This window comes from Arachis stenosperma, chromosome 9, assembly GCF_014773155.1.
Source record: "Arachis stenosperma cultivar V10309 chromosome 9, arast.V10309.gnm1.PFL2, whole genome shotgun sequence".
Classification (NCBI taxonomy): domain Eukaryota; kingdom Viridiplantae; phylum Streptophyta; class Magnoliopsida; order Fabales; family Fabaceae; genus Arachis; species Arachis stenosperma.
Window position 1 is genome coordinate 160,390,721 of NC_080385.1, and position 143,288 is coordinate 160,534,008.

The 143,288-nt window shown below is 32.3% G+C and overlaps 15 protein-coding genes across 20 annotated transcripts; 5 read left to right on the plus strand and 10 right to left on the minus strand.

Annotated features, from left to right (window-relative positions):
• The first annotated feature begins 4,917 nt into the window (after positions 1–4,917).
• LOC130950434 (isoprene synthase, chloroplastic-like) lies at positions 4,918–8,502 on the plus strand. Its single transcript, XM_057878920.1, has 4 exons — positions 4,918–5,319; positions 5,647–5,917; positions 6,216–7,201; positions 8,070–8,502. The coding sequence occupies exons 1-4, from the start codon at positions 5,056–5,058 to the stop codon at positions 8,364–8,366; spliced, it is 1,818 nt and encodes a 605-aa protein (XP_057734903.1). The 5' UTR covers positions 4,918–5,055; the 3' UTR covers positions 8,367–8,502.
• Positions 8,503–12,368: 3,866 nt separating this feature from the next.
• LOC130950436 (protein CMS1) lies at positions 12,369–13,713 on the plus strand. Of its 2 annotated transcripts, none has more exons than XM_057878923.1 (5): positions 12,369–12,834; positions 12,909–12,981; positions 13,052–13,101; positions 13,197–13,310; positions 13,462–13,713. In XM_057878923.1, exons 1-5 carry the CDS (start codon positions 12,434–12,436, stop codon positions 13,466–13,468), a joined length of 645 nt encoding a protein of 214 aa, XP_057734906.1. In that variant the 5' UTR covers positions 12,369–12,433; the 3' UTR covers positions 13,469–13,713. The 2 variants fall into 2 exon arrangements, with proteins under 2 accessions (XP_057734906.1, XP_057734905.1); XM_057878922.1 differs by having other exon boundaries at positions 12,374–12,834; positions 13,422–13,713.
• Positions 13,714–14,303: 590 nt separating this feature from the next.
• Positions 14,304–19,003, minus strand: LOC130950435 (prolyl 4-hydroxylase 1). Its single transcript, XM_057878921.1, has 12 exons — positions 18,720–19,003; positions 18,529–18,576; positions 18,286–18,354; positions 18,152–18,204; positions 17,766–17,831; positions 17,354–17,428; positions 16,877–16,951; positions 16,290–16,360; positions 16,152–16,203; positions 15,948–16,037; positions 15,173–15,265; positions 14,304–14,585 (listed from the first exon to the last, which is right to left on the minus strand). The coding sequence occupies exons 1-12, from the start codon at positions 18,781–18,783 to the stop codon at positions 14,478–14,480; spliced, it is 864 nt and encodes a 287-aa protein (XP_057734904.1). The 5' UTR covers positions 18,784–19,003; the 3' UTR covers positions 14,304–14,477.
• A 5,304-nt stretch (positions 19,004–24,307) lies between these two features.
• On the plus strand, positions 24,308–32,192 carry LOC130950437 (signal peptide peptidase-like 2). Of its 3 annotated transcripts, XM_057878924.1 has the most exons (15): positions 24,308–24,720; positions 25,073–25,234; positions 25,568–25,682; positions 26,456–26,572; positions 27,218–27,372; positions 28,013–28,186; positions 28,647–28,681; positions 28,828–28,984; positions 29,548–29,601; positions 29,698–29,790; positions 30,439–30,581; positions 30,727–30,797; positions 30,974–31,057; positions 31,226–31,360; positions 31,905–32,192. In XM_057878924.1, the coding sequence occupies exons 1-14, from the start codon at positions 24,577–24,579 to the stop codon at positions 31,321–31,323; spliced, it is 1,602 nt and encodes a 533-aa protein (XP_057734907.1). In that variant the 5' UTR covers positions 24,308–24,576; the 3' UTR covers positions 31,324–31,360; positions 31,905–32,192. The 3 variants fall into 3 exon arrangements, 2 of the variants coding, with proteins under 2 accessions (XP_057734907.1, XP_057734908.1); XR_009073576.1 differs by lacking the exon at positions 31,905–32,192 and having other exon boundaries at positions 30,439–30,577; positions 31,226–31,359; XM_057878925.1 differs by lacking the exon at positions 29,698–29,790.
• Positions 32,193–34,522: 2,330 nt separating this feature from the next.
• LOC130950331 (putative lipid-transfer protein DIR1) lies at positions 34,523–34,921 on the minus strand. The gene has a single exon (XM_057878838.1). The coding sequence runs from the start codon at positions 34,919–34,921 to the stop codon at positions 34,523–34,525; it is 399 nt and encodes a 132-aa protein (XP_057734821.1).
• A 4,317-nt stretch (positions 34,922–39,238) lies between these two features.
• LOC130950332 (putative lipid-transfer protein DIR1) lies at positions 39,239–39,502 on the minus strand. The gene has a single exon (XM_057878839.1). The coding sequence runs from the start codon at positions 39,500–39,502 to the stop codon at positions 39,239–39,241; it is 264 nt and encodes an 87-aa protein (XP_057734822.1).
• Positions 39,503–53,177: 13,675 nt separating this feature from the next.
• On the minus strand, positions 53,178–53,636 carry LOC130950334 (putative lipid-transfer protein DIR1). Its single transcript, XM_057878840.1, has one exon. It carries the CDS (start codon positions 53,634–53,636, stop codon positions 53,178–53,180), a length of 459 nt encoding a protein of 152 aa, XP_057734823.1.
• Positions 53,637–59,716: 6,080 nt separating this feature from the next.
• Positions 59,717–62,390, minus strand: LOC130948060 (uncharacterized). 3 transcript variants are annotated; one of them, XR_009072916.1, is made up of 3 exons: positions 62,098–62,389; positions 60,026–61,032; positions 59,717–59,924 (listed from the first exon to the last, which is right to left on the minus strand). XR_009072916.1 is itself a non-coding variant. In XM_057876767.1 (3 exons), the coding sequence occupies exon 3, from the start codon at positions 60,909–60,911 to the stop codon at positions 60,117–60,119; it is 795 nt and encodes a 264-aa protein (XP_057732750.1). In that variant the 5' UTR covers positions 60,912–61,032; positions 61,157–61,197; positions 62,098–62,390; the 3' UTR covers positions 59,737–60,116. The 3 variants fall into 3 exon arrangements, 2 of the variants coding, with proteins under 2 accessions (XP_057732750.1, XP_057732749.1); XM_057876767.1 differs by adding an exon at positions 61,157–61,197 and having other exon boundaries at positions 59,737–61,032; positions 62,098–62,390; XM_057876766.1 differs by having other exon boundaries at positions 59,737–61,032.
• Positions 62,391–64,416: 2,026 nt separating this feature from the next.
• Positions 64,417–64,731, minus strand: LOC130950335 (putative lipid-transfer protein DIR1). Its single transcript, XM_057878841.1, has one exon. The coding sequence runs from the start codon at positions 64,729–64,731 to the stop codon at positions 64,417–64,419; it is 315 nt and encodes a 104-aa protein (XP_057734824.1).
• Positions 64,732–76,268: 11,537 nt separating this feature from the next.
• LOC130950336 (uncharacterized) lies at positions 76,269–77,494 on the plus strand. Its single transcript, XM_057878842.1, has 3 exons — positions 76,269–76,323; positions 76,434–77,323; positions 77,417–77,494. The coding sequence occupies exons 1-3, from the start codon at positions 76,269–76,271 to the stop codon at positions 77,492–77,494; spliced, it is 1,023 nt and encodes a 340-aa protein (XP_057734825.1).
• A 21,852-nt stretch (positions 77,495–99,346) lies between these two features.
• LOC130950715 (ATP-dependent DNA helicase 2 subunit KU70) lies at positions 99,347–106,651 on the plus strand. Its single transcript, XM_057879276.1, has 19 exons — positions 99,347–99,550; positions 99,674–99,757; positions 99,838–99,954; positions 100,048–100,162; positions 100,543–100,648; positions 100,734–100,851; positions 100,953–101,036; positions 101,137–101,195; positions 101,399–101,532; positions 101,699–101,742; positions 102,151–102,227; positions 103,175–103,322; positions 104,131–104,192; positions 104,750–104,810; positions 104,943–105,035; positions 105,287–105,407; positions 105,588–105,690; positions 105,811–105,991; positions 106,396–106,651. Exons 1-19 carry the CDS (start codon positions 99,479–99,481, stop codon positions 106,507–106,509), a joined length of 1,893 nt encoding a protein of 630 aa, XP_057735259.1. The 5' UTR covers positions 99,347–99,478; the 3' UTR covers positions 106,510–106,651.
• Positions 106,652–106,999: 348 nt separating this feature from the next.
• Positions 107,000–109,560, minus strand: LOC130950716 (probable protein phosphatase 2C 33). Its single transcript, XM_057879277.1, has 6 exons — positions 109,157–109,560; positions 108,701–109,052; positions 108,049–108,378; positions 107,830–107,947; positions 107,506–107,729; positions 107,000–107,419 (listed from the first exon to the last, which is right to left on the minus strand). The coding sequence occupies exons 2-6, from the start codon at positions 109,028–109,030 to the stop codon at positions 107,102–107,104; spliced, it is 1,320 nt and encodes a 439-aa protein (XP_057735260.1). The 5' UTR covers positions 109,031–109,052; positions 109,157–109,560; the 3' UTR covers positions 107,000–107,101.
• A 1,121-nt stretch (positions 109,561–110,681) lies between these two features.
• LOC130947914 (phosphoglucan, water dikinase, chloroplastic) lies at positions 110,682–120,399 on the minus strand. The gene is made up of 18 exons (XM_057876626.1): positions 119,443–120,399; positions 119,244–119,330; positions 119,013–119,144; positions 118,435–118,560; positions 118,168–118,346; positions 117,488–117,572; positions 116,773–116,940; positions 116,612–116,664; positions 115,701–115,909; positions 115,475–115,593; positions 115,023–115,093; positions 114,758–114,875; positions 114,019–114,105; positions 113,858–113,944; positions 113,699–113,775; positions 113,402–113,549; positions 112,382–112,493; positions 110,682–111,832 (listed from the first exon to the last, which is right to left on the minus strand). The coding sequence occupies exons 1-18, from the start codon at positions 120,265–120,267 to the stop codon at positions 110,928–110,930; spliced, it is 3,588 nt and encodes a 1,195-aa protein (XP_057732609.1). The 5' UTR covers positions 120,268–120,399; the 3' UTR covers positions 110,682–110,927.
• Positions 120,400–121,320: 921 nt separating this feature from the next.
• LOC130950756 (UPF0235 protein At5g63440) lies at positions 121,321–124,176 on the minus strand. Its single transcript, XM_057879336.1, has 8 exons — positions 123,945–124,176; positions 123,726–123,861; positions 123,501–123,615; positions 123,199–123,352; positions 122,987–123,083; positions 122,085–122,173; positions 121,760–121,828; positions 121,321–121,579 (listed from the first exon to the last, which is right to left on the minus strand). Exons 2-8 carry the CDS (start codon positions 123,838–123,840, stop codon positions 121,520–121,522), a joined length of 699 nt encoding a protein of 232 aa, XP_057735319.1. The 5' UTR covers positions 123,841–123,861; positions 123,945–124,176; the 3' UTR covers positions 121,321–121,519.
• A 14,037-nt stretch (positions 124,177–138,213) lies between these two features.
• On the minus strand, positions 138,214–140,971 carry LOC130950534 (photosynthetic NDH subunit of lumenal location 5, chloroplastic). Its single transcript, XM_057879058.1, has 4 exons — positions 140,428–140,971; positions 140,286–140,340; positions 139,582–139,667; positions 138,214–138,704 (listed from the first exon to the last, which is right to left on the minus strand). Exons 1-4 carry the CDS (start codon positions 140,908–140,910, stop codon positions 138,552–138,554), a joined length of 777 nt encoding a protein of 258 aa, XP_057735041.1. The 5' UTR covers positions 140,911–140,971; the 3' UTR covers positions 138,214–138,551.
• Positions 140,972–143,288: the final 2,317 nt, after the last annotated feature.

Genomic DNA, 143,288 nt, shown 5'->3' on the forward strand with positions numbered 1-143,288 from the left:
TGGTTTCCCTTTCCCTCTCTTTTGTCGAGGGAAGGGGCCCAGGTCGTCCGCTCAGGTCTCTTAATTTGGCGTTTTCTTCCATGTTGATGTACTTTTCAGCTCTCTCTTGTACATCACTTAGGGAAACGGGGTGCCTTTTAGATATGGACTGTGAGAAGGGACCTTCTCTGAGTCCATTAACGAGCCCCATTATCACTGCCTCTGTGGGCAGGTCTTGGATCTCCAAACATGCTTTGTTGAATCTTTCCATATAGGCTCGTAAAGATTCTCCGACCTCCTGTTTTACTCCCAGGAGGCTCGGTGCATGTTTCACCTTGTCTTTCTGAATTGAGAACCTCATCAAAAACTTCCTTGAGAGGTCTTCAAAGCTGGTGATCGATCGTGGGGGAAGGCTGTCGAACCACTTCATTGCTGCTTTTGATAAAGTGGTCGGGAAAGCTTTGCATCGTGTGGCGTCGGAAGCATCCGCTAGGTACATCCGACTTTTAAAGTTGCTTAGGTGGTGCTTTGGATCCGTGGTTCCATCATAGAGGTCCATATCAGGGCTTTTGAAGTTTCTCGGAACTTTTGCCCTCATTATGTCCTCGCTGAAAGGATCTTCTTCACCTAAGAGTGACTCTTCTTGGTCGTCGCGGGAATTGTGACTCTTGAGGGAGGATTCCAGCTTTGAGAGTTTCCTTTCTAACTCTTTTCGCCGTTCCATCTCCTCTTTTAGGTACTTCTCTGTTTCTTTTTGTTTTTTCCGCTCTTGTTCTAACTGCTCCAGGCGGTTGTGGACTAACCCCATCAGTTCAGTTACGTGGGATGGTCCGCCTTTTTCTGATTCTCGCTCGTCTGAGGGGTTTGCCTTCGGGTTTTTTACCCCGGAGGTGCCTTCTCTCGGCTGATCGTTAACCTCTTGATGGAGGGTTAAGTCCGCATTGTTATTACCTGCGTCCAGATTCTCTTCTTCGGAATCTGTTTTCGCATGGACTTCTTCGTGGGATCTATCCGCCATTAATGGATGATCTCTCGGGTCCCCGGCAACGGCGCCAATGTTACGGTGGGTAACCGGAGATGGATTGAATGGATAGCGCTAGTTAGCCCAATCGCCTAAGGATGGTAGTCTCCGAGCTGGTTTGCACGCTGGAGCCTCCTTCCGACGTGTGTTCACAAGTGAATGGGGGGGGTGGTACCTGCAAAGACACTCCGATGCCTAAGTTAGCAAGGGTGTGAGCAGGTCTAGAGAGTATTGGGCTTAGAGATACCTGAGGAGTGTCAGTGTACTTATAGTGGTGGGCCAATAACCACCGTTGGAGTAGTGCCGTATCTTTAGGATGTTAACCGTCCCATTATCTTAGGGAGGTTAAGATATGGCTTTGTGAAGCGGTTAGAGAGATTTTAGGGGCGAACACTCATTTAAATGAGTGCTTATCCGCCAGCTAACCCTCGTGCCCGACTTCTTTAAAACAAGTCGTAGCGAGTACCGACTTCATGGGATGAAGATTGGTACTGGTGAGGCCCAACCCTTTGGATTAGGTCTTTTGTTTGATCCTGGGCCTTTATTATTGGGCCAAGGTATGAACAATATATATAACACAAAAATTTTTATCATTGTGTTTATATTTAATATTATAATTTTATTTCACATAAAACAAAATTTATTTAAATTTTAATATTATATACATAAAATATATATATAACACAATTTTTTATCATTGTGTTTATATTCAATATTATAATTTTATTTCACACAAAATAAAATTTATTTAAATTTTAATATTATTTAAATTTTTTTCTAAATTTAGTACATGAATTTTTAACTTATTTTTTATGTATTATTTATTTTAATTCTAAAGTCCAACAATTTTTTTTACAGACATGTTGTTTTTAATATTTATATACTATTTTTTTATTTTGAACTTCAGCCGAATATCTGAGACTTATAAAATTTTTTTAAAACTTGTAAAAAATGATTAACCTGATTAACAGGTTACCTTTTTAAATCCAGATCATTCAAATAAAATATAACAAATGAAGAGTTTAAATTTAATGAATTCACAAGGTGTGCAGCACTCCATACTTAGCAAGGAGCGTTTAAGAATGAGCCTGGCGGGACTAGTTAAGTTATCTCATGTTATAAAAAGTTACGAAGTAATTTTAATTTGTTATTCTATATTAGGGACTAGTATTTTCAGTAATTCTCTTTTTTTCCAATCATCATATATAATTTAACTTTCTTTTTATCTTCATATCAGTGGCGAAATTTGAAATAAAATTTTGGAACTAGATAGAGGATAATTATCAAAATGTTTTTAATATGGACCCATTTAAGATAAGTTCGTTTAGCTTTATCTCTCTGGTTTGAGTGATATTGCCAAATTTAAAGCCGTTTTTCAGGGTCTCATTTCAAAAAATTAACGTCATCAAACTCGTCAGATGCAACTTTTTGAATTTTTGAAGATTGTATCTCACTTTCTTCGTGATTCATTAAAGTAGAAGAACTATCTACATGTTTTGATATTGTAAAAGTTATATGTTCTTCTTCTTAAATATTAGCCTTTAGAAGTCGGACCCTGCGAATTCTGTGTTGGCAAAAATTACTTAACAAATCGGAGGGTCCAATTTGACAGAGGCTAAAATTTGAATTTCACAACATGCAAATCGGACGGTGCGTTTTGTATATATATATGAATCTGTTTTCTTAGCTACAATTCGGACCGTCCGACATGCTATGAAGAACTCGCATGGTCCGATTTATGGTGTTCTGATATCACACACAGGTCAAGCATCTCTCTTCTCCATAACTACATCCAACCAACTTTTGCCTCCATATTAAAATTAAAAAGCGTCAATTTAATTTTTTGTTATTATTTTATATAAAAATTTGAATATATATCCTGTAAAATATGTAACGAAGAAATTAGAAGGACAAATACTAAAATTTATAATATTTATTAATTTTTTTATCAATTTATATAAATACAATAATATTAATACTTATTGAATATTCTATTATTTTGTTATCATATAAAAAATTAAATTAAATAAATAATAAAATATAAAATAATATTAAATTAAATAAATAAAAAATATCTAATTTTTTATATTTAAACTTAAAGATAAAGAGAGTGTTGTTTATTGAACTTATTAGGTATTTTAAGTTATAGTAAAATATTTAAACTAATTAAACTATTTTTTATCTTTTAAAAAAGAAGTACTAATTTTTTTTTATAAAAAATTTGGGGGACATGACCCCTTGTCTAAACTAAGCTCAGCTCTTGTCTTTATTGATAATTTAAAAAAAAAACTAATTTAAATTTTTTTAATCAATGATTCTCTTTTTTTACAATAATATGTAATTAAAATTTTTAAGTTTGATAAATAATTTTCTATTAACTCAGAATACCTAATACTATATTCAACTGATGATGATGAGAATTTATAAGAGTGTATTTAGTTTGTATTTCTATTTTCAGTGTTTTTGTATTTTAGATTTTATAGATTTTATAAAAAGAAAAAAATAATAAAATTCTATTTTTTATTTTTACTTTTTATTCTCTTTTTTTTCTTTGCAAAATTATGAAAACAAAAAATATTAAAAATAAAAATAAAAAATAAAAACATAAATCAAACGAACCTAACTTACCAAATTAGTTGATGATGGTTGGACTTAATGTTGGAAGTGAATTAAACTAACTTTTAAGTTACCTCAAACTTCATTTGTTAACAATTAGGTAAGTCAAGTTTATGAGCTTGTAAATTAATTTTGAGTTGAATTTGAACGCATATATTAAATGGATAACTATACTAACTTATTAATTGACTTTTGAACAGTCTATTAATTTTTATTAATTGACTTTTGAACAGTCTATTAATTTATATTATGTATTTTATATTTTTAATTTATAATAATATACAACATCACACTAATATACATATATAATTTTACAAACTCACACATATAATTTTTAGGAGAAAATTTAGGGGCAACACTTTTATTAAAATCTGACTAGCACTAAATTAGCAAAAAAAATTGAGTAATCACATACTATTAAATAAATATCACACTATTAAAAATATTATTAATAACTAATTGATAACTATAAATCACAAAATTTATTGGTTCTCTAACACTCCTAATTTTTATATATAATTATCATAAAAGACATAAATCATAATTAATAAATAAATAATATATATAATTGATATTCTTTTTAATATATAAGTTATAATTTGTTTATATAAAATTATAGATTATATTCACACTAATTAAGCAAATTGTTGAGCTTTTAGTGAATAACTCAAACTTTACAAATAAACATTACCTAAGTCATGTTAGAATTTGACCTAACTCTACTGAGCTTCACCCACTCTCACTTTCAGCCACAGAAATACTTGTGCTATATAATGCTATCTCCTCAATTAGGGTTAGTTTATAGTGCATACTTAAAATGAAGAGAAAAAAAAAGTGAAAAATCCCAAACCAGTATTTTAATTTTGAGCAATGCTAGGGGCCAGTAACATTTGTGATTGGTAGCCATCAATTAGCCATCAACGATGATTTGATGGTGTGAGATTAGTATGAGATTTCATCTAATGGCTCACCTTTCTCTGTTGGTTACATGTTGGCTAAAATGCAATAAAATTGCTGGCCCCTAGATTTTTCCTTTAATTTTTTTTTTCTTTGGTAAAAGACTATTTGTGAAAAGAAATACCAGGCGTGCTTGGTGGATTTTATTTTATTTTTAATTTTGATCTATGGCCATTAAAAAACTCTGTGGCAACGGCAGAGAGTGTGATATATGAGGTGGGTTAGGATTTTGACTAGTAAACAAGGGAAATTCATTCATGTAAACTTATGGTGATATATTGTCCCACCTCAACAATATGATAGCTCCCTGTTCTCCTCAGTTTCAATATAAAAAGGGAGCAACGGAATCACATTTTTAGGCAGCTAGCAAGAGTGTTAGAGCGAGTAGTAATTAATTTGTAACATACAACATTATTATTATTATTATTATTGTGCCATAACATAATAATCAATTTTAATTGTCATAGAATAAGAATAGGATCATGGCTGGAACACAACAATTCTCTTCGGCCACACTAACAGCGAGTGCGACTGCTAGCTATAGGCTTCCCTTAATTAGGAACTTTCCTCAAAGAAGCACCTTTCTTGTTAATCCAAATAATAAGGCTTTGTCACTTACTACTACTTGTGCTGTTAGCACTACCCAGGATGCTCAATTCACTGAAAACAATACTAGACGTTCTGCCAATTACCAACCCAACCTTTGGGACTTTGAATTTCTACAGTCGGTCGAAAATGACCTTCAGGTAATTATATTAGTGTTTAAGTGTTAGAATGGTAATTATTATTTTTTTCGTTCATATAGTAATACACAACTAATTATTTGTATACCATACTTTGTTATATTTGTTAAATAATAATTCTATTCATATACTAAATATTTTTAGCATATCTGTCTTATAAAAATGCAGTTACCGTCTTAAAATTTAGTAATAATAAAAATTAGTTAAAACAGTAAAAATTTATCTTATTTAATATTTATTAATTGTTATTAAAATTAATATATATTAAATAAAATAATTTTTTAATTTTTTTTTGTTTTTCTAATATTATGGTTTCTAAAACATACACAGGTAGAAAGATCGGAAGAGAGGGCAAGAAAGCTAGAAGAGGAGGTGCGTGGGTTAATGAAGAAGGTAGAGATTGAACCCCTAAGCTTACTGGAATTGATGGACAACGTGGAGCGCTTGGGTTTGACCTACAAATTTGAGGAGGACATTAAGAGTGCCCTTAACAACAGGATCGTTCCATTGTTACATCATCACACTATAAACAAATATGGCTTGCATGCCACTGCTCTCTCCTTCCGTTTCCTCAGACAGCATGCTTTCCACGTCTCCCCTGGTATACACCTCCTTTTTTTTCCATCATATTTAATTTTCGTGAAAACTGCAGTTGATTTTTTTTTAAAGTGACTGGGTTTTCACCTTAATTTTTACAGATAAATAACTTATTTTTATTTCATATTATCAATATTTTAAATAATTTTTTACATTTTAAATTTTAAATAATCTTAAATTTTTAATTATAAATCCTCTAAAACATAAAATTTTTTACAATTCTTTTTTAAAAATTGATTAATTAAAAGTTGATTCTTCGTAATTAAAAATTAAAAAGTAATAATTAATCAATATAAGTGCAGATGTGTTTGAGAGCTTTAAGGAGGAGGGAAAGTTCAAGAAGAAGATTAGTGGGGATGTGTTAGGATTGCTGAATCTATACGAAGCTTCATACCTTGGATTCGAGGGTGAAACCATTTTGGATGAGGCAAGAGCATTCTCAGCAACACATCTCAAGAACTTGCTACAAACAAATCAAGTTCAGAACAAAGTGGTGGCAGAAAAAGTGAAGCATGCATTGGAGCTTCCCTATCACAGAAGAGTGCACAGGCTAGAGGCGCGGTGGTTCATCGAAAGGTACGAGCAGAAGGAAGCCCACGACGGCGCGTTGCTGGAGCTGGCAAAGCTTGATTTCAACATAGTGCAATCGGTGATGAAGAAAGAGTTGCAAGAACTTTCAAGGTGGTGGAGAGAGATTGGGCTGACAAGCAAGCTGGATTTCGTTCGTGACAGGCTCATGGAGGTTTACTTCTGGGCACTTGGAATGGCCCCTCACCCTCAACTCACCGAGTGCCGCAAAGCCGTCACGAAAATGTTCGGCCTCGTCACCATCATCGACGATGTCTACGATGTCTATGGCACTCTGGACGAGCTGCAACTCTTCACCGACGCCGTTGACAGGTGGGATGTGAATGCGGTAGAAACACTTCCGGACTACATGAAGTTGTGCTACTTAGCCCTATACAACAGCGTGAATGACACAGCTTACACCACCCTTAGAGAAAAAGGCGATAATAGCCTTCCATATCTTGCAAAATCATGGAGTGACTTGTGCAAAGCATTCTTGCAAGAAGCAAAGTGGTCCAACAACAAGATCATTCCACCTTTTGATGCCTACATAAGGAATGCATCGGTTTCTTCATCCGGCGGGGCATTGCTTGCTCCTTGCTACTTTTCTGTCACCCAAGACATTACAAGCCAGGCTATTGACTCCATAACCAACTACCATGGCATCGTTCGCTCCTCTTGCGCCATTTTCAGGCTTTGCAACGATCTCGCTACCTCCGCGGTAAGTAACAATTAACCATGGTTAAATTAGTCCAAAATAACATTGACTAAATTCGTTGGGAAACATTTTAGGAAAAATTATTCTAAAATACCGTTAGAAAAATTTAATTATTAAAAAGGATCTTTAATATCAAAATTATTAAAAATAATTAAATTTTTTTATAAAATTTAAAAAAAAATTAAATTTTTTATAAAAAGATAAATATATATTTAACTATTTGTTTATTTATTTTTTATAATTTTTAATATATGTTGTTTGATTCTCAATACTATATAGATATGTATAAATATTCGTTTAGGATTAATTATGTTAATTAATTTATAAAAAATTACTCTAAAAAGATTGTTAGAAAGATTTAATTATTAAAATATTATTTCTTAATTATTATTTATTTATTTTTTAATTTTTATATCAACAATTTTTATTTTTTTTAAATTTAATAATTTTTATTATTTATTTATTTATTTTTTACTTTTATAATCTTTATCTTTTTTTTCCATTAGATAAAGATCATGAAAATTAAAAAAATAAATAAATTATTAATAAAAATCACTAAAATTTAAGAAAAATAAAATTTATCAGTATAAAAATTATAAAAAATAAATAAAAAATAATTAAAAATATATTTATCTCTTTACAAAAATATTTAGTTCATTTTCTCAAATATTATAAAAAAATTTAGTCTTTAAGTATTAAAAGTCCTTTTTAATAATTAAAATTTTTTAACAATCCTTTCGAATAATTTTTTCAAAATTTTAAGTTCAATTAATTTCATAATTTTTTATTAATTTCACACGAAGTTAGCTAAATGTATATTTTATTTGAATGATTGATAATTTAGTAACTAATTTTTTGGATAATAATATAGGCGGAGCTGGAAAGAGGTGAAACGACAAACTCAATCACGTCGTACATGACTGAGAATGGGACAACGGAGGAGGAAGCAAGGGAGAGCCTTGGAAAATTGATCGACCAAGAGTGGAAGAAGATGAACAGAGACGTAGTGTTGGAGTCTGCGTACCCGAATGTCTTCAAAGAAATAGCCATCAACATGGCTCGGGTTTCCCATTGCACCTACCAATATGGTGATGGACTTGGAAGGCCTGATGACACGGCAGAAAACAGAATCAAGTTGTCGCTCATCGAACCCATTCCAATTAATTGATTAATGCAATGATGGTCATTTCACGAAATGCAAATATTATTTTTAGTATATTTGTATTTGCCATGTTGTATATCATTAATTAGCCATCTTGTATATCATTACTTAGCCATTTCAATGAAATCAAATTATCGAGAAATTTGCCAACAACCATGTAAGAGGGCCAAAAATGCAAGGTTGTGAAAATCATCAGTCTAAAATTTGAGGTTTAAAACTTTTCAATTTTAATTGAAATTTAATTCAAATTCAATTAGAAATAATAAAATAATATTACCTTTTTAGAAAAAATTTAGAAAATTAACTATAACATAAGTCAATTCAAATCAATTTTTTGTTTTTAGTTTTAAAATTTTAAAAATTATAGTAGTAGGAATTATTTTTTCTTTTTTATAACATACTTTTTATTTTTTTAACTAATTAATTTTAATTGATTACACTTTTTGTTGGTACCTTAGCAGAATAATTTGTTTTATAATATATGTATTATTTCTCTTAAACAAATTAACTTTTAATTAATTTTTAATAAAAAAATTAGACTTGTCCAATTCATTTACTGAATTTTTAATGATTTTATCGATTCTTTGATAAAGATTTAGAATCAAGTTTATTGTTTAAATCAAATCAGTCAGATAATCAATTTTAGTTAACTCACTTGAATTAGCCCGTTTAATCTAATATTTTTGATGAACAACCAAGAGAAAAAATAAAAGAGCAGAAAAAAAAAGAAATCAGGTTCTTAACAGTAAGAGAGGACAAACCATCTCTGACGACTGGTGTCAAAGGTGAACCTCATCAGCTCCGCTACCTCCAAATCCTATCTTTGCCAACCGATCTGCTATGACATTAGCTTCTCTCGGGATAAGCTCAAAACGAATATCCCAATCCCTTCTTAACTTCAACTCAAAGATCAGTTGTATCACTTCTTTTCAAGATGCCAGAGTGGAACTTGCCAACCAGTCACTAGCTCAAAAGCTGCAGCGTAATTTGTCTCACAGACAACAAGCTTAAGACCTGCCTCCCAAGGCCAAACCAAACTTTTCCATATACTCCACAACTCCATCTTGATGACACTAGATCCAAAGGAATTTTCTGAGCATCCCATTACCCATTGACTGGAGCTATCGCAAATTACCCACCCAAAACCAGCACAATCATCCCCCAAGTTCACACTCCCATCACAATTTAACTTCCAAGCACCAGGTTTTGGCGGAGACCAAGACAGAGGTTTTAATCCCTGGACACAACACACTCAATTCTGAGGTGTATATTCAAAATCCACCATGCACCTACGAGCCTTGTATGCAATTGACCCAGGAGATCCAAAAACTCCCTGAAAATTACCCATATTTCTGTCTTGCCAAATTGATCATATTATAGCTGCAAAATTGGAACAACCTTCATTGAGGAGGCCATGCTTGAACCAATCATGCACCACGTGAGAGCCAAAGAAACATACATAAGAAAAACCTAGAGAAATCCAAACTGATCGCACCACTTCACAATCCCGAAAACAATGAAGAATTATCTCCAGAAGTTGATTGCAACGTGTACATAAGGCTGAGGAGGAGAGATGTCGCCGAAAACGTAGATATTGAGTTGGTACAGCATCATGAAGGCAAAGCTACACTAGGAGCCTCAACTTTTCAGGGACTCGCGCCTTCCAAAGCCAAAGCCAATTGATATTCATATCCCAATTCAACTTATTCTGAATTAACTATAAATATCCTTGTTTAGCAGAGTAAATAGTGTGCTCCCAACTCCAACCCAAATCACGACCAGAAGTCAAAATATGTACTAAACTAAGAATGTCTCCCCTTAAATCCCTAGGAATAAAAGAGTAAATCCTCTCCAAATGCCAAACTCCACCACGGTAAACATCTTCAATAGTTAAGGCAGTCTCACAGATATCAAGAAATTCAACCCTCGCTAATACTGGCCCAGAGTACAACCAAGAGTCAAACCAAAAATTCTTAGAAAGAGCTCCCACTTCCCAAACAAACCCTTCCTTTAATACGGAAGCTGTGTGCACAATAGACTTTCATATATATGATGAAGAACACATTGTTTTAACTGCAAATAGATTTTTATTCTGGAGGTATTTCTGAAGCATAATCTTGACCCACAATTTCTCTTGATTCATCAAAATTTTCCAAACTAGCTTTTCTAATAAAGAAAAATTGACCAACCGCGACTCCCACAAAGCAAGACCTCCTTTTTTGGAGTTGTCAAAACTCTCCAAGATGCTAAATAAAGACCACGGTGATTATGACTACCACACCAAATAAAACTTCTAGTAAACTTATCAATGTTAGAGCACACATCTGATGGAAAAAAGGCTTACTTGCATCCTATAAATAGGTATAGAAGATAAAACTGATTTAGCAAGGCAAATCTGACCAGCTTTATTAAGAAAGCGACCTTTCCAAGATGCTAGCCTATTAGTAAGCTTATCAACCACATCATTAAAATCAATTTCAGTAATTCTGTCATGCTTGAGGGGGACACCAAGGTATTTTCCCAGAGAATTAGCAAAGCGGATAGAAGAAATACCAGTGAAGAGATCCTTGTGTTGTCTAGAAACATTCATAGAACAGATAGCACGAGATTTGTCAAAATTCACCTTCATACCAGATGCTTTGCAAAAGGTGGCTATAGTGTCCAAAGCATGAAGTACTTGAGATTTCATCGCTTTGCAAAAAAGGATAAGGTCGTCTGCAAAAAGGAGATGGGAGATTACAGGACCTCTCCTAGACACAGTCACTGGTTTTCATCTACCAACCTCCACTTGCCTAGCAATGAGGCAACTCAACCTCTCCATACAAATAACAAATAAATAAGGAGACACAGGGTCTCCTTGCCTCAAACCCCTCTTTGGCTGAAAACCATCCAACCGGTAACCATTCTACATTAGAGAAAGGGAGGAAGCCTTTACACATTTCATAATAAGAGAAACAATAGTACATGAAAAGCCAAACATTATGAGAGATTGCTCCAAAAACTCCCAGCTCACTCTGTCATAAACCTTTTCTAGGTCAATTTTAAAAGCAAGAACACCTTTCTTTGATTTGGTTTTCTTCATAAAATGGAGAACTTTCTGGACTACAATGATATTGTCTGGGACACCCCTTCCAGGAATAAACCCTCGCTGCAAAGGGCCAATGATATCTTGTAGAAAAGGTCATAACCTCTCCACAACCACCTTAGTTATAATCTTGTAGATGACATTACAGAGGCTGATAGGACGAATCTCTTTCATGCGAGACGGGTTATCAACTTTAGGAATCAGCACCACCAAAGTGTCAAACAGAGCACTATTCAGATCAAACCCAGCGAAAGCCTTCTTAACAAGTTTCCATACCTATGTACCAAGCACTTCTCAATATTCCTTGAAGTAAAAAGCCTGAAAACTATCGGTACCTGAGGCCTTAAAAGAGTTCATGCCCATAACCACCTTCCTAACCTCTTCTTTAGAAACATATCTTGTGAGACTTTCAATAGCCTCACGAGATAAAGAAAGTAATTTCTGATCCCCCATTACATCAAGTTCTACCTGTTCCACATCAAAAAAAAAAAAAAATCTCTATAAAATTCAATTGTACAGTCTTTGAGTTTTTGTGAATCAATACTCCATCTTCCATCCTCAAAAACAACCCCTGAACCTTGTTACACTTTCTTCGCATAATGGTTTGCATGTGAAAGAACGCCCGTTCAATCTAATTAATTGTTCACAGATGAATTTCAGTTTGGTTTGAAAAATAAATAAATAGAGCAGTTTTAAATAATTGTTTACTTTTAATTTGAATAAAGTCATACAGAAGTGAATCAAATCAATGGAGTAAGTGTATTTTGAGTTTTTGACTATTTTCTAAGATTTGTACGGTGCGTAGTAACTGCGTAGTATTGGGCTTAGTAAAAGAGGAATAGATGCTGATATAAGCAGTAACGGGCTGGCCTGGGATTAGAAACCCGAATAGCATACTATGTTTCCGATCCGACCCGGGCTAGATTGTTATTGTGCTTGTGGCCGTGTCCGTCGTTTGCAGAAGCTACTCAGAAGAAGGAAGTAAGGAATGGGGAGCGGGAAGGAGGCTACTCAGAATGAACAGCAACGAAAACGAAAGCGAAAAGAAAAAGGAAAAGTAAAAGGAGTAAAGAGCAAGAAGAACTCAGCATCAGCATCGGAGCAGCTGCGATTCTTTGTGGATGAGTTTCAGTCGGCGAAGGGTGTAAAGCTTTCTTCTCTGGAGCTGGATTCCCTCAAAGACTCTTCCATTTTGACGCTACCTCATTCCTCTGTTTCCGATTCCGATTCCGATGTCAAAATCTTGGGGAATAATATAAAAGCAGCTTTCGGAGCATCATGGAAACAGGTCCTTTGTGAACCTGGCCTTGTTCCCGACCAAGTCCTTCCCGGAAGCCCTGCAATCCTTATCGTAGCTTCATCTGCTTTAAGATCCCTTCATCTTTTAAGGTCACTGCTTTTTCCCTTACCTTTTTTACTTTGTAATTCTTAAACCCTAAACCCTAAATTATTATTTTGCGCAGGGGTTTCCGCTCTTTCACAAAAGAATGCCATGCTGCAAAGTTGTTCTCAAAGCACATGAAACTAGAAGAACAGGTATGCTCCCTTGCTCCCTCCAGTTCTCCAACCCTATTCGGTTGATGCTCACCTTTTAAGGTCACTGCAGATTTCAGTGTTGAATAACCGTGTTAACATTGCTAGTGGCACACCAAGCAGGTTGAACATCTGATTACTCTCCCTGACATTGTTTCACTTGTATTCACTAGTCAATCATTGAGATGAGTTGTGTATTGTTCTCCCTTCAATTTCAGGATAAAGAAGCTCATCGACACTGAGGCGTTAAGCCTTTCGCGGCTACAAGTGCTTCTTCTCGATATACATCCAGATGTAAAAGGCTACTCTCTGTTTACTCTTCCACAAGTCAGGTTTGGCTCTCATTTTCTGCTTTAATTATTAATCCATGTCATCTGGTACATCACAAACTTTAATCTCTAGAAGCTAATGGATTTGTTCATGGATTAATGTTACATGCGCAGAGATGAATTCTGGGACTTATTCAAGAACTATTTTTATCAGGGGATGATCCAGGGACATCTGCGTATCTGTCTCTATGGTCCACTCCAGTCAGCTGTCCGCTTAAAAGGAAAACCAGCACAACCTCTTCCCGACGAATAACATATCATCCCTCTCTACTTGTTTTTATTTTTTTCTAAGTATCTTGGTGAAATTCCTATATCTCTAAATGACTTTCATGGGGTTGATTAGATGACAGTCTACTGTTATTTTATTTTTTATACTTCAAAATGAAATTCAAGTTACATATCCTCACACCAAGCATATTATATCGGCAAATGTTACCATGTCTCACTAGTTATACATGGCTCATTATTTGTAAATTTACGCCTTGCCATGTTAAGGAATGTGATAGATGATGCACTTCCTGGTATTTTGTTAAACTATTGCTTAGTATTTGCATGTTAGTATTATAGAAATCAAACCATAGGCTTCTACGCTGCTTTTTAAGAGTCCTAATATAGAAATAGAGTGCTGGTGTTGGAAAAAAAATTAAAAAGTAAATGATGCTCGTGTTGAAAATAAACATGACAAGATTAACGTGAAAATGAAAGAGGTTGAAATCAACGATGAGGAAACAGAATAATGTTAGCTTCTTGTGTTCATTACTGATTACATCGAATTCTCACCGGAGTTCCATCTTAGCCTTCTTTAGGGATAACTAAGGTTGCGTTTGATTTGATTTTTTCATTTTTAATATTTTTTATTTTTAAAATTTTATTAAAAAAAAGGGAAAAGAAAAGTAGAATTTTATTTTATTTTTTTCACAAAATCCTAAAAACAGAAAATAGAAACCCAAAACAAATGTACCCTAAACTCCTAAAGTTGCAAAAGAGATAAAATCGCAGAGATAAATCATCCCTTTATTGATTAGATTTTAAACTATTGAATATCTATACTACAAACTATTATTTGTTATCACCATTTTTCCCCAAGGATAAATATGAAGGGTAAAGTCCTGAGTTACTATTTGGTTTTGTATTTGTGAGGGAGTTGATCATTCCGCTGCAGGAGATGAATTAATTGTGAGCTGACTGCCTCATCCACTTTGTAGCTGACCACTTCTCTCCAGAGAGTACCTCACATCCTCCATGCACACTATCTGGATCTGACTTTCCATCTAGTCCCTGAGAAAACAGACGCACAGTGAAATCAAGAAACAATTACAGCTCTGCATAGTCGAAATTATGTACATATTGACATTCTTTTCTAACAAGAGTAGTGGGGAAGCCCCTTCGATGAAATACCAGTGGCATGCTTACAAGTTACAACAAATATATTCACTTTGTTCATTTTTATCTGTCATTGTGAAAATTTTCAGTAGCAGATAAAAGAAAAGGGACGAAAGTACATTGAAATACAAGAATGAGGAAAAATATTTAAAAAAAAAAAAGACTCTCTGGATCTAAGAATGATTAATGTGTAGCCTTGAACAAATTCGCATATTGTCTTACATGAGACAATGAGATATTTGGAAAATTTCATGTTCCAAATGTATTTGACAGGAACCATTTTTCATTTGTAGGGAGTTAGTTTAACAACACTTAATCCCTCATGCTTAAAAGCAGCATCCTAATAACATATTACTACTAGTAGTTCAGAGGAAGTTTAGACCAATGAACAACAGTTAAGAATTTAATAAAATAGCTTCTCTTATTTCAAAATTTTCATGAATGATTACTTCAACTAGCTAATTAAATAAAATCATACTAACCATACTCCAAAAGAGCACAGCATTTCCTTTGATTGCTTTCACAGATAGCCCTTTGACAGTTTTCCCACCACAGCTACATTCACCTGAACCAGCCTGAAATGCATGCAGTGCGCGTATTATCAATAGTAGCCTTCAGTACAGTCATAAAGATCAATTAGATCGAAATCTTAGCACACAGAATAGATAGTAAATACTAGAATATTAATATTAACATATTCCTCCACTTAAAGTCTAACATATAAGATTAACCAGAAAAAACAAAATGGTACATCTCCTGCATCAGCCTGTGTAAGGAACCCAATCAATTATGAACTGGTGCACTTAATTGTAATTAAGTGAACTTTAGGCTGGGTGAGTTTTGAAATTAATTCCAACTAGGCAAAGAAGAGAGAATATTGTAACTTGTTAGGGAAGAGCCATGTATAGGCTCTAACAGGAGGGATACTGATGGGTAAATCTCAGAATTTGGAGAGGAATTAGAACTAGGAGAGTATGGCATCTCAAAGAGCTACAGGCAAGATATGGCCTCTTGAACTGCCATTCCCAATTACTATTTCTTGTCATCATCAGTGTGTGAATTCAAGAATTTTTTTTTTCTGTATGTGTTATTTCTAGTCCATTATCCTCCATGAATACCAGGTTCCTTAATCCTTACAGCCTGTCACCCAATTCTTGTTTTAGTTTCAGACCATTGTTATGCTTCAGAAGTCAGAACTACAACTACAGCAGCTAATGGAATATGTTACATGACAAATTCAGAAAACAAGAAACTAACCATTGGGAAATATGTCTCTCCTCCCTCAACATTGTCACTTAAATACATAAGCATCGTAGCTATCCGCTGCCCACCACGCTTCAAGTTGAACTGCCTCAAAAATTAAGGCACAAGAGGATTGCAAATGGTTTAGTTTAAGAGACTTTGAGGTAATTCTCATGCTTACTAAAATAGATAAATAAAATATAGAATAATATAACTTACAGCATCAGAAAAATAGTCATGATGGGGTTTGTAATATTGATTCTTCTCATACCTGTGCTGCTGCAGATGTTAGCCTTATACTAGCAGCACCATTCTCTATTCTTCAAAAATATTAACAAAAAAGGGACATCTCCTTACCTCAGAATTTGTATAAGCTCTCCATTTTCAATTGGTATTTGAGAATAGATGGAAATCCTTTTTTCAATTGCCTAATTGAGCAAGGTGAACATGCTTAGCAAAGTATACACAATCAATCCTCACCAATAAAATATGTTGTGTACCTCTTCTCCAGTTCTACATTTACTGGTTTTGGCCTTTGTTTAATTATGTTTTCTAATTTAAACTTCATTATGAGATTAGTAATTGTAGAATCTCAATTCTCAATTGCTAATGCTTGTAGGTTAAGTTTACATTTAAACAGATGCAATGGTTCACATCTTTATTAGATGGTCAGATTTTATGAAAAAAGAGAGCTTCTTGATTGTGATGTAACAGAATCCTAGGCGTGAAACCTAAGGACCATAGGTGGGACACAATGTTTAAAAGACTGAGCAACTCACTAATAACCACTCAAAAAGTGTTCTAAGTGAACCAGCTGGTTCTATGCTTGTGCGTATCAGACCAGGAAAACTGTTAAAATTTCATGGTTGAATCAGCTGGTGCAGTCGGTGGTTTAATGACAAAAGCAAGACGATTTGAGAAGGAAAATGATCTTCAAAACTTACATGAACCATGGGATATTTTCTCTCCTCAGGACTTAAAAACATACCAGAGCTTGTTCTGACATCACTCTTGATTCCCTGTGAAAGGTATTCACCATATTTCATGAAGAAATTAAATAAATATATTCCAAAATTCACAGTACAACATTATTCAATTATTAGATATTAGATATTTTGATCAAATGAGCAACAAACTAATACATGTTTAAATTTTTCTCATATGGATTTCCTTCTGTTTTAATCTATTTTATGTAGAGAAAAAAGCATCTGAATATAGTTGTTTCCCTTCATGAAAGTTGATGTGAAAAGCGATTTGTATATCATCGGCTATACAGTTTCATGTCACATATTTGAGGATGATATAGGACCAGATATATGAAACCATTTAAAAAAAAAACATCGAATAGAACCACAAGCATCCAGGTTCTGTTATCAGGAACCCAGTGAGCCCAACCCAGAAGAAATCAATTCTCAATGTACCTTTCCTGTTTTTGTATCCACCACTGTTGAAATATGCAGGCGAGGAAGTGCTACACCCCTGAGATAATCACATTCCTGTAAAGATAAAATTATTTAAATTCAGACCCGTCTAAACATCAACCAAAAAGGGCTTCACTCAGCAGCTGGATTTTTTAAAAGTACCATCAAATGCCCAATATTAGTATATAACTATAGATCCTTTTCTGTTGGGATAGGAAGATCTTATCTGTGGCTAAATAGCAAGTCCTACTTCACGCTAGCAGGCTGGCATCTAATGAGGAAACTTTAACCCTCAAATAGATGTCTGAAACTTTAAATTGACTCCTTAGTCTAATCTGTATAATATCCTAATAATCCTAGTCAATGATACAGTGATAACAGGTTTCATCTAAATTTCTTACAAATCTCATACCTCCATGCTTAGGAAGTTGTGCAGCAAAATAATTCTTGGAGACCAGCTAAGCACTTCAGGTTTGACCTGCATCAAGAATTGAAGATCATACAAACATAATTATCTATAAGCATGCAAGTCAAGTCTCTGCTCTCCCAATCAAAAGAAGGATACTAAATAGAAAACAGATACTATCAAAAAGAAAGAATAAGATAGTTAAAAGCTAAGTAAACAGAGACAATGGTCAGATAAATACGCTCGTTAAAGGCTCGAATAAAGAGGATCAGCATCAAGGCTTGAATAAAGAATAAGATAGTTAGAGTTAGACATTCCTAATACTTGCATACGCTGATATAATATATCATACATCATAAAAGGATCAAGCACTCAGAATGCAACAGACATACATAACCAAGTCGTAAGATCTCTGCTTCTTTGTCGTTGCCCCAATGTGGAAGACCTGAACATGTGAATGCAAAAATAAATGAATAATTGAGGGGGAAAAGAATAGACAATGAACAGGGATAAAAGTAAACAAGACCTCTGGGCAATTGAAGATGACTATCGGTGTCAAAGCCACGCAATCTTCTAAATGGAATACCCTGAGTGCCTATAGTCATCAGGTTAGACTAACACTAACAAACAACACTACAACAATGCATAGCATATATAATAACAATAACAATAACAATCAAACACACATATGAAATTGTAATCATAATCGTAATCATGACTAAAATTAAAGCGATTTCACAGAAGAACACTAAAGAGCGCAAGATTATACCATATGAATCTTCCAATTTCCGAATGAACGCCAACTGAGAAAGAGCACCTGAAATTTCCAGTACAGAAAAGAACATGAATGAGATGAAAATGGAAGCAGTTGAATTCTGTAAGAAGGTGAAAATGGAATCACCAAACGAAAGAAAAAGTAGCACAAGAAGAAGATCAAAGCACATGCTCGCATCTTATTACCTATAATCATTCCGATGGTGACAAATGTGAGAAGTCCGAAAACGATCTTCATCGAGGAAGCCATGGATTTGACCAGGGGCGAAGAAAGAAGCACGACTTGGAAGCTGAGAAGAAGAATCAGAATCCAGTTTCGTCGTTGTTGCTACGTTTTGAATAAACAGCGACCAAACTGCTATCAACGCCCCTTGCTTTCTTGTTGAAACTTGAAACTGGGAACTCGCCTCCGAGCTTCTCTCTCTTTTCTTTTTCTTTTCTTTTAATTTAATTTTTTATTTTTGACTTGACTTCACTACAGTACACTACGGCTACGTATCATAAATAAAATGAAAAACAGTTTTAAAATATATATAAATGAAAAAATTTTACTAATATTTGTCTTAAACATATTTTAAAAATATTATAAAAAATATTTTACTAAAAATTATAAAAAATAAAAAATTATATTTTAATATATTAAATATATTAAAATTAAAACTTTTTATTATTATACTATTAAAATTTATTTTTTAGTATAATTAAATTTATAAATAAAATACAATTTAAATAAAATTATTATAAAAAAATTTTTCATCAAATCTACATCATAATTCATTAAAAAATTTTTACTAATTAACTATTGAGTAAATAGATCGTGTTCAAATTAAAATATTAAAAGCCCCCAAGAAGGACAAAAAATTATTACAAGGAAGAATCTAATGTTTGTGACTTCAAAAGTCAAACAGAGTTTCCTCCGCTGTTTAATTACATATTTCTGTTTGTAGAAAGAAATTTAAAGTGAAAGATTACAGCGATATTTCCTTAGATTTTTTTTCTGTTTTTTTAATTAAATATTATACTTGTCATAATCCGTATTTAAATACTACATTTCCTTTTTTATTTTTAAATTCATTCTAAAGTTTGATAATTACCGTTCTATTTTATTTTATTTTTCAAAAAAACGTCATCCCTCTCTCAATTTACCTATTTTTATAGCCACTAGCCAGCCTCACTACCATCTCCAAACTTTTCTATAAATCCACTAATCACTGCTGATTAATTCCATACAAACTTAGAACCAATCAGTGTGCCTCGGCATTCCCAGTGATGATACTGTGAGCTTTGTTTAGTTAATGGGCAGAAAAAAAAAAAGATATACACAAATACATAAATAAACATAGGTATAACATTATACAATTTATTTTAGTTTATTTGGTGAATAATATATAATACAATACACAAATTATAATTATATTAAAATATTAATATTTTTTTTTTCATCGTCAATATTACAATAACATTATATTTACTGTTTCCACTTCAATTTATTATTATTTTTTAAGATAGACGTAGTCACTGCTAATATTTTTAACAATTCAAATATAAATTATTATAAAAAAAAAAACAAAAAATAAAAAAAAGTTATAAATTTTACTATGTCTTTTTTTAAAGAATGACCGTGATAATGTCTTCTTTTCTAAAGAGAGACTAAATTTACAAGAAGATGAAATAGAAAATACCGTGAATGACTTAGATATGGGAGAAAGAGGGAGAGACAGATAAAGTTGTTGTCATGGGAAATAAGCAAAAGACAGCATCTTGGTGGTGAGAGTGAAAGAGACAAAAAGAAACGGTTGAAAGAAGGAGGGTACATTTGGAGAATTCACACAATATTAAAGGTAAAAATGAATAAAAAAAAATTGTGTCTAACATAAAAAATTTGTGTCTCAACTTGATACAAAATATATGTTTATTGTGTGTAATTGTATACCATGTATGTTTAAGAAAATTATCTCTTCAATTAAAGGATAGATGTATATCACCGTGTTTATGTATTGAGACTTGTTATACATATAAGTCTTTTTGGCATATAAGTCTGTGTAAGTCAGCTCAAATTTAACAAAAATAACTCTCAATTTAAAGAGCGTGTAAACACGCGCTTCTTTAACTTTGAATAGCACGATATCAGAAACGTTCTTTTTTAATGTTTATATTTCACATTCTTCCTCTTCCTACTTCTCCTTCTTCTTCTCATTCTTCTTTGCATTTTTCCTCATTTTTCTTCGCATTCCTTATTCTTCTTCTTATTCGCGTTTTCATCTTCATCGTGGTTCTTTTTATTGTTGTTATTGTTGCTGCATATTTTTTCTCATCCTCTTTCTATTAATTTTACAATATTATATATTTTTTTCTTCTTTGTTTGATTTTTTTCCCAAAGAAGAATTATAAGAAAACAAAATAAGAAGATGAGGAAGAAGAAGCAGTAAAAGATGAAGAGGAGGAAGAGAAAGAGTTTTGAATTATGCAGAACTTATCAGAATAAAAATACACTCAAATATTTTCGTGTTACAACCAACTGATTTGCTGTAAATACAGAAAAATATTTTTTCTAATGCTGCATTTTTTTCTTCTTCTTTTTTTCTTTATTTCTTTCTTTCTTTTGGTTAAATGAATGTAAGTTCATTCTTTTTCAAGTAATTTTACAGCATTATGTGTTTCTTCTTCTTTTTGTTTGTTTTTTTTTTTATTCTTATTAAGAAAGTAAAATAAGAAGAAACTTAAGAAGGTAAAACAAAAAGAAAAAGATGAATAAAAAGAAGAAGAAGAAGAAGAAGACGGTGATGATGATAAAAAAAAGAAGCAGCAGTACAAGATGAGGATGAGGAGGAAGAGGAAGAGTTTTGAATTATGCAGAATTTATCAGAATAAAAATACACCCAAATATTTTTGTGTTACACTCAAATTTACTGCAAATACAGAAAAATATTTCTTCTAATGCTGCATTTTTTTCTTCTTCTTTTTGTCCTTATTTCTTTCTTTTTTTTAGTTAAATGAATGTAATCCCATCATTTTTCAAGTAATTTTGCAGCATTATGTGTTTCTTTTTTTTTTGTTTAATTTTTTTATTTTTATTCTTTTTAAGAGAGTAAAACAAGAAGAAACTTGAGAAGGTAAAACAAAAAAGAAAAGATGAATAAGAAAAAAAATTAAGAAGATGGTGATGTTGATTAAAAAAAAGCAGTAGAAGATGAGAAGGAGAAAGAGGAAAAATTTTGAACTATGCAAAACTTATCCGAACAAAAATACACTCAAAATTTTTAAAATACACCCAAATAATTTCGTGTTACACCCAAATATCTCCGTGTTACACCCAAATTTACTACAAATATAAAAAAATATTTCCTCTAATGGTACATTTTTTCTTCTGAATTGAACCACACCTCAACTACTTGATTGGATTCAAAATAATAAAAGAAGGAGAAGAAATTCCAATGAAAAAGAATGAGAAAGAGGAGGAGGAGGAAGAGGTGGTGTTGATGACGACGATAACGAAAAAGGAGAAGAAAAAACGTACAGTAACGACACGAAACATGTGAATATAAATAACTTGTAAAGACTTGTATAGGAAAAACGCTTGTATGTGAAAAATAATTATATAATTAATACTTTGAAAAGACTTCGAAAGAGTCCTTTAAACAAATAATAAACCGTAGTATTAAATGCGGTATATTTTGTAATTTGTAATCATTAATCAGTCATTATTAATATTTTTTTGGTATAAAATTACATATTTTTTTAAATAGTTAAATACTGACTAAATTTTAATAAAAATATTAATTCTTAAATTTTTTTAATAATAAATATTAAGTAAATTATTTTATATTTTATTTTTTTACAAATTAAAAAACTTTCATATATAGAAAATCAAACGACACTTACATTTAAGAAAAAGTATAAGATAAATAGTTTTTATGATAAATTATAAATTGATAGGAGATATAATATTTGACTATAAAAAATCTTAATAAGTAAAAACAAATATATAATTGAATATTTATTGTTTTGAAATCTATACAAATATATTACACTATACTATAATATCTTTTTTTTTGTTGAGTTTTTTTGAATAAATTTAAATACTAGCTAAATTTGCAAAAAATTTCATTAACAACACCGTTTAATTATACATCTAAATATTTTTGTATTTAAGTCTAACCAAGTAGATTCAAACTCAACAAAAATTATTTTCAGCATGCACACATGTGCGTTTCAATAACGCTTCTATGTTTTTGTCTTTGTCTTTGCATTCTTCCTTCTTCTTCTTTACTTTCTTCCTTCCGTCTTCACATTCCTTCTTCTTCTTCTTCTTCTTCTTTGCGTTCTTCCTTCTTCTTCGCCTTTTATCTTCTTTTTTTCGCGTTCCTTCTTCTTTTTCGCTTGTTTTCACTCAATCGTCATTCTTTTATTGTTGTTGTTGTTGCTGCGTTTTTTCTTTTCATTCTTTTAATTGAGGTTCATTTGGATCCAGAAATGAACCAAATTTAGTTCTAATTTGGTGAATACTTAACAATAGTATAAAGTGAACCTAACTCAATTCACAAATGAGACGAATTGGGTTCATATTCGAATAAAAAGTAATAAACTTCAATTAACAAGAAAAATAATTTCAATTCATTTCTACATGCAAATGAACTCAATTAAACCAAGAGATGAACCGAATTTTGTAAGGAATAACAAATTTGGTGAATACTTAGAAGTAGCATCAAGCGAATCTAACTCAATTCACAAATGAACCGAATTCGGTTTAGATTTGAACAAAAAGTGATAAATATTCAATCAACAAGAAAAGCACATTTCAATTCATTTCTACATGCAAATGAACTTAATTAAATTAAGAGATGAATCAAATTTCTTAAGAAATAACAGATTTGGTGAATACTTAAAATAGTATCAAGTAAACCTAACTCAATTCACAAATAAACCAGTCGTTAAGCAAGGCCCGGTGGTTGTTGAAGTTTAGTTGATCTAGATATCTTTTTTCAACTTTTTTTGTTTTTTTTTTCCATAAGTAAGTTGAATAAATCATTACTAATATTTTCAATAATTATTAAATTTTCAATAATTTTTTTTAAATTTATTAACATTAAAAATATTCTTAAAAATATTGAAACTATGATAAAAATAATAAAAATGATAATTTTTTCATAAATAACAAATACAAAAAATATTTATATATTTAATTCAAAATTTTATAAAAAAATATTTAAATAACTATTTAAAAAATTCATAAAAGCATGAAACTAAAGTTTGACCTATAGATTTTCTTTTCATCTTAAAATATTTTTTGGACATTTACAAAATAAAAAGTTACAAAAAGTATCTAATTAATGTAACATAACTAAATTTCAAAAATAAAAAATATTTTATTTTTTAAAATTATATTTGTAGTTAAAAAATTTAAAATATATTTTTCTCAGCAAATTAACCATGAGTTTTTTGGTTTTCTTTTGTAATCCAAATAACTTAGAATTTTTTTAAATAAATAATTTAAATATTTTATTTACAAATATTGATAATTTGTAACATATTTATTAATTTTTTTATTTTTTTTATATATTTATTTACGGTGTAAACTAATAAACGAGATATATTAAATTTGAGATAGGTGTATTTTTTCAAATTTTATATATCTTATTTAGAATTATTTATATCCGTAAATAAAATATTTAAATTATTTATTTAAAAAAATCTAATAAATATTTTAGTGCAATTTATTTTTGAAATAACGGTTGATAGTGTAGCAACGAAAAAGACAATTCAACAAGATAAACACGACGAAATCCCTGTTTGTTCGCGCCATGAACGATGAGAGGAAGAGAGGGAGAGAGAGGCACCCAACAAATGAAAAGCCATTCTCAACTGCGTGCGTGAAAGAGATAGAAGAGGAAAAGAGAGAGAGATAATGAGCGAGTTAGACAAAGGAACGAAGCCTCTCTTTCACACCCACCCCCCTAATTCAATTTTTTTTGTTCATTCAGAATCGGAGGTGGCAAATCAATATTATTGATTAATTAATTAATATTAACATCTTAGTTAAACAATGGCCTCTTCGTCTTGTTTTTGTTATCATTCTTCATATAGTGCGGTCGCTGCGGTGGCTATCACGCTTCTTTTGTTCGTGTTCGGAGACGCCGCCGACGATGCTCCAAAACTCGATCCATCCTGCGCTAAAGATGTTCAATTGGTAACAAAATATAATATTTCTTCATTTCGTCGCTCTATTTATTTATTTTTTTGATACAAAAAGGTTTAGGTGAGTTTGGTAGCTATCTAGTGTAACTGATTCATAATATTTTTCCTATTGAATTCCGCAATCGTTAGGTTATAGTTTTGATGAAGGTATCACATGAAAATGTCTTGAAGAAGATAGCTAAAACATTGACATGTATTATTAATAAGCAATGTGGTCAAACATGTCGAAACCATGGACGATTCTTAGCTATCATTTTCATATCAACATATGAAAATCTTCATTTGAGATCTCTGATGAATGCATGTTTGTAAAATATATATATATGTATATGAACATAATGCAGGTGAAGATGAAGCATTGGGTTGATGGCAATGTTGTGAATTCCGGGTACGGTGGCATGAGTGCAATGTTTGGTGCTCAGTTTCCCAAGGAAGTCAGTCAGAGTCCCAAATCTCCTGTTGTTTTTGCCGATCCTAGAGACTGTTGTGTCCCACCAATTACTAAGGTTTTTCGATCATTGTTTCCTTTATGATTATATTCTCATCCCCTCATGCTTAGCTTCCAATAATTAATTAAGCCTTGTTTTTAATTCCTTGAGAAATTTGTTCTTTAAAGATTGTTATCAATCCTATGATACACTCCAAAAGGGTCGACAATTGAAAGATTATTTTGCTGACAAATTGGTCCTCACTTTGGGTGGATTAGTCAAGCAAAATCAATTTTTTAGATGTGAGGGGATAATTGTCAATCTTTAAGGACTACTTTGTTAGCGAGCTAAGAGTTCAAGAGCCAAATTAGTGATTTACTCCTCTTTGATTATACTAATTTTAATTTGCAGTTACTTGTTGGATCAGTAACTTTATGTCAGCGTGGTACTTGCGACTTCACAACTAAAGCTGCAATTGCACAGGCAGCAGGTGCAGTTGCCGTATTGGTCCTAAATGAGTCGGACGGTATATTTCTTCAAATTTGTATGGTGTCTGCTAGTTACATATTGTGTATATGAATATGATGAATATGGCATATGTTGTTATTAGGTTGTTATATGAGTAGTAAACTAGACTGCTTTGCACACCCCCATACAGAATCCTTTAGACAGATTAATTTGTTCAACATATTAAGTAACTGAAACAAACTCTAAATACATCAGCTCTACATACACAGAAACCTAATCCCATTACAAACAAACAATATTAACCGATGAACATATCAGAGTCGCACAATGAAATTATATATAAAAACTAGCTTGCGTCATCATTTGTTCTACTTATTTCATGCTTATTTACATGTATAAAGGTCATATGGAACCCAAATTAAAAATAAGATAAGATAAAATAAAATGTTTTGGGTTATATAAAGTTACGCTAAGTAGCATTGTTGTTTTCTTATGAATTATTTTATTTGAAGATGGAACGTTTGATGCATGTGAGTGATCCCATGCAATTCAAGTTAGAAAAACCTCAACTTATTTTCTTTTCAAATTTTTATTATCATATTTTCTCATTTAACTGATGGATCTTGACCTTTACTCATCTATTCCATGGGCCTTGTTAGAGTTTAATGTCACTCTTGGATATAGAGGAAACATTTGTAATTTATTGATTGGAACTTTACAGCAATTGTTGACTTGTTCTGTATTCCCATGAATTTTAATCCGTCATAGTCAATAAAGTTTTATGTTCATGGTCATATTTCGACAAAAATCCATCTTTTTATTTTCTGGCAGACCTTTTCTCAATGGAGTGTTCCAATAGCTCTAGAGTAGACATTTCAATCCCAGTTGCAATGATATCAAAGACAGCAGGAGATGATCTCGACAATGAGTTGACATCTGGAAAGAAAGGTCAGCGCTACAACTCGTAGAACTTTTATGTCTAGTTTTATCATGTTTGAGAAAGATAACTTGTGAAAATCTTGTTGTACGGATCTAGGATGCAAGAAAATTGTGTAATTTCTTTTAGCTGTGGTAAAATTTGTGCGAGGATGGTTTATTCTTAGAAGCTCTTAATATCCTATGATGATGATGATTTATTTAGATATTAAAGTTTAGTTCTAATGCTTGTCATTGGGAAACACAAACACAAGTTAAACTTAGGGATGAAGTTTCATAACTTTCCACAAAATAAGACCTTTTTACATCATTTAATCTCCTTTTTCTATGTTTTGTTGCCAATATTAGTATCACCATTCAATAAATCCATAATGATAGCTGAACCCATTTTTCGGTTTCAAAGTTTAGGCACCAGCATTTCAACCTTCAATTTTTTATGGTTGTTGACAGTTGAGATGCTGATGTCTAAACCTTAGTACCAGATGATCTTACATTGTGAGGTCCATAAGTCAATCCCTATATGAGATCAATGGCTAAAAGATGTGGTGCTTATATCTTGAATCCATAAGTTTGGGTTCAATTATCATTGTTGATCAGACTAAAGATATTTTCACGTGATTTACAGATGGTAAATTGATTATGAGTTGTTCATTGCAGTGGAACTTTCGATATATGCTCCAACTCGCCCACTTTTAGACTATTCAGTTGCAGTTTTGTGGTTGATGGCTGTCGGAACAGTTATATGCGCTTCAACATGGGCAGATATAACAGCTGCTGATTGTGATGAACGCTACAATGAATTGTCTCCCAAGGTTTCCCCATACAACCCTATCTCTACCTCAAAGTATCATACGTAGTTCAATTTGTTGTACTTCTGTTTTTAATCCACATTAAAGTAATTTATTGTCTTTATGCAAAAGCACACTTCCATTGACTAAAAATGACCTAATGCTTCAAGAAAGATATCAGAATATGTTGATTTCAGAAACTCAAATTTGTCATTCTGAGGATGTCTTAAACATGCGTGTAATTACATATTGTCATTTAAGTAAAAATAACAATTTTTCACACCCACGCATGAATTATCATCTAAAAGAACAAAATTGATAGGATGACTTTGTAAAATGTTTTACACTTTTAATATTTAGTACATAAAAATTAGACTCTCTTTTAAATTCAACCACAATTTATTAATTAACCAACTGCTAATCATTTTAATTAGTTAACTATTGGAGTTTAACTTGGGAGTATAGCATTATTTGTAGATAGAATATAATCTATTGTTTAGATAGATAAAAGAGGGGGGAGAAATGAATTCTAAGATTGAGTATAAATATCGTTCTTCATCTTCTTATGATCCTTACTAATTATAGAATTTAGTTTTGGTTCATGTTTAATACATCTTTTAGCTTGTCAACTTTGCGTATGTGATATAACTTAACATTTGTCTAGGGATCTTTCAAATCCGAAACAATGAAAGATGAGGAGGACATTGTTAACATAGACACAAAGGGTGCTATTATCTTTGTCATTTCGGCATCCACTTTTCTTGTGCTACTATTTTTCTTCATGTCGTCTTGGTTTATCTGGGTGCTGATTGTACTTTTCTGCATTGGTGGTGTTGAGGTAATGTAGCTCATTTCTGTAGAATTTTCTACTACCATTGCCATTTTTTAAGGAAAAATAAAGATCATATTTCTTGGTGTGTATCAAAGCATATTGTTTCCCTATTTTTGTTCACCATTAAGACAATGCTATATTGGACTTTCTGGGTTGGAGAAACAAGTTTAGAAATGTGAAAAAAGAGGGCGGAAAGTTAGAGCAAACATGTTTGAGAAGCTTTGCCATATTCCTAAATATTATAATTTTCTCTTCTCTGTAAATTATCTTTTCTGCCTTTAATTATATATTCCCTTCTCTCTAATAAAAGTTAATTTAACATTGCAGTTAATAAAATACATCAGAGAGTACTTAATAATGATCTAAACCATAATAATGAATATAACTAGTTAAATTTTTTGGGTTTTAGATGATCTAAACTGCCAAATTCCTCTTTTCAGTAATTGACGTTTGCAATAATTTTCAGGGGATGCACAATTGTATTGTGAGCCTCGTTTTAAGGTATACTGGCTTGAATAAATTTCTTCCTCGCAACCAAAGAAAAAAAAACTACTGTTCCATCTAGCAATAAGAAAAAAAAAGGCATTCTTTCTACATGTTTTGTGTTATGCTGATTTCTCATATCTATTTTTCAATTGTATGAGCAGAGTATTTCCAAAACTTGGACGGAATATAGTGAAGGTACCTATGTTTGGGAAGAGTTCTATCTTCTCAATAGTAGTTTTTATAGTATGTGTGGCGTTTGCGGTATTATGGATTGTTAATCGGCGGGAGTCATATTCATGGTTCGGCCAAGATGTCCTTGTAAGTTCTAGGCTATAGCACCTGCTTAACAAGCAAGCATTTAAAATTATTGTTCATGATGCTAACCAGTTGAATTTCAGTCTTCTTTCTTGAAAATTTGTAAGTAATGCAGAAAATTAGTTTTAGGAATAAGGCTGAAAGTAGCAATTAGTTATCTTCAAATCCAATCAAAACTGCTAATCTAATTCAATCTAAACTACAATTTGGATTGGATTGGATCGCAAACTCCAGTAATTACAATGGTTTATTATAGTTCTCGCTCTGCTCCTAGTGTTAATGTACTCATTTTCATATTCCGTGTGGAACTTTCACATGCATTTTAATTGCAATCGCATGTTTATACACGCACACGCACACACACATACATGAATGCATACATGAGTATGTAACAAAATCATGTGTCTGTGCTTGTGTCAGACAAACTGAGAATCTTGTTTGGTTCCCATAGCAAGCATTTTGTAGCATTGTAATGAAAAATGGAATGGTTGTTTCCAATCAGTGGTACAAAGTAGTTCAATTGACTTTTGGTATTTGCTTAAAAAGTTTGGCTTTATTCTTGACAGGGCATTTGTTTGATGATAACAATCTTGCAGTTGGCACGATTACCTAATATTAAGGTAGCTATATTGATTGCTTGTGTTTCCTTACTCCTTTTATTCACAGTCCTTTTTATATCCGTTCTCATGATTTGCATTATGCATCTGAAATGATAGGTTGCAACTGTACTTCTTTGTTGTGCATTTGTATACGACATCTTTTGGGTGTTCATATCTCCAGTGATATTCCATAAGAGTGTTATGATTACAGTAAGTCATCGTTTTATCAGTAAAGTTTCCTTTTTAACCCTCTTTGGGATTTTTTCATTGCATTTGCATCTCAAATCATATTCCTTAACTCATTTTGTTCCTTTCTTTTGCAACAAGTTAGAGATGTACTTAATTGTGATAGTGAAAAAAATAAACTTGTTAATTGGATGTTGAGTAATGCTAAACAAGGCACAAAAAAAAAAGAGCATGAATGCGGTACAGAATTTACTCTAACCAAGCAGAATTTTGAGATCTGCAAAAATCAAGGGTGATATGAAAGGAACAGCAAAAACCGCTTCCTTGTTTTCATGTTGGAGCAATTCGGGCAAGGTGAAACTTGCACCACCGAGCATTATTATGTTGAATTTTACAATTTACATATATAGTTAATGCTAAATCATGAAGTGTAATTCTTTAAAAAAACTGGTTTGACATTTAAATCGCTGACCAGGTAAAGTTACAAGACCAAGATTTATTTCTCACCTTTTATTTGAAAACATCTTACTTTTGTTTTCTTTTTAACTTCTTGTATCTTTAATTAGTGTCCTTAAAAATACTAGTTAACAAAACTCATTATATGCATACTCATTCCGATTGCTGAGACGAGCTTCTTATATTTCTATAAATGCACTTGATAATGTGATCTAGGTTGCTCGAGGTGACAAGGCTGGTGGGGAAGCAATTCCTATGCTTTTGAGGTTCCCTCGTCCACACGATCCTTGGAAAGGTTATGACATGATTGGATTTGGAGATATTCTCTTCCCTGGCTTGCTTGTTTGCTTTGCTCGTAGGTACTGAGTTCCTTATTTTGTTGACAACTTGAAACGAAGCGAAGGTTTACAAAATTGAAAACATGCATTTATCTCTTAATAGCATAGAATTAGATGCATATTGGATTAGATTTAATGTGTTTATTATGGCTTCTGATTGTATCAGATTTGACAAAGAGAACAACAAGAGGTCAGTGAATGGATATTTTCTTTGGTTGGTAATTGGCTATGGCGTCGGTAAGTACTTTTTAATTCTATTTTTAGTTGGAAACATAGTTTTCAGTATCATATCATATCATAAGCTGCACTGTTTATTTATTGATAAAAGATGATAATTTCAATAGTGTTTGCAGACTGTAAAATGAATAGTTTTATTAATTTATTCTCTTACAATCTGATGATCCCTTTTTCAGGCCTTTTCCTAACATATCTTGGGCTATACTTGATGAAGGGTCATGGACAACCAGCACTTCTCTACCTTGTTCCATGTACCTTAGGTAAGTAAATTAGTAGTAGTAGTAGTTGTAGTAGTGATTACTACTTAGATTAGATTAGATTGGTGTGTGGTTCACTTCATTAATCTTTAAATTTAACTCATGCCCTTTATCTGTGAAAGTTTTTCTCAGATGCAATTTAATTCAACATCAAATAAATAAATTGAATAGGTACGGCTGTCATATTGGGAAGTATAAGAGGAGAAATGAGGAGTCTTTGGGATTACAAACCAAACTTGCCTCCCTCCAAAGTGCCTCCAGAAGTGTAAATGACCGACCACAGTAAATCAATCACTGTCTAATTGGGTAAATGCTCTTAATTCAATTTTTTTTTTTACCTTAAAGTGCTTGTTTGGACGCCATTATTTTGATAAAAAAAGATTTTTTTTAATGAAAAAAGATCTTTTTTTTATTTTTTAGCGTGTTTGGCAAATTTATAGTAGTGAAAGTAAAAGCACTAAAAAAATAATAAAAACATCTTTTTTGAGAAGCTGTAATTTACATCTTTTTTTAAAAAATATTTTTTTCTTTAAAAAAAGATATTTTTCATGTAATAAATAAACACTTTTATATTGTTATACCCAAATATAATTGATAGATAAAAAGATCTTTTTACATGAGATACCCAAACATAAAATTACTTTTACTTTTTCATAAGATCTTTTAAAAAAAGATAATTCAAAAAAAGATCTTTTTTTAGAAGCTCACCCATACAAGCTCTAACTATAACTTGATGAATTAGATAGTGTACATTTTTGTGGGATTTATATTCAAATTTATCTCATCAATCACTAATAAAATTTTATATTTGACCAAAATTTTTTAATTGAAAATATTGATTTTTTAACAGATCATTGCATGGGAAATGGCACTGAACTCAGTGGGATTAGATTGGGAACAATGCATTATATGTACGATGGTTTGGAAAGTGTACAGCCAACTCTTTTTTGGGTTTCGATAACCATTTTTTGTTGTTTTTGTATTCTTTGATTAATCAGAAATTAACGAATGCTCTTTCTGCTGACTTATAGTATTGTTGTTTTCATTGCTTTTTTTTAAATGTGCTGATTATTTGTTTTTTAAAAAGGAAAAGGTAAGTCTTTTGAAAGTGGCCCTATATCACTTTTTCTTAATTAATGTACAGGTTTTATTATATAGACATATTTACTGAGATATGAACTAATCTCACCGTCCAAAATTTGGTTATTTGTAATTAATTTCAAAATATCCCCATCAATTTTTGAAATTTTGGTTATTGACTTATTGTCACTATTAAATTCGCTTATTATAACATCATGTAGCTGTAAAATTTTAAAAATTAAATTATATATATGACATCTTATTTGTTTCTCATCAACAATCCGTGGGCGTGTGCTATTGTATCTTTGGTAATGTGTGCTATCGTTTTCATATTACCGGTGAATATGAATGTTAAATAAACATTATCTTAATTCCTAGGAACTTTAAGATGGGAATATCATATTCTCATGTTTGGTTCAAAGTTTGAAAAACTATTCCTAAGCAAGTTTGATTCCCGGAAATTAAAATACTATCATTTCAATTCCCACCTTCCCTTTGGGTATCTTTAATTCCCATGAAAATGAAATCTTTGTAACAAAATAATACTTGAACCACACACACCCTAAAGTCTTGGAGTGTTTACGGATTAAGACGGATAGATCTATAAATATTTATGTGGGGGTAATTATTCTTATTGAGTTTTTAAAAAACCAATTACAAGTATATATGTATATGTAGCTAATTGTTCCTATTGTAATAATTTATTTGCCCCGATACTTCAAAATAAAATGTTATGTAAAAAATATTTATATTATTAGATATTAATACTGTATTATATAAATTTAAAACAAATAATAATAATAATCTATTTAATTAATTACCTAAAGTCAAACAACTTTTTAAATATAAATGAGATTATTAGTATTTAATATTTTTTTATAATATATATTATTTATTTACTTTTTATTGTTTTGTTTAATTTAATTTTTTTATATATATAATATTATTTTCATCGAAAATTCTTTTACCATAATATTATAAAATGTCAATTTTACAAATAAATATAAAAAAATTATTTGAATATTTGTTTAATAGAAAAAATAATATTTTACCTATACCTACGTATACAAAGAATTGTGGTGGTTTGATTTAAACTTTTTTTTTTATAAGTTTTTTGTCTCTCTCACGTAACTTTAGTGAAAATTTAGACAAAAAAATAGTAAAAACTTTAAATGAGTTCATTCGAGTTATACTCTTTAGAAAATTTTTAGCTATTGAATTATAATTCCTTTTTATTTTACATAAAAAATAATAAAAATATAATTTGATGAATATTAGATACTTGACTAAGTGCTAGTATTAATAATATATGCATTACTTATGTAATATTATCAAAATATTAAAATAAAAAAATATTTTTAAATTAATATACTTTTAGATATATTAATTACATTTATTTATTAGAAACTTGACTAATTAATATATTCTAAGATTTAAATATCTAAATATATTGATAGTAATAATTTTTATTCTTTTGCTATATTATTATTTATTTTGTCGCCACTTCTAAAATTTTTTGGATTTATCATTGGGTAAAGATGACCCAATTCTCCAACCAAAATCGATTATATTAGTTTTAAATCCGACAAATAATCGAATATAATTAGATTTGATCCAATTAAATTCGACCTTAATCAGATAAGGTATTGGTTTTGGAATTGTAGAACTCGAAATAACTCGATTAGTCTAATATTAATTAAAAATAATAAATAAAATCTAATAATATATATACAATTTTATCTATTAACTCTAAAATCTTTTTAAATTATGATATTTATTTAAGTTTGAATCGATAATGCATTGTATTATTATTATTATTAGTTTTTAGAGGATTTTTTTTAAAAAAAATTTAAATTTTATTTTTATTGAATATTTAATCATTTGAACTGATCTAACTCAGATTTAATCGACGTGGATTAATTTAATTAGTTTTAATTCAGTCACAAAAAATCTTAAATTCGCACTAAAATAAACCATTAATCGATTTGATTATGATTTTTCTCCAAATAAAAACCAATTCAAACCGTAAACGTCTCTATTAAAGCCAAATTAAAATTAGAATCGACTATATTATGTATATATCAAAATTAGTCATTAAAATTCGTTACACCCATATAAAATACTTATTAGAATATAAATACACGTTGAAAATAAATTAAACTATATATGTATTTATATACAAATTCATTGCCGATTAATTATAGTGGCTGATTTATGTGTGTGAATAGCATTTTTGAATTGGAATTATGATCTAGGATAGGATAAAAGAAAAGAAAGAAAAAGGAGAAGAGAAAAGGGAGGGGGAGTTGAGGGTGAGAAGAGAGTTAACAAAAGCAGTAATCCAATGTTATTACTATAGTATTGATTATTGAGTAGTTTGTGTTTACATTAACATTGAGGAGGAAGAGAAAGGTTACACTTTGCAGGGAGCTGAAAGGCGAGGTTTAGATCGATCCCCAAAGTTGGCACCAAGGGGCTATTCTTTAATCCGCAAAGGCATTTCAAGTCCGCCTTTGACACCACCGCGCAGCACTCTGGAGTCGGCGGCGAAGGATTTGGCGGCGTCACGGCCGGCTTGCACTTGAACAACTCTGGAAGTGACGTGTTGCAGAAGGATTGCGCCATGCAACCATCAAGCATTGCAACCACACTTAATGCCATTATTGCTACTGCCACCATTGACCATGATGATTTTGAACCCATCCTTTTCAATTCTTCTTCTTCTTCTCTCACTTTCAAGTGTGTATGTGAAACACTGCTTCGTGCTTTGCACTTATATAGCCGCATAATTCAATGCATCACCTAAAACCACCCTTGTTTTTCAGATTGCTTTCCACACATTTCATTATTGTGTATCTCTAAACTTGCTGAATATCTCTTATGGAAGGTATTTTTTATTTATTTTATTTCATTCATTTAAATGTATTAATTAATTATAATTAATTAATTACATTAATTATCTTATTCGATTGAAATAAATAAATCGATTTTTGTTTTAATTTTTTGTCTTACATATTTTGACTAATAATTTTAAAGATGTTATATAATTAATTATTTATTTGATTTATTGAAATAAATATCAAATTATTCATATATTTTGTTTGATCACATTAACTATAACTAATCAATAATATTAACTATTTGATGCGACTGAAATGAATGAATTTATTTTGCGTTAATTTATATTAATTTTTCCATCTTATGTATTTTGATTCATATTTTTTAAAGTGTTATAATTTTTATATAACATATTTATAAGATATTATTTATTTTGTTTTATTGAACCAAAAAATTATAATGCGTTGATATTTTTATTTATTCTTTGAACCATATTTTATTATTCCCAGCATCAAAGAGAGAACTAGCAATAAATAAAAATGCATTTTTGCGTAAGAAAATCCAAATTTTAAGGAAAGAATAAAGTTGTGGTAGCAGCTGGCAAATAGTTATGATACTGAAACGAGCCCATTGCTACATAGGAAAATTTAATGACGTTCTAAATCAAGAAAAAAAAATAGAAAAAATACCAAAGCTAAAGATTCACATATGTTAGATATGATATCTTAATTGAATGCATTTTTTAATCTTGCACCATATGTATATTTATGTATTTTGATGACTGACAACATGTAATTTTCATACGTAAGATAATTAGCATTTTAAAAAACAACGAACTTAATCTTTTGTTTGACTTTAACCTAATATCGTAATTGACTATAAGATAAATAAAAATATCATTGCATGACATATATTATATGATATGATACAAGTTTGATGAGTAACTTTGAAAGAAAAAACTTTTTATTAAAAATTCGATGTAAAAAGTTTTTACCGTTTTACAACGGATTAAAAATATATTTTTATAAGATTATTCTTGCATTAAATTTAAACACATATTCATCAAGAAATAAATCATGTATGCAACAAATATTAATAACAAGGAGAAGTCCAACCAATAAAGTTTAGGTGCAGGACTTCAGTTTTTCACTTGTCAAAAGTAAATTAAGTTTATCTTTTAAATTAAAATTAAATTTTAATCAAAATAAAATAATTTTTACTTAATGATTTCAAAAATATATGATTGAAGATGAGTATGAGCCGTGTTATGATTATTTTAATTTGTTTATAATGAATGATGGGAGTAGAACCCAATCTAATCATGCATAACGCGCTAAGACTTGAAATTCAAATTTGCTTAAATCTAAGCTTAAAGAGGATCAATTTCTATGTTAAAATGGAGGATCGATTCTTATGTGCTGGAGTGCTATATTTTATACAAATTTAAACTAGATGATTGATCCTTAATTTTGAGAATCGATCCTATACATTCTTGTAGATACAAGATCCTACCAAGAACGTATGTTTTTTGTTTTGGCCCAACCCAACAAAGATTGGAGGTCCATTCGACGGGCTGACGACTCGACGGGTCACCGATCCGAACTAGATAGGGCGACCCATATGTAACATTACCTTCTTGGAGCAACCTGAACAGTTATTAGAAGCTTCTAACCGTTTGGGCTGGAGCAAAAGGGTCTCACCCAAAGTACAAGGTATATAAGGGGAGGGACCTATCCTTCCCTGAAATATGTCACCTTCTTACCCTAATTAGCTGCATTTTCGTACGGACGCTTACTTTAGCATCGGAGTGTCTTTCCATGTGGCCTCGCCCACTATCCAACCGACAATTCGTGGACCTCTCCTGCCCGTGGCCATTCGCATTCAGGTCTCGTCCCTCATCAACCGTTTCTTGTAATCGACCACCTCGATCCACGACCGAACTTAACGAGCAAACGAACATTGGCGCCGTCTGTGGGGGCCTGACACGAGCGGAACACGGAGCTTATCCCTCGTCCGGAAGAGGTACAAGGGAAGGAAGGCGCTACCGGGCATCTAGGGGGACACTTTAGGAGCTGAGTAACTTCGGGAACATCTAGGGAACGCCTAGAATCCCCCACTAGCCACTCCCATGCTCGATCTCCAAAAAAAGCTCCCGTTTGGTGGTACCAGTAGTGATAGCTCTCGAATCATGCAAGGGCCAAGGCACATGGTCCAGAACCTATAGAAAAAACTGGCGGTAAAAAATTGTTACTATCCCGAGCACAGCTAGAACTCTTGCTCACGCTCAGAAGCTCATCCGAGCTATTCACGCATCTGATCCCCGTCAAAGAAATCGGAAGAAGGCCAACAAAATACCAAGAGGGAGGATGAGCGCAATCGAACTGACGCTTACTCTCTTATCTACATCCACGCAGATTAAGAATCCGTTGCAAACGAAAAATAGATCGAAAGAAGAAATACCGAAATCCCATCATAAAAGGAGTCACTCCTTTTCATTCTTCCATTCTCAAGGTTCAGAATTTTCGACAAATCAACGAACACGAGAAATGATAATATTAAGGATTCACAAGAACACTTAACAATTTTTTTTGTATTCTTTGATTAATCAAAAATTAACGAATGCTCTTTCTGCTGACTTATAGTATTGTTTTTTCATTTTTTTAAAATGTGCTGATTATTTGTTTTTTAAAAAAGGAAAAGGTAAGTCTCTTGAAAGTGTCCCTATATCACTTTTTCTTAATTAATGTACAAGTTTTGTTATATAGACATATTTACTGAGATATGAACTCATCTCACCGTCCAAAATTTGGTTATTTGTAATTATTAATTTCAAAATAATGAAAATATCCCCATTATTTTTTGAAATTTTGGTTATTGACTTATTGTCACTATAAAATTCGCTTACTATAACATCATCTAGGTGTAAAATTTTAAAAATTAAATTATATATATGACAACATCTTATTTGATTCTCATCAACAATCCGTAGGCATGTGCTATTGTATTTATATCTTCGGTAATGTGTGCTATCGTTTTTATATTACCGGTGAATATGAATGTTAAATAAACATTATTTTAAAGTCTATGGGTGTTTACGGATACGGACAAGAACGAATCTATATATACTTATGTGGGGTAATTATTCTTGTTGAGTTTTTCAAAAACCAATGACAAGTATATATGTATATGTAGATAATTGTTCCTATGGTAATAATTTATTTGCCCCGATATTTCAAAAAAAAAAATGTTGCGTAAAAATTATTTATATTATTAGATATTAATACAATGATAAAAATTATTATATTATATTATATAAATTTAAAACAAATGATAATAATAATTTATTTAATTAATTACCTAAAGTTAAACAACTTTTTAAATATAAATAAAATCATTAGTATTTAATATTTTTTATAATATATATCATTTATTTATTTTTCATTGTTTTGTTTAATTTAGTTTTTTTATAAATTTTTTAAATTTGTCACTAGGTATGAATAACCCAATTATTCAATCAAAGTCGATTATATTAGTTTTAGACCTGGCGGATAATTGGATACAATCAAATCCAATTAGATTTCGACTGGATTAAACTCGACTCTAATTAATTTAGGTGTTCTTGAAATAATTCAATTAGTCTAATGTTAATAAAAAATAAAAAATAATATATATATATATATATAATTTTATCTACTAACTCTAAATTTTTTAAATTATGATATTTATTTAAGTTTGAATCGATGATGCATTATATTATTACTACTATTATTATTATAGCTTTTAGAGGAATTTTAAAAAAAAATATTCAATTGTTTTTAATCATCTCAATTGATCCAACTCAGATTTAACTGATGTGAATTAATTCAATTAGTGCTAGTTTAGTCACAAAACATTTTAAATTTGAATTAACATGAATCGTTAATCGAACAAACATGAACTATTTAACTCCAAACAAAAACCAAACTAAAATTGAAATCGATTATGTTATGTATACACTAAAATTAGCTCTTAAAATATAAAATATATGTTAAAATATAAATATACGTTAAAAATAAATTAAACTATATATATTTATATATGAATTTATTTGTGTTGATTTGAGTGATTGATTTGTGTGTGTGAATAACATTTTTGAATTGAAATTATGACAATATATAGGATAAAAGAAAAGAAAGAAAAAGGAGAAGAGAAAAAGGGAGAGGGGAGTTGAGGGTGAGAAGCGAGTAAACGAAAGCAGTAATCCATTGTTATTACTGTGTGTTTACATTAACAATGAGATGGGAGATAAAGGTTACACTTTGCAGGGAGCTGAAAGGCGAGGTTTAGATCGATCTCCGCCTTTGCCACCACCGCGCAGCACTCTTGCGTCGGCGCCGGAGGATTTGGCGGCGTCACGGCAGGCTTACACTTGAACAACTCTGCAAGTGACGTGTTGCAGAAGGATTGCGCCATGCTACCATCAAGCATTGCAACCACACTTAATGCCATTATTGCTACTGCCACCATTGACCATGATGTTTTTGAACCCATCCTCTTCTTCTTCTTCTCTCACTTTGAACTTTCAAGTGTGTATGTCAAACACTGCTTCCTGCTTTGCACTTATATGACCGCATAATTCACTGCATCGCCCAAAACCGCCCTTGTTTTTTAGATTGCTTTCCACACATTTCATTATTGTGTATCTCTAAACTTGGTCAATATCTCTTATGGAAGGTATTTTTTATTTATTTTATTTCATTCATTTAAATATATTAATTAATTATTTAATTTAATTGAGATGATTATTTAATATTTATTTTACTATATTAATTATAATTAATTAATTACATTAATAATCTTATTCGATTGAAATAAATAAATAAATTTATTTTGTTTTAATTTGTTTTTAATTTTTATCTTAGATATTTTGACTAATAATTTTAAAGATGTTATATAATTAATTATTTATTTGATTTGATTGAGATAAATATTAAATTATTAATATTTTGTTTAATCACATTAACTATAATTATGTTCCAATCCAATCATGCATAAGGTGTTAAGACTGAAAATTCAAATTTGCTGAAATCTAAGTTTAGAGAGATGATCAATTCCTATGTTAAAATGGAGATCGATCCTCATGTGTTGTAGTGCTATATTTTACACAAATTTAAATTATATGATTGATCCTTAATTTTGAGGATTGATTCTAACGTCCTTGTAAACACAGGATCCTACAAAAAATGTATGTTTTTTGTTCTGGCCCTACCCAATAAGGACTGGAGGCTCATTAGACACGGCCTGACGACCTGACGGGTCATCGACCCAATCGAACCAGCTTAGGCGACTCATATGTATAACACTACCTCTTGGAAGCGACCTGGACAACTATCAGAAGCTTCCAAGTGCTTGGGCCTGAGCAAAAAGAGCCCACCCGAAGCACAAGGTATATAAGAGGAGGGACCTACTACTCCTCGAGGTACATCGCTTCCTTACCCTAATCATACAAACACTTATTTTAGCGTTGGAGTGTTCTTACAGGCAAAGTCAGATGTAGTCACAAGACAGTGGGGGTAACTGTCCCTGGTGAAATTTTTAAAAAGTAGTGAGTAGTTCTTAGTGAAATATCACAGTTGCCCCCACCTCAATTCCCTAGCTCTTCTTCTTCTCCCCTTTTCCAATTTTCTTCCTCTACTCCAACCTCTTCCCTTTAGACTCTAGAGTTACTTTCGCCACTCCACATCTCCGCCAGTATGGCAGTGTCACTGGTTCACTTCCGCTGATATCACTACCCTATTCATCATTTCTCCCGCGTGACTCCGTCGATTTCTCCTTGTATCGCCACTATTCTCATGCGTGGATTTGTCGGTTTCTCCTTGCATCGTCGCTGCGCCATATCTGGTAGTTCTGCCTTTTTCTGCGTAACTACGTTCCTCTTCTATGTCACTGGTTGTGATTTGTGTGGTTCTGTCGCTGCTTTCTTCTTTTGCGTTCCTTCCTTCGACAATTTGGTGTCTGGTTCTTCCTTCTTCTTCAGCAAATAGCAATCCTCTTCTGGTTCTTCCTTTTTATTCTAGGATCCTCTTCTTAATTCAATTCAGCCTTCAGTCGTTAAAGAAACCTTCATCCCGTTGCCTGCTGCCGCTGGCCGTCACATCGGTACTGGGTTCTGCCTCCTGGAGTTTAGTACTTCAATCTTAGACTCTTAATACATTCATGATTCATTGAAACTGATATCTACTTGTTTAGTTGCCTCGTTGTTTAGTTAGTTAGTTGCTTCATTGTTTGATAATTGATATAGTTGGTTTGGTAATTGTGATTGAATTTGTTCTGAAGATATAATTGCTAATTTAGTTTTATTAATTTGTTTATTAATTATTTTTGTATATTGAGTTATTTTGAATTAGGAATTTAAGATATTATTAGTTGCTGCCGTTGGAAATTAATTTAAATGGCACATGTCTGTTAATTTTGTATTTATAATTTGATACTGAACTTTTTAATTTGTGTAGAATTGTAAATTAATTTTATTAATTAATTAACTTAGGTTTATAATTTTATCCTATTAGTAATGGAGAAATATTTTAAAAGAACTTCATCATTAGAGATTGAATCCTATTAATAATCACATAATTTTATCCTATTAGTAATCATATTTATAATACTATAGTATAATTATAAGTTATTATTATACTATATATATTTTGCCTCCACTAATAAAATTTTCTTGATCTATCACTGCTTGCAGGTAGTCCCATTCATAATCCAACAGATAAATCGTAAACCTGTCCTGCCGTGGCGTTTCTATTCAGGTCCCGTCTCTCAACAACCGTTTCACGTAACCGACCATCTCGATCTACAATCGGACTTAACGAGCAAACGAACACTTTTTAGTCATTTGTTCTTTTCACTCACTCCTAATGTTCATGGATTCATGAATGTCTATAAATAAAGGTATAGGTCCTTTTTTTTAATACACAACTTTCTTTTATGCTTAATCTTTCATTATGATCAAATTTTATAAGTTTCAAAGTATTTCTGATAAATATTTGATTGATATTTTGAAATTACTCACTGCTTCATTTGTAATTATATGATCTATTTTTGAGAGAGATTATTATTTCTAAAGTTCATCACTATCACATATTGTAAAAGAAGAATTTTATACCTCTTTTTATGTGTCGAAAGATTTAGAGGTTGTTTTTTCTAAAATTATATTTGGAAAAAAGACTGAAATTGAGAGACAGAGAAATAGAAACTAAATAAAGTTTTGATATTGTGTTTACTATATAATATATATACTAAAGTGAGTTATGTCTTAGTATAATGTGTGATTTAAGATAAATTAGAGTAAGATTCGCACGATGTGCAAAAAAGTAAATTAATTATACTATATAATATATTCTACTAAGTGTTATATTATTTAGAGATTAATTATATAATATATAAATTAATATAAAATTTGAATTATTTATTATTAAAAATATTTTGCAGAATATTTATTTGATAATTCGTATATAATTCCATATAATTATTCAATATGTTAACTAATATTAAATTTGAATTGTTTTATATTAAAAATATTTTACAGAATATTTATTTGATAATTTGTATATTAATTTCATATAATTATTCAACTAAAATATAATATAACTTAAAATATAATTTATTATTTTAAAAATTTAAATTTATTTATTTTTTCAAAAAGTATAAACCTTTTATATTAGAATTATACAAAATTATATCTTTTTTTATTTTTATATTTGTTTTAGCTGTCATACTTTATCTTTTTATATGACATTCTTTGTGTTGTAAATAATTAAAAAAAATAATAAATAAATAAAAATAAAAAATACCAAAATATAAATTAATTTTATAATTATGATATATTTGAATATACTTAATAAAAAAATCTGCTAAATTTAAATTTATTTGGGTTTAGAAAAATGAATAAAAATGAAAAATACTAAAATATATAAATATAAAATTATGAATTAATTTTATAATTATGATATATTTGAATGTATTTAGTAAGACAATAATGTGACAAATTTAAACTTTCTTGAAGGAGTTTTAGCTATTTAGCATGAGAGATTAAGAAATAAAGAGTAGTAGAGTCTTATGTAACATGCATAAGTAGACTAAATAATGTAATAGTAAGAGTATTATTAACATGTATAAGTTGTAGAATTTCAATATTTGGAACTGAAATTTTTTAGAATTATTATTATTATTATTATTATTATTATTATTATTATTATTATTATTATTATTATTATTATGACATTTTTAATGTATATTTGTTGTATTTAATTAATATTTTATGTTTTAATTGAATAATAATGATAAGAATTTTTTTTCTTTAAAAATTTTTTAAAATCTTTTTCTAAAAGATGATTGGTTGATTTTCAAATTTTGCCAAATAAAATTGTTGACATAATGTCATTATAAGTAAAAATATGGCTTAAATATAAGGTGTTTGCATGCTTAGATATAATGATAAATTCATACATACCAATACGATAAAAATGTGAATAAATTAAATTAAAACAACGACATGTGAATTATATTTTTTATGTTAAATTAGTATTTAAATTTTTTTTTAATATATATCATATTATTACTTTTACTAAAACATCTTTGTATTTTAATAAAAATAAAAATATTTTATTATTTAATTTTATAAAAAAAATTAAATATTATTTTTTATATTAAACAAAAACTATCCTTTTAAATTATTCAAAATTTAAAATTCAATTAATTTTAATTTTACAACTTTAAATTTTAAATCATTTATAAAAACAAAACAAAAACAAATCTAAAAATTAAAAAAAAATATTCATCTTCTCTAAAATTTCAGTATTTTTTGTCTAATCTTCTCTCTTATCTTCTCTTCTTTTTTCTCCGTCAATTCTTACCGCAACCGAAGCTGTCTAGGATTGTTGTTTTCCAAAAATGTTTGGTTATTTATTTTTTAAAAAAGGAAAAGGATAAGTCTTTTAAAAGTGTTCCTATAACCTTTTCTTTTTCTTAATTAATGCGCAAATCTTGTTATGTAGATATATTTATTGAAATATGCACTAATTTCATCATCCAAAATTTAATTTAGTTATTTTTTATTTATAATTAGTTTTAAAAAAATTTCGTATAAAATTATTGAAATTTTGATTATTCACAATAGAATTCGCTTACAATAACATTTATCTAGACGTAAAGCTATTAAAAAATAAACAAAAATTATATATGTTACTACATTTCTTCTATTTCTCATCAAACAAACGATGAATATTTATTACCGTGTTCGTATATCTTTGGTAACGAGTGCTACTATATCTGTATTTTGTAGATATATAGACACTAAATAAACAATACTATCTTAAAATCTAAATAAAATTAGAATTATGACAAGGAAACCATTTAATAAAGATATTAAAAATGTCTTTTTTGAAAAAAATATATTTATATATATTATGTTATTATTAGATATTTTTATTAAATTAATTAATAATTTATTTTTCAGTAAATTATAACTAAATCGATTTATTATAGTAATAATAATAAATTTAATTATCTGTATTATAATTATTAAATCTGGTTTGATCCGATCGAATTACACAATATAAATCGAATATTTTTAAATTTTTTGATAAAAAGATAAATATATCTTTGATTTTTTGTTTTGCGAATATCTAAATTCTTAAAATTTAAAAATACAATTAAATCTCTAAAAAAATGGATTTTTTGCTATTGTTACAAAAAAAAGTCGTTTTTTTAATTTATAAAAAAAATTAAAAAATAATCGATTTATTAATATATCTAATAATAATACAATATATTACAAAAAGACTTTTTAAACATCTTGACGAGAGGATTCCCTTATGACTATAGGATGAAAGAAAAAAAAAAGAAAAAGAAGAAAGGGGCGGGGGATTGAGGGTGAAAAGGGAATTACTTAATGAAAGCAATAATCCATTGTTATTACTGTATTATTGCATAGTTAAATTTACAGATAGAGAGCAGATTTGGTAGTAGTAATGATTTGATAGGATTATTATAATAAACATATATAAGGTTGAGGAAGGTGGCACTTTTTAGGGAGCAGCACGACGAGATTTGGATCAATCCCCATCGATGGCAACAATGGAGATTCCTTGAATGGGCAAAGACATTTCAACAAGTCTCCCTTTGACAGCACCGAGCAGCAAACTTCCGACGGCGGCAGAGGATTTGGCAGTGTCACGGCCGGCTTGCACGGCAACAAATCTCCGATCTTGCATTTCGGCGGCAGCTCCGCCATGCAACCATGAAGCACTGAACCCAAAGTTAACGCCATTATTGATAGTGGCACCATTGATGATATCCTCATCTTCTGATCTTCTTTTCTCACTCAGTTTGAAGTGTTTATGTGAAACACTGCTGGTGCTTTGCAGTTATATACGCGTATAATTGATTGCAGTCAGCAAAAGCAGCCTTGTCTTTGGCATTGCTTTAGCCACATTTTCCGTATTATTGTATCTCTAATCATCATGTAGTTGTTTTGGTTAAATATATAATTATTTATGTTGTTTTATCGATTAACATTTTTAAAATGAGTGATTTAACATAATATTAATATCAGAAATGAATTTTAAAAATAAAAATATAGTATAAGACAAATAAAAAAAATTATACAAAAATTAAGAAGTATCGCTTTTTTTATAGATTTATCTATTTTTTAATATATTAAAATTGAGTTTTTTTTAATTAATAAAAGTGAGATATTAATTTTTCATAAATTTATTTTTTTTAAATGAAAGTATTATTCTCTCTTCTAAATTTATTTAAAAAGATATTTTTATTATAATTATATTAAAATATTACAATTATATTACTAGTATTTAATAAATAATGCATGATTATATTAATTTAAAAAAATATTTTTATTATAATTATATAAAATCAATATTTAATGCATTATTAAACTAATTATATCACAAATATTTTTAATCATTTTAATTATATTGATACAATTCTAATTCTTATTAATAGCATTAACATTGCGGAGGGAGAGAAAGGTTACACTTTGCAGGAAGCTGAAAGGCGAGGTTTAGATCGATTCCCAGAGTTGGCACCAAGGGACTATTCTTTAATCCGCAAAGACATTTCAGGTCCGCCTTTGCCACCACCGCACAGCACTCTGGAGTCGGCGGCGAAGGATTTGGCGGCGTCACGGCCGGCTTGCACTTGAACAACTCTGCAAGTGACGTGTTGCAGAACGATTGCGCCATGCATCCATCAAGCATTGCAAACACACTTAATGCCATTATTGCTACTGCCACCATTGACCATGATGTTTTTGAACCCATCCTTTTTCAATTCTTCTTCTTCTCTCACTTTCAAGTGTGTATGTCAAACACTGCTTCCTGCTTTGCACTTATATAGCCACATAATTCACTGCATCGCCTAAAACCGCCCTTGTTTTTCAGATTGCTTTCCACACATTTCATTATTGTGTATCTCTAAACTTGCTGAATATCTCTTATGGAAGGTATCTTTTATATATTTTATTTAATTCATTTAAATGTATTAATTAATTATTTAATTTAATTAAGATAAATATTAAATTATTTAATATTCTATTTCACTATATTAATTATAATTAATTAATTATATACATTAATTATCTTATTCGATTGAAATAAGTGAATTATTTTGTTTTAATTTGTTTTAATTTTTCGCCTTACGGATTTTGACTAATCAAAGAGAGCACTAACAATAAATGAAATTGCATTTTTGTGTAAGATTCTTACAATATAAAATAAAATTTTAAATATAATAATTTAATTATTGTCATATAATAGATTTTTACAAACACAAGCTCATCAAAAAAATCAATCATGCATGCAACAAATATTATATGACAAGGAGAAGTACAAGAAACAACATTTAGGTATAGAACTTTAGTTTTTACTTGTTAAAAGTAAATAAAGTTTATCTCTTAAGTTAAAATTAATCTTAATTAAAGTAAAATAATATTTACTCAATAATTTCAAAAATATATGATTGAGAATGAGTATAAGTCGTATTATGATAATTTTAAACTGTTTATAATAGATGATGGGAATAAGACCTAATCCAATCATGCACAAGGCGCCATAACTCGAAATTTAAATTTGCTTAAATCTAAACTTAAAGATGATCAATTATTATGTTAAAATGGAGGATCGATCCTCATGTGCTGGAATGCTATATTTTACGCAAATTCAAACTAAAGAATTGATCTCTAGTTTTGAGAATCAATCTTATACGTCCTTGTAGATACAAGATCCTACAAAAAATATATTTTTTAAATTATTTACTCTTTCCACTCACTCTTAATGTTCACGAGTGCATGGAAATCTATAAATAAATGTCTTGATTCTTGTTCGGTATACAACTTTTTTTATGCTATAAGCTTTTATTGTAATCAAATTTTATAATAAATGTCAAAATATTTTTGATAAATATTTGATTGATAGTTTGGGATTACTTATAGTATTTTATTTGTGATTATATACTCTTTTAAAAGAGTTCATTATTTCTAAAGTTCACTATTACATATTGTACAAGATGAGTTTTGTAGCTCTTTTTGTATATAGAAAAATTTAGAGGTTGTTTTTTTTAAGATCATGTTATAAAGAGAGAACGAATTAAGTTTTTATATTGTGTTTAATAGTGTATGTACAATATACTAGACTGAATTATGTCTTAATATCATATTTAGTTTAAAATAAATAGAGATTGAAAAATAAATTTAAATTTTAAAAAGTTAAATTAAAATATTTTTGAAAATAAATATTATTAAAATTTTAATCTCTATTTTTAAAAATTTCAGTCCTATATATTTTTACTTTTTAAAAATATTAAAAAATTAAAATTTTATATTTTAAAACTAAAATTTTAATTTTAATATTTAAATACTAAACACAATATTCAATTTCACTTCTCCAATCCCAAAAAAAAAAAAAAACTGTAGGAGAGTATTGGGGTGTTTTGCAAGATTGAACTCCTGCGTTTTATCTATAAAAGCTGTTGTCAGATTCGATTCAATTCAATATCAAATAAATAAATAAATGGAACAGGTACCACTATCATATTAGGATGTATAAGAGGTGAGATAGATGAAGAGCCTTTAGGATTACAAACCAAACTTCCCTCCCTCCAAAGTACCTCAATAAGTGTAAATGACAACAATAAATCAATCGCTGTCTAATAGTGTAAATGCTCTTACTTAATTCTTTTTTTTTTTTTTTTGTTACCTTGAGTATAATTTGATGAATTAGATCCTGTAGTATTTTTGTGGGATATATATTAAAAATTATTATATTTGACAAAAAAATTTTAATTCAGAGTATTGATTTCTTTACAGATCATTGCATGCGAATGACACTGAATTCAGTGGGATTAGATTGGGATGAATGCATTATATGTACCATGGTTTGGAAACTGTACAACCAACACTTTTTTGGGTTTCCATAATCATTTTTTTGTTGTATTTTGTATTCTTTGATTAATAAGAAAGTAATGAATGCTCTTTTTGCTGCCTAGCATTGTTGTTTTCATTTTCTTCGGAAAAAAAAAAAGAATATTCTGTTTGTTATTTATTTTTTTTAAAAAAAAAAGGTAAGTCTTTTGAAAGTGTTCCTATAATTACTTTTTCTTAATTAATGTACAAGTCTTGTTATATAGATATATTTATTGAGATATGCACTAATTTCATAATCTAAAATTTGATTTAGTTATTTCTTACTACTTGTAATTAGTTTTAAAATATCTCCACAAAATTATTGAAATTTTGATTATTCACTATAGAATTCGCTTACAATAACATTCATCTAGACGTAAAGTTTTTAAAAAATAAATGAAAATTATATATGTTACAAAATTTCTTCTATTTTTCATCAAACAAACAATGAATATGTGTTATCGTGTTTGTATATTTTGTGATGAGTGCTACCGTGTCTTTATTTAATAGATATAGACACTAAATAATAGGTGGTGTGTGTGATAAAATTGTAGACAAATTAAAACATTACAAGTAGATTATATTTTCTACGTCAATAATTAATTCTTTTTATTTTAAATATATATCATATCAATAGTTTTATTAAATCACCCTTATATTTTAATAAAAATAAAAAAAGTATTCAATTATATAAAAAAACTTAAATATTTATTTTTTTATATTGGACAAAAATTACTCTAATTCTTTTTTAATTTAATCAAAATTCAATTAATAACTTTAGTTTTATAATTTTATATTTAAATTAATTTAAAATCAAAATCAAAATACATTTCATTATTCGTTATTCATGTACACTAAAAGATTGCTTCAATTCTAATGAATCTTAATCTAATTTCTTCTACCTCTTCATACAAAGAAGAACTCTGAAAAATTGTTCTTCATCCTTGTATACCAATCTGCTAATAAAAAATAACCTCAGCTCTAATTTCCTATCCGGACAGCAGCAGTCTATCCTCACCCTCTCCCTTCCTTGTAACCTCTCTCTCTCTCTCTCTCTTTTCACGCAATAGCATCACGCACCAGCAGCCGCCTTATCGTTCTCCGTCGTTCTCCTCTCCGTCTGGACAAAGAAGAAGAAGAATCTAATTCCTCCACGTCGTTTCAATTCTTAGGGATTTGACATCGCAGCAGGTTGAGGTGGAGGAGGAGATTGAGAAGGCGGAAGAGGTTGAGGGATTCTACTTAATAACTTTAGTATTTTGTCAAATATGTTTAAATTCATTCTTATTATGTGATTTCTGCTCTTACATGTCGGTCATTCCTATTCCATCTTCCAAAGCAGTTATGATTGAAAAGGCATTCAATTTAGCTGCACAAAAGATGGGATTTAAATTTGTGTCCAAGAATTGTATGTATTAATCTTCTGGTCATATTTTCTGTTTCATTTTTTGTTCTGTCTGCATCTAATTAACCTTTCTTTCTCCTCTTTGTAATTTCTTGGTATTAGTCCTAACTTACTAATGACATGACTTGAGAAATCAATTTCAATTTGTTTATTCTAAAAAATATCTACACTTTGACTCGTTTTAGAGTTTACATTCGTTTTTATGTTCTTTATTGAGACAAAGTTGATAGCGTTTCTGATGAAAGAAATTTTCTGAAGACACAAGTTAATGGGGAGTCAAATTTGTTCTATGCCAAAATTTTAGGAGACACAATTCTGCTGCACCGTGTTGAGGAGAAAGTGAGATTCCCTGTCCAATTTGGACTTAAGGTAGGCACTTAACTGATAGAATACTATGCTAATATAAGAATGAATTACATACTTCTTAATCAATTTTTTTTATTCCAAGAGGACATCAACGATTACCATTGTTTTACTTATAAGGAAAATTACTCTTGTACTCATTAGTTTAAGATTGAAACTTATAAATTTGACTCAGGTTCTGGCGGGATTGCTCAATATGGCAGACAATGCAGGCTGGAGGAATCACAAACATAACAAAAAGGAGGAAAAGAAAATCGTAAAAAATATCAAGAGCCAATTTCAAGAATATGATCCAAACTGTTAATTGTTTATACATGGAAGACTCAATTTTCAGCAGTATCACTTTTAGTCGTAAAGAATATGATTAAATGTCCAATTGCTTTAGGTGCTGAATGCCAAATTAAAAGGTACATATTTATTTTTGTAATCATCAACTTCCTATTTGCTTGATTGTCCGAATCAATTGACTTTATAGATAGGGGGTAAATTTGGTAGTAGAAATCATTTGATAACATTATTAGCATTAATATTGAGAAGGGAGAGAAAGGTAACACTTTGTTACCGTCTTCATATTTTTAGTGCATATGAATGCTAAATAAACATTATTTTAAAGTTTAGTGATGTTTACAAGTACAGATAATTCAATTTTATGACTAAAATCGATATAGATCGATTTTATTAATTTTGGATTTGATGGGTAAACGGATACAATTAAGTTTGATTCGATTAAACTCGACTTCAATTTATTCGGATCACGGAATTTAAAATAATTCGATTAGTCTAATATTAATTAAAAATAATAAATAAAATTTTATAATATATGAGAAAGTCTTAACGCCAGTATTTTTACTAAAATCTAGTCAATATTTAATTATTAACAAAAAAGTGTGTAATCTTACATCCTTAGATATAATTTTATACCATTAAAAATATTAATGAGAATTAATTGATGACTACAAATCAGTGTTATTAAAACCATATTGGACTGGTCAATTCAACTGAAAAACCGGTAAACCGGACCTTCTACCAATCCGGTCTGATGTTTGGACCGCATGAGGTGAAAACCGGTGCGAACCGGTCAAATTTGGAGTGACTTGATTAGAAATCGGTCAAACTCGGTAAAGATCGGTCCGACCGAACCGATTAGTATTTAAATTCTAGCCAATATTTAATCATTAACAAAAGAGTGTATAATCTTATATCATTAGATGTAATCTCATACTATTAAAAATATTAATAATGATTAATTGATAATTACAAATCAGTGTTATTAAAACCGGACCATACCAACCAATTCAATTGAAAAACTGGTGAATCAGACCCTCTACCAATCCGGTCTGATGTTTGGACCGCATAAGAAAAAAAACTGGTCCAATTAGTATTTAAATTTTACCAAAATATTAAAGATGGGATTCAAATCCCTCCTCTTTAGATAAGTAGTGCTATTCACACCCACCAAGCTATGATAACTTTTATTAATATATATGCAAATTATAATATATATACATATCTTTTATCAAATAATTTATTTCTGTCTAATTTATTTTAAATTTAGTTATAAATTCACTTATTTTTAAATTAATTATATTTTTATGTAACAATAATTATAAACTTACTTATTTTTTAATAAATACTTGTAGTATATAAGTGTAATAGATATAAACTAATTAGTAAATTATTAAATTTGAAAATAATAGTTATTTTAATATAAAAATAAAATAAAAAAATTTATGATAGATTAAAAATAATAAAATATTTATTGTTTCTGGTCTATATTATTTTAGAATAGTTTGATATTCTTAAAATATTATTAAAAATATGTATTTTAAATTTTAAGTTTGAATTTCTGACTTTTTTTATTTACATAGTATTGGATCAATCGATTCAACTAGTGACCCACCGGTTAAACCAGTAACCCAATACCTCAATAACCTAATCAGTTCGACCTCAATATCCTACAAATCACAAAATGTACTAATTTCTTAACACTATTGAAAATATATATCTAACTTTATCTTTTAACTTTAAAATTTTTTAAATTAAAATAATTATTTAAGTTTAAATTACTGATGCATTGTATTTATCATTACTTTTACATAGTTATAAGATTTAGAGAATTTTTTATTTTTTTTTAATTTTTAAAATTTTATTTTTAATTGAATATTTAAGTATTTAAATCGTTCCAACTTAAATTTAAGGGGATGCTTCCATAAAGATGCGTAAAACATCTTTTTGTAAAGACGTTTACGTGCCGTATTATAATTGAACGTATTAATGAACCGGTTATTTTTGTATTTCTTAACAAATTAGAATAAAACCAATTTTTTTATATAATAACAATAAACCCAATTTTTTTTAGGGATCTAATTGTATTTTTAAATTTTTAGGAATTTAAATGTCTGCAAAACAAAAAGTCAGAGATATATTTGTCTTTTTATAAAAAAATTTAAAGAGATTCGATTTAGATTGTGTAATTCGATCGGATCAAACTGGATCTAATAATTATAATGCAGACAATTAGATTTATTATTGTTAGTATAATAAATTGATTTTGTTCTGATTTATTAAAAAATAAATTATTAACTGATTTAATAAAGATATATAATAATAATATGATACATAATTACATATAAATATCTTTAAAAAAAAATTAATATTTTATTAAAGTGGTCTCCTAAATTTAATCGATTAAGATTAGATATGATCTACTAAAAAAATCTTAAATTCCAACCAATCAAAATCGATTAACATTTAATGGGTTTGACGGTCTATTTTTTTTTTTTTTTTCTCAAACACGAATATAATCAATCCGACCGGTAAATACTCTTGTTAAAGCCTAAAGAAATTGGAATTTTGACAATAGGATAAAAGAAAATGGAGAAAAGATAGAAAAGAGAAGGGGAGTTAACAAAAGTAATAATCGATTGTTATTACTATATTATTGATTATTGAGTAGTTTGTGTTTACAGATAGCATTAACATTGAGGAGGGAGAGACAGGTTACACTTTGCAGGGAGCTGAAAGGCGAGGTTTAGATCGATCCCCAGAGTTGGCACCAAGGGGCTCTTCTTTAATCCGCAAAGGCATTTCAAGTCCGCCTTTGACACCACCGCGCAGCACTCTGGAGTCGGCGGCGAAGGATTTGGTGGCGTCACGGCCGGCTTGCACTTGAACAACTCTGCAAGTGACGTGTTGCAAAACGATTGCGCCATGCAACCATCAAGCATTGCAACCACACTTAATGCCATTATTGCTAGTGCTACCATTGACCATGATGATTTTGAACCCATCCTTTTCAATTCTTCTTCTCTCTGTTTGAACTTTGAAGTATGTATGTGAAACACTGCTTCCTGCTTTGCACTTATATAGCCGCATAATTCATTGCATCGCCTAAAACCATCCTTGTTTTTCAGATTGCTTTCCACACATTTCATTATTGTGTATCTCTAAACTTGCTGAATATCTCTTATGGAAGGTATTTTTTATTTATTTTATTTCATTCATTTAAATGTATTAATTAATTATTTAATTTAATTAAGATAAATATTAAATTATTTAATATTCTATTTCACTATATTAAGTATAATTAATTAATTACATTAATTATCTTATTCGATTGAAATAAGTGAATTATTTTGTTTTAATTTGTTTTAATTTTTCGTCTTACGGATTTTGACTAATAATTTTAAAAATGTTATATAATTATTATTTATTTAATTTGATTGAAATAAATATCAAATTATTAATATTTATTTTGTTTGATCATATAATTATAACTAATAATAATATTAATTATTTGATACCATTGAAATGAATGAATTGATTTTGTCTTAATTTATATTAAATTTTTTATTTTATGTATTTTAATTATATTTTTTAAAGTGTTATAATTTTTATATGACATATTTATAAGATATTATTTATTTTGTTTTATTAAGCCAAAAAATTATAATTTATTTATTATATGAATTATTTAATTTAATTGATTCAAATATATACAATTTGATTCAATTTATTGTTATGTTAATATTTGAGTCATTGTTTCTCAAAAGACATCAACATAACTGATGAAGTGAGCTGTAGGTCTATTTATACCCGCCCCACTACAACCATATACAAATTTTAGTGAAAACTCAAGTGAAGTGGATTGTACTTGAGTTTTCACAAATAATTTTAAGATGAAATTATCATAGAGTAATAACTGTTACGACAGATTCTGAAATAAAAAAATTGTACAAACAATACAAATCATTTATTATATATTTAATGAAAACTAGAGCTAAGGAGAAAAACATTAAAAGATTTGTAAAAAGAAAAATGGCAGTTTGATAACTTATTTTATGTAAAATCTTAGAGTCTATTTAGAGGGCTATGTTTAATGCGTAAAAAATGCATTGATATTTTATTATTTTTTAACCATAATTTTATTATTGCCAGCATCAAAGAGAGAGCACTAACAATAAATGAAAATGCATTTTTGTGTAAGATTCTTACAATATAAAATAAAATTTTAAATATAATAATTTAATTATTGTCATATAATAGATTTTTACAAACACAAGCTCATCAAAAAATCAATCATGCAACAAATAAATATGCAACAAATATTATATGATAAGGAGAAGTCCAACAAACAACATTTAGGTATAGGACTTTAGTTTTTACTTGTTAAAAATAAATTAAGTTTATCTCTTAAGTTAAAATTAATCTTAATTAAAGTAAAATAATTTTTATTCAATGATTTCAAAAATATACAATTCAGAATGAATATAAATCGTGTTATGATAATCTTAAACTATTTATAATAGATGATGAGAGTAGGACCTAATCCAATCATGCACAAGACGCCATAATTCGAAATTTAAATTTGCTTAAATCTAAACCTAAAGAGGAACGATTACTATATTAAAATGGAGGATCGATCCTCATGTGCTATATGTAGTGCTATATTTTCCGCAAATTTCAAACTAGAGAATTGATCTCTAGTTTTAAGAATCAATCTTATACATTCTTGTAGACACAAAATTCTACAAAAAAACGTATGTTTTAGAATCATTTACTCTTTTTACTCACTCCTAATGTTCATGAGTGCATAGAGATCTATAAATAAGTGTCTTGATCCTTGTTCAGTACACAACTTTTTTTTATGCTATAAGCTTCATTGTAATCAAATTTTATAAGTGTCAAAATATTTTTGATAAATATTTGATTGATAGTTTGGGATTATTTATAGTACTTTATTTGTGACTATATACTCTTTTAAGAGAATTCATTATTTCTGAAGTTCACTATTACATACATATTGTAGAAGATGAGTTTTGTAGTTCCTTTTGTGTACAGAGAGATTTAGAGGTTGTTTTCTTTAAAGATCATATTGTAAAGAGAGACTGAATTAAGTTTTTATATTATGTTTAGTGTACAATATACTAGACTAAATTATATCGTAATATCGTATTTAGTTTAAGATAAATAGAGATTGAAAAGTAAATTTAAAATTTAAAAAGTTAAATTAAAATATTTTTGAAAATAAATATTATTAAAATTTTAATCACTATTCTTAAAATTTTTAGTTCTATGTGTTCTTATTTTTTGAAGGTACTAAAAGATTAAAATTTTATATTTCAAGACTAAAATTTTAATTTCAATATCTAAATACTAAACACAATATTCAATTTCAGTTCTTCAATCCAAAAAAAAACGTAGGAGAGTATTGCGGTGTTTGCAAGATTGAAGTCCTGCATTTTATCTATGAAAGCTGAGAAGTGAATCTTTTTCAGTAAAATAAAATTAGATGATATCTAATATTTAATATTTAATGTCACTCTTTATTGTTCTCTTTCCATGAAAGCTGTTGTCAGATTAAATTTAATTCAATATCAAATAAATAAATAAATGGAACAGGTACCACTATCATATTAGCTAGGATGTATAAGAGGTGAGATAGATCCGCCTTTAGGATTACAAACCAAACTTCCCTCCCTCTAAAGTACCTCAAGAAGTGTAAATGACAACAATAAATCAATCCCTATCTAATAGTGTAAATGCTGTTACTTAATTTTTTTTCTTGGTTATCTTGAGTATAATTTGATGATTTAGATACTGTAGAATTTTTGTGGGATATATATTAAAATTTATTATATTTGACAAAACTTTTTTAATTGAGAGTATTGATTTCTTTACAGATCATTGCATGCGAATGACACTGAACTCAGTGGGATTAGATTGGGATGAATGCATTATATGTATCATGGTTTGGAAAGTGTACAGCCGACACTTTTTTGGGTTTCCATAACCATTTTTTTGTTGTTTTTTGTATTCTTTGATTAATAAGAAATTAATGAATGCTCTTTTTGCTGCCTAGCATTGTTGTTTTCATTTTCTTTGGAAAAAAAATGTGTTGGTTATTTATTTTTTAGAAAGAAAAAGGCAAGTCTTTTGAAAGTGTCCCTATACTTACGTTTTCTTAAATAATGTACAAGTCTTGTTATATAAATATATTTATTGAGATATACACAAATTTCATAATCTAAATTTTGATTTAGTTATTTTTTATTTGTAATTATTTTTAAAATATCTCCATAAAAAATATTGAAATTTTGATTATTCACTATAAAATTCGTTTACAATAACATTCGTCTAGACGTAAAGTTTTTAAAAAATAAAAAAAAATTATATATGTTACAGCATTTCTTTTATTTCTTATCAAACAAACAATGGATATGTGCTATCGTGTTGTATCTTTGGTGACACAATACTATTGTGTCCGTTTTCAGTAAATATAGACACTAAATAATACTATCTTAAAACCTAACTAAAACTGGACTTATAACAAGGAAGTCATTAAAATAAAAACGCTTAAAATATTATTTTTTAAAGATATTTTTTAGTAATTAAAATTTAATATATATAATTAATTTTATTATATTATTTTTGTCAAAATTAAATTAGATAAATTAATTTAAATATTTTGAATCGGTCTAAATTAATATTTTTTTTATAAAAAATAATTACAATATCTCTATTATAAAAAATTACTAAAATATTTTTATATATATAAAAAAATATTTTAATTATTTTTTATAATATATATATAAAAATATTACGGTCAATTTTTTCATAATAAGATTATTGTAGTTATTTTTTTATTAAAAAATATTAATTTAGATTAATTTAAGATTTAGTTTCTACCAATTTTTTTTAAAAATTAATTTGTCTAATTTAATTTTAACAAAAATAATATAGTTTAATCGATTATACATATTAAATTTTAATTATTAAAAAATATTTTTTTAAAATAATATTTTAAATATTTTTATTTAAGTGACTCGTTTATGACAATAAGACGAATGAAAAGAAAGATCAGAAAAAGAAGAAAGGGGCGGGGGGATTGAGAGAGAAAAAGGAAATTAATGAAAGCAATAATCTATTGTTATGACTGTATTATTGCATAGTTAAATTTACAGATAGAGAGCAGATTTGGTAGTAATAATGATTTGATAGGATTACTACAATAAACATTCAAAAGGGTGAGGAAGGTGACACTTTTCAGGGAGCTGCATGGCGAGATCTGGATCAATCCCCAACGATGGCAACAATGGAGAATTCTTGAATGAGCAAAGGCATTTCAACAAGCCCGCCTTTGACAGCACCGAGCAGCACACTTCCGAAGGCGGCAGAGGATTTGGCAGTGTCACGGCCGGCTTGCACGGCAACAAATCTTCAACTAACACGTTGCATATCGACGGCAGCTGCGCCATGCAACCATGAAGCACTGCAACCAAAGTTAACGCCATTATTGATAGTGCCACCATTGATGATATCCTCATCTTCTGATCTTCTTTTCTCACTCAGTTTGAAGTGTGTATGTCAAACACTGCTGATGCTTTGCAGTTATATCGGCCCAGAATTGATTGCAGTCGTTGTCTTTGGCATTGCTTTACGCACATTTTCAGTGTCGTATCTCTAATCATGGCGTCATTATTTATTTATTGTTTCCTTGTGTATCTTTCTGCATCATATACTTTCGTAGTGTCACTTTCTTTTTTACGAATAATAATGAAATATTACATTAATTCTTCAGATAAGAAATAAAGATACATTATATCTGCTCTGATACCAAACAAATTATTGTTAGTTTATAATTTTACTTGTTGGTTATTGTCCGAGAGGATTAATGAAGATTAGTTTGGATGTTGATTCTAAAGTTGTCGTCAATTTGTGCCAGGAGAACATGTGAATCTCAATTCTCAACATAGCTAGTAACCACCTTTTAGTGGATGGTAGTTATTAAATCTCTTCTTGCAATAATAAATTGGAATGTTCAACTTTATTTTAAATAGATTATATAAAATCTCAACAAGAGAATATAAGAGTTTATATGTATTAATTTATTCTTTACTCAATTTTATTATAAAGGTAGTAGAAAAGAAAAGAAAAATGTGAAGAAGCGGAGGACAAAAATTGAGGGTGAGAATGAAGGGAATTAACGAAAGCAATAATCCATTGTTATTTCTGTATTATTGAATAGTTAAGTTTACAGATAGGGGGTAGATTTGGTAGTAGTAGTAATCATTTGATAGCATTATTAGCATTAACATTGAGAAGGGAGAGAAAGGTGACACTTTGCTACCGTGTTCATATTTTTAGTTCATATGAATGCTAAATAAACACTATTTTAAAGTTTAGTGATGTTTACAGGTACAGATAGTTCAATTTTCTGATTAAAATTGATATAGATCGATTATATTAATTTTGAATTTGATGGATAATAGGATACAATCAAGTTTAATCCGTTTAAACTCGACTTTAATTGATTCGAAAAGCAGAACTCGAAATAATTCTATTAGTCTAATACTAATTATAGAAGTGAGAAAGCATCTGTTATGTTGAACATAAATCAATTGGAGAAAAACATAATTTTCAACTCTATTAAAGATGGCTAATTCATGAATTAAGAAACTAAATTGGGAAAAGAAAATGTAAAAACTTCATGTTACAGGGATGAAAGTTTAATCTATGAAATTATTGTGCGTTGCCTAATTTTAGACTAACGATAATGCAGAGAAAACCTGAGAGCAGAAAGTTGACAGTTTTCAAGAACTTTTACACTGACATGAAATATATAGACGAGGTTGCAAATGGAGCAAGAGCCAATGCACTGAAGGTAGACGAAATCAGAAAGACAGGAAAGCTTCCAGGGATATGCTTCTAAGACCACCAGTTATGTAACATTTATTTTACTGTTCTGTATATACCCTTAGTTCTCATTTTCACCAAAACTGGAAGAACAAAAGTCGCAAACTTGAACAGATACCTGAGCCTCATCTCTAATGAATTGCTTCAAGATTTACTTGCATTATTGGTTTAAGGTTTTGGTACAAAGCAATATTATATGAATTACCTTTGTGTAAACCTCTCTTATTCACCTTCGTCTTTTGGTATTAAAGTTATATTGGTAAATAAAAAAGATAAAAAAAAATTATACCATAAAAAAAAAAGATGTGCAGAAAGAGGTGTGCACAAAAAATCCTGCAAATATATATGTTTTTTTCCAAATTAGACTTGCACTTATGATACTACATGAAACATTATTTGTACAAGCAATCACATATCCTTGATCATTTAACTCTTGAAGTCTCAGCGCTAGCACTTTGTAGTTTGTAGAACATTTAGTCATTCCTTGTCCAAAATTAAAAGGAGAAAACAAAATTTCCCAATTACAACTGCCAAAAAATAAAGTTCCTCTCAAGATTCTGGCTAAAGTTGACTACAAAAAAATAACCAAAATAACATGATATAACCTTAGAAATAACAAAGAAATTACCACGAGGAAGAACAAGCAATCCAAAGGTAGAGTAAATTTGCAGAAGTTAGATTTGACATGCTGCGGGCGTCTGTCGAAGCAAGGCTACATTTCAAGAGGTTATATTTCTTACTAGCTTGTGCATCATTGGGCATGCAAAGTACAATACGAGGAATGATGGGATAGCAAAAAGAATAGTGACAAGCAAGTACAGGACTAAAATAATGGCACTGCACGGAACTGCGAAAAATGCAATCAGAAGGAAAGTGATGACCAATGGGAACTTGGACGTGAAGTGAATGAAGAAATCCAGAGATTTGTTAAGGGAAAAAGGGTGTCTGTGTCTGCCCCGACCACCAACAATGTTAGGTTCCTGCCTTCCAGTGTAATTACATAATGAAGCCCTAATGAGGTTAGAATTAGTAGCTTGGTTTTCCAGAATGTAGCTCTTTGGAGTCCAAACTGGTTGGCTGTCCATGCAGGTGGAAACGAGCCTTTGCCTATCACCATTCATGCTCTCAACCATCCAAAGAAGGAAGTAATTCTTGCAAGGAAATTTGAGATTTCCATTATAAATCAAACGGAATGATAACAGGTGGCACCATGGACATGAAATGAAGAACGGAATCTTGATTTGTTGAGAAGGAAACGTCACCACAGCCCACTGAAGTCCTAGTACACAGTTCTTACAGAGACTGTGACCACACCATAAGACATAAGGCACATTCTCAACTATGTTGAAGGATTCCCAGCATATGGGGCATTCTAGTCCTTCGTCTCTGCTGGCATTAGAGCAGGACTCATCATCAGAGCATTCTGCTGAAACTGCACAAGTATGACTTGACACACTTGGGATTCTTTTCACTCTAATGTTCGAAAGAGCATTTGATGCAAAAGCCCACATCATTAAAGAGGAATGGATTTGCAATGGAAAATCATAAATCACTGAAATATCAGTATATAAACCATTGTCCAGCAAAAGAATAGCCTTTCCATGAAACTGAACCTTATCAGTTACTCTTCAAAATCTACACCCAAAAACAACAGATATCTTATATTTTATATGATAACTCAGACAAAAATAAAATAAACAATCAAGGTGATTTTAATATGTAAATGCGATCATAGGTAAATGCATAAAGAGAAACTAACATATTCTGCATCAACTGAACTGTGCATCCAATGTAGCCAATCTAGTAAAATCATCAATAGAACTGTTAAGTTTCGGTGTAGATCACACAATTTTTCGCACTATGACGGGGCATTGTTACTTCACAGACAAGAAAATATAAAATGTGGCCAAAATAATTGTGATGCAATCGTTGGATCAACCATTCCAGTGAAGTATAACCCAGAAGGAAACATGATTAAACTTATTATGAAATTTCATCAAACAAGACAAGATGTTCACCAAAGAGAATTGTATAAATAGCAACAAGGACACTGCAAAGCATACACCTTAAAAACAAGTTGAAGTAAACTAGATGAACAAAATTGAAAAATCCTGGGTGAATCATACTAACTGTCTGCTGGGTAGGCTAACCTGATGCAAGTAATAATGAAACAAACTACTGTTTTCTCCCTTCAATTCTAGTGAAACTTTGGATATATTTGCTTGTTTAACATGTTGATTGGAAACCTCAAGAGTTGGCAAACTTTCTATTTTCTTCTTCTGTCTTCTCTTCCCTCTTTTTATCCCATTTTTGTATAATTATATATATACGAATGCACTTACACAATTATTAAGTTACCCTACCTACATTACAATTTCCAATAACACAATCCCCAATTCCCCATGATTTGATCAACAGATTTCACAGAACATACATCAATTTCATATCTAAAGCATAATTAATAAGCCAAAGTGACTTACAATGAGGAAACTCAAGAAACCTAGCACATGCAATGTCAATACATATGGATAATATTTTTTGTCTCTCACAAAAATAAAGATCAATACACGAATTAAGATTCGACGAAAACAAAGTCGATATTAAATTATATTCTAGCACCTCCACCAAACTAATCGAACACAGAAAGCAGAAAATTTGGAGAGAATTTAGAGTAAAATAAAAGAGAAGGCAAAATGTTACCGGTGGAGGATACAATAACAGGATTTGGGAATGAATCGGAAAGGGTGGAATATGTAAGCACGGATCGAAGAAGATCGCACTATTAGGTTTCTTTCCAGCTGAATTGTGAATTTGTGACGTTGTTAATGGGATGAAGTGCAGAGAGCAAAGACGAGGACGGAGACGAAGGAAGGTGGGTTCGTACGGTATATATATGTGTGCAGAGAGGAAGACATGAAACGGTGTCGTTAGAGGATTGTCTTAGTTAGTTATAGGCTCCAAGGCTGGCTTTTCCTAATTGGACACAACTCAGTAACTGACAGACAAACTAACATGGAACATGATCATTGAACAGAGCAAGCCGGTCAATTCTCCGTTCTATACGGATTCATGAAAGTCTCCATTTTTTCTTTCTATTTTTTCATTATTTGTTTATTTTGTGTACAAAAATTTGAATTGCATTCCTATAAGGGCTAATGTTCAACCTGTATAGAAGCATTTCTTTAAGGGCCAATATTCATACGCCACAAATGGATTTTGGGAGGCTCACCTTTAGGGCTGCACACGGATCGGATCGGATCGGATATGGCCTAAAATTCTATCCGATCCGCACTGCATTCATCGGATCGGATCGGATACGATATCCGCAATTTTTTAGGCCGGATCCGATCCGATCCGATCCGCATAATTGCGGATCGGATCGGATCGGATATCAGGTATATCCGCATAATTAAAAAAATTTATTTTAAGATTTTGTTTGGCCTTTTTACAAAAAAATATCCAAAAAATTTATTTTTTATCTGTTTAAGCCTATTTACTCTTAGAATATTATCAATAATAGTTCTTTTGAATAACAAAAACAAAATAATAACACAAGATTTAAATTTAATTATTCTAAGTTGAAGTACAACATAAAAAATTAAAAACAAAATATCATAAAATTCATAAAATAACATACTAAAATTCATATCACATTAGGGTTTACTGTCTTAAACTATGTTATTTATATGTGATGTGCGGATATGCGGATTTGCGGATCGGATTCACGGATATCACTGCCGAATCCGCAATCCGATCCGACCATAGTGCGGATCGGATCCAATCCGATCCGATGACTCTGCGGATCGGATAATATCCGCAAAATTCGGATTGGATGCGGATAATTACCGCGGATATGCGGATATTATCCGATCCATGTGCAGCCCTACTCACCTTGGCGTGTGACATATAATTAAAAAAAATAAATGAAATCTAATCATATATAAAAGAAAAAGTACGAAGAGTCAATTGAATATTTGTATAATGTGTACAATGGAGATTTATCGAGTATTAAAGATATAATTATTAGTGTTATCTTTTTCCATCAGTTGAAGCTTTTGGAGTGAGTGATATCATGACATAGTATTAGAGCATAGAAATGTTCATTTTGTAATTCAATAACTCATTATATACATTGTACAAATAGTCCATTATCTCCTAGCGAAACTCCATATAAAAAAGTCTTAAGGCAACACTTGTATTAAAATCTACTTAGTATTTAATTATTAAGAAAAGAGTGTAAAGTCTTAAGGCAACACTTGTATTAAAATTTACTCGGTATTTAATTATTAAGAAAAAAATAAAATCTCACACTATTAAATGTAATCTTATATCATTAAAAATATTAATAAGAACTAATTAATGACTACAAATTTCAAAATATATTAACCTTCAAACATTATATATCCAACTTTATCTTTTAACTCTAATTTTTTTTTAAATTAAGATAATTATTTAAGTTTAAATTGCTGATGCATTATTTTTTATTATTATTTTTACATAATTATATATATTTTTAAAAAATTAATATTTTTTGAATTTATTAAATTTTATTTTCAATCAAATATTCAATTATCTGAATCGTTCTAACTCAAATTTAATCGATTTAGATTAGTTTTGATCTAATAACAAAAATCTTAAATTCGAACTAATTAAAATCGAATCGGTTTGACGGTAATTTTTTTTGTGAAAACTCAGGTGAAGTCGATTTTATGTGAAGTTGATATTTCAGAATCGTTAGATGAAAATTTAGTTAAATCAATCAAATCATCTAACGGCTCTGAGATATCAACTTCACGTGAAGTCAAGTGCAGCTGAGTTTTTACCTTCTCAAATACGAATGAATCGGACATTCGGACCCGTAAATACTCTTATTAAAGCCTAACTAAAATTGGAATTTTGACAATAGGATTAAAAAAAACGGAGGGGGAGGTTGAGGGTGAAAACTGAAAAGGGAGTTAACGAAAGTAATAATCGATTGTTATTACTGTATTATTGATTATTGAGTAGTTTGTGTTTACATTAACATTGAGGAGGGAGAGTCAGGTTACACTTTGCAGGGATTTGAAAGGCGAGGTTTAGATCGATCCCCAGAGTTGGCACCAAGGGATTATTCTTTAATCCGCAAAGACATTGCAGGTCCGCCTTTGCCACCACCGCGCAGCACTCTGGCGTTGGCGGCGAAGGATTTGGCGGCGTCACGGCCGGCTTGCACTTGAACAACTCTGGAAGTGACGTGTTGCAGAAGGATTGCGCCACGCAACCATCAAGCATTGCAACCACACTTAATGCCATTATTGCTACTGCCACCATTGACGGTGATGATTTTGAACCCATCTTTTTCAATTCTTCTTCTTCTTCTCTCACTTTCAAGTCTGTATGTCAAACACTACTTCCTGCTTTGCACTTATATAGCCGCATAATTCACTGCATCGTCCAAAACCGTTTCTGTTTTTTAGATTGAAACGTTTCATTGTGTATCTCTAAACATGGCAGCATTATATCTTGTTTCCTTGTGTATCTTTCTGCACATTATTTCCGCAGTGTCACTTTCTTTTTTACGAATAATAATGAAATATTACATTAATTATTCGGATAAGAAGAATGCGTTAGATTTGCTCTAATAAGAAACAAATCAATGGTAGTTTATAATTTTACTTGTTGGTTATCAGAGAGGATTAGTGAAGATCATTTTGGATTTTGATTCTAAAATTGTCATCAATTTGTGCGAGAGAGAACATGTGAATCTCAGCATACTAATCACCTTATTAAATATCTTCTTGCAATAAATTATTGGAGTATTCAAGAGATATCGAGAAAGAAATATTTGCTTTGATGGAGTGGCAAATTATTGATACTTAGACTACTAGTTTTATCATTTTCTGGTCTGTTTTCAATTTTAAGATGACTTAATTATTAGAGATCACGAGAAAGATTAACGACTAACAATATTTATTAAATTTAATTTTAAAAGATATTTGTTTCAAATAAATTATAAAAAATTTCAACAAGAGAATGTAAGAATTTTTATATGTATTAATTTATTTCTTATTCAGTTTTATTATAAACGTAGTAGAAAAAATTCAACAAAAAAGCTGATATTTTTCTATACTGCGGAAAGTTATGTGAATAATCTCTAAAGGTAAAGGATTACTGCCTTTGGTGTTATATAGTCCGAATTGAAGGTTGTCATCTTCTAAAATTTAGAAAACAAGAAAAATGGATGGTTTGTTTGTAATGAACGAAAATGATGAAAGTGAGATGAGAGTAATTGGAGGAGAGACGCGACCATGGGAGAGAAATTAAAATCAGTAAGTCCGAGTTTCAAAAAAAAAAAAAAAAAAACAAAACAAAATGCACGATCTGATTTGCATTCATAATTATATATTTAAAATAATATTTATTAATCATTTGTATTATCTAAGTCCATGTAGCACACAAGTCTGATTGTAATTTTTTCTTAATTATTCTATAGATATATTTGGATATGTCTAAAATGAGTACAATAATTATATATTCATTGAATGTGTCATATTTATATAGATTATTAAATTTTATTAAATGAAAATCAAAGGTTAATATAAAACAAGAATATTGATAAATTCTAATAAATACAGAATATCTTAATACATAAATAAATATTGTAAATGATAATACTTTAATACACAATACTTTAAATAGCAACAAATCTTTTATTTTTAAATAATTAAATATAAATATATAAATACAAAATATGTGAGTATTTTTTATTCATTAAGATATTAAGTATTATGCAAAATTTTTTTTATAATATTAAAAAATTATATTAAATTGATATTTTAAACTATAACATAAAAATATAAAATAATTAAAATTTTATTTTATAATACTTGACAAATAATTAAATTAGTATATTCAAAATTTATTAACTAACTATTTTGTTAAAAATATTATTATATAATATAATTTTTCATAAAAATATTTTAAAAATAAAATTTATTTAAAATATTATATATAATACATAAAAATATTAATTTTTTTAATTTTTTTCACTTTTTTTAGAAAAACAGAATAAAAAATATAATTCTAAATACATGCCTATCACATTATATATTTACTTATATTTATAAGATCTAAATTAATCAAACTTACGCAATTATAAATATAAAATATATAAATACAAAAAATATAAATATTTTTTATTCATTAAAATTAATGATTATGCCACAAATTTTTTATAATATTAAAAAATTATATTAAAATAATATTTTAAACTGTAACATACAAATATAAAATAATTAAATTTTATTTATATTATTTCATAAATAATTAAATTATTATATTCAATAATTATTAACTAACTACTTTTATTATAATATAATCTTTTATTGAATATTTGTCAAAATATAGTTTAACTAAAATATATAATATAATACATGAAAATATTATATTTTTTATCTTTTTCAGAAAAACTGGATAAATAATATGTATCAACTATTTATATGTATCATATGTGTATGTAACAGTATGTAATAGTGACTGATTTAAGATTGGTATATATATATTTTTATTTTTTAGACTTTTTAATATATATGTCACCTCATAATTTTTTTTTCTAATCTTTTTTATTCATATTTATTTTGTGGTAATATTAAGTAGATTTGATTTAAATTTATTTTTTAAATTTAATATTTATAGTTTCATATATAATATTTATAATTATATATTTATAATAATATCATATTTTATTTTTTATTATTTCTAAATATTTTTTATTTTTTAGTCAAATTTTTTAATATTTTTTAATAGTGGAGGTAATTCATACCCAAATAAATTTCATGTACAGTTTCAATAGTTAAGTATATGAGAGTTATATTTTGTTGAGTTTAAAATTAGTCCAAATGGACAATAGCTTAAAGCTAAGATAATTAGATAAACAATTTAAAACTCTTAAGACATGACTTAACATGAAGAATTCTATATTATTTGAATAAAATTTATAAAACAAAATAAATTATTATGAATTATTTTATTACTCCTTGCGTGTATTATTAACACCTAATAATCCTTTAAAGTTCAAATGCTAGAGATATGGGTAAGTTTAGAATATAATACCACAATATTTTCACTTTTATTTAAAATAAAAGAATTCTAACTTATTTTAAGTTATTCTAATCTGTATGTTCTTGGAAATTATCGCACATGAATATAATATTTTTGTTTGATTCGGGTTTTAAATTTTGGAAAAGCATATGGAACAACTCTGAACTAACAAAAAATAGAACAACTAAATTAATTATAATTATTAATAATTAATTTTAAATTTTTTAAATTCAAAATTTAAAAAATTTAAAACTAATTAAATAAATCTAATTAAAGTTTATTAAAATCTTTTTTTTTCATATTAATCTACCAACCTCCAACAACTACACACATTTATCAAAAATCGTTCGTTGTCTCCCATCTTCATCAACACCTTTGTCATCACGACAAATCTTTGTTGTCCTAAAAAATGAGTACATAGAATTTTTGAATGACGACGAAATGCTTATCGTATGTGAGATTTGTGCAGAAACCGAAGAGACTGATCAAATGTTCAAGAACAAAAACTGTAGTCACTCCTTCTGCTCTGATTGTGTCACCAAGTACGTGGCCACAAAGATCTAAGAGAGCTTAACGCTTGTTCCTTGCCCCGGATTGAACTGCAAGGACATGTTGGAGTTTGATTCCTGCAAGCCTATGCTCCCAAAAGAGGTTCTTGGTAGGAACTGTTTTTTGAACAATTATAGAAATATAAAAAATATTTATTTAATATAAAAAAAATATTCAATTTTCATAATTTAAAATATTAGTTATTAAATATTTCATTACATTTAAATTAAGAGGAGATATGTTCAGTAGTATTGTAACGTGAATCACAGAAATTGATTCAATTAGTTTCTGTCTCTTCACTCTCCTTCTTTCTCTAAATGCCTAAAACATGATAAATAAAAAAAATAGATTCAAAATCATCTAATTTACAAAGAAAAGAAACAGCCTAATGCCTATTGCCTAATATAAACACCATCCACATAAAGATTTTAAATTCACCTAAATTTTATATTATTATCATAATTATTGACATTTTATTCCTAACATAAAGCATAAATACTTATTATTTTTATGTAAGGATAGAATATAAGTTAGCTTCTAAAAATATATTATAAAGCAAAGATAACTGTAATTTATTTTTGAAAATATTTAAAATAACTTTGGACAATTTATAATATTAAACAGACGAGTTTGATATGTAAAATTTTCTCACAAAATATTTTCAATTTTTTTAACCTTAAACCAAGCACACTGATAATTTAATATCATCACCATCTTAAAAATAAAACGGATTGATTATTTATATTATTTATAAAAAGTTTATATTTTTGTATATTATATATAATATTTTAAATAAATTATATTTTAAAAATATTTTGATGAAAAATTATATTATATAATAATATTTTTAACAAAAATAGTTAGTTAATAAATTTTAAATATAATAATTTAATTATTTGTCAAGTAATATAAAATAAATTTTAATTATTTTATATTTTTATGTTACAGTTTAAAATATTATTTTAATATAACTTTTAATATTATAAAAAAAATTTGTATAATAATTAATCTTAATAAATAAAAAATATTTATATTTTTTGTATTTATATGTTTTATATTAATTATTTAAGAATAAAAGATTTTGTTGTCATTTAAAGTACTGTGCATTAAATTATTATTATTTAAAATATTTATTTATGTACTAAAATATTATATATTTATTAGAATCCATCAATGCTCTTTTTTTATATTAGTCTTTAATTTTTATCTAATAAAATTTAAATGTCTATATAAATGTGACACATCCAATAAATACATAATTATTGTGTTAATTATTTTAGACATATCCAAAATATTTATTGAGATATGCACTAATTCATTATCCAAAATTTGGTTTAGTCATTTGTAGTTAATTGAGAAATTTCGTCCCCATAAATTTCTTTGAAATTTTTATAATTGTCACTAAGAAATTCGTTAACAACAATATTTGTTTAAGTGTCAATGAGTTATATCTCAAATGGTATAGTCTCTTTATTTTTGGTAAAAAAAAAATATTTATTTAAGGACAAACTTTTTAAAAATTAAATAAAAATTATATATGACAACACTTTATTTATTTCTTATTAAACAAAGCGATGATATCAATGAACTATAATTTAAATTACATAATTTTTTTATACTCCTGAGAAGTTATGGTTCGAGTTTCATTTCTAACTTTGAAACAAGAAAGACGTGTGCTAATGTATTCATATTTTTAATTAGTGGACATGGACACTAAATAATACTATCTTAAAGCGTAATTAAAATTGGAACGATGACAATAGGATGAAAGAAAAGAAAGAAAAAGGTGAGGAAGGGGGAGGACAAAAATTGAGAGCGAGAAAGGAATTAACGAAAGCAATAATCCATTGTTATTACTGTATTTTAGAATAGTTAAGTTTACAGATAGGCGATAGATTTGGTAGTAATTAATAATCATTTGATAGCATTATTATTAGAATTCTGTAATAATTAACATTGAGGAGGGTCAGGAAGGTGGCACTTTTGAGGGAGCTGCATGGCGAGTTCTGGATCAATTCCCAAAGATGGCAACAACGGAGAATCCTTGAATGTGCAAAGGCATTTCAAGTCCGCCTTTGACAGCACCGAGCAGCACTCTTTCGTCGGCGGCAGAGGATTTGGCGCTGTCACGGCCGGCTTGCACGGCATCAAATCTCCAATTGACACGTTGCAGATCGACGGCAGCTGTCCCATGCAACCATGAAGCACTGCAACCACAGTTAATGCCATTATTGATAGTGCCACCATCCTCATCTTCTTCTTCTCACTCTCTCACTCTCTCACTCAGTTTAAAGTGTGAATGTGAAACACTGCTGGTGCTTTGCAGTTATATCGGCGCAGAATTGATTGCAGTCGGCAAAAGCAGCCTTGTCTTTGGCATTGTTTTACGCAGATTTTCATTGTCGTATCTCTAATCATGGCGTCATTATATCTTGTTTCTTTGTGTATCTTTCTGCATTATTTCCGCAGTCTCACTTTCTTTTTTACGAATAATAATGAAATATTACATTAATGAAGATAATTTTGGATGTTGATTCTAAAGTTGTCATCAATTTGTGCCAGAGAGAACATGTGAATCTCAGCATACTAACCATCTTTTAGTGGATGCTATTAAATCTCCTCTTGCAGTAAATTGGAGTGTTCAACCTGCTCAGCCAGAAAGAAATATCTTTATTGATGGAGTGGCAAATTATAGATACTAGTAGACTACTAATTTTACAATTTTTTGGTTTGTTTTCAATTTTAAGAGGATTTAATTATGAAAGATCATGAGAAAAATTAACGATTAACGATATTTTTTTAAATTTATTTTTAAAAGATATTTGTTTCAAATAGATTATAAAACATTTCTATAAGAGAATATAAGACTTTATATGTATTAATCTATTTTCTACTCAATTTTATTATAAACGTAGTAGAGAAATCTCAACAAAAGGATGATATTTTTTTATGTTGTCAAAAGTTGTGTAAATCTCTAAATTATTTTCTGCCTTTGGTGTTACACAAAAATATCGAAAAAAAGCCTAATTCGAATAGTTCAAATTGAAGGTTATCATCTTTTAAAATTTAGAATAATTATCCAGATCAGTTCTCAAGAATTTTAGAATCGGACATTTTAGTTTTTCAAAAAAATTAATACACAGATTAATCTTTAAGGTTTTACTCCAGCACTCCCCAATTCATTTTTTGACAGAGTAATTACCCAGATCAGTTCCCAAATATTTTAAAATCGAACATTTTAGTACCCAAGAAAAACTAATGTACAAATTAATCCCCAATATTTCTCTCTGTTAGACATAATAGTCCTCTGTCTAAAAATAAAATAAAATAAAATAATTATTATTAATTATACAATAATATTGTACTATTTTTTTGTATTTTTTAGACAAAAATAATGATAAATTTATTCATTAAGTTCTTATATATATAATCACTCAATAATAATAATAATAATAATAATAATAATAATAATAATAATAATAATAATAATAATAAATTATTAGAGATTATTTTATAAAAAATTTAAGATTAAAATTATTTGATATTTTTGTATTTAATATAATCAAAAGATGTCTTATGTAAAAAAATATATATTTGTATTAAAAAATATGTATTAAAAGAAAATATTTTAATTTGAATTTATATTAAATACATATTTTTTTAAAACAAACATATTTTTAAAATATTTACGGAAATAAATATTCCTCTCTTATAATAATAAATTTGGATTATTGATAATATTAATATTTTTTATGTACTAATTACATGCTACAAATTTGAATTATTGATAATATTAATATTTTTATTATTTTTATTTTTTTTAAAAAAATACATATATCTCATTTATAGTATAAACGAAATAAGAGAGGAATATTTATTTTCATAAATATTTTTTAAATTATTTATTTCGTTAATTATTATAATTAATTTATTTATTAAAGTAAAAAATCCTTTAAGTCTATCATAATTTTCTCTAGTATCTTCTTGACTCTTCTATTGTAATTTTCTTGGACATCCTCAGCTGATTAAGAGGAATTTCTTTTACCTGCTATCTGCTCTCTGTAGCACAGAGAACTTTTTTTTTTCTTTTTTCCTTCCTTCCTTTACATGCTACCTGCTCTCTGTAGCTCTGAGAACTTTTTTTTTCTTTTTTCCTTTCTTCCTTTACCTGCTACCTGCTCTCTGTAGCTCTAAGAACTTTTTTTTTCTTTTTTCCTTCCTTCCTTTACCTGCTACCTGCTCTCTGTAGCTCTGAGAACTTTTTTTTTATTTTTTCCTTCCTTCCTTTTTCTAAATTTTTACCTACTCTGCTGGTTATAAATTTTGTAGTTCCTTCACTCTCTCATAATTGTCCTAGATGTCACGCACCTCCTTCTCTTCATCCCTTTCCTTCTTTCCTTCTTCTAAATTTCTACATATCCTGCTGGCTGTAGATTTTTGTAGTTTCTCCAATCTCTCATAGTTGTCCTGGATGTCACGCGCCTCCATCTCTTCATCCCCTTCTTGTGATTTGCTCTGTTTTCATCTTCTTTCTTCTCTCCTGTTTAAAGATTTGGCTTGGTCTATTCTAGCTCATGGGTATATCTGGGTATGTCTAGATTCTACACTGCCATGGCCATTTTTTTGGTGTATTTTTTTTGCTGTGCTATATAATCCTACAGTTCATGTATGCAATAACAATCTTGAAGACACATATTTAAAATGATATTGAGAAGGTATTTAATGTATCTGTTTATGTTTGCTCCCTGAAACATCTCCCAATTAGAGTAATTTGCAGTGATACTCTCATATAGAGAGAAATTTTTTTTGTAGTTGTAGTAATTTTTTTTAAACATGACAGGACTAATGCTAAACTGGGCCTTTGGCCCGTGTTAGCCCAAGTAAAATTGTAAAATGGAAGAGGAAGCGCATAAAAATAAAAAAAAAGTAATAAAAAAATAAAAAAAAAAAACCGGAGCGGCAGAGGTATTGTACGACTAGCAAACTGCAAACAAAACCAGCAAAAAAAAAAAACGGGAATTCGAGCGGGCGCGGGCTAATTTTTTTTATATTGGCTAAATATAGGTGTAATACATTGTTATGGGAAAATTAGGTGTTTTTTTTATATGGTGTTTTATTCAAATCGGACGGTCCGATTTGTTTGTTAAAAAAATAAACTACAAATCGGAGGGTCCGATTTGCTTGAAGAACAAAACAAACACGAAATCGGAGGGTCCGATTTGTATTTTTTATTTTTTTTAATTTATTAAAATGGAAATCGGACGGTCCGATTTCAACATTAATTTTTTTTTATTTTTGAAATTACAAATCGGACCGTCCGTATTGTAATTTTAACTTTTTTTATTTTTTTTTAAACTGAAAACGGAGGGTCCGTTTTGTGCTTAAACCATATATATGTAAAATATTTCTCTTCTCCACATTGTTGTATTATTACCTTCTCTTCTCCATATAAAAAATCAAAAGCGGCGGGCGCGCATTGAAAAGGGATTTGCATTGAAATCTTCTTTTCAAAGTTTCCTTCTCTTTTCAACTGATCAACTCACTGTTACCGCTAACGCCTTCTCTCTTTCTCTCGGTGAAAAATGGAATAAATTTAATAAGAAAAAGTCTAGGGAGCCAATGACCTAAGCGTACAATGTGTACAATGAAGGTTTAAGAAGTATTAGAGATATGACCATTAGTGTTACATTATCCTGTCAGGTTACGCTTTTGGGATGAGTGGTTTCAGATATGGTATTAGAGTTCTAGATTCGAAAGGTCAAGAGTTCGATCCTTGGTGAACCCCAAAATCAGTTTAATTTTTTATTGAGATGTTTATTATCCTTGGTATCGTTCATTTTATTCATGGACCAAAAATTTAGCCCATTGTACACATTGTACACTTAAGCCATTGGCTCCCTAGCACTACTCATTTAATAATTACCAAAATAAATAATTAAAAAATATTTATCGAAATAAATATTCTTCTTTTATCTCGTTTACAGTATAAACGAGATATATGTATTTTTAAAAAAATAAAAATAATAAAAAATATTAATAATATCAATAATCTTTTTTGGCATGCAATTAGTACATAAAAAAGTTGATAGAAGATATAAAAATGAATATGTTTGATTAATTTTAGTTCATTTTAGATGATAAGGATTAACACGTTTATTTAAAAACCATTAAAATATCCACTATTTACACGATTACCTCTTTTCTAATTATCCACTATTTAAAAATTTAAAATATAATTTAAATATGTACTCCCATTAGTCCCATACAAAAAAAGAGTGAATGAATAAGGAAGAAAACAAATGTGTTGCCCACTATTAATAATGGGTAATGTGCAGTTAATAATGGACACACGTTTTCAGCACATTATTAATAATGGGCAGTTGCAACTTACAAAAATATCCATTTTAAAAAATTTTAAATTAAATTATAATCCAATTAGATTGATTTAAATTTGAAAAATAAAAATAACCTTTAGCCAATTGTCAGGATAGATTGATGAGATAGTGGAGAGAAAATTAAAACGGTTAGGTAGTGGGAGCTAACGTGAGAGAACCGTTTCAACTCTCTTCCCACTATCCCATCAGCTTTTTTGAGTACTAATTTATCAAACATATTCATTTTAATCTCTTCTACTAACCTTTTTATGTACTAATTACATGCTACAAATTTGGATTATTGATAATATTAATATTTTGTATGTACTAATTACATGCTACAAATTTGAATTATTGATAATATTAATATTTTTATTATTTTTATTTTTTAAAAAAAATACATATATCTTATTTATAGTGTAAACGAAATAAGAGAGGAATATTTATTTTCATAAATATTTTTTAAATTATTTATTTCGTTAATTATTATAATTAATTTATTTATTAAAGTAAAAAATCCTTTAAGTCTATCATAATTTTCTCTAGTATCTTCTTGACTCTTCTATTGTAATTTTCTTGGACATCCTCAGCTGATTAAGAGGAATTTCTTTTACCTGCTATCTGCTCTTTGTAGCTCTGAGAACTTTTTTTTTGCTTTCCCAGTCGGAGACGTGTTGTGAATAACTCCCAGGCGAAGAAAGTGAATCAAGGGGTTTCGTCATCGTCGTCCCCAAGTCGAAGAAGCCAGTACGAAGCCAATACGTCGCCCAAGGGTGTCGTGGTGGACGGCGATACGTCGCCCAAGGGTGTCGTGGTGGACGGCGCAGAGGTCACGACCTTTGCTGCTCAGCGAACAGAGGTATGTCATAGCCATTGTTGATTAATTTCATTTCATTCCCATTAGTTAGACATATTCTTGTACCTAATGAAATCATGTGATTGCTGAAAATTGGTAGAAAAGTTGGGTTAGGGTTTGTGTTACCTGTGGTTAGATACAATGTTTTCTGAGCTTGTGTTGGGTATTTTCATTTCCAGGAATGGCCACCATCCATATAACACTCTGTATTAATCATAGAGGACGGTTTGAGAGATGGCATGGTGGGTTAATTAGTTATACTGGTGGTGAAGTCACAGAAATCAATAGGGTGAATGTTGATACATTGAACGATTTTTTTATAACTGATTTGTTGAAGGACATTGGATATACGTCCGTTTCTAATTTTTACTGGCAAGAACCGGGGAAGGAGCTTCATGATGGGTTGAGGGACCTAAGGGTTGATATGGACGTAGTTAGAATGTATGAGGCAGCCATGAAGAATGGTAACAAAATCAATGTGTATACAGAGCATCCGGTGGACCAGGCTGTGATTGTTGAGGAGAACAATATGACTCCGTCAAAGAGGAGAGTAAAGACATGTGCCAAAAGGACGCCAACACCAAAGAAGAGTCCAAAGAGAAGATTGGTAATAGTGGAAGATCATGATGATGCTGAAATTGTAGGTAATGTGCAAGTTGTGAAAAAGAACCAAAGAAGGGGTGAGGACAGTCACAGTGTGCCCCAAAAAGAGGATACTCACAGTGTGCCCCAGGAGACAGCAGATCCACCACCAGCATCATCCCATGGAGCAGGATAGTTTTCTCAGCCTCCTCCAACCCCTGTCCTACCAGATCAGCCACCATCAAGTCAGTCACAACCCTCCCAGCAGCCTGAAGCCAATGTTTATGAACCTGTTGAACTCGAACAACTTACCCAATACACCCCACAGCCGTGTAGGAATCCACTTTCCCAATCGATCCCCGATTCAGGCCGATCCTCTGATTCCAATAGGGTCCCCCAAACTAATCAAAGCAATCCTTCATTTGAGGTTGATGGAGGGTAAAAGGGGAAAAAGAGGAGATCAACCAGGAGGCCTCCCCCTACAGGGCAATCCTTTATCCCGAACCATGATCCGGACAAGCCACCAACCTTTTATGTGCCAGTTCAGGAGGATGAATTCTCTGATGAAAACCCTGGACATCATTGCTATTCTTCAGAGGACTTGCATAGCATAGCAAGTGACGATGATACTGAGACTCCGGTTTTTCCTCAGAGCAATGCTGATGCCCCGGTTAGCCAGGTGAGGTTGGAATTGGGGGTGGAGTTTGAGACTCTGAACCAGTTCAGGAAGGCTGTCCGAAAGTTTAATATCCACATTGGCAGGAGCATATTCTTTGCTCCTTGTGACTCAACAAGATCCAAGGCTATATGCTATGATGAGGACTGTCCTTGGCAAATCTACTGTGTCAAGAGAACGTTTCCCGCAAGCTATCAGGTAAAGACATTTGTTAATGAACACACTTGTAGCAGAGATAATTACTGTAAGTCAGCAGATGGGAAATGGGTAATTGATGAGCTAGAGGAGAGGATTAGAGTTCAACCAAACTTAACAGTGAGGGAGGCTGACCAATATTTCAGGTCTGAGTATGATGTACTCATCAATGAGAGGAAATTTTACAGATCTATGAAGAAGGCGAAGGAGAGGATTGAGGGTTCCGAGATTGCACAGTATGCAAGACTGCGTGATTATGGTAATGAAATACTAAAGACAAACCCTGGCTCGACAGTAAGGATACATACGAATCCTATGCCTGATTCGAATCCTTTGTTTCTGAGGATATATGTATGCTTTGATGCGTGCAAGAAGGGATTTGTGGGAGGTTGTAGACCTTTAATAGGTTTGGATGGGATCTTTCTTAGAGGGTACTACGGGGGGCAGTTATTGACAGCAATAGGACAGGACGCAAATAATCATATCTATCCGATTGCCTATGCAATTGTGGAGTCAGAAAATAAAGAAAGTTGGAAGTGGTTCCTAGAGATACTACAAGAGGACGTCGGAGATTTTCAGGCAAATGGCTTCAACTTTATGTCAGATATGCAGAAGGTACCCTTTGTGATTAATTTAGTGCAATGAAATCTGGTGTACTATGTAGAGAGTCTTCTTCTTTTTCATTATGCCTGTTTACGGGTGCTACAGGCCGGGGAACAGCTGGTCGGGGTGGATTTCATAGCAGGGGACGTGGAAGGAAAGGCGCATTCAGTGGATCAAAAATAGGTGTTTCAAGTGGGAGCAGCAACTCAACTCCACTTTGATAGAAACTCATGGGTTTGGAGACTCAATCAGCATAGGAATTTCATGGTTCATTAATGTTATGTTTTCTTTTTTTAATGTACTCGACAATGGTCGTCAAAAACTGATGCTGGCATTTGGTTGTTTTGTTATATTAAAGAGCAACTCGAGACTCTTGTATTGTGTAATTATCATGGTCTGGTTTAGGATAAGGTAGTTAAACTTGATTTCAGTGTGTTTTTTTGAGCAACCAAACATGGTCTGGTTTGGCTTATGTCATAAGTCTTATTTTTTGTAAATCAAAATCCTCTATTTACAATGGTTATGTTATCAGTCTTTTGACAGCACAGCATTTTTTAATTTTAGATGAATCCTTAGAATAGAAACTGAAAGCATACTGTTGCTATGTTTCTTGTTCTACTTATACTTGCTTCTTAAGAGGAAGAGACAGATTCAGGTGAGTGTACAATAGCATTGTTTCAAGATAAACTTTATGTCAATCTACATGGCTGCATCAACTACAACTAAACATAACACTACCAGAGATCGAAATCTTCATGCCTATGTTAATGCATCAGAATTAATAAAAACCAGATCAAAGTTATACAATCACTTAAGCAGCATGTCATACCAAAGTTCCCAACTCATACACATCTTACACTTTCATAACCAAATACAACTCAAAAATTAAACACAAGGCAACCCCCAACGCAATGGTTGAGAGCAACAGTCTCATTCCCTAAGTTCTCCCCTAACTTCACCCCTAAATTTTTCCAATTTCCTGGACATCATCGACGATGCTGTCTGATTTTCCAGACCTGTCGTTACAGTCACGCCATCCTCATGCCTTGGATAAGACTGATCGGAATTTCTTTTTGCTAAAGCTCTTGCTAAGCCCTCCCATCCTTCTTCAATTTCATCCACCCACACAAAGTATTTGCAATCTCTTGTCTGGAAAAAATAAACCAACCGAATAGTCAACAACAATATCAAAAATAGATTTCTAACCTGAACAAGAACACAGCGTGTACATTACCCCCCACCCAGGACATCTAATGAACCATCTGTTAGGATTTGTCATGGTGCCAGACTCTATCAACACAACATCCCTCCCACACAAGCATTTCCCGTCGAGCATCTTTCCCTTCATCCTCTTCGAACTCGATGAACTGCTGCGAGTTCCATCACTTGCAGGAGAGTTATATCTTCGCAACGACATGCCAGGGCTCACGAGAAAATTCCTTCTCTCCTTATGTGCACTTGAAACTGGATGAGGTTGAAGTCAATTGCATTTACTGGGGTGTGGTTCGAATTGGGGAAGATGACTCCCTAGGGTTTCCACTTCATGGGTTAATCCTCATAATAACGTTCAAATCCACGTAGATAGGGTTTGGGGGGTTTGGAGTGCCACGTAGGTTCGTTTAAGCACGAAGCTGGTGTCAAACCAAGGCAGGGTATATCTGTCACACGGACCGCATCTTCAATGGGTACAAAGTTAGTTTTGGTCTTATATGGATACAATTGTCAGCGTTCTCATCTTTTATGGGTACATTTGGTCATTTATTCAAATTTAAAATATAATTTAAATATGTACTCCCATTCGTCCCATACAAAAAAAGAGTGAATGAATAAGAAAGAAAACAAATGTGTTGCCCACTATTAATAATGGGTAATGTGCAGTTAATAATGGACACACGTTTTCAGCACATTATTAATAATGGGCAGTTGCAACTTACAAAAATATCCATTTTAAAAAATTTTAAATTAAATTATAATCCAATTAGATTGATTTAAATTTGAAAAATAAAAATAACCTTTAGCCAATTGTTAGGAGAGATTGATGAGATAGTGGAGAGAGAATTAAAACGGTTAGGTAGTGGGAGCTAACGTGAGAGAACCGTTTCAATTCTCTTCCCACTATCCCATCAGCCTTTTTGAGTACTAATTTATCAAACATATCCATTTTAATCTCTTCTACTAACCTTTTTATGTACTAATTACATGCTACAAATTTGGATTATTGATAATATTAATATTTTTTATGTACTAATTACATGCTACAAATTTGAATTATTGATAATATTAATATTTTTATTATTTTTATTTTTTTAAAAAAAATACATATATCTCATTTATAGTGTAAATGAAATAAGAGAGGAATATTTATTTTCATAAATATTTTTTAAATTATTTATTTCGTTAATTATTATAATTAATTTATTTATTAAAGTAAAAAATCCTTTAAGTCTATCATAATTTTCTCTAGTATCTTCTTGACTCTTCTATTGTAATTTTCTTGGACATCCTCAGCAGATTAAGAGGAATTTCTTTTACATGCTATCTACTCTTTGTAGTTCTGAGAACTTTTTTTTTCTTTTTTCCTTCCTTCCTTTACCTGTTACCTGCTCTTTGTAACTGTGAGAACTTTTTTTTCTTTTTTCCTTTCTTCCTTTATGTGCTACCTGCTCTCTGTAGCTCTAAGAATTTTTTTTCTTCCTGCTCTCTGTAGCTCTAAGAACTTTTTTTTTCCTTCCTTCCTTTACCTGTTACCTGTTCTCTGTAGCTCTGAGAACTTTTTTTTTTCTTTTTTCCTTCCTTCCTTTTTCTAAATTTCTACCTACTCTGCTGGCTATAAATTTTGTAGTTCCTTCACTCTCTCATAATTGTCCTAGATGTCACGCACCTCCTTCTCTTCATTCCTTTCCTTCTTTCCTTCTTCTAAATTTCTACCTATCCTGCTGGCTGTAGATTTTTGTAGTTTCTCCACTCTCTCATAGTTGTCCTGGAGGTCACGCGCCTCCATTGCCATGGCCATTTTTTTGGTGTATATTTTTTGCTGTGCTATATAATCCTACAGTTCATGCATGCAGTAACAATCTTGAAGACACATATTTAAAATGATATTGAGAAGGTATTTAATGTATCTGTTTATGCTTGCTCCCTGAAGCATCTCCCAATTAGAGTAATTTGCAGTGGTACTCTTATGTAGAGAGAAATTTTTTTTGTAGTTGTAGTGAATTTTTTTTCGATAAACTGTAGTGATTTTTTTTAAACATGACAGGACTAAAGCTAAACTGGGCCTTTGGCCCGTGTTAGCCTAAGTAAGATTGTAAAATGGAAGAGGAAGCGCATAAAAACCGAAAAAAGTTTTAGATGATAAGGATTAACACGTTTATTTAAAAACAATTAAAATATCCACTATTTACACGATTACCTCTTTTCTAATTACCCACTATTTAAAAATTTAAAATATAATTTAAATATGTACTCCCATTCGTCCCATACAAAAAAAGAGTGAATGAATAAGAAAGAAAACAAATGTGTTGCCCACTATTAATAATGGATAATGTGCAGTTAATAATGGACACACGTTTTCAGCACATTATTAATAATGGGCAGTTGCAACTTACAAAAATATCCATTTTAAAAAATTTTAAATTAAATTATAATCTAATTAGATTGATTTAAATTTGAAAAATAAAAATAACTTTTAGCCAATTGTTAGGAGAGATTGATGAGATAGTGGAGAGAGAATTAAAACGGTTAGGTAGTGGGAGCTAACGTGAGAGAACCATTTCAATTCTCTTCTCACTATCCCATCAGCCTTTTTGAGTACTAATTTATCAAACATATCCATTTTAATCTCTTCTACTAACTTTTTTATGTACTAATTACATGCTACAAATTTGGATTATTGATAATATTAATATTTTTTATGTACTAATTACATGCTACAAATTTGAATTATTGATAATATTAATATTTTTTTATTTTTATTTTTAAAAAAAAATACATATATCTCATTTATAGTGTAAACGAAATAAGAGAGGAATATTTATTTTCATAAATATTTTTTAAATTATTTATTTCGTTAATTATTATAATTAATTTATTTATTAAAGTAAAAAATCCTTTAAGTCTATCATAATTTTCTCTAGTATCTTCTTGACTCTTCTATTGTAATTTTCTTGGACATCCTCAGCTGATTAAGAGGAATTTCTTTTACATGCTATCTACTCTTTGTAGCTCTGAGAACTTTTTTTTCTTCTTTTTTCCTTCCTTCCTTTACCTGTTACCTGCTCTTTGTAACTCTGAGAACTTTTTTTTTCTTTTTTCCTTTCTTCCTTTTTCTGCTACCTGCTCTCTGTAGCTCTAAGAATTTTTTTTTCCTTCCTACTCTCTGTAGCTCTAAGAACTTTTTTTTTCCTTCTTTCCTTTACCTGTTACCTGCTCTCTGTAGCTCTGAGAACTTTTTTTTTCTTTTTTCCTTCCTTCCTTTTTCTAAATTTCTACCTACTCTGCTGGCTATAAATTTTGTAGTTCCTTCACTCTCTCATAATTGTCCTAGATGTCACACACCTCCTTCTCTTCATTCCTTTCCTTCTTTCCTTCTTCTAAATTTCTACCTATCCTGCTGGCTGTAGATTTTTGTAATTTCTCCACTCTCTCATAGTTGTCCTGGAGGTCACGCGCCTCCATCTCTTCATCCCCTTCTTGTGATTTGCTCTGTTTCCATCTTCTTTCTTCTCTCCTATCTAAGGATTTGGCTTGGTCTATTCTAGCTCATGGGTATATCTGGGTATGTCTAGATTCTACACTGCCATGGCCATTTTTTTGGTGTATATTTTTTGCTGTGCTATATAATCCTACAGTTCATGCATGCAGTAACAATCTTGAAGACACATATTTAAAATGATATTGAGAAGGTATTTAATGTATCTGTTTATGCTTGCTCCCTGAAGCATCTCCCAATTAGAGTAATTTGCAGTGGTACTCTCATGTAGAGAGAAATTTTTTTTGTAGTTGTAGTAAATTTTTTTTCGATAAACTGTAGTGATTTTTTTTAAACATGACAGGACTAAAGCTAAACTGGGCCTTTGGCCGTGTTAGCCTAAGTAAGATTTTAAAATGGAAGAGGAAGCACATAAAAATCGAAAAAAGTTTTAGATGATAAGGATTAACACGTTTATTTAAAAACAATTAAAATATCCACTATTTACACGATTACCTCTTTTCTAATTACCCACTATTTAAAAATTTAAAATATAATTTAAATATGTACTCCCATTCGTCCCATACAAAAAAAGAGTGAATGAATAAGAAAGAAAACAAATGTGTTGCCCACTATTAATAATGGGTAATGTGCAGTTAATAATGGACACACGTTTTCAGCACATTATTAATAATGGGCAGTTGCAACTTACAAAAATATCCATTTTAAAAAATTTTAAATTAAATTATAATCCAATTAGATTGATTTAAATTTGAAAAATAAAAATAACCTTTAGCCAATTATTAGGAGAGATTGATGAGATAGTGGAGAGAGAATTAAAACGGTTAGGTAGTGGGAGCTAACGTGAGAGAACCGTTTCAATTCTCTTCCCACTATCCCATCAACCTTTTTGAGTACTAATTTATCAAACATATCCATTTTAATTTCTTCTACTAACCTTTTTATGTACTAATTACATGCTACAAATTGGGATTATTGATAATATTAATATTTTTTATGTACTAATTACATGCTACAAATTTGAATTATTGATAATATTAATATTTTTATTATTTTTATTTTAAAAAAAAAATACATATATCTCATTTATAGTGTAAACGAAATAAGAGAGGAATATTTATTTTCATAAATATTTTTTAAATTATTTATTTCGTTAATTATTATAATTAATTTATTTATTAAAGTAAAAAATCCTTTAAGTCTATCATAATTTTCTCTAGTATCTTCTTGACTCTTCTATTGTAATTTTCTTGGACATCGTCAGCTGATTAAGAGGAATTTATTTTACATGCTATCTACTCTTTGTAGCTCTGAGAACTTTTTTTTTTCTTTTTTCCTTCCTTCCTTTACCTGTTACCTGCTCTCTGTAGCTCTGAGAACTTTTTTTTTCTTTTTTCCTTTCTTCCTTTATCTGCTACATGCTCTCTGTAGCTCTAAGAACTTTTTTTTTCCTTCCTGCTCTCTGTAGCTCTAAGAACTTTTTTTTTCCTTCCTTCCTTTACCTGTTACCTGCTCTCTCTAGCTCTGAGAATTTTTTTTTTCTTTTTTCCTTCCTTCCTTTTTCTAAATTTCTACCTACTCTGCTGGCTATAAATTTTGTAGTTCCTTCACTCTCTCATAATTGTCCTAGATGTCACGCACCTCCTTCTCTTTATTCCTTTCCTTCTTTCCTTCTTCTAAATTTCTACCTATCCTGCTGGCGGTAGATTTTTGTAGTTTCTCCATTCTCTCATAGTTGTCCTGGAGGTCACGCGCCTCCATCTCTTCATCCCCTTCTTGTGATTTGCTCTGTTTCCATCTTCTTTCTTCTCTCCTATTTAAGGATTTGGCTTGGTCTATTCTAGCTCATGGGTATATCTGGGTATGTCTAGATTCTACACTGCCATGGCCATTTTTTTGGTGTATATTTTTTGCTGTGCTATATAATCCTACAGTTCATGCATGCAGTAACAATCTTGAAGACACATATTTAAAATGATATTGAGAAGGTATTTAATGTATCTGTTTATACTTGCTCCCTGAAGCATCTCCCAATTAGAGTAATTTGCAGTGGTACTCTCATGTAGAGAGAAATTTTTTTTGTAGTTGTAGTGAATTTTTTTTCGATAAACTGTAGTGATTTTTTTTAAACATGACAGGACTAAAGCTAAACTGGGCCTTTGGCCCGTGTTAGCCTAAGTAAGATTGTAAAATGGAAGAGGAAGCGCATAAAAACCGAAAAAAGTTTTAGATGATAAGGATTAACACGTTTATTTAAAAACAATTAAAATATCCACTATTTACACGATTACCTCTTTTCTAATTACCCACTATTTAAAAATTTAAAATATAATTTAAATATGTACTCCCATTCGTCCCATACAAAAAAGAGTGAATGAATAAGAAAGAAAACAAATGTGTTGCCCACTATTAATAATGGGTAATGTGCAGTTAATAATGGACACACGTTTTCAGCACATTATTAATAATGGGCAGTTGCAACTTACAAAAATATCCATTTTAAAAAATTTTAAATTAAATTATAATCCAATTAGATTGATTTAAATTTGAAAAATAAAAATAACCTTTAGCCAATTATTAGGAGAGATTGATGAGATAGTGGAGAGAGAATTAAAACGGTTAGGTAGTGGGAGCTAACGTGAGAGAACCGTTTCAATTCTCTTCCCACTATCCCATCAGCCTTTTTGAGTACTAATTTATCAAACATATCCATTTTAATTTCTTCTACTAACCTTTTTATGTACTAATTACATGTTACAAATTGGGATTATTGATAATATTAATATTTTTTATGTACTAATTACATGCTACAAATTTGAATTATTGATAATATTAATATTTTTATTATTTTTATTTTTTAAAAAAAATACATATATCTCATTTATAGTGTAAACGAAATAAGAGAGGAATATTTATTTTCATAAATATTTTTTAAATTATTTATTTCGTTAATTATTATAATTAATTTATTTATTAAAGTAAAAAATCCTTTAAGTCTATCATAATTTTCTCTAGTATCTTCTTGACTCTTCTATTGTAATTTTCTTGGACATCGTCAGCTGATTAAGAGGAATTTATTTTACATGCTATCTACTCTTTGTAGCTCTGAGAACTTTTTTTTTTCTTTTTTCCTTCCTTCCTTTACCTGTTACCTGCTCTCTGTAGCTCTGAGAACTTTTTTTTTCTTTTTTCCTTTCTTCCTTTATCTGCTACATGCTCTCTGTAGCTCTAAGAACTTTTTTTTTCTTTTTTCCTTTCTTCCTTTATCTGCTACATGCTCTCTGTAGCTCTAAGAACTTTTTTTTTCCTTCCTGCTCTCTGTAGCTCTAAGAACTTTTTTTTTCCTTCCTTCCTTTACCTGTTACCTGCTCTCTGTAGCTCTGAGAACTTTTTTTTTCTTTTTTCCTTCCTTCCTTTTTCTAAATTTCTACCTACTCTGCTGGCTATAAATTTTGTAGTTCCTTCACTCTCTCATAATTGTCCTAGATGTCACGCACCTCCTTCTCTTCATTCCTTTCCTTCTTTCCTTCTTCTAAATTTCTACCTATCCTGCTGGCGGTAGATTTTTGTAGTTTCTCCATTCTCTCATAGTTGTCCTGGAGGTCACGCGCCTCCATCTCTTCATCACCTTCTTGTGATTTGCTCTGTTTCCATCTTCTTTCTTCTCTCCTATTTAAGGATTTGGCTTGGTCTATTCTAGCTCATGGGTATATCTGGGTATGTCTAGATTCTACACTGCCATGGCCATTTTTTTGGTGTATATTTTTTGCTGTGCTATATAATCCTACAGTTCATGCATGCAGTAACAATCTTGAAGACACATATTTAAAATGATATTGAGAAGGTATTTAATGTATCTGTTTATGCTTGCTCCCTGAAGCATCTCCCAATTAGAGTAATTTGCAGTGGTACTCTCATGTAGAGAGAAATTTTTTTTGTAGTTGTAGTGAATTTTTATTCGATAAACTGTAGTGATTTTTTTTAAACATGACAGGACTAATGCTAAACTGGGCCTTTGGCCCGTGTTAGCCCAAGTAAGATTGTAAAATGGAAGAGGAAACGCATAAAAATCGAAAAAAGTTTTAGATGATAAGGATTAACACGTTTATTTAAAAACCATTAAAATATCCACTATTTACACGATTACCTCTTTTCTAATTACCCACTATTTAAAAATTTAAAATATAATTTAAATATGTACTCCCATTAGTCCCATACAAAAAGAGAGTGAATGAATAAGGAAGAAAACAAATGTGTTGCCCACTATTAATAATGGGTAATGTGCAGATAATAATGGACACACGTTTTCAGCACATTATTAATAATGGGCAGTTGCAACTTACAAAAATATCCATTTTAAAAAATTTTAAATTAAATTATAATCCAATTAGATTGATTTAAATTTGAAAAATAAAAATAACCTTTAGCCAATTGTTAGGAGAGATTGATGAGATAGTGGAGAGAGAATTAAAACGGTTAGGTAGTGGGAGCTAACGTGAGAGAACCGTTTCAATTCTCTTCCCACTATCTCATCAGCCTTTTTGAGTACTAATTTATCAAACATATCCATTTTAATCTCTTCTACTAACCTTTTTATGTACTAATTACATGCTACAAATTTGGATTATTGATAATATTAATATTTTTTGTGTACTAATTACATGCTACAAATTTGAATTATTGATAATATTAATATTTTTATTATTTTCATTTTTTTAAAAAAAATACATATATCTCATTTATAGTGTAAACGAAATAAGAGAGGAATATTTATTTTCATAAATATTTTTTAAATTATTTATTTCGTTAATTATTATAATTAATTTATTTATTAAAGTAAAAAATCCTTTAAGTCTATCATAATTTTCTCTAGTATCTTCTTGACTCTTCTATTGTAATTTTCTTGGACATCCTCAGCAGATTAAGAGGAATTTCTTTTACATGCTATCTACTCTTTGTAGCTCTGAGAACTTTTTTTTTTCTTTTTTCCTTCCTTCCTTTCTGAGAACTTTTTTTTTCTTTTTTCCTTTCTTCCTTTATGTGCTACCTGCTCTCTGTAGCTCTAAGAATTTTTTTTCCTTCCTACTCTCTGTAGCTCTAAGAACTTTTTTTTCCTTCATTCCTTTACCTGTTACCTGCTCTCTGTAGCTCTGAGAACTTTTTTTTTCTTTTTTCCTTCCTTCCTTTTTCTAAATTTCTACCTACTCTGCTGGTTATAAATTTTGTAGTTCCTTCACTCTCTCATAATTGTCCTAGATGTCACGCACCTCCTTCTCTTCATTCCTTTCCTTCTTTCCTTCTTCTAAATTTCTACCTATTCTGCTGGCTGTAGATTTTTGTAGTTTCTCCATTCTCTCATAGTTGTCCTGGAGGTCACGCGCCTCCATCTCTTCATCCCCTTCTTGTGATTTGCTCTGTTTCCATCTTCTTTCTTCTCTCCTATTTAAGGATTTGGCTTGGTCTATTCTAGCTCATGGGTATATCTGGGTATGTCTAGATTCTACACTGCCATGGCCATTTTTTTGGTGTATATTTTTTGCTGTGCTATATAATCCTACAGTTCATGCATGCAGTAACAATCTTGAAGACACATATTTAAAATGATATTGAGAAGGTATTTAATGTATCTGTTTATACTTGCTCCCTGAAGCATCTCCCAATTAGAGTAATTTGCAGTGGTACTCTCATGTAGAGAGAAATTTTTTTTGTAGTTGTAGTGAATTTTTTTCGATAAACTGTAGTGATTTTTTTTAAACATGACAGGACTAAAGCTAAACTGGGCCTTTGGCCCGTGTTAGCCTAAGTAAGATTGTAAAATGGAAGAGGAAGCGCATAAAAACCGAAAAAAGTTTTAGATGATAAGGATTAACACGTTTATTTAAAAACAATTAAAATATCCACTATTTACACGATTACCTCTTTTCTAATTACCCACTATTTAAAAATTTAAAAGAATAAATGACCAAATGTACCCATGAAAGATGAGAACGCTGACAATTGTACCCATATAAGACCAAAACTAACTTTGTACCCATTGAAGATGCGGTCCGTGTGACAGATATACCCTGCCTTGGTTTGACACCAGCTTCGTGCTTAAACGAACCTACGTGGCACTCCAAACCCCCCAAACCCCTATCTACGTGGATTAAACCTTTTTTTTTGCTAACTGTTTGGTTTTTGAGGAACATTGCGCGGGAGAGGAATGGTGTGCCCTAGCAGAGGACTTTAGGTCGCGATCGCTTGCTTTCCCAGTCGGAGACGTGTTGTGAATAACTCCCAGGCGAAGAAGGTGAATCAAGGGGTTTCGTCATCGTCGTTCCCAAGTCGAAGAAGCCAGTACGAAGCCAATACGTCGCCCAAGGGTGTCGTGGTGGACGGCGATACGTCGCCCAAGGGTGTCGTGGTGGACGGCGCAGAGGTCACGACCTTTGCTGCTCAGCGAACAGAGGTATGTCATAGCCATTGTTGATTAATTTCATTTCATTCCCATTAGTTAGACATATTCTTGTACCTAATGAAATCATGTGATTGCTGAAAATTGGTAGAAAAGTTGGGTTAGGGTTTGTGTTACCTGTGGTTAGATACAATGTTTTCTGAGCTTGTGTTGGGTATTTTCATTTCCAGGAATGGCCACCATCCATATAACACTCTGTATTAATCATAGAGGACGGTTTGAGAGATGGCATGGTGGGTTAATTAGTTATACTGGTGGTGAAGTCACAGAAATCAATAGGGTGAATGTTGATACATTGAACGATTTTTTTATAACTGATTTGTTGAAGGACATTGGATATACGTCCGTTTCTAATTTTTACTGGCAAGAACCGGGGAAGGAGCTTCATGATGGGTTGAGGGACCTAAGGGTTGATATGGACGTAGTTAGAATGTATGAGGCAGCCATGAAGAATGGTAACAAAATCAATGTGTATACAGAGCATCCGGTGGACCAGGCTGTGATTGTTGAGGAGAACAATATGACTCCGTCAAAGAGGAGAGTAAAGACATGTGCCAAAAGGACGCCAACACCAAAGAAGAGTCCAAAGAGAAGATTGGTAATAGTGGAAGATCATGATGATGCTGAAATTGTAGGTAATGTGCAAGTTGTGAAAGAGAACCAAAGAAGGGGTGAGGACAGTCACAGTGTGCCCCAAAAAGAGGATACTCACAGTGTGCCCCAGGAGACAGCAGATCCACCACCAGCATCATCCCATGGAGCAGGACAGTTTTCTCAGCCTCCTCCAACCCCTGTCCTACCAGATCAGCCACCATCAAGTCAATCACAACCCTCCCAGCAGCCTGAAGCCAATGTTTATGAACCTGTTGAACTCGAACAACTTACCCAATACACCCCACAGCCGTGTAGGAATCCACTTTCCCAATCGATCCCCGATTCAGGCCGATCCTCTGATTCCAATAGGGTCCCCCAAACTAATCAAAGCAATCCTTCATTTGAGGTTGATGGAGGGTAAAAGGGGAAAAAGAGGAGATCAACCAGGAGGCCTCCCCCTACAGGGCAATCCTTTATCCCGAACCCTGATCCGGACAAGCCACCAACCTTTTATGTGCCAGTTCAGGAGGATGAATTCTCTGATGAAAACCCTGGACATCATTGCTATTCTTCAGAGGACTTGCATAGCATAGCAAGTGACGATGATACTGAGACTCCGGTTTTTCCTCAGAGCAATGCTGATGCCCCGGTTAGCCAGGTGAGGTTGGAATTGGGGGTGGAGTTTGAGACTCTGAACCAGTTCAGGAAGGCTGTCCGAAAGTTTAATATCCACATTGGCAGGAGCATATTCTTTGCTCCTTGTGACTCAACAAGATCCAAGGCTATATGCTATGATGAGGACTGTCCTTGGCAAATCTACTGTGCCAAGAGAACGTTTCCCGCAAGCTATCAGGTAAAGACATTTGTTAATGAACACACTTGTAGCAGAGATAATTACTGTAAGTCAGCAGATGGGAAATGGGTAATTGATGAGCTAGAGGAGAGGATTAGAGTTCAACCAAACTTAACAGTGAGGGAGGCTGACCAATATTTCAGGTCTGAGTATGATGTACTCATCAATGAGAGGAAAATTTACAGATCTATGAAGAAGGCGAAGGAGAGGATTGAGGGTTCCGAGATTGCACAGTATGCAAGACTGCGTGATTATGGTAATGAAATACTAAAGACAAACCCTGGCTCGACAGTAAGGATACATACGAATCCTATGCCTGATTCGAATCCTTTGTTTCTGAGGATATATGTATGCTTTGATGCGTGCAAGAAGGGATTTGTGGGAGGTTGTAGACCTTTAATAGGTTTGGATGGGATCTTTCTTAGAGGGTACTACGGGGGGCAGTTATTGACAGCAATAGGACAGGACGCAAATAATCATATCTATCCGATTGCCTATGCAATTGTGGAGTCAGAAAATAAAGAAAGTTGGAAGTGGTTCCTAGAGATACTACAAGAGGACGTCGGAGATTTTCAGGCAAATGGCTTCAACTTTATGTCAGATATGCAGAAGGTACCCTTTGTGATTAATTTAGTGCAATGAAATCTGGTGTATTATGTAGAGAGTCTTCTTCTTTTTCATTATGCCTGTTTACGGGTGCTACAGGCCGGGGAACAGCTGGTCGGGGTGGATTTCATAGCAGGGGACGTGGAAGGAAAGGCGCATTCAGTGGATCAAAAATAGGTGTTTCAAGTGGGAGCAGCAACTCAACTCCACTTTGATAGAAACTCATGGGTTTGGAGACTCAATCAGCATAGGAATTTCATGGTTCATTAATGTTATGTTTTTTTTTTAATGTACTCGACAATGGTCGTCAAAAACTGATGCTGGCATTTGGTTGTTTTGTTATATTAAAGAGCAACTCGAGACTCTTGTATTGTGTAATTTTCATGGTCTGGTTTAGGATAAGGTAGTTAAACTTGATTTCAGTGTGTTTTTTGAGCAACCAAACATGGTCTGGTTTGGCTTATGTCATAAGTCTTATTTTTTGTAAATCAAAATCCTCTATTTACAATGGTTATGTTATCAGTCTTTTGACAGCACAGCATTTTTTAATTTTAGATGAATCCTTAGAATAGAAACTGAAAGCATACTGTTGCTATGTTTCTTGTTCTACTTATACTTGCTTCTTAAGAGGAAGAGACAGATTCAGGTGAGTGTACAATAGCATTGTTTCAAGATAAACTTTATGTCAATCTACATGGCTGCATCAACTACAACTAAACATAACACTACCAGAGATCGAAATCTTCATGCCTATGTTAATGCATCAGAATTAATAAAAACCAGATCAAAGTTATACAATCACTTAAGCAGCATGTCATACCAAAGTTCCCAACTCATACACATCTTACACTTTCATAACCAAATACAACTCAAAAATTAAACACAAGGCAACCCCCAACGCAATGGTTGAGAGCAACAGTCTCATTCCCTAAGTTCTCCCCTAACTTCACCCCTAAATTTTTCCAATTTCCTGGACATCATCGACGATGCTGTCTGATTTTCCAGACCTGTCGTTACAGTCACGCCATCCTCATGCCTTGGATAAGACTGATCGGAATTTCTTTTTGCTAAAGCTCTTGCTAAGCCCTCCCATCCTTCTTCAATTTCATCCACCCACACAAAGTATTTGCAATCTCTTGTCTGGAAAAAATAAACCAACCGAATAGTCAACAACAATATCAAAAATAGATTTCTAACCTGAACAAGAACACAGCGTGTACATTACCCCCCACCCAGGACATCTAATGAACCATCTGTTAGGATTTGTCATGGTGCCAGACTCTATCAACACAACATCCCTCCCACACAAGCATTTCCCGTCGAGCATCTTTCCCTTCATCCTCTTCGAACTCGATGAACTGCTGCGAGTTCCATCACTTGCAAGAGAGTTATATCTTCGCAACGACATGCCAGGGCTCACGAGAAAATTCCTTCTCTCCTTATGTGCACTTGAAACTGGATGAGGTTGAAGTCAATTGCATTTACTGGGGTGTGGTTCGAATTGGGGAAGATGACTCCCTAGGGTTTCCACTTCATGGGTTAATCCTCATAATAACGTTCAAATCCACGTAGATAGGGTTTGGGGGGTTTGGAGTGCCACGTAGGTTCGTTTAAGCACGAAGCTGGTGTCAAACCAAGGCAGGGTATATCTGTCACACGGACCGCATCTTCAATGGGTACAAAGTTAGTTTTGGTCTTATATGGATACAATTGTCAGCGTTCTCATCTTTTATGGGTACATTTGGTCATTTATTCAAATTTAAAATATAATTTAAATATGTACTCCCATTCGTCCCATACAAAAAAAGAGTGAATGAATAAGAAAGAAAACAAATGTGTTGCCCACTATTAATAATGGGTAATGTGCAGTTAATAATGGACACACGTTTTCAGCACATTATTAATAATGGGCAGTTGCAACTTACAAAAATATCCATTTTAAAAAATTTTAAATTAAATTATAATCTAATTAGATTGATTTAAATTTGAAAAATAAAAATAACTTTTAGCCAATTGTTAGGAGAGATTGATGAGATAGTGGAGAGAGAATTATAACGGTTAGGTAGTGGGAGCTAACGTGAGAGAACCGTTTCAATTCTCTTCTCACTATCCCATCAGCCTTTTTGAGTACTAATTTATCAAACATATCCATTTTAATCTCTTCTACTAACCTTTTTATGTACTAATTACATGCTACAAATTTAGATTATTGATAATATTAATATTTTTTATGTACTAATTACATGCTACAAATTTGAATTATTGATAATATTAATATTTTTATTATTTTTATTTTTTTAAAAAAAATACATATATCTCATTTATAGTGTAAACGAAATAAGAGAGGAATATTTATTTTCATAAATATTTTTTAAATTATTTATTTCGTTAATTATTATAATTAATTTATTTATTAAAGTAAAAAATCCTTTAAGTCTATCATAATTTTCTCTAGTATCTTCTTGACTCTTCTATTGTAATTTTCTTGGACATCCTCAGCAGATTAAGAGGAATTTCTTTTACATGCTATCTACTCTTTGTAGCTCTGAGAACTTTTTTTTTTTCTTTTTTCCTTCCTTCCTTTACCTGTTACCTGCTCTTTGTAACTCTGAGAACTTTTTTTTTCTTTTTTCCTTTCTTCCTTTATGTGCTACCTGCTCTCTGTAGCTCTAAGAATTTTTTTTCCTTCCTGCTCTCTGTAGCTCTAAGAACTTTTTTTTTCCTTCCTTCCTTTACCTGTTACCTGCTCTCTGTAGCTCTGAGAACTTTTTTTTTCTTTTTTCCTTCCTTCCTTTTTCTAAATTTCTACCTACTCTGCTGGCTATAAATTTTGTAGTTCCTTCACTCTCTCATAATTGTCCTAGATGTCACGCACCTCCTTCTCTTCATTCCTTTCCTTCTTTCCTTCTTCTAAATTTCTACCTATCCTGCTGGCGGTAGATTTTTGTAGTTTCTCCACTCTCTCATAGTTGTCCTGGAGGTCACGCGCCTCCATCTCTTCATCCCCTTCTTGTGATTTGCTCTGTTTCCATCTTCTTTCTTCTCTCCTATTTAAGGATTTGGCTTGGTCTATTCTAGCTCATGGGTATATCTGGGTATGTCTAGACTCTACACTGCCATGGCCATTTTTTTGGTGTATATTTTTTGCTGTGCTATATAATCCTACAGTTCATGCATGCAGTAACAATCTTGAAGACACATATTTAAAATGATATTGAGAAGGTATTTAATGTATCTGTTTATGCTTGCTCCCTGAAGCATCTCCCAATTAGAGTAATTTGCAGTGGTACTCTCATGTAGAGAGAAATTTTTTTTGTAGTTGTAGTGAATTTTTTTTCGATAAACTGTAGTGATTTTTTTTAAACATGACAGGACTAAAGCTAAACTGGGCCTTTGGCCCGTGTTAGCCTAAGTAAGATTGTAAAATGGAAGAGGAAGCGCATAAAAACCGAAAAAAGTTTTAGATGATAAGGATTAACACGTTTATTTAAAAACAATTAAAATATCCACTATTTACACGATTACCTCTTTTCTAATTACCCACTATTTAAAAATTTAAAATATAATTTAAATATGTACTCCCATTCGTCCCATACAAAAAAAGAGTGAATGAATAAGAAAGAAAACAAATGTGTTGCCCACTATTAATAATGGATAATGTGCAGTTAATAATGGACACACGTTTTCAGCACATTATTAATAATGGGCAGTTGCAACTTACAAAAATATCCATTTTAAAAAATTTTAAATTAAATTATAATCTAATTAGATTGATTTAAATTTGAAAAATAAAAATAACTTTTAGCCAATTGTTAGGAGAGATTGATGAGATAGTGGAGAGAGAATTATAACGGTTAGGTAGTGGGAGCTAACGTGAGAGAACCGTTTCAATTCTCTTCTCACTATCCCATCAGCCTTTTTGAGTACTAATTTATCAAACATATCCATTTTAATCTCTTCTACTAACCTTTTTATGTACTAATTACATGCTACAAATTTGGATTATTGATAATATTAATATTTTTTATGTACTAATTACATGCTACAAATTTGAATTATTGATAATATTAATATTTTTTTATTTTTATTTTTTAAAAAAAAATACATATATCTCATTTATAGTGTAAACGAAATAAGAGAGGAATATTTATTTTCATAAATATTTTTTAAATTATTTATTAGGTTAATTATTATAATTAATTTATTTATTAAAGTAAAAAATCCTTTAAGTCTATCATAATTTTCTCTAGTATCTTCTTGACTCTTCTATTGTAATTTTCTTGGACATCCTCAGCTGATTAAGAGGAATTTCTTTTACCTGCTATCTACTCTTTGTAGTTCTGAGAACTTTTTTTTCTTCTTTTTTCCTTCCTTCCTTTACCTGTTACCTGCTCTTTGTAACTCTGAGAACTTTTTTTTTCTTTTTTCCTTTCTTCCTTTTTCTGCTACCTGCTCTCTGTAGCTCTAAGAATTTTTTTTTCCTTCCTGCTCTCTGTAGCTCTAAGAACTTTTTTTTCCTTCTTTCCTTTACCTGTTACCTGCTCTCTGTAGCTCTGAGAACTTTTTTTTTTCTTTTTACCTTCCTTCCTTTTTCTAAATTTCTACCTACTCTGCTGGCTATAAATTTTGTAGTTCCTTCACTCTCTCATAATTGTCCTAGATGTCACGCACCTCCTTCTCTTCATTCCTTTCCTTCTTTCCTTCTTCTAAATTTCTACCTATCCTGCTGGCTGTAGATTTTTGTAGTTTCTCCATTCTCTCATAGTTGTCCTGGAGGTCACGCGCCTCCATCTCTTCATCCCCTTCTTGTGATTTGCTCTGTTTCCATCTTCTTTCTTCTCTCCTATTTAAAGATTTGGCTTGGTCTATTCTAACTCATGAGTATATTTGGGTATGTCTAGATTCTACACTGCCATGGCCATTTTTTTGGTGTATTTTTTTTGCTGTGCTATATAATCCTACAGTTCATGCATGCAGTAACAATCTTGAAGACACATATTTAAAATGATATTGAGAAGGTATTTAATGTATCTGTTTATGCTTGCTCCCTGAAGCATCTCCCAATTAGAGTAATTTGCAGTGGTACTCTCATGTAGAGAGAAATTTTTTTTGTAGTTGTAGTGAATTTTTTTCGATAAACTGTAGTGATTTTTTTTAAACATGAGAGGACTAATGCTAAATTGGGCCTTTGGCCCGTGTTAGCCCAAGTAAGATTGTAAAATGGAAGAGGAAGCGCATAAAAATCGAAAAAAGTTTTAGATGATAAGGATTAACACGTTTATTTAAAAACCATTAAAATATCCACTATTTACACGATTACCTCTTTTCTAATTATCCACTACTTAAAAAATTTAAAATATAATTTAAATATGTACTCCCATTAGTCCCATACAAAAAAAGAGTGAATGAACAAGGAAGAAAACAAATGTGTTGCCCACTATTAATAATGGGTAATGTGCAATTAATAATGGACACACGTTTTCAGCACATTATTAATAATGGGCAGTTGCAACTTACAAAAAATATCCATTTTAAAAAATTTTAAATTAAATTATAATCCAATTAGATTGATTTAAATTTGAAAAATAAAAATAACCTTTTGCCAATTGTTAGGAGAGATTGATGAGATAGTGGAGAGAAAATTAAAACGGTTAGGTAGTGGGAGCTAACGTGAGAGAACCTTTTCAATTCTCTTCCCACTATCCCATTAGTTTTTTTGAGTACTAATTTATCAAACATATCCATTTTAATCTCTTCTACTAACCTTTTTATGTACTAATTACATGCTACAAATTTGGATTATTGATAATATTAATATTTTTTATGTACTAATTACATGCTACAAATTTGAATTATTGATAATATTAATATTTTTATTATTTTTATTTTTTTTAAAAAATACATATATCTCATTTATAGTGTAAACGAAATAAGAGAGGAATATTTATTTTCATAAATATTTTTTAAATTATTTATTTCGTTAATTATTATAATTAATTTATTTATTAAAGTAAAAAATCCTTTAAGTCTATCATAATTTCCTCTAGTATCTTCTTGACTCTTCTATTGTAATTTTCTTGGACATCCTCAGCTGATTAAGAGGAATTTCTTTTACCTGCTATCTGCTCTTTGTAGCTCTGAGAACTTTTTTTGTCTTTTTTCCTTTCATTCCTTTACCTGTTACCTGCTCTCTGTAACTCTGAGAACTTTTTTTTTCTTTTTCCCTTTCTTCCTTTACCTGCTACCTGCTCTCTGTAGCTCTAAGAACTTTTTTTTCCTTCCTGCTCTCTGCTCTATGTAGCTCTAAGAACTTTTTTTTTCCTTCCTTCCTTTACCTGTTACCTGCTCTCTGTAGCTCTGAGAACTTTTTTTTCTTTTTTCCTTCCTTCCTTTTTCTAAATTTCTACCTACTTTGCTGGCTATAAATTTTGTAGTTCCTTCATTCTCTCGTAATTGTCCTAGATGTCACGCACCTCCTTCTCTTCATCCCTTTCCTTCTTTCCTTCTTCTAAATTTCTACCTATCCTGCTGGCTGTAGATTTTTGTAGTTTCTCCACTCTCTCATAGTTGTCCTGGAGGTCACGCGCCTCTATCTCTTCATCCCCTTCTTGTGATTTGCTCTGTTTCCATCTTCTTTCTTCTCTCCTATTTAAAGATTTGGCTTGGTCTATTCTAACTCATGGGTATATCTGGGTATGTCTAGATTCTACACTGCCATGGTCATTTTTTTGGTGTATTTTTTTTGCTGTGCTAAATAATTCTACAGTTCATGCATGCAGTAACAATCTTGAAGACACATATTTATAATGATATTGAGAAGGTATTTAATGTATCTGTTTATGCTTGCTCCCTGAAGCATCTCCCAATTAGAGTAATTTGCTGTGGTACTCTCATGTAGAGAGAAATTTTTTTTGTAGTTGTAGTGAATTTTTTTCGATAAACTGTAGTGATTTTTTTTAAGCATGAGAGGACTAATGCTAAACTGGGCCTTTGACCCGTGTTAGCCCAAGTAAGATTGTAAAATGGAAGAGGAAGCGCATAAAAACCGAAAAAAGTTTTAGATGATAAGGATTAACACATTTATTTAAAAACCATTAAAATATCCCCTATTTACACGATTACCTCTTTTCTAATTATCCACTATTTAAAAATTTAAAATATAATTTAAATATGTACTCCCATTAGTCCCATACAAAAAAAGAGTGATTGAATAAGGAAGAAAACAAATGTGTTGCCCACTATTAATAATGGGTAATGTGCAGTTAATAATGGACACACGTTTTCAGCACATTATTAATAATGGGCAGTTGCAACTTACAAAAATATCCATTTTAAAAAATTTTAAATTAAATTATAATCCAATTAGATTGATTTAAATTTAAAAAATAAAAATAACCTTTTGCCAATTGTTAGGAGAGATTGATGAGATTGTGGAGAGAGAATTAAAACGGTTAGGTAGTGGGAGCTAACGTGAGAGAACCTTTTCAATTCTCTTCCCACTATGCCATCAGTCTTTTTTAGTACTAATTTATCAACAATATCCATTTTAATCTCTTCTACTAACTTTTTTATGTACTAATTACATGCTACAAATTTGAATTATTGATAATATTAATATTTTTTATGTACTAATTACATGCTACAAATTTGAATTATTGATAATATTAATATTTTTATTATTTTTATTTTTTAAAAAAATACATATATCTCATTTATAGTGTAAACGAAATAAGAGAGGAATATTTATTTTCATAAATATTTTTTAAATTATTTATTTCGTTAATTATTATAATTAATTTATTTATTAAAGTAAAAAATCTTTTAAGTCTATCATAATTTTCTCTAGTATCTTCTTGACTCTTCTATTGTAATTTTCTTGGACATCCTCAGCTGATTAAGAGGAATTTCTTTTACCTGTTATCTGCTTTCTGTAACTCTGAGAACTTTTTTTTTTCTTTTTTCCTTCCTTCCTTTACCTGCTACCATGTTCTCTGTAGCTCTGAGAACTTTTTTTTTCTTTTTTCCTTTCTTCCTTTACCTGCTACCTGCTCTCTGTAGCTCTGAGAACTTTTTTTTTCTTTTTTCCTTCCTTCCTTTTTCTAAATTTCTACCTATTCTGCTGGCTATAAATTTTGTAGTTCATTCACTCTCTCATAATTGTCCTAGATGTCACGCACTTCCTTCTCTTCATCCCTTTCCTTCGTTCCTTCTTCTAAATTTCTACCTATCCTGCTGGCTGTAGATTTTTGTAGTTTCTCCACTCTCTCATAGTTGTCCTGGATGTCACGCGCCTCCATCTCTTCATCCCCTTCTTGTGATTTGCTCTGTTTCCATCTTCTTTCTTCTCTCCTGTTTAAAGATTTGGCTTGATCTATTCTAGCTCATGGGTATATCTGGGTATGTCTAGATTCTACACTGCCATGGCCATTTTTTTGGTGTATTTTTTTTGCTGTGCTATATAATCCTACAGTTCATGCATGCAGTAACAATCTTGAAGACACATATTTAAAATGATACTGAGAAGGTATTTAATATATCTGTTTATGTTTGCTCCCTGAAGCATCTCCTAATTAGAGTAATCTGCAGTGGTACTCTCATATAGAGAGAATTTTTTTTTTGTAGTTGTAGTGAATTTTTTTTCGATAAATTGTAATAATTTTTTTTAAACATGACAGGACTAATGCTAAACTGGGCCTTGGTAAAATGGAAGAGGAAGCGCATAAAAACCGAAAAAAGTAAAGGAAAAATAAAAAAAAACCGGAGTGGCAGAGGTATTTACGACTAGCAAACTGCAAACAAAACCAGCAAAAAAAAAAAAAACGGGAATTCGAGCGGGCGCGCATTGAAAAGGGATTTGCATTGAAATCTTCTTCTCAAAGTTTCCTTCTCTTTTCAACTAATCAACTCACTGTTACCCGCTAACGCCTTCTCTCTTTCTCTCAGTGAAAAATGGATTTTGAGCATGAATCTGATGATCCTTTCAGAGACGACGAGGATGACCCCGATGCTCACCTCTCTCTGGTTAGTTAGTTAGTTAGTTTGTTTGTTAGCTCAGCTCTACTTCATTTTGCTTCTCTTCCTTTCTTTCTTATTACGCAAAAAAATAGAACTAAAAATATTTATATTATTTCAAAAATTGATAAGGAAAAAGAGTCCACAAAGGAGTACGTGGTTTACCTGGTAGATGCTTCCCCTAAAATGTTCACCTCAACTTGCCCTGCCTCTGCGGTTAGTAGTTTGATAATGTTCATCTCTGTCTCAATTTTCAGCTTCCTTTGCGTTTGTTGTAATGGTTTCCGTTGTTGCAGGATGATCAAAAGGAAGAAAGTCACTTCCACATTGCTCTCAGCTGTATCTCTCAATCACTCAAGAATCAAATCATCAACAGGTCCTATGACGAACTTGCCATTTGCTTTTTTAACACTGTAAGTTCTTTTTTTCTGTTAATTGTCATTTGTTTTGGATTAACCCCGGTTTTTATTAAGTAATGATTTGTTTTACTCTGTTATTTGTTGCAGAGGGAGAAGAGAAACATACAAGAATTGAGTGGTGTTTTTGTATTTAATGTTCCTGAAAGAGACTATCTAGATAGGCCAACTGCTAGGCTCATAAAAGAATTTGACCGCATCGAGGGTATGTTTTCTAACAACCATCTTGATGCAACAAGGTCATGACCTACTGAACTATTTAGCTTGAAAATGTGATCACGTTTGAATTGAACTCGAAATTTTATTGCTTGTCAAGTATCCGCACCTCTAATTAAGGAGCAAAATTTCATTGATTGGAAGACTCTAAAAGCATGTATATTTTTCTAGTACTATTCCCTAAACCTATATTGATACCATGACTATTTGTAAATTGAACACTTAACTTGGTATATGGTACCTCTTTCTTAATTAGTCATACTCAAACAGGATTAGTATTTGTCTCAAAGATGAAATATCTGTCTTGTTGGATGTATTAATACTTTATAATTCTGGGGCTAGTAGTCATGTGCTCTTAATCTTCTATAGAATCTTTTGCCAAAGACATTGGAAGCCAGCATGGTATTGTGCCTGGGACTAGAGAAAATTCTCTCTACAATGCTATTTGGGTGGCACAAGCTCTTCTTCGTAAGGGGTAATATTTGCGTAGTGTATGTGCTCATGTTACAGTTCTGTCTACATGATTGTTGGTAAGAAACAATGGTGTACATTTATACCAGGTCAGCAAAGACAGTTGATAAACGTGTGCTTTTGTTCACAAATGAAGATGATCCTTTTGGGTGTATTAAAGGGGCTATCAAATCAGATATGAAAAGAATGACGTTGCAGAGAGCTAAGGTACCGATCTCAATCTGTATATGCTATATATGCACACATGTTTTTTTCCATGAAGTTGAATGATTCTAGTGATTCATGATTACTCTTTTTGGTTTGTAAAGGATGCACAGGATCTTGGCATCTCTATTGAACTTCTTCCGTTGAGTCATCCGAGTGATCCGTTTAATGTATCTCAGTTCTATGCTGTATGTGGACATATTTGAAGTATATGTGTTCCATTCCCTTGTAACTGTTGCTGATGAGATAAATATGTCATGCTCAATCAGTCAACCTTTTTTCTTTCAGGAGTTGATTGGGCTTGAAGAAGATGAACTTGCTGACTTCATGCCATCATCCGGAAACAAGTACATGCTCTTACATCATTATTTTATTTCTGTTAGAGCATTGTGATATTTGATAGGTTGGATTTTTAAAATGTTAATTTTTTAACTTATATTTTGCAAACTGCAGATTGGAGGGTTATTTTATTTCTGTTAAAGCATTGTGATATTTGCTAGATTGGATTTTTAAAATCTTAGTTCTTTAAGTTATATTTTGCAAACTGCAGATTGGAGGACATGAAAGATCAGCTAAGAAAGCGCATGTTTAAGAAACGCATAGTTAAAAAGCTCAAATTCATTATAGTGGATGGTATATCTATAGAATTAAACTCGTATGCTTTAATTCGCCCCACTGTTCCAGGTGAGTATTTCTTCATTTTCTAGCCTAAAGCTGTTAATTTATCTGCATTTTTTTCTGCAAAGTTTCTACTTGGTTCATCTCAAGTATTTTACTTAAAAAGGGTTGTAGCAATCTAGCTTCTTCTTTCCTTTTATTTTGAATGACTTTCCTGCCTTTTGATTTTTAGGAGCAATCACATGGCTTGATTCTGTCACAAATCAACCTTTGAAGGTGACAAATGTTATAGCCTTAGTTTGAAAATTGTTTCTTTCCCATATTTAATTTCAATGTCTTTGCCATCCTATCTCTCAGAGTCAAAACATGATTTAATCCTCGTAACCAAATTCATTATACATAGAATTTTAACATAATTGTAGAGAAAGAACATATGAATTTGCTTTGACTTTCTAATAGTTTTAAGAAGGCCAAGCCACCAAACAATTTATTGCCTCATTTATCCATAGTTTATGCCACAGTAATAATCCATCATTGTTATTTTATTATATGTTCATTTTAATCATAATGCTCTTGAATTTCCTTTGATTATATTTTTTTTTATTTTTCATTTTTCTTGAACCATAATGGGGATTGCTCTTTGATCTGCATTTAAAAAAATGATTTATTTCCTTGATGGTGCAGAGTGAAAGAACCTTCATTTGTGCCGATACTGGTGCCTTGGTCGAAGAATCTACTAAACGGTTTCATCCTTATAAAAAGTATGTGTTATTTCATGCTGCTAACTTTTGCCCTTTTTGAACACTATATTTGTTTGATTGTTTGGGCACTTCTTATTTCCTTAAAAGAAAATTGTTTTTTGTTCTTGTATGGAGTGGATTTCAGAAATTGAAGCAACCTTACTATACAGGGAGAGCATTCCAGGGAGATTAGGAGTTTCTCGAATTGGATCACATAACCAGTTCTTGTTCTGGAAATTTTTGTTCATTGAAGGAACAAATGAGCTGGCTTAGCTCACTAGGTTAAAATTTGATAGCAAATTATTTTATTACGATTTTTTTTTGGGTGATAAACTTTAGGCTATTTCTTTCTAGGATCCAGTGCTTGAAAAGGCCTCTAAGAACTGGGATAACTGGAAGTGTTCTTTTCTCTTTGGAAGGTGTTAAAGTTAGTCCTATCTGTGCTGAAATACCTTTTTCTCCCTTCCTGCTTCTCAGATCCTTGTTGGAGACTTAACTCATAGGCTGGGGTGAATAAGTTTAGTTAAGACTATTTTTGAAAGGGTGGAAAAGCTTTCTAGGTGGAAGCTGATGTAGCTTTTAAAGGGAAACAGACTTACCACCCATAGCAAGATGTGAGGTATCTAGGGTATGTTTGGAATAGTTTCAAGACTAAACTTGTTTTTAATAGTAACTTGTTTATTTTTTTTAAATAATTGATTTTACTATAAGTAATTTATATTTGACCATTTCAACTCGAAATTGTTATAAGATTATCTATTTTGTTCATATTGTATAAAGCTTTTGCATTTCTATGATAAAATCACTAAAATGATTGAAAACGATTGTCCATATCATTTAATATTTGATACTTGTGATATATTATAGTATAATTTTTTCAGATGTGATGGGATGTATTCTTTTCTTTTCTAATTTCTATAGTTATAACATAGCATAATGGCCTCTCTTTTTTCTTTTTTTTTCCCCAGCCAGAATATCGTTTTTTCAACGAAGGAGCTATCTGAGATCAAAAGATTTTCGACTGGACACTTGCATCTTTTAGGTTTCAAGCCACTAAGTTGCTTAAGAGATTATTACAACTTGAAGCCATCAACCTTCCTTTACCCTAGTGATGAGGTCAATGGTCTTGCCATCAATGAATGAAATGCTTAGTGCATCTTTTGTCATCAATAATTTTGGGTTTTAATTGAAGTTAGCTGCTTTCTGCTGATTTATTATCCAGTTCTTTGAACACATTTTCTAATGTTGTTTCCATTATCTGTCAGATGATGTTATTTACCTCCTTTTGCCACCAGGAAGTTTGCTTTATACAAATTGATATGATAGTTTTGATAGCCAATGATATTTAAGCCAGTTTAAAATTTTGTCAGCTTATAGACTTATAGTTGCTTGTTAAAGATATGTTTTTATGTACCTTCAACTTACCAAATGGGATTTTGGATCCGCTAAAGTTGGATGGTGGATTTGTGGTTACCTGCTCAATTCATCACTGTACAACTCCAGCAGTTTAAAGGATTCAAATCCAACCAAATAGGTGCTTATACTTGTTTAATTTTACCATGAACATCACACGACTCAAGTATCAGACAGTAATTTGTGCCATTCTGCATCCGAAGCCAAAAATCAGATTTTTAACTTGTAGGACTAGGACATTCTTCATTAACAGAGTCTTCTATCAGTACACTGGAACTGCCACCAATAACTCGTGTTCTTATGCCTGTATTCTTGCAATTTTTTAACCTTTGCACCAGATATTATTCAATTATCCAGTTCCTTGATTTAAAAGTTATTATTCTTAGCAAGTTGTCTGTCTGTATTCTGGAAATGCTGAGTCATAAAAAAGTTTATCATATATGCATCTGTATTTTATATATATTTCTCTATTTTATATCATTCTTTATGTGATGCCTTTTTTGTTTTCCAGGCTATGGATGGTAGCATCTGTATCTTTATTGCCCTTCATAGGTCCATGATACAGCTCAAACGGTATCCTTGCAACTAAACCTTTTCATATTTTTGAAAGTTGTAAGTAGTTTAGCTATAGTTATGGAGGACTAGACACCTATTGTTGGGGTGAAATGGATGCTCCTGTCTGTTAATTCTTTTATTCGTGTTCAGCATTTTCTTTTGTTTTTGGGGGATTAGTAAATTTTCATAATTCAGAAGGTCTTCTCACCTATTTCCCCATTGGATATGTGCATTCTCTTTTACCCTGTAAAATTAAATTGTAACCCAGTTAGAATTTGAAATTTTAGAACATTGAATGACACTAGATCAAGAAATCTTTATTTTTATGGGTTGTTTAGTATTTAAGATGGTAAAGGGAAAGAGAGGCGTAGGGGATTTGTGAAGTCTGTTGCACAATTCAAGTTATTGTATGTGTATACAACTACACAAAAGATATTATGGACTTCTTACTAATACTACTTTGTGGTAACATATGATTAGTATTAGTTGTGCCTGTGACGTAGCTGGATAAATGTCGTATTAACACAATGTGCTGTAATGATTTCTGATCAAAGTAATGCCCTGTTGTCCCCCAGTTTTGCAGTTGCATTTTATGGTGGTTCATCTCGACCTCAATTGGTTGCCCTAATTGCACAGGTATGACTGTTGTCTCTTAGAATGTTTGTGTACTGTTACCCTAATTTGAGTTATAAGATTGTTTCAATTTTTGAATTGATCTATGTTTCTGGAAAATCTGCCCAACTAATTTATTAACTTCTGTAATTGTAGGATGAAATTATCCAGTCAGGTGGTCAGATTGAGCCGCCTGGAATGCACATGATTTCTCTTCCGTATTCTGATGACATTAGACTTGTTGAAGAGGTATTGATTTGTAAATTTTCTGGTGTATTATGTGTGATTAAAGGGATTGGCATCCTTTGCTGTGCATGGTCATCCACATAGGTCTTAGATTTTTTTTTTTTTGGGGGGCATGTGTGAAGGATATTTTGTCTTCTTTCTTACTCGTTTCTTCAATTCTAATAATATTTCTTATTCTATATAAAGAGGGATAAAAAAAATAACCATGAATTTTAAATATGAAGTTATTGTAAGATATGGTGGAATTTTTTCAGCGTCATTCAGAAAAAGTTGGAATGGTGACTAGAGCAAGTAACGATCAAATAAAGAAAGCAGCTGATGTAATTAAGCGTATTGACTTGAAAGATTTTTCCATATGCCAATTTGCTAACCCAGGTACGATGTTTCTTATCTTTCTAGTTTCTATTCTTCTCGTTCATCCCTTTTCCAATTCTAACTATATTGGGCTTGATGATGGATTACTTGATCAGCCTTAATTTTAAAATTATCCCATTTGATTTATGGCAAACTACTCTCACCTCCCCTGCCTTGTGTTGCTAACCAAATAGTTTTCAGGCTTGCAGAGACACTATGCAGTATTGCAGGCATTAGCTCTGGAGGAGGATGAGATTCCAGAAATAAAAGATGAAACATTACCTGACGAGGAAGGCTTGGCCAGGTAGCGGCAAGGTTTTATATCAAATTGTTTTACATTTCATTACGTCTGGTTTTTCCCCCTTTGTCGAAAAAGATTCGTGACCGAGGTATGACATGATAATCCGGCCTATGTTCTGTGCAGACCAGGAGTGGTGAAGGCATTAGAAGAATTCAAGACCTCAGTTTATGGAGAGAATTACGACGAGGAATGTGAAGCCAATGCGAAGCCAAGTGAAGCCTCCAAGAAACGAAAAGCACAAGCTGAGGTCGCAACAAAAGAGTGTGAAAACTATGATTGGGGTGAACTTGCTGATACTGGAAAGGTAAACCTTGAAAATTGCTGTTTATCGTTTTCTCGTGGAAAGTTGATTTGAGACAAGCACGCGTGCGACAGCCTTGAACCAGTTTCGCATAACAAACGTACCCTGTAACTATGTTACATACATTAAAATCTTTTAAAATTGAGTGATGATACATTCTTCTAAACCATGTTCGTAACAATCCTCCCAACTTTCTATATCTACTAATTAGGAGGATTGCTTAGAAGATGTATTAGGAGAATTCATCATTTTCTTTCCCCTTTTCCCTCTAAAATCATAATAGGGTAACAATTTATAGAATGAACGTGTGACGAGAGATATAACATCAGGAAGTTGTCTATGCCTTTCAAAATAACGCTTGTCCTCTATCAGATGTGGTTGATGTGAAATCATTTCATGTTTTGCAGTTGAAGGATTTGACTGTGGTGGAGCTAAAATATTATCTTACAGCACATAATCTTCCTGTTTCTGGGAAGAAGGAGGCCTTAGTGAGTCGAATATTAACTCACATGAAAAAATGAGCAAGATGGACATCCCTGATTCTTAACTAGAATGCTTATGATTCCATGTACTTAGAACAGCTCCTGAATATACTAGTAATGTTATCTGCATATTGTCGGTTAAAAACTGATCTCTGCTTGCATTGGTAAATTTTTGTGACGATGTTTTGCTGTTTGATTCAAACTAACTAACCCGCAGAGTATGACATTTTATTTTGCAAGTTGTCGTAAATAGTGTAGAGCTATGTTAATATATGACGATTTTGGTTTATTTACTGGACAATGAAAATGGTGGATTCTATTTTCAGTTTTTTTTGTATTCTCCTTACAGTGAAAAAATATACGTTATATACATCATTTTCTTCTAAATATTTAACAATATATATACATATGCAAGCCCCTTCTTTTCCCTGTCAAATTCTGCTGAGGGAAAAGATAAACAATGAAAACACAGAAAAAAGTTGGGAATAAAAAAAGTGGGAAGGATTATGAAACGATGAACCACTTCATATGACTGGCGAATCCTTAATAATTTTATATTTTACCAACCAAGCTCCAAAATAAAATCAATGGAGGCTTGGGAAGAGGCATGAGTGGTACAAAATGCAGGTTGTTACTTAGAGGTGGTGTTGGTTCTTGATTTCAATGGTTGCATTGGGCCAACTATAGTGTTAGTGGCAGATAAAACAGTTCCAACCTCAGATTGCTCATCCATCATCATCATCATGTCTTCTGCAGAGGATGGTGACTTACCCTGATCTGAATCTGAATCAAAGAAGAGGCACACGACAGAACAATCATCAATCTTGGCAGCGGGGAACTTAGTCCTCCATGCATGAACAGCCGAGTCCACGACGATTCGAGCTGCACATGATCGTGGCACGCTGCCCACAATGCCCAGTACTTCTCTGTTTGATAACACATCCCAAATCTGCATGCAAGCATAAACAAATAATCATATTTAAACTGTGATCATATCAAATCAAAATGAAAGAAAGTGTTTAGATTACTACTTACCCCATCAGTAGCTAATACCACAAATTCATCCTTGTCAGAAATGTGATGATAGGAGACATCAGGAAGAGAGATGAGGCCAAAATCCTTGAGGCAAAAATCTCCGAAAGCTCGCGACATAGCAAGCCCTGGTGAATCGATGTTAGGCAGCCATACTCGAGCTACCTCTGGTTCATTTGGAAGGCCAAACACCCTTCCCTTAGAAAGCTTTATCCTCTCTGCTTCCCCTAAATAGTTATGCCATAACAATTCTTCCAAATCAACCCACATTCACATGCACAAATTAAAGAAAGAGAGAATTAAACACAGAGATAGAAGAGGCGATACTTGGAAGACTTGGCTTAAAGTCAGTTGTTAACTGAACAGGAACAAGAGAATCGTCATGATCTCGGGTACACAACACAGCTCTCGAGTCCCCGACATTCCCAATTACAAGGTGCTGTCCCTAAAAGAACATACAGAACAAAAACAATTAGTTTGGAATTGTGTCTTATTAACTCATCATATATATATATATATATGTTTCTGCAACAACAATTAAGGTACCTGCTTAACCACGGTAACTGCTGTAGTCCCACTGCAATAGCAGTCAAAATTATTCTGCATGTTGATTTCTTTGTCCATAAGCTTACAAGCCTTCACATAAGATTCTCTAACTGCCTCCAAAGCATTTGTGTCATGGCTCTCTAGGTTGGGTTTCTCTACAGCTGCAGAACTGCTGCAGAGTCCATCTTTATTGTTATGAAGATGCAAATCCCATTCAGCCATAAGTATTAGAGGGAAGGAATCCCTCACTTTCTTTGCAATCCTATGCCCATGAGGTCCATGCCCATCAAACACACCACAAAAAACAGTGTCCTCTTTTGAGCAAACGTTCTGTCATGTTCCATTGCAGGGGAAAAGAAAGAAAGACCATTATCAACATACATTTAACAAAAAAACACTCCTCCATACACCAAACACTCTTGATATCCGTAAAAAAATATAGTTGCTACTTGCTACTAATTAATAGCATATTTAAATTATTTTTTAATCAACAAAACAAAGAGAACCTGTGTTTAATTGTAATGGATATTCACATATAAATCACCATACATCATCTATCACTAATCATCAATAATAAAGGGATTTGTAGGGAAAATACAACATTTTAGAATGTAAATGTGGCAGATATTATTGGAATAGTTAAGTTGATTACCTCCCAAAGAAGCATAGCATCTTGGTTCTGGCCTTTTCTACCTTGCTTACAATACAGGGAAGCAATGCGGGTGGATCCATTAAGAAAGATCCTTCCGGGAATTCTATGCAAGCTATCTTCATCCACCCTGTAATCGAAGGCGGCGGACGAGGAAGAACAACCGCGGTGAACTGAGCTTGAATGCGGTTGTGGTTGTCGCTGTAATTGTGTCCTCCTCCTCCTCTGTCGCCGCTTCTCATTCCCATTTCCTCTGCCATTCTCATTCCCATTCGATTCAGAGATCGGAGCACAAGGCCCTGTTTCCACCGTTATTGACACGCATGATCCCATCCCTCATTTAATTCACCCTCACCTGCATGTATATATATTGCTATCATCAAGTTTATGTTCATGATCATGTTCATGGCAATTCAATTGAACACAAAGAAATCGAACAGAAATGCATAATAATAGTACCAATTGCAACGATTCCGATAGTGTCCGTTTTGATGTCAATCACAATTCAGACAAACTCATCATCTGCTTTGTTGAATTCTCATTTCACTTTCTACGTTTTGTTCTTCGTTATTCATTAATTAATCTGATAATTTCACATCACAATACAATCTTACAATATCTACTGAATTTGAAGAGAATGGAATGGTAAAATAAATGATTGAGCTTGGGTAATACAAAATTGAATTGGAACCCAAAATTTTGCAGAAATAGATAGAAATACATATATCTCTATCTCTCCGTCCCTGAATTTGTTCGCACTTAGACCATAAATGGCAGATTTGGAAAATAAGGACGACAAAAACAAAAGGAACCAACACAAAAAGAGGAAAATATATATAGATACACGCTCACTCAGCCTGTCCTTCTTTCCCCCAAGGTTTTGTAAAGGAACCACGCTTTAATATTTATGGTTTTAAGGTAAGACTTTTCTTCGAGTTATTTTTTTTCAAAAGTCTTATAAAAAAATAAAAATAATTTTATATTTAGATATTTTATATAAAAATAATTTTATATATAAATTATATTTGAGTATAATAATATAAAAAAATTTATTTATTTATTATATAAAATATATTTTTTAAAAAAATATTTAAAAAAATATAAATTATAATTTTTTTAAAAATTTTTTTATTTTTTTAATATTTTTTTTATTATTAAAAATTTATCAAACACACTAAAAAATAAAAAAAATTATTAAATTTTTTTTTATCAAAATAATAAAACCTAAAAAAACACGTTGTCTATTATTCACATTATTCATAATCTTTTCTGTTATTTATTTAATAAAATTGCTTTCTTAATATTTATTTAAGTGTGAAATACTAAATTACTTAACAATTAATATGATCATCTTAGCTATTATTTTTACATAAAATATCTTTATGTGAGTAGTTATTATTATCTTATTACACATTTATTGCACAAATAAGTTGTTTCATGCAATAGTTGTTATACTTTACTCTTCAATTTTTTATTTTTTGTCTATGGTTATAAATATAAATACAATTCTATTTCTTTTTCCAATTGCATTCATATATTGAGTTTATTATTAATGTTTTCTTGTATATTTTTTTTGGTGACCAATGTTTTCTTGTATATGAATAACCATGGTTGATAATATTCGTCTAACTAATTATAATTATAATTTTATTCTAAAGAGAAGTTTATTTTTGCAATTAAAGAATACGTTACAAAAAGCCAATAGCATAAATAATTACTTTTAGTTCTGCACAACGCATGGATCTAAATCTAGTTTTATTTAATTGAGTGACAATTTTTTAGTTTTTATTACGCTAGTGTTTTAAGACCGTAAAAAAAAAGCTTAAATATGAAAAATAAAATCTTAATTTAGTTCTGAAAAAATATATGTTAAAATATTGAAATATTAGCAACATCAACATCAACGATTCCAAAACATTGATTTCGTTTTTATTGTCCAGGGCATGAATAGCAATCCGAATAGCTTCCCCATCTTCATCCCATATTCGCTGAATTTGCAACTCATATTTTGTATGTCTATAACATTATTTGTTTGTAACCTTTCTAAACAAAAAGTAGTTACATAAAAGCTACAAAGTACACTAGGCTAACCATGAGGGCTGATCTCAACAGAAAGGAACTAAGCCACAAAATGGTTAACACAGACACGACATGTTCAACAGTGATAGTGCCTTATAACACAAGTATGTGCTTCCTTTACTTGGAATACATAATAATGATGAGTATCTCTCTACTGCGGCTGAGGCCTTGTCTGTACAATGAAGATGTCTTTTCCAACAAGACATCCCTCCACATCCTGTGGGCAACCAAATTTCCTCTCAAGGAAAAACCCCACCGAACAAAGGCGTTGACCGAGTTGTCTACGGAAAACTGGATCAACAGTCAGCGGTTTCTTGCTGTAATCCACAGTCAAACGGATAACCTCTCCATCCGCAGGTCCTGCTCCACGTACCAGCAATTCCTCACTAAAGTTTGCAAAAGCCAGCGTTTGCACTTGACCGTTGAATTTACCTGTTGATATACGCCATGGAGTACCCCTGGTACCAGAAGCCAGAGTTTCACCAAGGCCAGAAGCAATCTCGGCCGCCACAACATTATTATCCTGCTCTGTTGGGCTGACAGTGTGTAGTACAAATGATAGATCTGGCGAAAGCATTTCTTGGACTAAAACTGCCATGGAAGCTTCCTTCTGCGGCACACCAGCAGCACGGCGACTCAAAACTGCCCGCCGTGTGTATAGCGAAGCCCACACTTGGCTAACTGCAGATCCAAAAACTGTTGGATTGGAAGGACTAACATTGGGTATTGATTCGTAGAGTCCAGCAGCTGACATTCCAGCCAAGTCTTCAACGTTGGCGCTGGAACGAACAATCAATCGTGCATTGCTTGGAAACATTCTCTCAATGCTTTCAATCACATCTTTTGATGGCTTCAAGGAAGAAATCAATTGCTGCAATTGATGGCATAGCTCATCAAGCTCACCACCCTCTAGTTTTGCAGTTTCTATCTTTTCCAACAACGACCTAAATGTTTCAGTGCAGTTACTATTCTCTAGCTCCAATTCCATGGATCCAAATGGTAAAACTGCCCCAGCAGGAACTCGAAAAGAAGCCGGCACTCCCTGATCACTGTAAACTGTAGTTGAAAATCATGTTTTCATATAGTTAGATACTACCTTGACTCTTGATGAAGTCACAGAAAATATGATCAGGAAGAATAAATACTTGCTGCCAATTATTATGATGCACATTCTTGATATCCTCAGTTAGTCTATGATTCTGACAATTGACTATCAAAATTTCATAGGCATTTTACTATATTAAACTTTCTTTCATGAAGATGTAATAGGTTCTTCTAGAGACAATAGAAGAATTCATCAAGTGGGAGAGCGAAGAATTCAACCACATGACATCCTCCTCTACATGCAAGAAAAAATATAAAATAAAAATGCAACAAAACATCAACCCTCAATAAATAAATAAATAAAACACAATAGTCAGATTTCGGATTTTAAAAATAAAACGAAATTTTAAAAAATAGATAGATGATATCATATCCATTAGCACAGGAAGATATCATCAAAAACACAAGAATGGGGCTTGAGGTTACTTGTTGCATTATCCACATGCAACTATGCAAGAGAGTGGGCAACATAAGTACAATATTACTTTGGCTTCATATTACCTTTATCAGAAATAGAGGACAATGAAGACAAACGACCACATGCAGCTGCCTTTGCACCAGAAGTCTCTGTTTCTGCATCAGGAAGCAAGATAACTCCTCCGGAAGAAGCACCCTTGATATGGTTAAAGTTAACCATTACTTTGAAGTTCTTATAATAGAGAAATTAAAGAAAGGTAATTAAATAAATTCTCTAGGTATAAAGATCATGAGAATTTGGGATGTAGCTGGGCCATTAGTAAGCCTGAAGCATCAGCAGCCATTACTCTGAATATCATATTAGATAACGTGTTGCAATATATAAAGCATTAATCTCTAATGATTTAAGTCTAGTACTAGAGTAGTTCTGTCTGTACAAGCCCGGCTCAATAAGACTACAAACCAAACAAGATAATATGCTTAACAAACTTTGACTATTAATTACCTGCATGGCTGCAGTCTTAGAGAAACAGACAACCTAAAGGGTTATGTTACCAGGTGAAGGATTAGAACTGTCTGCTGTCTGAACAGGGTCCCTGAAGGACCTACCTTGTTCTAAAGGGATTGACCTCTAGATGATTTACTTTTTAGGGGTCAAATCTTCCTAAAAGGTGGGCATTTTTGTCTGCAACATGGGTATTTTGCCCTCTGAATAAAGCTTTTTTGGTATATGGGATGAAGTTTTATTTTTCATGGGTAATTTTGATACTTCACTCAATAATTGGTATTAGGAAATCGTTATGGAACTCGGTAAGTAATTATTTGTAGTGCACCCAAAGTGTTATCATAGGATTGAATACCATTTTGGTGAATTACACTTCCATCCTCTATTAATTCTTCACTGATGAAAGGATTTTATCTCTACCATGCAGCACCATTATTCAACGTCATTAAAATGTTATTGCTAATAAATTCTTTTAACGCTAAATCTAACCACGTTCAACAAGCTGAAAGTTCACTTCTGAACACAAAACAAAGTCAACTCATAAACAATAATGTATTAACTTAAAAAATATCAGAGTAAATGAGTTTATTGTTCTCTACCTGAATATAATTGGAGATTCTACCAGCAGAGAAAGATGAAATGTCAACTCCAGAGAAACTGTCATCAGAAGTTTTAACTGAATATTTGTCATCAGAATCAACTAAAGAGGACAGCTTCAGATTCACACCCGTGGGAGATGCTTCCAGCCTGAAAAGTTAATTGAAACAACAAACAAAGAAAATGGAAAACATTATAGCATTAGATATATTGACAACATGGAAGAAATAATTTGGGGGGAAAATAATTCAGTTTTCAGACTAGTAATCTGGAACAAAAAGTTTAACTTAAAATATAACCTCACAGGTGACCCGACAAGACTTTTTATATTAGCAACTTCTTCTTCATCTTCACAAGTGACAAATACAACCTTTTCCTGTATAGACAATAGCTTTATGGATGTCATTAACATGAATTTCACACCTCAACATAATTAAGTGGATACTTGAAAGACTTGCCTGCCGCGCCCTAACACCAAGATGAGATAAGTGAGGTAGCTCTTGCTGAAGTATGACTCCCACTATGTTCTTCCCAGCAGCAGTAACCTGCCAGCATAATGAAAAATAAATCAACATTAAAGTATTTAGCACTCAGTGTACCCACCAAGGTACAACATTACCTCTTCATCACCATCAGCTTTGTTAACAAGAAGGATAATAGGTCCTTCTGTTGGTGATGGTAGTGATCCCGGAACAATCCTTTCAACCTAGGTTAAACAAATAAGAAAAATACGTGAGTTAGAGTGGAGTGACCGAAGGGAAGCTAAGTCAAAACAAACTGGAAATATGTGCTATTTGCCTATTTGGAGTGGACTCACCCCCATCCGAAGGGAAGGAGGGTCATTATTTTTTTCTCTGTTGTTTGGATATGGTAATCCTATCCTAGTTTATTGCTTATTTGGTTCTTTGAGGACCTTGATGTCCCTTTGGTCCAATTACTGATAGAAAAGAACAATGAGAGTGTGTTTTCTTGTCTTGTTTCTTACACTGATTCTCTCCTTCCCATTAATACCTTACTGCTTCTGTTGACTATCTTAAGTCCTATGTGTGAAGAATGCTTCAAAAGCTCATGCCACGATGGGTGGCAAAGGAGTGTGCATGTGGAAAAGGTGGCTCTAGTGAAAGATGAGACCTAGCATTTGATTTCATTACCTGCTTACAAAACACACTGTGAACTGCTAGTTTGTCTATGTAGTCAAAATAAAATTCTTGATGGATATGATTGCTAAGTTGAAGTGTTGCATAACATGCTCAGATCTTCAGAGTTGACGACTAAGACACACACACTCTCTCTCTCTCTCTGCCACTTCATCTGTATGAATCTATCTTCACATGATATTTCTAAGTGTAGTTCAGTACCTGAACCAATGTTCCTGAAACAGCTCCTGGAACAAGAACATCCCAACCTTGAGAACCAAGACTACTTCTAACAGCTTTTAGAAGAAGAGTGCATAATTTCGAAACCTGAAATATCATACTAAGAATTTCCAGTAGAGAAGTTAGTTATGGCAATGAAATCCAAGTCGATGAATAAATAAAAAGAAAGCACACAAACTGCTGAGATCACTAAATTATAATTACTACGACTTCTCTCAATAAAATGCCGAGGATAATGCAGTCATACCCAGCACGAATTTCAGCTTCTGTATATGTTCGGACATTGTTTTCAGGAATTCCTAGAGCTTTTCCTAGCATCTGCGGCATTAAAAGTGAAAACTTAGTTTATTTCAAGTTATATGCAATTATGCATCATATAAAGAGGATTCTAGAGTCAAATATAAAAATTTTCAAGAAATACTTAATTTGTTACTATATTTCAAGGAATGGATTTGCCTCAACAGTATGGGTTCGTCTTTTTACAATAGGGTTGTCTTTTGAGTGTGATATGTTGAACATTCTAGTAAGCCACAATCAAATTATTTAGGGTTATTAGGACTAGAAAACTGTTTCATTTTTCAATTTATATTTTGCTTGTAGGAAAATTTTGTAGATGATTTATAAAATATTGTGATCAATAATTTTATACATTGGCATCAAGCTATCATGCATTTAGAGAATAATAGTACACTTTTTAACCTCGACTTTTTGGGGGAATATCTTAAGAAGTTCTTCAGTATATTCATCAGTTAGCCTTTTTGTTCTATCAAGAGTAGCTTTCAGTCTCAATGTCCAAATAGTCTTGCCATCTTCATTCCCTAATAAAAGACAAAGGGGATTAAATTTAACAGGAAAAATTAATCAACACAGTAAAATTATTTACAACAAAGATGGCATAATTCAAGGTAAGACCTAAGAAAGTTACCTTCCAAATCAGAAAGGCCTTGTTTACTCCAGGCACTGAGCTCATTTTCGATAGCACCACATTCTTCTGGTTTCCAATTAGACAATTTCAGCTGGTGGACTCCAATAGTAAGGGCTCCAAGAGGATCATTCCATGAAGCTACATTTTTTGACTGCACATTTGCAGCCATCCAACGAGCACCCCCCAGAACTTCAAGCACATTGAGATATCTATTCATATGAATTCAAAAGTTAACACACTACCAAGAAAGGTTTTGTGTTCTTGTAAGTAACACGTAGCCAAAAAGTTCTACATCTGCATCAAATATTTGGCTTCACTTTAACACTACTCTTTATCATTTGCAATTATTAAAATTAGTTGATATATTTTAAGTCCCAAATTACATTATGGATTTAGACAAGATAGTCTTTATAAGCACTAGGGTGCATCTGCCCAGTTGATCTAGCTTTTGGGTTTGAATTGAGCCCACAATATTTGAACAGTACTAGAGTGTATTTTGTAATTGATAATACGCCACGTGTATGTGTTCATTTCTTCCAAATTTCACACTTTAGATATTCCTAGGCATGTTCAATATGGTGTAAGGATAGGGCTATGATAGCTTTTTATTCTTTTCCAATAAAAGACAGCCTTCTTGAACTTATCCATCTCTCTCCCTTTAAGCTAATTTGAAGTGTAATCAAGTTTACAATATTAAGAATATAATTTTTTAAATAAATTCAAGGTCTAACAAAAATCTATCTCAATATAACTAGAGTAACTATATATTATATTCAGAGGGTAGCTAATAATGTCTAAGTACACATGACTTTTGCATAACATTGTACTCTTTATATATTTCACAAAACTCATTAGCATCTGAGATCTGATAGTCATTCAAACTGTGAAGCAGAAAAAGGTATGGCAAGAACCTGCTCAAAAGAACAAACGAGTAATCCTCAAGGCCAATCTCACATAAGCGCCACTGTACCTCCAAATAAACAGAAAAGGAAAAAAAATTAAAGCATGCCAGCATTCTTCCAATAGCTATCTAGACTAAATTTTACCAAACAATTAAAAAAAGTAGTGTCACCTTTTGCCGCATAGCTATTGCTGAATCTGGAGCATCATTCCTGAGACCACTTTCGAGACCCTTTACAATAATTTCTCTCAAAGCATTCAAAGATTCCATGGTTTTAAATAGAAGTTTAATTCCTTTTTCTTCTGAATCAGAAGTTGATTCTAATGCAGCATCCAAATCCTGAAGAAGTAATCAACATTGTCCCTTAGCAATACATACAACTATGAGTACCAGAATAAAGCTTATTCCTTAATAGAAAGGGAAAGGAGGGAGTTCATATCCAAGAAATATGTTGACAACCACAATATGACTGAGAGAATCATACATCAAATAAGATATTAAATTAGCATCCTAAATTAGATGCTAAATTGCAAACACACATTCTCATTTCTTACTCATGGCTTAGTCCGGGAAGCAAAATAAAACAGTAGGATAATAGAGATTTCACATTAATTCAGAGTACTCTAAGGTTCCTATGCAAGTAGTATTTTATATATTTAACTATGAAAATAGTAGAAGGGCAATGATTAGTATTTCCATACAAGGATATGGATTAAGATAGAAGCACCATAACAGACTGATCAAATTACTTCAGCATATAGTTTATTTTTTCACATCCTAAATCTCATTCAATAATTAGTATAACACAGACCCTGAGACCAAACCAAGAAATAAAATTGGCAGATAGCAGAACAGGGAGGAAGTAAGAAAGAAATAGCAAATCCACCTTTTTGCACTCCAAGAACGAGTTAAGTGCTGAAATGGCATGCTCATCCATAGATTCACGAATTGATTCTAGCTGTTCAGCAAGACTGCAGCATGATAAAGTCATACAATAAGATATCAAAATTATGATTGCCCAACCATGAATAAGTTAGTTGGCTGTAAAAGTGATTTGACTATCTCTTTGAGATTAAGGTACTATGTTCACTCTTAAAGTGAACAACAATTAAGTTACATAAACAGAACAAGAAATGATGTTTTTTCTCTCTCTTACAGCTGCTGGAAATCACAAGAGACAGCAAGGTATGATGCAACAGTAAGGTTGCTGTTGTATGACTTTGGTGGTCACAACCCAGAGTTTCTAGTCCTGGGAACTGGAACAATCTTAACACAAGGGGAAATGTTGCATGACACTCACCAAACCACACAATTGCACAGATGCATGCACTGGATTGCATGCTCAGTCTTGTCAATGAATGCATGAAGTTTCATGATCGATCTATTGGTTTATAATGTCTAATCATGCATTCAAATGATGTAGTGATCCAGTAGAAGGTTAAAGGTCTTCAAGAGAAAATACCATGACATATAACATGTCTCATAATATGATATTTTGAATTAAGATAAGCAAAACAAGTTTAATTTACATATGTTTACAAGTGATACTGAGAATTCAAGATAAACCTGCCAGCATTAAAGAAGTCTTTGAGTTCTTGATGAAAGATCTTGAATTGCTCCACAAATGCTTGACTATATTCTCCTGGGTTCTTTGTGATTTTAACAAGCATAGCTTCTGTTGCAACCAAATCTTCAGGACCAGCATTTCGGTGAAGCTTGTTTTGTATAGTGTGCTTAATTTGTAACTGCCCAAAAAGAGCATGAAACAGGCAATCTATCATTTACATTAAACTGAAATGGGATTACATACTTGAGGTACTGTGGGAAAACAACCTTGAGGTCATGTGGGATGTCATTCCGGTGAGCAATATCTCTAATTCGAGTCAGAGGAACAGATGCAGTGAATTCAGCCTTGAAAGATGGCAAACATGGATGAATCTTACGGATGACAAGAACTTCCTGTATATCAATGAAAAGTTATGGTAAATGAAAGAAGCAAGGCCCAAATTCTATTAGACAGCAAGACACAATATGTAGCAAATGGAAAACCAAACATTATATTAATTGACAATTGGAGAACTTCCAGAACAATTTCCAATAGGGATTATGCGTAGAATGTAAATTTCCTTAAAATTACAGAGCGACATTTTAGTACAGAATTAAAGTCAGAACAACTCTAGTTGACTGAATGTGAACTGTAGAACCAAGCCTGAAATGTGGCCAGAATACAATCACCTTCATAACTCCACATCAAAATACATAATCATTGATAGAAGGGGGAAGAAAAAAAGGGGTGACAAAAAAACTTACTGAAGTCGTAACTCAATTTTATCTCATGCACTAGTATATGATAGAAACTTACGGAAATGCATATTTATAATAGATCCACTTCTACAGAGGTTAGTACTAACCTGTGGTGATATATCCTTCCGGCTTGTATGCCGCTCTAATTCACGAAATATAAGCCTTGAAATCTCAGCATGCCTATTTGGGCGATGGTGACCTCCATCTTCAAAACAAGGAATCTGCCCTGTGTTTATCCACTGCATAAGATGAACTACGAATGACTCAGATGGTTATACAAGAGGAACAAAAGCACAAACGTATCAAACACAATAAAGCCAAAAAAAACAGAACAAGACCTTGAGATAGATGGCAGAGTATATGAGAGCATTCAGTGAATCTTCTCCCTGCAGACTTCCATCTATAATATCGCGAACGATATCAAGCTTGAAAGCGAAAAATGGTGAACGAAATTAATACATTTATTAATCTAACATGATTGAAAATATGCAGGAAGATTGAACAATTAGGAAAAGTAGTAATTTGCAGCAAATGTACCTTTCTCCACCAGTTCCTGGCACTTTGATCACCTTCAACCAATCGGAGAGCCAAGCCTTGAAGACCAGAAGTGTCCCATTTCCGTTGAGTTTCATGGGATTCATGCTCGTTGGATCGCATAAAAGAAATGGATTTACCCTGCCACTGTCCCACAAAAGAACTGGTCTCGGAATCCGCTTCCAAGACAGGAGAAGCTCCATTACCCTGATCCTCAGCGGCGGACGCATCATCATCGCCGCCGCCATGGTCTTCGTCCAATTCCAAAGGCATGAGCTCCATATTCTCATCGGTAGCGTTCCATGTGGCAAGGGTGGCAAAATTGCCTGGCTTGGTGGGGAGTTTCAACACTCTGTTATCTCCATCTTCCCAAACAAGAGTGTTGTCGTTCTTCACAATAACGAACTTAAACTGGAGGGCGTTTTCGTCTTCTTGACCGGCTTTGAGGTCGAGGTTGAGGTCGCAGACCCATCCATTTTCCGTCCAGTTCATGGGAACATTGTTCTTCCAAGATCCAAGCTCTTTGGTTGATCCTAGAATCGCGACGTGATCGCCGAATTCAACTTGGTGATCTAACTGAACGTGAAGCTGGACTTTGTCTTTAGCCTTCGCCTTCTTCTTCTTCGTCGTGTGCTCTTCCCTAGTTTGAGTAGAGGAGAGAACGGAGAGAGTGAGAAGGGGAAGAGTGTGGGTGGAACGGAATCGGAGACGGCGAGTGAGAGGCGGAGGAAGGAAAAAGAAGGAGGAGGAAGAGGAAGAGGAAGATGGATGTGTGAATCTGAAGGGAGAAGTAGAAGAGTGGCACTGCAAGCCACGCACACAATCCATGGCTTCCAACGAACTCAATGGAGCTTTCAGTTGAGTCACTGTTAGTTAGAACTTAGAACTTCAAGTAGCAGAGAAAGAGAGAGAATAGTGTTATGTAATGCGTGCATTGCTATTTTCTTTTCTTTATTGTATTGTATGTATGGCAACGATTGAGATTGAGATTCAGATTTGGCAGTAAATATCGCCACACTGCTATTTTGGAAGGTGAAGACTTAGATAATTGAAAATAGTTAAATAATAATTTAATTAAATTTATTAAATTATAATTTTTGACTTTTTAAAATACTTGCGGGATCAAAATTATATTATAGACAGTTTTAAAAATGTAAATAATTATAAGATTGGACATTGGTATCAACTTAACATTAAAAATAAGTTCACCAAAAAAATGTTATAAAAATTCTTGTAAATAATTATTCATTTTTATTAATATGATAATATATAATTAGATATTTATGTAATTTTTTTTTGAACTTCTAAAATTTAAATTCAAAAAGTGATACATTGTTAAAGTGTATTGTTTATTTGCTTACACGGTCAATAACTAAAAATCAATCATCTCTAGTGTCATCTAATTCGAAAACAAAATATAATATACTAGTGTTTTAAAGAATTATCATACTAATTTTTCGGGAACAAAAATCACTTATTTCAACAAAAAAGCCAACACAGATTTTTGGTCTGAAAAATATAGACACTTTTGTATTCTCTCTCTGACCACACGTGAATATTTCATTCAAAGAAATTGGACGGTTCAAATAACCAGCATGGTTAGATATTTATCTAGATAATCTTCTAAACAAACCCAATTAGCTAGATATTTGTGTACAAGAATTTATAAATTTCTTTAGTCCTTTCTTCTTATTCAACACCAACAGGATCAATGTCAAGTTTCTTAGCCATTTTCCCCTTCTTCTCGAGAATATCCCTCTTAATCCTTTTTTTTTTAAATTAAAAAAGGAGATTTATCTCTCTTAGATGTATGGCTCATTTAGTTTAACTTTGAAAGATTCCTTCAAATGCATAAGTAAACAACGACAAAGCAGAGCATAAAATTGGGATAATGTATGGGATGGAAAGAAATTTTCTTTGGAACTGAATGCATTGGGTTAGAAATTAACAAGACGTATTTGCGTACAAGCAATTGGCCACAATGACCTTGTATGTTGTATCTCTAAGTAAAAGACAAAAAGAAAATTACAACACCAGAGTCAGTTTTGCTACATCAAAAACAAAGAAAGAAGAAAAAAGGTCAAGGTTGCACAGCCTCCAAAAGTTTCTCATAAACTTGTCTAGCAGTCAAATCCTCCACCTGAAACAAACTTCAGATGTTCAGAACAAATTCAAAGTAGGGGACAACATCTTATGAGAGAATACATTTTGTTTGCCAATCATCACCATAAATACAATTTGAGAATTAGGATCATAAATCACTCAGAAAGGAATCAAAGGATGCTTGAATTGAAGGTGTATATGTAGTAATATAACTCACCACAAGTAGCTTTGACTTGTTATTCCATCCTCTCTGAAGAGTCATCTGACTCAATCTCAAACCCAAAACCTATGTCAAATAAGTAGCTGAGGTTTAGAGTAGAAACAAAATGATAAACATGTAAAGGGAAGCTAATAAATGCACAGCGCTCCCACCATTGTGGGTTTTGCAAGGGTCACATGAGTATGATTGCAACAATTCTGAACAGAGAAATGCTGTTTTTGCAACTACATCCCATGACCATCCCCAGTCACAAGGGCTACATTTAACACAGCACCAAAGCCGGCCCCTTACAAAATGAGTAACAAATAGATAAGAAACATACTTTTCCCATAAATTCCAATAGTTCGTTGTTTGCTTCTCCACGGGCAGCAGGAGCAGCTACAGTGACTCGAACATCATCCGCATTCACTCCTAAACCGAAGAAAACAAGATATAAATAATTCTCCAGATCAATCATTCCTTTACTAATAAGGTTGTACAGCAGTTCCTCTTCAACTATAAGTTACCCTATGGCCAAATAGATGTATCATTGTATCAGGTATTCATACTCCATATAATTCAAAGTTTCAACTCTGTTTTGAAAAAAAAAAAAAAAAAAAAAAAAAAAAACCATTACTAGAAAATGTGGGTACAGGAAGACAACTTTTTACTATACCATTCACCATTTCCTCTGGTGCTTTCATTGCCCCCTCATTCATTACTATATTTTCATTTTTGGTTTCTCTCCACCTTCTCAATCAAGACCTAATGTCAACGGTGGTTTTATGCAACAAACCTTCCCTTGAACCCCATGAGACAATGAGACCTTTAACTAATGACATAATTCTAAAGACATAACTCAATCTTCGCTGCAATAATATTTAAGCTAGTTTTGTTTTCTAAGTTTCAGGGCTTCCAATAGCTATGAAATTTTACTGAAGAAAGAGATATGCAAGCACGTAGAATTTGCTATGCTTGTAAGAATGTTACAAGTTTGGCATATTAAATTTGCAGTATCATAAAATACCTAACCATAATAATGGGAATCGAAAAGAATCATTGGTCATTGAAAACTATATGACGGCATGGACAATCTTTTATTTGTATTATTAGTGGTCCACATTCCATATCATTAACAAACAGAACTCCATGGGGCCAGTTTTTTATTTGCACTCTGTTCTATATCACTTATGTGTTTATTGAAGAAAAATAGTATAAAAATATCAATTGTAAGAAAGAAGCTACTTGTGATTGCAGATCTTTGTGCTCGATCTTCCACTTCTATCGCAACCTGAACAAGTCCTCCTTCAAGCTGGGAGATACATGGTGGAACTGGTGCATCCTAAAGAAGAAAGAAACCATGACACAACCAAATCACATTGAGAAGATGCATTATCATCTACATACATATCACTCAGGAATAGGGTACAAAGGTTTTTATGGAGGAAATGAGAGACCTGTGGGTTGGTTTCAGCAGCTACAGTACTGAGTGCTCCATCAACAACATACACAAAAGATGAAAGTTCTAAATCTTGTTCTGCACGGTAACAAACAAAGAGACCACAACCAATACAATTCATGCGGAATTGTTTCTCGATTTTGCCTTCGCCTCTGCGCCACGGCAATGTCAAAGTGAGCGAATGAGTATGTGACCAAGAATCAAAGAATATCACTATCAATGAGTAAACCAACAATTCTGCATTTTCAGTGTTATGAAGTACTATTAAGGACGATCAGAGCAAGTAAGTAAGTAATTAACCGTTTCAAGATAACTTTTCCGGCTTCATGAATGTTGAATCTAGCAAGATGTTTGTTCTTGTCTAAAACGTAGGCTTTATCGGTCTTCCTTTTGGGCATTTTCTGTAACTGAGTATCTTAGAGAGGATCAAGACAAAGAGAGATCGATTACATATATATTGTAACTATAATTAACAATCATGAAAAAGTAATTAGGGTTTGGTAAATAGAGGAATGGGATATGAACCAGTTATGAGGACGTGGGAACCACAGTGCTTGCAGTAATAAACAAAGAGATCGGAGTGAGGACCCTCCGGCGCTGCATCTTCACTTGAGTATGTATGTGTTGTCCTCTTCGGCATTCTCCTTTCTTCTTCCTTTCACTGCAACTCAACCAATATAACATTCAATTCATTGCAAAGAATTTACCCTAACCCAATCAATCTAACACAAGCTAGTTGCTTACAAAGACGAGATGAAGAGAAACAGAGGCAGAACCACAGTAGCAGATTGACAGATTCTGAGTCCGCTGAATTCTGACGAACATGAAAGGTAATAATTGGGGTTTTGGGATAATATCAAGCGCCTCGCCTGAAAATTGAAGTCATCGTCTTCCTTTGGATTTCAAATCCCTGTTTGTTTATTTTATTTATATAAGAAATAAGAATAAGAAAATTATATTAAGAGTGAGTTTATAATCCTAAAAGCAAGGGAATTCTTTTCAAGTTTTTTTCATCCTTTCTAACGGAGTTTAATTTTGATGGACAATGATTCAATAATAAAATATATTTTTTAAATTTTTTAATAATTATTAAATAATTTTTATTTAATTTAAATTATAATTTAATTTTTTATATATTATTTAATTATTAAATTTATTTTTTATTTTATAAATTATTATTTTATTATTTATCTATTGTATTTATTAATAATTAAAAGCAAAAATAACAATAAAATAAATTTTTGTGATTTTTATAAATATTTTGGCAATGAAAATAAAAAATATATAATATTCATATACAACGGCAGAAAATTACTTATGGATTCTTTCGTTCTCTTACTTTATTGAAATTTCAGAACAATAGAGTATGAAATAGCATTTAAAAATTGAAATTATCTCATAAAATTAATATTTTTTTATGGAAGAGTTTTCATGAAAAATTTCCGATTTTGTAACAAATGCATAGCCGGTTTGCATCCACTCCCGCCACTTGCCCAAGATGTATGCTAAAAGCTGAATCAATTTCTCATGCCTTGTTTCAATGTCCTCTATCTTCAATAATTTAGAGTCTAAACTTAATAACCCCTGACCTATGGCAGAGAGAATAGGAGACCTTCATCAATTGGTGGCAATGAGCCTTATCTTGGGCAGCTGCTCAAATTGAAGGTAGACAAAAGATCCTCTTCATCGCGGCACTGTGTTGGAGCACTTGGAAAAAGAAGAATAGGTGTGTCTTTGAGAAGCTAATAAGCCCAGCGCCGGAGATAGTGTAAGAAAACAACTTTATTTTATAATAATAAAATAATATCTATGAAAAAAAAGAGCCCGCTTGAAAAGTTTTAAAAGTAATTTTTTTTAGTTTTTGACTTATGAAAAGTAGTAGTATTAATATCAGGTGCAATTTTCAAAACTAAATTACAGCTTTCTAAGAAGCTATTTAGAAGCTTACAGAGAAGTTAAAAAATTACTTCTCTCATAATACTACTGTTTTTTATTACATTTTTATAAAATAAATAATTTTGAAGTTAAAAATCCAAATATAAAATAACTTATTTATAAGCTACTTTTAATATAACAATTTACTGTTTAAGTTATTTTATCAAAAAGAACTTAATTAAGATATTTACCCAAACCGAGTTTAAGTTGTAGTTAAAATTAAAACTATTTAGTAATTATAAAAAACTTAAAAAGAATATGTTTTGAATTTTGTTATTGGACCATTTAATGGTCCAAACATTCAAAGACAGTTAAATCCTATGCCAAAAAAGTGAAAAACTTTTACATAAATATTCAATTGCATTTGTTTTTTGGTTGATTATTTATAAGATGTTTATTTTTGAGTAATTACCTGAATTAATTTTTAAAATTTTTAAAATAGTATACTTTATTTCTTTAAATTTTAAAATACACAAAATAAATTTTAACATTTATTTTTGTTAGATAATACTATTATCTTCCGATAATTTATACACATGGCCATTAAATGTCTGTGTATACAATCTAGACAAATTTTAAAAAATCTCAAAACAAACTATAAAAAATTTTAAAAATTCTAAAACAATCTCTTCAAATATTTTTTATCTTTTTTCAATAACAACCTTTTATAATATTTTTATTAATTAGAATAATAAAATATTATTAAAAATATATAATAAATAAAAAATACAAAAGATAAAAAATATATATACAAAAAATAATTTTATTAATTAATGCAAAAATACCATAAAAAATAACATTATTTAATTATTAACCTATAATATTTATATTAAAATGTCGTAAAAATATAATAATAACTAAATCTATGAGACCATTACATTATAAAGATTATTATTTATATATCTAAATTCTTAAGATATTGACATCGAATAAAATTAAAAAAATATTTTTAAGTAAAAATTTAATTTTTTAATATAATTATTAATTATAGTAGTACAAACAATTTTGACTGTAAGCCTATTTTGTACAACATTATAACTAATAAATTTAAAAATTCTTTAAGAAACATGACTAGAACATCTGAATTTGTCATGACATTTCTTTTTCAAGTGTTATAAAGTGTTAGGAGCTTCATATTTGAATTTTGTAAAAGTGATTGTTATGATGTCTAAAAATATTTGTCTAATTTACTAAAAAAAAGTTAAAAATTAATATTTAATTTTAAAAATATAAAATTAAATAATTATTAAATATTTAAAATTTATCATAAAAAATAAATTAGGCACTAAATTAGCACCATAAAATCCACTTTTGTAAATCATCCACATTGACTTTATGGTTGATCAAAATTTATAAATTTAACTTTATAAATAACTTGGCTTCCATTGTATGCAAATTTTAAAGTATTACCTTCATAAATATTTACACAAATATTTTTAATTATTTATGTATAAAAATTTATGTTGAGGGTTCTTCTATATTTTCAAATAATGCTATTTTATTTTCTTTTTTATTATTAAAGAATGATCATAGAATATGATGTTTATAAATTAAATTAATATATTGAATGAAAAAAAAATAAATATGAATTTATTTATTCTATTTTTTAAAAATAATTTCTTTTCAAAATTAATATATAATTTATCTTGAAAATATATAAAAATTTGTGTATATAAATAATCAAATTTGAGATAAGTAGACCAAAACTTTTATAAATAATCCTACCTTATGCATGCAGTAACCCAGTGATAAAACCGCAAATCTTAAATAAAACTTCGATTTGCGACGAATTATTTCTTAGACTACCGAATTGAGAGATACCATGAGAAACAAAAAAACTTCTTTCCTAATTTTTGTGCACACTTAATGTAATTATATTTCAATAAAAAAATATGATATATACATAAAAAAAATTCAGTTATTAAATTGATTATTTTGTATTTATATATAAATATATATTATTTTATATAAATAATTAATTTGATAAGATTTCAAGAGTGAATTTTTTTAATTGTTTGATCAAATGTGATATCTTATCATTTAATTTTTTTTTGTCCCACTTAAAAGGTGAAAGGTGAGAGATCACACTTTACTAAACAATTGAAGAAAAAAAATTAAGAAGATACATTCCCGATTTAGTGTATATCTATAAAAAATGAACTCTTAGTTGAGTTGTCGTATTTGTGTGTTAGGCATATTTTGGACACTCGTCTGGCATGTGTTTTTTATGTTCTACAAGTCTTAATAAAAATAAAAAAATTTCTGTACACATTTAAACATATTTAAATACTATTACATATCAGCGTATCTAACTTTATTTTTAATATATATTATTAAAAAATTAAAAATAATATATATTATTATTATTTATGAAAATAAAAAATATTTTAAATATTTATATAATTAAAAAATTAATTTATGTTTTAATATTAATAAAATATTAAAATATTATTATAATTTATTTAAAAAATATTTTATATTATATATATATATATATTTTCGTATTTTATAAAATTTTAAAATTTGTATGTTAGTTGATATCCGTGTGTTCATACCCTGGCCCAATGTTAAGGGCCCAGATCCAACTAAAATGCCTAATCCAATAAGATTAAGCCTAGCTAAGCACCGACCTTCACATAAGAAGTCGGTGTTCACTACGACTTGCTCTAAAGAAGTCGGACATGAGATTAGCCGGCAGATAAGCACTCATTCAAATGAGTAACCGCCCCTAAAATCTCTCTAACCGCTTCATAAAGCCATATATTAACCTCCCTAAGATAATGGGACGGTTAACATCCTAAAGATACGGCACTACTCCAACGGTGGTTATTGGCTCACCACTATAAATACACTGACACTCCTCAGGTATCTCTAAACCCAATACTCTCTAGACCTGCTTACACTCTTGCTAACTTAGGCATCGGAGTGTCTTTGCAGGTACCACCCCCCATTCACTCGTGAACACAAGTCGAACGGAGTCTCCCGAGTTACATTCTCTGGTGGAAACTTCCTCCTTCACAAGTTTGGGCCAGCCGACACCGTCCGTTCCATTAATCTCCGGTTACCCACCGTAACATTGGCGCCGTTGCCGGGGACCCGAGAGATCATCCATTGATGGCGGACAGATCCCACGAAGAAGGCCATGCGGAAACAGATTCCGAGCAAGAGAATCTAGACGCAGGTAATAACAATGTGGACTTAACCCTCCACCAAGAGGTTAACGATCACAGAGAGAGGGCACCTCCGGGGTAAAAAACCCGAAGGCAAACCCCTCAGACGAGCGAGAATCAGAAAAAGGTGGACCATCCCACATAACTGAACTAATGGGGTTAGTCCACAGCCGCCTGGAGCAGTTAGAACAAGAGCGGGAGCGACAAAAGAAAACGGAGAGGTATCTAAAAGAGGAGATGGAACGGCGAAAAGAGTTAGAAAGGAAACTCTCAAAGCTAGAATCTTCCCTCAAAAATCACAACTCCCGCGACGAACAAGAAGAGTCGCTCTTGGGTGAAGAGGATCCTTTCAGCGAGGACATAATGAGGGCAAAAGTTCCGAGAAACTTCAAAAGCCCGGATATGGACCTCTACGACAGAACCACGGATCCAAAGCATCACCTAAGCAACTTTAAAAGTCGGATGTACCTAGCTTATGCTTCCGACGCTACGCGATGCAAGGCCTTCCCGACCACTTTATCAAAAGCAGCGATGAAGTGGTTCGACAGCCTTCCCCCAAGATCGATCACCAGCTTTGAAGACCTCTCAAGGAAATTTTTGATGAGGTTCTCAATTCAGAAAGACAAGGTAAAACATGCGCCGAGCCTCCTGGGAATAAAACAGGAGGTCGGAGAGTCTTTGCGAGCCTACATGGAAAGGTTCAACAAAGCATGTTTGGAGATCCAAGACTTGCCCACAGAGGCAGTCATAATGGGGCTAGTCAATGGGCTCAGAGAAGGCCCCTTCTCACAGTCCATATCTAAAAGGCACCCCGTTTCTCAAAGTGATGTACAAGAGAGAGCTGAAAAGTACATCAATATGGAAGAAAATGCCAAGTTAAGAGACCTGAGCGGACGACCTGGACCCCCTCCCTCAGCAAAAGAGAGAGAAAGGGAAACCAAGAAAAGAGAAGAGCTCAGTCTCGAAAGGCCAAGAAAATATCACTCTTATACTCCCCTGAAAGTTTCTATAGTGGATGTATACAGAGAGATTTGCAACACTGAAAGGCTGCCACCCCCTAGACCCATTAAAAATAAAAAAGGGGGAAGCCGCAGCGACTACTGCGAGTACCATAAAATATATGGTCACTCCACTAACGACTGTTACGACCTCAAAAATGTGATAGAAAAGCTGGCTAGAGAAGGTCGGCTTGATAGATATCTCATAGAAAGGTCGGACGGTCACGGAAAGAGAAAGCGAGATGATATGGATAGAAGAGACACACCACCGCAGACCCCAGAGAGACATATCCATATGATCTCAGGAGGATTTGCGGGAGGAGGACTCACCAAATCTTCTCGCAAAAGACACCTCAAAAGAGTCTACCAGGTCGGGGAAGAGTCACCCGACCTTCCTACCATTTCATTCACAAAAGAAGATGGGCAAGGAATAATCCCTGGACACGATGATCCAGCGGTAATAACTATGATCCTAGCAAATGCCCATCTCCACAGAACCCTAGTAGACCAAGGAAGCTCGGCGGACATTCTCTTCAAGCCTGCTTTCGACAAGCTAGGGTTAGATGAGAAAGAACTAAGAGCCTACCCCGACACCCTATATGGATTAGGGGACACGCCAATAAAACCACTAGGATTTTTACTCCTTCACACTACTTTTGGAAAAGGGGAAAAATCAAAAACTCTGAGTATAGACTTCATAGTCATCGATGTGGGGTCAGCTTATAATGCTCTAATCGGCAGAGCTACCCTCAATCGACTCGGAGCAGTGGTATCTACCCCTCACCTCTGCATGAAATTCCCGACCTCAGCAGGAATAGCAACGGTAAGGGGAGATCAAAAGCTAGCAAGGAAGTGCTACAACGAAAGCCTAAACCTAAGGGGAAAGGGCAAAGAAGTCAACACAATAGAGCTCGGCGGTGCAAAGGCCAGAGAAGAGCTGCGACCACAACCGGGAGGAAAAACCGAGGAGGTACAGGTTGGTGAAGAGGAAGGGAAAAACACTCATATAGAAGCCAACCTAGGGGAAACTCTAAAACAAGGGTTGACTAAGCTCCTAAGAGATAATTCCGACCTCTTCGCTTGGAAGGCCTCCGACATGCCAGGGATTGACGAGCTCATGTCCCACAAGCTCTCGGTTTATCCAGGATCCCGACCTGTACAACAAAGAAGACGCAAGCTCGGCCCAGAACGAGCCCTAACAGTAGAAGAGCAAGTACAGGCGCTCCTGGAAGCCGACTTTATTAGAGAGGTCAAGTACCCAACATGGCTAGCCAATGTAGTGCTAGTCAAAAAACAGAATGGTAAATGGAGAATGTGCGTCGACTATACCGACCTAAATAAGGCATGTCCTAAGGACCCTTATCCCCTGCCAAGTATTGATACCCTAGTGGACTCCAGCTCGGGGTATCAATACTTGTCATTCATGGACGCCTACTCGGGATATAATCAAATCCCGATGTATGAGCCCGACCAGGAGAAAACATCATTCATCACGCCCTGAGCTAACTATTGCTACGTGGTCATGCCATTCGGATTAAAGAATGCAGGAGCCATATATCAAAGGTTGATGAATAAAGTGTTTTCCTCTCACCTGGGGACACTGATGGAAGTATACGTCGACGACATGCTAGTAAAAACCAAGAAAGAAGTCGACCTCTTATCCGACCTCTCACAAGTCTTTGACACCATAAGGCTGCATGGGATGAGACTAAATCTGGCAAAATGCGCCTTCGCGGTGGAGGCAGGAAAATTTCTAGGATTTATGCTAACACAAAGAGGGATTGAGGCCAATCCCGACAAATGTAGAGCCATCCTAGAAATGAAAAGTCCGACCTGTTTGAGAGAAGTCCAGCAGCTCAATGGCCGACTTGCAGCCCTCTCCAGATTCTTGGCAGGATCGGTGCTAAAATCCCTTCCATTATTCTCCTTATTAAGAAAGGGATGCCAATTCGAATGGACTCCGGAATGCGAGGAGGCGTTCCAAGAGTTCAAAAAGTTTCTAAGCCAACCTCCTATCTTAACCCGACCAGTACCAGGAAAAGACCTCGTTTTGTACTTATCCGTAGCAAACAGGGCTGTCTCGTCAGCCCTGATAAAAGAAGACGAGGTCGGACAGCACCCGGTCTATTTCATCAGTAAGGTCCTACAAGGCCCTGAACTAAGGTACCACAAACTTGAAAAGTTTGCCTACTCCTTAGTAATAGCATCACGAAGGCTACGACCTTACTTTCAGGCTCACACAATAAGAGTCCGCACAAACCAACCCATGAAGCAAATCCTCCAAAAGACGGATGTTGCAGGGAGAATGGTTCAATGGACAATAGAGCTCTCCGAATTCGATCTAAAATATGAAACTCGGACAGCAATTAAAGCCCAATGTCTCGCCAACTTCGTAGCAGAATACGCAGGAGACCAAGAGGAAAAGCCGACTACATGGGAACTCTATGTAGACGGATCCTCCAACAAAACGGGAAGCGGCGCAGGCATAATATTGGTAGATGAAAGAGGAACCCAGATTGAAGTTTCTCTAAAATTTGAATTCCCAGCCTCAAATAATCAGGCAGAATATGAAGCCTTGATTGCTGGGCTAAAATTAGCAGAAGAAGTCGGTGCTACAAAGGTGATGATATACAGCGACTCGCAAGTGGTGACCTCCCAAATAAGTGGAGAGTATCAGGCAAAGGACCCAAACATGAAGAGGTACTTGGAAAAAACTTTGGAGCACCTTAGACGCTTTGCAGAAACCGAGGTCAAACACATAACTCGGGATCTAAACAGCAGAGCAGATGCCCTATCCAAGTTAGCAAGCACCAAACCAGGAGGGAACAATAGAAGCCTGATCCAAGAAACTCTCCAGGAACCCTCGGTGATAAAAGATAAGCAAGAGGTACTTGAAGTAGTCGGCTTAAACCTCGGATGGATGAATCCCTTAGTCGAATACTTGAAATTCGACATCCTCCCTAAGGAGGAAAAAGAAGCCAAAAGAATCCGAAGGGAAGCACAGCATTACACTTTGGTGAGAAATGTCCTTTATCGAAGAGGGATATCGACACCATTGTTAAAATGCGTACCGACCTCAAGAACCACCGAGGTGTTGGAAGAAGTACATAGTGGGATCTGCGGAAATCATCTCGGAGCAAGGTCACTAGCCAGAAAAGTAATCCGAGCTGGATTCTACTGGCCGACCTTGCAGAAAGATGCCACAGAATTTGTGAAAAAATGTCAACCGTGTCAGATGCATGCAAATTTCCACGTGGCTCCACCAGAAGAGCTCATTAGTATCACTTCTCCATGGCCATTCGCAAAATGGGGAATGGATTTGTTGGGTCCTTTTCCCCAAGCGCCAGGACAAGTCAAATACTTGATCGTGGGAATAGATTACTTCACAAAGTGGATAGAAGCAGAACCGCTGGCCACCATCACCGCTCAAAGAAGTCGGAGATTCCTCTACAAAAATATCATCACAAGATATGGGATACCTTACTCCATCACTACGGATAATGGAACCCAATTCACCGATGCTACCTTCAAAAGCTTAGTAGCCAGTATGAAAATCAAGCATCAGTTTACCTCAGTAGAGCACCCACAAGCCAATGGGCAAGCTGAGGCAGCTAACAAAGTCATACTGGCAGGACTAAAGAAGAGATTGCAAGAAGCAAAAGGAGCTTGGGCTGAAGAGCTCCCTCAAGTGCTATGGGCCTACAGGACAACACCCCAATCCGCCACGGGAGAAACACCTTTCCGACTAGTCTATGGCGTGGAAGCCATGATTCCAATAGAAATCAATGAGCAAAGCCCAAGGGTAATTCTCCATGACGAGGTCGGAAATATACAGGGACACAAAGAAGAGCTCGACTTGCTCCTCGAAGTCCGAGAAGGTGCCCAGATAAGAGAAGCTGCGCTGAAGCAAAGAATGACTACAAGGTACAACAAAAAAGTCATTCGAAGAACATTTGCTACAGATGATTTGGTCTTAATCAGAAACGATATTGGAGTCAACAAATCGGGAGAAGGAAAGCTCGCCGCAAATTGGAAGGGACCATACAAATTCAATGAAGTTTTAGGAAAAGGTTATTATAAAGTAACCGACCTAAACGACACTGAGCTACCAAGGTCGTGGCATGCTTGTAACATGAAAAGGTACTACAGTTAAAAGCGAACTCTACTCCCTGATGCACTCTTTTCCCAACTTCATGATTTTTTCCCAAAAGGGTTTTTTCTGGAGAAGGGTTTTTAACGAGGCATCATAGTAGAGACTAAGGGAAAATAGGCTATCAAGACCCTTAGTAGCAAAAGAAGGTACCTCCCCAATTAATAAAGATCTTTTTCATTCATAATATCTCTTATACTATCCTTCTTTATTTTTCTAAGTCTTTCTACGAAACGCGCCGACTTAAGCTCGACAAAACGTGAAAATCCCATGAACCGACCTAGATGGTCGTCAGGATAAAACGACGAGGTACAAGTCGGTGTAAAGAGGTTATATGAGTCGATCGTAAAAACTCGGAAACAAATCCGACTCTTAAGTCGGAACAATAGGCCGAGTAGGAAAGCTCGGGAACACTACGATCTATAAATCGGAGTGTAAAACCGAGTAGAAGAAAAACGCATCGCAAAAATAACCTAAGTCATAGGAACTCGCTAAAACAAAAGTTGAGTATGAGGGATAACAAAAGAGATAGGAAAACCTAGGAAGAAGTTTAAAGGATATCCCGAAAATCCTTAAACGAAAAACTCCGAAAAACAAACAAGCCAAAAAGAAAGGTTTTCAAGAAAAAGCCAAGGGAAATTCAGAAAAGCATGCACGCACAAGGTAACTTAAACCCTTATCCAAAAAAGGGTACTTATTTTTCTAAACCCTTATTCAAAAAGGGCACTCGCCAAAATATTTTGTTAACGGCCTTAAAAGGCCAAAAGAAATTGTTCAAACTACACAACCAAGAACAAAATAAATAAAGAGTTTAAGAATGGGGGCCCACAGGCCGGACCCCCAAATAGCCAAAAATCATTTTTTCATAGCAGACGGGTCACCACCACCAGAATCGGGAGGAGCACCAGAAGCATCCATGGGAGATGAAGGGATCGGAGGAACATCTGAAGAACTCGGAGCGTCCTTAGATCGTGGAGGGGACTCAATAATCCTCTGCCCCCGAGTCTTCAATTCTGACTTGGAAACAACTACGGGGGCAGGAGGATCCACGATGGCACCATCAATAACAATTTTGTCAGGATCTAAAGGAGAAAGATCCAAGTCGGGAGCAATGACCCTGACTTGCTCCAAGAAAATCCTCCAAGACTCCTCGGCGCCATCAGCAATTGAGTCCTCCAACTCATCATATGCCTTCCGAGAGTTCAGCAGATCGTTCTTCACAGACACAAGGTCCTTGAATAAGCTTTGATAACTGGCCTGCGCCGTTTTCCTCAGCTCCACCTCCATGTTGTACTGGGCCTGCAAAGCCTTCCCCTTCTCCCGAAAGGTATCTCTCTCCTCTCTCAGCTTGGCAATTTCTTTCTTCAACTCTCCCTCATGCTCCTGATATGAGCGAAGCCTCCCCTCTAGCTCCTCGACCTTCGAGGCCGTCCCTAAAGAGCTGAGGGGAGCCTTCTCAAAGATATCCAAGAGCTTACCACAAACCCCCGCCGCCTTGAGACTCTCCTCGACCATAGTGGTAAGATGACCCCGAACAGATATATCATCCATGCCTATACGAACATGGGGATAGATATTCTTTCGGACAAACTCAAGGGCATCCGCCCTAACCTCAGAAGCACCAGACTCTAAAGTCTTGCGCTTCTTTGGATCGGGGGAAGGTCGGACGACGGGGAGCGACTGAGAAGGAGCTGAAGAAGAAATTACAATAGGGTTGGATAAAGTCCCAATGTTGCGAGGTGGAGGAGGAGGAGAGATAACCCTGGCGCCACCAGACCGAGCGCGTGACTTAGCTTTAGCCTCCTGGACCCGCTGAAAAGATTCTTGAGCATTTGTCTTTGCCATTTCTGGAAAAAGAAAACAATAGTTAAAAGTCGGGATGATCAGTTAACAAGTCAGAAATTTAGCAGATCAGAAAAAACTACCTAGCTGTGATTGGACAAAGGTCGGAGACCCTTGGAGAAATTTTTTAGTATCCAAATATGGGGCCCTCCCCCACACTTCTCGGAGGAACCCCACGACGGCAGCCTCTACCTCATCCAGGTCATCCAGACCATATTTCTCATAAGGGGAGGCCTCCAGCCAGTATAAAGGAAAGCGAGGAAAAGAATTATCATCCAGAAAAAAGGGGTGATGACCCTCTACAGCTTGCACTTTGAAAAAGAAATTTTTAAAGTCATGAAAAGATTCATCAAAAAGGGTAAAAATCCGCCGACCTTGTATGGCTCGGAAGGAAACCCATTGTTGTTTATTATTCAGCCCACTAAAAGGCTTGGTCATATGAAAAAGATGGAAAAAGATTTTCAGAGAAGTCGGAAAATCCAGAGCATGGCTAATAAATTGATAAATTTTCAAGAAACCCCAGGAGTTGGGGTGAAGTTGGGTAGGTGCAACCCGACAGTGCTGCAAAACCGACATCTCAAAATCTGAAAAGGGCAGAAAGACGCCCAGACGGGTGATCATGCACTCATACATAAAGAAGAAATGGGGAACCGTTTCGTTGGCTCTCCCATGACAGACTCGGTCCTCTGAACCGGGAACAAGCAACTCATATTTAGGCTCATCCTCATCCGAAGTACAGAGCCGATGATGGGTGCGAAGGTGAGTAATAAACTCCGTATCAACCAACGGCTCCTCCCCCAGAACAGTAACGTCAACCCAATCTACGGAGGCCATTTTCTTTCTCTAAGAAAAATGAAGAAACCTACAAAGGGAAAAAAGAAAAAGGAAGGAAAAAATCAAAAAACAAAGGTCTCTAAAAGAGGAGAAAAAAGAACTAGGCGCAAGTCTACAAACCTATTTCTCTACAAAGCAAAGTCATACGAAAAGTGCGAAAAAAGAGAAAGAAACTAACCTCTTCTTGGAATGAAGGTAGGAAGAAGCAAAAGTCTCCGGGGCACAAGAATGTAGTACGAGTAAACACGACACGTACAAAGAAAGAAGAAGTTTGAAAGATTGCAGAAACGGAAAATGGAAAGAGAGGGAAAGCATTTATAAACATACTAAGGGGCATAATGGTAAAAGCGGAGCAGTCATTAATGAGGTTGCACCGTTACCAAAGCCCTCAATCCATAAATGCTTCCCCAACGGACACGACGCTTGAATTGACGTAACTGTCAGAAACAAAAGGTCGCGAAAATCACGTCGGTTTCAAAACCCGTGAAAGTCGGCTACGAACCCGAGTTAAATACTTGAACCCAAGCCTTAAAAAGATCTTGGGCTCAAGTAGGGGCACTGTTCATACCCTGGCCCAATGTTAAGGGCCCAGATCCAACTAAAAGGCCTAATCCAATAAGATTAAGCCTAGCTAAGCACCGACCTTCACCTAAGAAGTCGGTGTTCACTACGACTTGCTCTAAAGAAGTCGGACATGAGATTAGCCGGCAGATAAGCACTCATTCAAATGAGTAACCGCCCCTAAAATCTCTCTAACCGCTTCATAAAGCCATATCTTAACCTCCCTAAGATAATGGGACGGTTAACATCCTAAAGATACGGCACTACTCCAACGGTGGTTATTGGCTCACCACTATAAATACACTGACACTCCTCAGGTATCTCTAAGCCCAATACTCTCTAGACCTGCTTACACTCTTGCTAACTTAGGCATCGGAGTGTCTTTGCAGGTACCACCCCCCATTCACTCGTGAACACAAGTCGGACGGAGTCTCCCGAGTTACATTCTCTGGTGGAAACTTCCTCCTTCACAAGTTTGGGCCAGCCGACACCGTCCGTTCCATTAATCTCCGGTTACTCACCGTAACACCGTGGATCATAGGTGTATATACTATATACATATCCTAATTCCTATAGTTATGAAGAATGGTATGTGGAGTGGTTATGGAGTTTGAATTGAGATATTCTAAATTTTAAATTTTCACTTAAAAATATAAAATGTAATCTTTTATTTTTAAATAATTTTATATATATATGTATTTTTAATTTTATCAATAAAATAAATAATAAAAAATCACACTTTATTTTTTAAAATAAAATTTAAAATTAAGAGGATTTAAATTTGTAAAGTTTATATAGTCATGTAGATGTAGAAATACTTTGTTTTGATATTTAAGTGGGTGTAAATATTATTATCGAAATCGAACATCATCAGCTTTTGGAATTGTTTTATAAATAAATAATTTAATTATTTTATTTATTGAAATATATAATTTATAGTGTATTTTATTAATTTACATTATATTAATTTATTTTATTTAGTGTAAATAAAATAATTATGAATATATCTCGTTTATATTATAAACGAAATACCTTTATAATTATTTGATTTACACGGTAAACAAAATATATCAATGTATTGTAAATTAATAAATACACTACAAATTACATATTTCGATAAATAAAATAATTAAATTATTTATTTAAAAAAATGCCAGCTTTTGCCTGTTATTGCACTCGGGTACTGCCGTACTGGTCTAGTTACATTTGAATAAAATCAGAAAAAAAATAAAAACAAATATCGATGACACGTAAGAAAAATCATTTCTAGACATGCCAATATGCCTTGCAATTATTACGAGAGCAACATTTATATTATAGATGACACATTATTTTCTAAATATTTTTCTTCGTTATATCCATTCCATGGTCACCAAAAAATAAAAAGAGAAAAGCATCCATTCCATAAGTAAAGATAATGGTTTTGTTATAAAATGGCCATCACAATTATTTATTTGATCATTTAAAATGTTTTTTAATATCATTATATTTGACTATTTATATTGTTTAATTTGCTATACTAGTAATATTAAAATTTGACCATGCCTCTCATACAAGATTTCAAGAATTTTATCAGAGTCCAATTCCAAATGGAAAAATCCACTTTGGCTTAATGATGTGGTCAGATTGGAAATGAATTTTTCTAACGTGACACCAACTCAAACTAAATCTACTGGAATACAGGTGCTAGCAGTTTCTGGGATCAGAAAGGAAACAAAATGGTACTAAACTCAACTCAGCAGTGAAATGAAACTCTATATAGAGAAATAAAGTCCCTCCTTTCTTTCTCTACTCTCCCCATCCTTTGTCGACGAGCAACCGCCAATCAAAAGCGAGGATCAACAAACAAACAGCCACCACATCAAGCAATTGGAAGCTCACCAGAGTCACTGATGGTAACCTTCTTTCTTGGACGATCTCCCCGATCTGTCTCCTGCGACTCAATCAGCCTAACAATGTCCATGCCTTCCAAAACTTGGCCAAATACAACATGCCTCTGATCCAGCCATGGTGTCTGCCAATTCATCAAAGTTGATTAGGTCAAACCAAGGATCATAAACATTATCCCCTTTGTTTTTAATACGTATTTTAGAGTTTTTTTTTTTTACTTTTCATCATAAAGAGTAATGAGTAATCAATGTCGGTAGTACTCAGAAAAATTGCAAAGCATATATGTGCAAAGGTTTAAAAATGTTGGTGATACTGATACTAAATATCAGGATAAACTATGACATGGATATAGGAAAAATTGGCAGAAAAGTCAACAATTGATACCAGCTGCAAAGCCACGGCCACGGCCACAACATTCCCTTCACTCCCTTCCATCAACACTCTCACATACCCCCACTAACCACTTACCCGACACCCTAGCAGCCCCCCTCCTCCCAATATAGGTTTACACTACCCATTATCAATAGAGAAATAAATCATAATCACAATGCCTCTCAGTGAAATAAGTCAATTCTTCCTAGTTCCAATGTGTGGAGAAAATGACAGTAACAACAGTGTCGAGTCCCAAGAAATGGTCACCATATGCAGTGAACTCAAACTCAGGTCAAGTCTAATGATGGTACCAGATATTTGATTTAATATTTCTATTTTACTCGTTTTTGTAATTGATGTCCATAGCCCACAGGTTGAGATTGCAAGGAGCCACTTTCAAGGTGAATGCAACTTGCAAGAGCAGGGGAAAACAGGGCAGTTGGACAAAAATAAAATAAATAAAATAAACAGAAAAGAGTAAGTTTAGTATATTTATTCCATTATAGTATTAACATGGATCAATTTGGTCACTGACATGCAGCAGCCATTTGAGAACATGCCAGTCCATGATTAGTGCATTTTGCCTAGAATAAGGGTAGACAAAGAAGAGTTGGAAAAGGATGATATACCTTCACCGTGCAAATGAAAAACTGACTTCCATTTGTGTTGGGGCCTGCATTTGCCATGCTCACAACTCCAGGTCCAGTATGAGAGACTACAGATGATGTACATATCAGCATTGTATTTGAATAACACTTCAACTAAAGATTCAATACTGAAGATGAGAATAGAAGAAAACACATTATTGAAAAAGTTTCTCCCTTTTTTATTTACATAAACAAAATGAAAATAAGTGAGACAATATTGATGCAAATGCTTCCATTAATTTCATTAATTTAATTTCTGAATAGTGAATACTACAATGGATTCTAGCACATGGTCAGGACTTTAGGGTCTCCTTAGGAAAGCAGACCCTCCCATTTCTCCTCCGTGCCATCAACGACACTCCCGTTCCACCCTTGATTAAAAAAAATGTCCCAAACATAGCCGAATTGGCAATCTCTAGGGTTCTCAAAACACTACTGAAGTTGAGTATTACACTCAAAAATACACTGTTTCAAGTTTCAAGTTGCTTGACCATCGAAATTACTTGTAATTAACTAGTGTCAAACTTATTTAACCAACAGCCTCCCTATAGTTTGACCAAGTGGTCTGTACTTTGTAGCTGGAGCGAATATAAGCAGTTAAGTTGGCATAACAATTAGTAACTTGTTGGTAAGATAAGTATGGCATTTGTGTAATGAAGTGAAGACACAAGAGTGGGTAAACTCACGTTTAAAATTCTCATCTTTGAAGGTGCGCCCGTATATACTTTTGCCTCCAGTTCCCTGCAAGAAGAGAAGAGATATTTATGTAAATGCTGTATTAAATGAAACGAAGGCACATTGTTAATAGTAGTTAATACAGAGACATACATTTCCTTTGTCAAAGTCTCCTCCTTGAATCATGAAATCCTTGATTACACGGTGGAAGGTGGAGCCTTTATATCCAAAACCCTTCTCTCCGGTGCAGAGGGCACGGAAATTCTCTGCAGTTTGAGGAACATCGTCACCGAACAGTCCAATCACAATTCTGCCAGCAAGCTTCCCAACGGGGTTTCCAATGCTGATGTCGAAGAACACCTTGTGAGTTACTTTGGACTGTAGTGGTGCATCCTCCGAACTCGCCCGCACAAAACCCCTTTGCCTCGTGGTTCTTACGAGCGGAATCGCATTCAGTCGCGGATGAAGAATCTCCCCGAGGAGCCTGTGCTTCGATGAAGTAGCAATCGCACTGCAACTGGAACTGGTGCTGATAGCGTTAGGGTTAGGGTTCAAACCTCTGATTCTGCTCCTGTTTCCTGAAACATTTGAGAGAGTTGCTGCCGCTGTTGTTGTGATGGTGAATGTAGCTGCCATTGATTTCCACCGTCTGAGTATCACCACACTGCGAAACCAATATGTAGAGTTTGATTGTTATTATCACATTTCAGGATATAGGATATTCCCCTGCCGGCGTGCACATGTATTCACCTTGAAATTACTATATTATCCCCCAATATTATTTGACAAATAATTAAATGACCATTTGTACCAATAAAAGATAAAAATATATGTATCTATTTAGATCGAAATTAAACTTATATCCACGTAATAAAAGTAGCATGCCTTAGAACATTTATATATGAAGGTGGAAAGAGCTTTACGCATCAAATTAAAACCGTAGCAACTTATCTACTTCAATTCAAACCATACCTCCAAAATTAAATATTGTTGAAATTCAAGTGTACCCACACTCAGAAAGAATTATCTCGTAACCCCTGGAATATTTTTGCGCAAATTTAATTCTGCTGTCAATGATGAAAGTCGCAGCAATTCTGCAAGTTCAAAGAAGATAAAGGAGAAGAAGCTTGACGGAAGATGTTTTTGTGGGAGGGAGGTTGCGTTGATGGAGTCTGACACAATTACAAACCCTGATAGATGGTTCATCAGGTGTCCTCTAGAGCGGTAAGGGCCAGACGTGGTTGTTGTTGAGGTGAGAAATTTATTTTTAAATTTTAGTTACATTTGGGTGCGTTTTTTTTTATTATTTTTTCAGATAAGAGACTCCATATACTTTATTTGGGTGGATGAACTCAAAGAAGAATGGGAGGGCCTAAAAAGATGTTTAGCCAAGAGAAAGTCGAAGTATTCTTATGCAAGGCATGATGATGGATTGACTGTCATTGCAATGGGGAGAAATCAGCAAGCATTCTCAATGATGGCTAGGAAAATAGACAAATTTAAGGTTGAAATTAGGGGTAAAATTAAGAGAATTAGAATGTTGCTTTCAACCGTTGTGTTGGAGGTAGCGTTTTGTTTATTCTGTGAATTGTATTTGGTGATGAAATTATAAGATCTGTAAAATTGGGGATCTTTGTTCATGATAGTGAAATTTGTTCCTGATATTGGCATGATATGTTGTGTTCCTTATATTATTCTGATTTTTTTAATTTCTGATACATTGACATAGACATGCATGCTTTAAACTTGTTGCTGCCATCTGAAATGATTTTGATAACGTTTATCTGTAGACAATACCATTAAAAATGCACATGAATCTCTCTTTTCTTTTTAAGGATCCAATAATAAGCTGAATATGTAACATAGTAACCTGATGGTTTTGGTTTTCAATATATGAGTTTGTTCTAAATTCAGAACAAGCTACTGTTACAAGAGTGATAAAATTAACAATAAGTTGGAGAACACTTATACATATAGATGCTGCAGGTTCCAATGATTGTCACATAAGCCAAAGAAGGCATGTATTGGCAACTCAAATCACACCTTTAAAACTAGCATAACTAAGTCTACACTTAGACATACAATGAAAATGCATAACAAAATACAAGAGTTATGTATCTCTTTAAAGTATATCAAAAACAACAAAAAACAACAAAAAGCAACCATAACTAGTCTACAAAATTGGCGTCGAGTTACTACTCCTGCTTGAGATATCATTTTTTCCTCCTCATTAACTGGTACATAAAAGGTTGGAGGCTTGTCCGGGTTAGGGTTTAGGATGAAGGATTGTCCTGTAGGGGGAGGCCTCTTTGTTGACCTTCTCTTGTTCACCTCTGGCCGTCCCTCAACCTCATATGAAGGATTGGTTTGATTATTTTGGGGAGTCCTATTGGAGTCAGAGGGTGAGACTGACTCAGGGATTGATTGTGAAAGTGAATTTCTATACGGATGTGGGATGTATTGGGTTTGTTGTTCAGGTGCAAGAGGCTCAAAGACATTGTCTTCAAAGGGGGGAACTGGGTCTGAACCATCAGTATGTATTAGTTGTTGGTCATGCTCAATAGGTGGCTGGGAAGGTTGGGATTGAGTTGATGGTGGCTCACCCAGTAGTACATGTATTGGGGGAGGCTGAAAAATCTGTCTTGTATAAGGGGATGATGAATGTGGTGGATCTCCTAAGTGTTGGGGCAGTCTGACATTGTCCTCATTCTGGACCTCAACATCAACCTGGTTATTGTTTTCATGGGCCTTTTCCCTGGACTAGGCCTTACCCCCTTTTTTGGGCCTCCTTCACAACTTGGACATGCCATACTATTTCAGCATCGTCATCATCTTCCACTACTATCAATCTTCTTCTTGGACTCTTCTTTGGAGTTGGAACTGTTTTAGCACAGCTCTGATCTTTATTCTCATCTTTGATGGAGTCACATTCTTCTCCTCAACTAGCATAGGCTGATCCACCGGATGCTCAGTATAGACATTAATTTTGTTACTGTTCTTCACGGCTGTCTCAT

Bases quoted from the DNA above. Each gene is read 5' to 3' on its own strand.
- LOC130948060 (XM_057876767.1), bottom strand. From the start codon at position 60,911: ATGATGTGGGCTTTTGCATCAAATGCTCTTTCGAACATTAGAGTGAAA.
- LOC130950332 (XM_057878839.1), bottom strand. From the start codon at position 39,502: ATGGGTTCAAAAACATCATGGTCAATGGTGGCAGTAGCAATAATGGCA.
- LOC130950716 (XM_057879277.1), bottom strand. From the start codon at position 109,030: ATGGGATCATGCGTGTCAATAACGGTGGAAACAGGGCCTTGTGCTCCG. The intron at 107,948-108,048 runs GTACCTTAATTG...ATGTTCTTTTAG, and splicing joins CAGTTACCGTGGTTAAGCAG to GGACAGCACCTTGTAATTGG. The intron at 107,420-107,505 runs GTAAGTAGTAAT...GCTTGCATGCAG, and splicing joins TGGTATTAGCTACTGATGGG to ATTTGGGATGTGTTATCAAA.
- LOC130950715 (XM_057879276.1), top strand. From the start codon at position 99,479: ATGGATTTTGAGCATGAATCTGATGATCCTTTCAGAGACGACGAGGAT. The intron at 101,037-101,136 runs GTATGTGGACAT...TTTTTCTTTCAG, and splicing joins ATGTATCTCAGTTCTATGCT to GAGTTGATTGGGCTTGAAGA. The intron at 105,036-105,286 runs GTATTGATTTGT...GAATTTTTTCAG, and splicing joins ACATTAGACTTGTTGAAGAG to CGTCATTCAGAAAAAGTTGG.
- LOC130950437 (XM_057878924.1), top strand. From the start codon at position 24,577: ATGGCCTCTTCGTCTTGTTTTTGTTATCATTCTTCATATAGTGCGGTC. The intron at 24,721-25,072 runs GTAACAAAATAT...AACATAATGCAG, and splicing joins GCGCTAAAGATGTTCAATTG to GTGAAGATGAAGCATTGGGT. The intron at 28,682-28,827 runs GTATACTGGCTT...TTGTATGAGCAG, and splicing joins ATTGTGAGCCTCGTTTTAAG to AGTATTTCCAAAACTTGGAC.
- LOC130950336 (XM_057878842.1), top strand. From the start codon at position 76,269: ATGGAGGGTAAAAGGGGAAAAAGAGGAGATCAACCAGGAGGCCTCCCC. The intron at 76,324-76,433 runs GCAATCCTTTAT...GCTATTCTTCAG, and splicing joins AGGAGGCCTCCCCCTACAGG to AGGACTTGCATAGCATAGCA. The intron at 77,324-77,416 runs GTACCCTTTGTG...CGGGTGCTACAG, and splicing joins TTATGTCAGATATGCAGAAG to GCCGGGGAACAGCTGGTCGG.
- LOC130950756 (XM_057879336.1), bottom strand. From the start codon at position 123,840: ATGCCGAAGAGGACAACACATACATACTCAAGTGAAGATGCAGCGCCG. The intron at 123,616-123,725 runs GTTCATATCCCA...ATCCTCTCTAAG, and splicing joins TTCCCACGTCCTCATAACTG to ATACTCAGTTACAGAAAATG. The intron at 121,829-122,084 runs GTATGTTTCTTA...TATTTGACATAG, and splicing joins TATTGGAATTTATGGGAAAA to GTTTTGGGTTTGAGATTGAG.
- LOC130950435 (XM_057878921.1), bottom strand. From the start codon at position 18,783: ATGGCTTCCTCGATGAAGATCGTTTTCGGACTTCTCACATTTGTCACC. The intron at 18,577-18,719 runs GTAATAAGATGC...TGGAAATTTCAG, and splicing joins CACCATCGGAATGATTATAG to GTGCTCTTTCTCAGTTGGCG. The intron at 17,832-18,151 runs GTATGTCTGTTG...TTCTTGATGCAG, and splicing joins AGATCTTACGACTTGGTTAT to GTCAAACCTGAAGTGCTTAG.
- LOC130950436 (XM_057878922.1), top strand. From the start codon at position 12,434: ATGGGGAGCGGGAAGGAGGCTACTCAGAATGAACAGCAACGAAAACGA. The intron at 12,835-12,908 runs GTCACTGCTTTT...TATTTTGCGCAG, and splicing joins AGATCCCTTCATCTTTTAAG to GGGTTTCCGCTCTTTCACAA. The intron at 13,311-13,421 runs GTTTGGCTCTCA...TTACATGCGCAG, and splicing joins TTTACTCTTCCACAAGTCAG to AGATGAATTCTGGGACTTAT.
- LOC130950534 (XM_057879058.1), bottom strand. From the start codon at position 140,910: ATGGCAGCTACATTCACCATCACAACAACAGCGGCAGCAACTCTCTCA. The intron at 139,668-140,285 runs GTGAGTTTACCC...CATCATCTGTAG, and splicing joins CAAAGATGAGAATTTTAAAC to TCTCTCATACTGGACCTGGA. The intron at 138,705-139,581 runs GTATATCATCCT...ATGAATTGGCAG, and splicing joins TTTTCATTTGCACGGTGAAG to ACACCATGGCTGGATCAGAG.
- LOC130950434 (XM_057878920.1), top strand. From the start codon at position 5,056: ATGGCTGGAACACAACAATTCTCTTCGGCCACACTAACAGCGAGTGCG. The intron at 5,320-5,646 runs GTAATTATATTA...AAACATACACAG, and splicing joins CGGTCGAAAATGACCTTCAG to GTAGAAAGATCGGAAGAGAG. The intron at 7,202-8,069 runs GTAAGTAACAAT...ATAATAATATAG, and splicing joins ACGATCTCGCTACCTCCGCG to GCGGAGCTGGAAAGAGGTGA.
- LOC130947914 (XM_057876626.1), bottom strand. From the start codon at position 120,267: ATGGATTGTGTGCGTGGCTTGCAGTGCCACTCTTCTACTTCTCCCTTC. The intron at 118,561-119,012 runs GTTAGTACTAAC...ATTGATATACAG, and splicing joins GGAAGGATATATCACCACAG to GAAGTTCTTGTCATCCGTAA. The intron at 117,573-118,167 runs GTTTATCTTGAA...ATCATGCTGCAG, and splicing joins GACTTCTTTAATGCTGGCAG to TCTTGCTGAACAGCTAGAAT.
- LOC130950335 (XM_057878841.1), bottom strand. From the start codon at position 64,731: ATGGGTTCAAAATCATCACCGTCAATGGTGGCAGTAGCAATAATGGCA.
- LOC130950331 (XM_057878838.1), bottom strand. From the start codon at position 34,921: ATGCGGCTATATAAGTGCAAAGCACGAAGCAGTGTTTCACATACACAC.
- LOC130950334 (XM_057878840.1), bottom strand. From the start codon at position 53,636: ATGAAATGTGTGGAAAGCAATCTGAAAAACAAGGATGGTTTTAGGCGA.